General features: G+C 49.1%; 1 protein-coding gene across 5 annotated transcripts; it reads right to left on the bottom strand.

The window, feature by feature from the left end:
• Window positions 1–30,820: 30,820 nt before the first annotated feature.
• Window positions 30,821–110,408, bottom strand: LOC120369299. Of its 5 annotated transcripts, XR_005583045.1 has the most exons (9): window positions 87,921–87,993; window positions 81,762–82,585; window positions 53,910–54,071; window positions 48,813–48,966; window positions 46,410–46,564; window positions 45,182–45,208; window positions 43,336–43,454; window positions 34,453–34,620; window positions 30,821–32,944 (listed from the first exon to the last, which is right to left on the bottom strand). XR_005583045.1 is itself a non-coding variant. In XM_039482455.1 (8 exons), the coding sequence occupies exons 1-8, from the start codon at window positions 110,111–110,113 to the stop codon at window positions 34,524–34,526; spliced, it is 1,587 nt and encodes a 528-aa protein (XP_039338389.1). In that variant the 5' UTR covers window positions 110,114–110,408; the 3' UTR covers window positions 34,091–34,523. The 5 variants fall into 5 exon arrangements, 4 of the variants coding, with proteins under 4 accessions (XP_039338389.1, XP_039338388.1, XP_039338387.1 ...); XM_039482455.1 differs by lacking the exons at window positions 30,821–32,944; window positions 87,921–87,993 and adding an exon at window positions 110,065–110,408 and having other exon boundaries at window positions 34,091–34,620; XM_039482454.1 differs by lacking the exons at window positions 30,821–32,944; window positions 87,921–87,993 and adding an exon at window positions 110,065–110,407 and having other exon boundaries at window positions 34,091–34,620; window positions 81,762–82,588.
• Between the last annotated feature and the right edge of the window lie 33,771 nt (window positions 110,409–144,179).

Genomic DNA, 144,179 nt, shown 5'->3' with positions numbered 1-144,179 from the left:
GTGGACGTCTGGCGCGACCACCACCCGGACGACGTCTCGACTTTCACCTTCGTCCGGGTGGAGGCCCATCGGTCGCGCCACTCCCGGCTGGACCGCATTTATCTGTCATGTTTCCACCTTTCACGAGCCCACTCCTCCAGCGTTCGGCCGGCCCCCTTTTCTGATCACCACCTTGCCACCATGACGGCCTCTCTCTGCACGGAGAGGCCGGGGCCGGCCTACTGGCATTTTAATAATAGTTTGCTGGAGGACGTGGGCTTCGTGGTGTCCTTCCGGGAGTTCTGGCTGGCCTGGCGAGGGCAGAGACGCGCCTTTCCCTCGGCGCGGCAATGGTGGGACCTGGGGAAGGTGCGCGCCCGGCTCTTCTGCCGCGACTACACCCGGGGCGCCAGCCGACGGAGGGATGCGGCGATAGAGCAGTTGGAACGGGAGGTTTTGAAGCTGGAGAGGCGTCTGGCCGCCAGCCCCGAGGATCCATCCTCTGCGGAGCGTGCCGAGAAGCGGAGGAGCCCGGGCCTCGAGGATCATCGAGCCCGGGTGCCTTTGTTCGATCCCGCATCTGCCTCCTTCGAGATGGATCGCGGCTCCCGCTTCTTCTACGCCCTGGAGAAAAGGAGGGGGCCAAAAGCACGCCACCTGCCTCCTGGCGGCGGCCGGCACCCCCCTCCCGGATCCGCCGGAGATCTGCGGAGGGCCAGGGCCTTCTACGCGGCTCTTTCTCCCGGATCCGACCGATCCTGCCGCTTGCAAAGTGCTCTGGGACGGACTCCCGACGGTCAGCGCGGGCGACCGGGACCGCTAGAGCTGCCTCTCACTCTGGCCAAGTTCTCGAAGCCCTCCGCCGCATGCCCACCAATAAATCTCCGGGCATGGACGGGCTGACCGTGGAGTTCTACCGCGTGTTCTGGGATGTCTCGGCCCAGACCTCGCCACCGCCTGGGCCGAGTCTTTGCGGAGCGGGTCCTCCTCTTTCGTGCAGGCGAGCCGTGCTCGCTTTATTGCCGAAGAGGGGGACCTCCGCGATTTACGGAATTGGCGTCCCATCTCGCTCCTCAACACGGACTATAAAATCGTTGCGAAGGCCATTTCGATTCGGCTAGGGTCCGTGCTGGCGGACGTGGTCCACCCGGACCAGACCTACACCATCCCGGGCCGCACGATCTTTGATAACTTGTATCTGGTCTGGGACCTTCTGGAATTAGGGTGTAGGGATGGTCTGTCGTTCGCCCTCCTGTCCCTGGATCAGGAGAAGGCGTTCGACAGGGTGGATCACGGGTATCTCCTGGGCACTCTGCAAGCGTTAGGCTTCGGACCCCAGTTTGTGGGTTTTCTCCAGGTGCTGTACGCTTCCGCGGAGTGTCTGGTCAGGCTCAACTGGACCCTGACCGAGCCGGTCAGCTTCGGGCGAGGAGTACGGCAGGGGTGTCCCCTCTCGGGTCAGCTGTACGCTCTGGCGATCGAGCCCTTCCTCTGTCTCCTCCGTCGGAGGTTGACAGGGTTGGTGCTCCGGGAGCCGGAGCTGCGGCTGGTCCTGTTGGCGTACGCCGACGATGTGCTCCTCGTGGTCCAGGACCCGGGCGACTTGGCGCGGGTGGAGGCTTGCCAGGCCATTTATTCGGCGGCCTCCTCCGCCCGGGTCATCTGTGTCAAGGGCTCTGGCCTGGTGGTAGGGGACGGGTGGCAGGCGAGCTCCCTCCCACCCGCGCTTCAGGCCATCCGGTGGAGCGCGGGTCCGCTGCTCTATCTCGGCGTTTACCTTTCTGCCACGCATCCGTCTCCGCCGGAGAACTGGCATGGTTTAGAGGGCGGGGTGAGGGCGCGGCTCCGGAAATGGACAGGACTACTCCGGTGCCTCTCTCTTCGGGGGAGGGCGCTGGTGCTGAATCAATTAGTCCTGTCCATGCTCTGGTACCGGCTCAACACCCTGGTCCCGGCCCCGGATTTCCTGGCCAACCTCCGGACAGCGGTTCTGGAGTTCTTCTGGCCAGGAACGCACTGGGTCTCTGCAGGGGTCCTCCACCTGCCCCTGGAGGAGGGGGGGCAGGGCCTGAAGTGCCTGCGCACTCAGGTCCACGTCTTCCGCCTCCAGGCCCTGCAGAGGCTCCTGTACGGTGTGGGTAGTCCGGCGTGGAGCGTATTGGCACACACCTTCCTCCGCCGCTTCCGAGGGCTCCGATACGACTGGCAGCTCTTTTCTCTCCATCCGAGAGGTCTTCCGCGAGACCTCTCTGGGCTGCCGGTCTTCTACCAAGACCTCCTCTGGACCTGGAAGCTCTTTTCAACGACCAGGTCCGTGGCGGCCACCGTGGGGGTCGATCTCCTCGCGGAGCCCCTGCTACACAACCCCCAGCTCCGTGTGCAGGTGGCGGAGTCCCCCGCGGTGCGCCAGAGGCTGGTCTTGGCAGGAGTCACCAGGGTCGGAGACCTCCTGGACTACGACCGGGGAGACTGGCTGGATCCCCTGACGCTCGCTCAGCGCATGGGGCTCTCCAGCCTTCGTACCCCCCGGCGCGTACTTCAGGAGGTGAAGGCTGCTTTACTGCCCGCTGCTCGGGTTTACCTCGACCGGGTCCTGCGAGAGGGCACGCCCCGCCCACCTTCCACCCCGGGCCCTGTGGATCTTTTTATCGGGCCCCTGCCCCGTGGACCCAATCACCCCCCTCGCCCTTTCACTGCAAGCCGGCTGCCCGATCGGCAGCCGGTTTTGTTCTAGACCGCGCCAAGGAAACATCTGTACATGCTCGTGCTCCACACGCTTCACTACCTCACCCTCGCGTCCCGCCCCGATACGAAATGGCGGGACCTCCTGCCACCTTTCGAGGGTGAGGAGCCCCAGTGGGCCAGCCTGTATTCTGCCCTAGTCCCGAGGCCCGCCGGGGATGTCAGTTGGCGGCTCCTTCACGGGGCCGTGAGCACGGGCGTGTACTTGGCGCGGTTTACCCCTGTCCCCAACACTTGCCCCTTTTGCGGCGTGAAGGAGACCCTGGCACATGTTTATTTAGAGTGCGCCAGGTTGCAGCCCCTGTTCCGGCTCCTCTTGGATCTCCTATTGCATTTTTGGTTGCACTTTTCCCCTCACCTGTTTGTCTATGCACTCCCTATCCGTGGCCCCCACGGTCGCGGGATCTCCTTGTCAACCTCCTCTTAGTCCTGGCCAAACTGGCCATCTATAAAACCAGGGAGAGGAGGTTGGCCGATGGGATTTCCTGCGACTGTGGGGCCTATTTCCGCTCCTCCGTCCGTTCACGCATCCGGGCGGAGTTCCTCTGGGCGGCGTCCACTGGCTCCCTTGACGCCTTCGAGGAGCAGTGGGCGTTGTCAAGGGTTCTCTGCTCGGTGTCCCCATCTGGTTCCCTTCGTTTAGCCCTGTGACCTCACTCCCGCTCCTGTTTTTTTTCATTAGTTGTCCCACGTACTTAGTTAGTGTCCCGGACCTGTGGATCCTCTCCTTAGGCTGGGGGGAGGTCCTTTAGTAGTGGGCGGGCTTCGCCCGCCCACTTCCTGGATACTAATAGGACCACCCAGTTGCTGCTGTTACTCCACCTACAGCCCCTTGGGGGGGGGGCTGCTGGCCTGCTCTCCCCGGAGGAGGGGAGTGAGGGACCCCAGCTCCAGCCCTTATTGCTGAGGGCTCCACCACCGCCATCTTCTGAGCGGGGTGCCTCCTGCCTGGCCACCAGACCACCGCCTGGAGCTGCTGGAGCTACTGTGTCTGCTACTGGAGCCCCGAGGAGGAGGAGGAGAAGGAGAAGGAGAGGACCGCCTGCTGCTGGAGGACCACGTGGAGACTCTGAAGACCACCGTGGAGGGGGCACTAAAGGACTGAGTATTTTTTGGACTGTGCTCTTGTGGTGGGGGTTTGGACTGTGTCTGTTGGGACACCGGGGGTGTGGCGTGGAGCCCGCCCCTGGTCCATCCGTGTCCCCCTTCGCCCCCACCACCATCGATGCCCCCTCCACCACCCCCACTGGCTGTTTTCCTTCTGCTTTGGCCTCCTGCCTCTGGGACTGAGCTGCTCACCTGGCTTGCCACGCCCACTTCCACCATTTGGGCCTGCAACAGCAGCAGCCACCACTGACTTTTTGCACAAGTGCCCGTGGGCGCACCCCCCACCCCCACCCCTTTGGCCTGGCCCCCTCTCCTTTGCCACATTTATTTGCCCTACCCATTTCCCTCTGCAGCCCTGCTTGTCCTGCCCCAGCCCTGCAGCTAGCCCCGTGGTCCCTCTGCCCCGTTCCTAGCTCGACCTCCCGCCCCCCCAGCCCTGTGATCCCCCAGCCCTGATTGGTCCCTCCCCTCGTGCGCCCATGCCCCCTCCCATGCGCTTGTGCCCTTCCCCCTTTTGAGTTTGCCCTTGTTCACTGCACCCCCTATGCTGTTAGCCCCCCTGATCCCCTAGTGCAACTAGAGGAGCCGGAATTCCCCTCTGGGTCGGTGGCCTGCCACCCTCCCGCCCCTGGGTCCTTGATTGCTCCCCTCACCCCTTTAGCCTTCCCTTTCTGGCACCCTCCTCCCCTGCCTGCAGCCTAGCGGGAGGGGTGGTCGCCTCCTTTCCCTCCCCTCCCCTCGCTGTTTGTCCCCCTCCCCGCTCTCGTTATGGCGGGGGACACGGCGGGGGAGACCCCTCGCGATGCTCCCACCACCCCTCCTCCGGAAACCCCCATGTCCATTCCCCGAGCCTCTACCTCGACCGCCACTGCCGGTCTACCTGCCACTGCCCCCGCTGGGGCACCGGCAATGGCGAGTATCGGGGAAGCGTCCGCTGCTGCCACGTCCTTCGCCCCTTCCGATTCGGGGGGAGCCCCCCCAGGCAGTGGGAAAGGTCGGGGTGGGAAGAAGGGTAAGGGCCCCGCTAAAAAGACCAAGCCCTCCATGGCAGGGACTACCCCCGCTGCCACGGCCCCACTACCGGCCGCGGCATCCCTCCCCGCTGTTCCCTCCACCAGCTCCGCGGGTGTCCCTCCCCCGGCCCCCAGGGCGTATGCCCAGGTGGTGGCAGCCCCCCCGCCTGCCGCTGCTCCTCCAACCGCCGCTTCCGCTTCCATCTATAGCGGCCGGGGCCCCTTCCCCACCTTGACCCAGAAGCACGGCGTCCGTTGCCTCCTGGTGCCCGCCTCGCCCCACGTGGAGACCTACGTGCGGGCGTTGGCGAGGGTGGTGGGGCCCACGGCCATCGTGGCGGCCTCCAAGATGTACGGGAAGGTAGTCTTCTTCCTGGCGTCGGAGGCCGCCGCCCAGGAGGCAGTAGAGACGGGTCTGGCAGTGGGGGGCGTGTTCGTGCCCCTTGAGCCCTTGGAAGACCTGGGAGTCCGCTTGCTCCTGAATTCCGTTCCTCCCTTCCTGCCCAATGCCGCCCTGCTGCCCGCCCTTTCTGCCCTGGGGCGCCCTATCTCCATCATCAGCCCTCTCCCGTTGGGCTGCAAGGACCCCGCCCTCCGTCACGTCCTCTCGTTCCGCCGGCAAGGGCAGCTTCAACTGCCGCCGGCGGCGCGTGGCGGAGAGGCGCTCGAGGGGTCCTTTGTGGTCCCCTACCAGGGAGCCCGCTACCGGGTGCATTATTCAACGGGGGAGGCCCGGTGCTACCTCTGCCGGGCGATGGGGCACGTCCGGAGGGACTGCCCCTTGGCCCGGCACGGAGGAGCGTCCGGGACCCCCGAGCCCCGGCAAAGCACCGGCCCTGTCACCGCCAGTGCCCCTGGCTGTCTGGCACCTGAAGCTGCCCCTCCTCCTTCTCGTTCCGCCGCTGTGGAGGAGGGTGTGGCGGAGATACCGCCGGGCATGGGAGAGGGCCCGCCCCAGGGAGATGCCTCCCTTGTTCCTGTTGCCCCTTCGTTGCCTCCCCGAGTCTCTGAGCCGTCGCCCTTGCCCCCAGACCTGACCCCTGTTAGCCAGCCCCCGGATGATGCCATGGAGGACTGGTCCTTAGTACAGGGGAAGCGGGGCAAGCGGAAGGCTCAAGCCCCATTACATCTTTCGGATTTGGAGACCCCCCGGAAGAGCAGGAAGGGGGTCTCTGATGACGAGCCTTCCGCCTTGCTCCCTGACGACACCTGTTTTGTGGTGCCGGCTGGGCACGACGTGGCAGCACCGGACGGTGACGCTGCCCCTCCTCCGGGGTCCCTTCCCGAAGAAGCCACCGAGGGAGCCCCTCTTGCCCCCTTGCCATCCGAAGCCCCCGCGAGTGCTGAGGTGGGCGTCGCTTCGGGTGTTGGCGGGGAGGGCCCCGGGGTGGCGGACGGCGATCTCCCCTCCATCTATGAGGAGATCGAGGCCCTGGGTCTGACCCCAGTTGCGCAGGGGGAGGATGACCCTTTGCTAGCGGGCCTCGATCTGAGCGACCTCACCTCGGTCCCTCGGTCCCCCTGTCCCCGGGTTCCCTACCCCTGACTGATGCTTCTGCTCCCGCCTCTGAGGGTCCCCTGGGGTCTTCCATCAGCCCATCTGCAGGTGGCACCTCACTGACGGCCGCCGTGCCCACTGAGGCGACGGCCGGTGCCCCGCTACCCAGACCCGATTCCCAGGGGGTGTCCCTCTTGGGTGTGGGCCACCCGACCCCTGGCCCCACCCTTGTCCCCTCCACCTCCCGTGATGCCATTGCCGCCCCTGGGGATACTCCCCAGGGCACGACCTTAGTTGTTTTTCCCTGCCCTGACCCATCAGGGGCTGCTGTTCTCCTTCCGCCGCCCCCTGTTGAACTGGGGAGCGGGGCGGGCCACGTGGCGTCGGCCCATCAGGCGCCATGTCGAGGGTCTGCCCCATGCCTGCCCGCCTCGGTGGGCCACGGGGCTGTGACGGGGGCCCCGCTGGGGGACGGTCGTCGATCCGTTACCCCACCCCCCCATGCGCTGAGGGAGGAGCTGCGGGAGTTCCTTGAGGACATCCGTGGCTCCCGTAACAAAGTCCATCTTGCGCTCCAGCGGTGGGGGGATTTCCACCTGATCCTCCGGGCTGCGAGGGCCCTCGTGGGGGAGGGTAAGGGGACCGGGAAGCAGGCCGCCGCGGCCTACCGGCGGGTCTGCTTTTTCTGTGACTCTCTGCTCACCTACGGGTTTGGTCACGGATTGCTGCGCGGCCCGACGGAGGCCGTGGGCGTGTCTGCCGGCGAGGATCCCCCCCAGCACTCCTCATGGCGCCGATCATCTTTGCCACTTTGAACGCCTGGGGCTGTAGGATGGGTCTCCGCAGGAGCCAGGTGCTCTCCTTCCTTCGGGACGGGGGGGTACTCTGTGGTTTTCCTGCAGGAGACCCATACGGATCCGGCCGCTGAAGCTAGCTGGTGGCTGGAGTGGGGGGACAGGGTCTACTTTAGCCACCTCTCGGTTCGCTCGGCAGGAGTGGCGACCCTGTTCTCCCCCGACCTACGGCCCGAGGTGCTGGGGGTCGCCGAGGCTGTGCCGGGCCGCCTGCTGCACCTCCGGGTCCGCATGGAGGGGCTTGTGGTTAATCTCGTCAATGTCTACACCCCGACATTGGGCCCGGAGAGGTTGCGTTTTTACCAGCAGGCATCCGCCTTCCTCGGCTCCCTGGATCCTCATGAGTGCCTGGTCCTGGGCGGGGACTTTAACACCACCCTCGAGGAACGGGACCGCTTGGGGACCGAGCAGTGCCCGGCCGCCGCGGACGTCCTCCAGGAGATCGTCGAACGGCACTTCCTGGTGGACGTCTGGCGCGACCACCACCCGGACGACGTCTCGACGTTCACCTTCTTCCGGGTGGAGGCCCATCGGTCGCGCCACTCCCGGCTGGACCGCATTTACCTGTCACGTTTCCACCTTTCACGAGCCCTCTCCTCCAGCGTCCGGCTGGCCCCTTTTTCGGATCACCACCTTGCCACCGTGACGGCCTCTCTCTGCGCGGAGAGGCCGGGGTCGGCCTATTGGCACTTTAATAATAGTTTGCTGGAGGATGTGGGCTTCATAGCGTCCTTCCGGGAGTTCTGGCTCACCTGGCGAGGGCAGAGGCACGCCTTTCCCTCGGCGCGGCGATGGTGGGACCTGGGGAAGGTGCGTGCCTGGCTCTTCTGCCACGACTACACCCGGGTCGCCAGCCGACGGAGGGATGCGGCCATAGAGCAGTTGGAACGGGAGGTCTTGGAGCTGGAGAGGCATCTGGCCGCCAGCCCCGAGGATCCATCCCTCTGAGGGGCGTGCCGGGAGAAGCGGGAGGAGCTCCGGGCCCTCGAGGATCATCGAGCCCGGGGTGCCTTTGTTCGATCCCGCATCCGCCTCCTTCGGGAGATGGATCGCGGCTCCCGCTTCTTCTACGCCCTGGAGAAAAGGAGGGGGGCCAAAAAGCACGTCACCTACCTCCTGGCGGAGGACGGCACCCCCCTCACGGATCCGGTGGAGATATGCGGGAGGGCCAGGGCCTTCTACGCGGCTCTTTTCTCCCCGGATCCGACCGATCCTGCCGCTTGCAAAGTGCTCTGGGACGGACTCCCGACGGTCAGCGCGGGCGACCGGGACCGGCTAGAGCTGCCTCTCACTCTGGCCGAGTTCTCGGAAGCCCTCCGTCGCATGCCCACCAATAAATCTCCGGGCATGGACGGGCTGACCGTGGAGTTCTACCGCGTGTTCTGGGACGTCCTCGGCCCAGACCTCGTCACCGTCTGGGCCGAGTCTTTGCGGAGCGGGGTCCTCCCTCTCTCGTGCAGGCGAGCCGTGCTCGCCTTATTGTCGAAGAGGGGGGACCTCCGCGATTTACGGAACTGGCATCCCATCTCGCTCCTCAGCACGGACTACAAAATTGTTGCGAAGGCCATCTCGATGCGGCTAGGGTCCGTGCTGGCGGACGTGGTCCACCCGGACCAGACCTACACCGTCCCGGGCCGCACAATCTTTGATAACTTGTATCTGGTCCGGGACCTTCTGGAATTAGGGTGTAGGGATGGTCTGTCGTTCGCCCTCCTGTCCCTGGATCAGGAGAAGGCGTTCGACAGGGTGGATCACGGGTATCTCCTGGGCACTCTGCAAGCGTTAGGCTTCGGACCCCAGTTTGTGGGTTTTCTCCAGGTGCTGTACGCTTCCGCGGAGTGTCTGGTCAGGCTCAACTGGACCCTGACCGAGCCGGTCAGCTTCGGGCGAGGAGTACGGCAGGGGTGTCCCCTCTCGGGTCAGCTGTACGCTCTGGCGATCGAGCCCTTCCTCTGTCTCCTCCGTCGGAGGCTGACGGGGTTGGTGCTCCGGGAGCCGGAGCTGCGGCTGGTCCTGTCGGCGTACGCCGACGATGTGCTCCTCGTGGTCCAGGACCCGGGCGACTTGGCGCGGGTGGAGGCTTGCCAGGCCATTTATTCGGCGGCCTCCTCCGCCCGGGTCAACTGGGTCAAGAGCTCTGGCCTGGTGGTAGGGGGAGGGGGGCAGGCGAGCTCCCTCCCACCCGCGCTTCAGGCCATCCGGTGGAGCGCGGGTCCGCTGCTCTATCTTGGCGTTTACCTTTCTGCCACGCATCCGTCTCCGCCGGAGAACTGGCATGGTTTAGAGGGCGGGGTGAGGGCGCGGCTCCGGAAATGGACAGGACTACTCCGGTGCCTCTCTCTCCGGGGGAGGGCGCTGGTGCTGAATCAATTAGTCCTGTCCATGCTCTGGTACCGGCTCAACACCCTGTCCCGGCCCCGGATTTCCTGGCCAACCTCTGGACGGCGGTTCTGGAGTTCTGTTGGCCAGGAACGCACTGGGTCTCTGCAGGGGTCCTTCATCTGCCCCTGGAGGAGGGGGGGCAGGGCCTGAAGTGCCTGCGCACTCAGGTCCGCGTCTTCCGCCTCCAGGCCCTGCAGAGACTCCTGTATGGTGCGGGTAGTCCGGCGTGGAGCGTATTGGCGCACGCCTTCCTCCGCCGCTTCCGAGGGCTCCGATACGACTGGCAGCTCCTTTATCTCGATCCGAGGGGCCTTCCGCGAGACCTCTCCGGGCTGCCGGTCTTCTACCAAGACCTCCTCCGGACCTGGAAGCTCTTTTCAACGACCAGGTCCGTGGCGGCCACCGTGGGGGTCGATCTCCTCGCGGAGCCCCTGCTACACAACCCCCAGCTCCGTGTGCAGGTGGCGGAGTCCCCCGCGGTGCGCCAGAGGCTGGTCTTGGCAGGAGTCACCAGTGTCGGAGACCTTCTGGACTACGACCAGGGAGACTGGCTGGATCCCCTGACGCTCGCTCAGCGCATGGGGCTCTCCAGCCCTTGTACCCCCCGGCGCGTACTTCAGGAGGTGAAGGCCGCTTTACTGCCCGCTGCTCGAGTTTACCTCGACTGGGTCCTGCGAGAGGGCACGCCCCGCCCACCTTCCACCCCGGGCCCTGTGGACCTTTTTATCGGGCTCCTGCCCCATGGACCCAATCACCCCCCTCGCCCTTTCACTGCGAGCCGGCTGCCCGATCTGCAGTCGGTTCTGTTCCAGACCGCGCCAAGAAAACATCTGTACACGCTCGTGCTCCACACGCTTCACTACCTCACCCTCGCATCCCGCCCCGATACGAAATGGCGGGACCTCCTGCCACCTCTCGAGGGTGAGGAGCCCCGGTGGGCCAGCCTGTATTCTGCCCTAGTCCCAAGGCCCGCCGGGGATGTCAGTTGGCGGCTCCTTCACGGGGCCGTGAGCACGGGCGTGTACTTGGCGCGGTTTACCCCGTCCCCAACACCTGCCCCTTTTGCAGCGTGAAGGAGACCCTGGCACATGTTTATTTAGAGTGTGCCAGGTTGCAGCCCCTGTTCCGGCTCCTCTTGGATCTCCTATTGCGTTTTTGGTTGCACTTTTCCCCTCACCTGTTTATCTATGCACTCCCCATCCGTGGCCCCACGAAGTCGCGGGATCTCCTTGTCAACCTCCTCTTGGCCCTGGCCAAACTGGCCATCTATAAAACCAGGGACAGGAGGTTGGCCGATGGGATTTCCTGCGACTGTGGGACCTATTTCCGCTCCTCCGTCCGTTCACGCATCCGGGCGGAGTTCCTCTGGGCGGCGTCCACTGGCTCCCTTGACGCCTTCGAGGAGCAGTGGGCGTTGTCCGGGGTTCTCTGCTCGGTGTCCCCATCTGGTTCCCTTCGTTTAGCCCTATGACCTCACTCCCGCTCCTGTTTTTTTCATTGGTTGTCCCACGTAATTAGTTAGTGTCCCGGACCTGTGGATCCTCCCCTTAGGCTGGGGGGAGGTCCTTTAGCAGTGGGCGGGCTTCGCCCACCCACTTCCTGGATACTAATAGGGCTATTCTGCTGTACCCAACTGGCCTGGGTCTATCACAAAGGCTACAAGAAAGATGTTTGCAACTAACTGTGTGTCTGCATGTAAGCGGGCGGTACTCACCCCTGCCGCGCCTCCTGCTGGTTGGCCGCAGAATGTCCCTCGGTCCAGCCCTGGAGCGCCCTCAGCAGGCTGGTGACCCGCCTGTTCTCTGGCCCTGGCGTCCCTCCCTGGACCCAGTGCCCCCTATCTATGGTTGGGTCTCCCCCTCCCAGGGGAACCCCACGCTACTATCCCCGCCTTGCCTCAGTAGTGGCTACTGACAGTCATGGTCTAGCCCCACACCCTGGGGCAGACTGCAGTATCAGCCTACTCATCACAGGCAAGGGGGTTTGGACCTGCTGCTTCGTCCTACCCCTGGGCTGCCCTCTGCAACCCACAGTACCTATGGCCCTTCGCTAGGCCGCAGCCTGGGGCTGTCCTAGCTAGAGCTTCCCTGGCTCCTCCGCCTATTCCCCAGCACTGCTTCCCTCAGGTACCTTGTCTTAAGCCCTAAGCAGCCAGGCCCATCTCTCTCTAGAGCCAGAGAGAGACTCTCTCTGGGCTCTGGCTTCCCTGCCTCTTATAAGCCCTGTTCCTCAGTTTGGGGCGTGGCCCCCAGCTGCAGCCACTTTCCCCATCAGCCCAGCCTCCAGCTGCAGCTCTCAAGCCCTGCCAGGCTGCTTTTCCAAGCCCTCAGGGCCGGAGCAGGGTCCCCCTGCTACACAGCACATGTGCTGGGTGACGGCAGTTAATACACATGCTTTTTTTGGGGGCGGGGGGGCGTGGAGGGGACAGACATAGGCAGTTCTTGTTGCAGGCAATCCATCTTCCAGGTCATTCCTGTGTAGTCACTTGATAGCTGAGCCAATCAGGTTGCAAGGCAGGGAAATGTAAGAAATCAGTCATCTTAACACAGCCATGTCACCTAGTGGCTCTTCTTCCCTGCAGGAACAAGCACGTGTCTGCTGAGAGGGCTTCATTTGGTGACAACACTGCTGTATTTTGAAAAGAAGGAGGAGCTGATGCTGTTATAACAACTTAAGAAGCCGGGTGTGTACAGTATATATTATGTCCACATTATATTGCAAGGCTTAGGCCTTTTCCTGCAGCCATATTAGGAGAGCACCAGCCATGACAGAAGAAGCACAAAGTCATATCCTCATGTTCCATCTAAATTACAGTAAAATTATATAATATTGGACTGATAAGAAGGCGTTCCTGTCCTAATAGCACCCACCACCACATTAAAAAAAAACCCAGATCTTAAGATGGTTAAAGAAAACGTTGTTTGATGGCATCCTGTCTGGCAAGAAATCACTTATTTCTTGTGTGGGTGTGAAATCCACATTTCTTTATTGTTTTGGCCTTATGGTCCCCACTTCTCTACTGTTTATCTGTATGGTCTCTGTCTGGTTCTTTGATTGTTTCTATCTGTTACATAATTAATTTTGCTAGGTGTAAATCAATTAAGGAGGTGGAGTATGATTGGTTAAAGAATTGTTTTACAATATGTTAGGATTGGTTACTAATATTTTAGTAAAATGATTGGTTAAGGTATAGCTAAGCAAGACTCAAGTTTCACTATACACCTGTACCTCACTATAACATGGTCGTGGGGAGCCAAAAATCCCTACCGCATTATAGCTGAAACCCGTTATATGGGGGTAGGGGTGGCAGGGCTCCGGCGGTGATTTAAAGAGCTCCGGGCTCCAGCAGCTGCAGGGAGCCCCAGGCCCTTTAAATCACCAGCAAGCCCCGCTGCCGCAGCCCCGGGATAGAGGCAGCAGGGCTCCAGCGGTGATTTAAAGGGCCCTGGGCTCCCCGCAGCAGCCGGAGTCCCGGGCCCTTTAAATTGCCAGTGAGCCCTGCTGCCGCAGCCCCAGGGTAGCAGTGGCAGGGCTCCAGCAGTGATTTAAAGGGCCTGAGGCTCCCCGCAGCAGCCAGAGCCCCGGACCCTTTAAAGCGCTGCCTGAGCCCCACTGCTACTGTGCTATACGTGAACCCGTGTTATATCGGGTCACGTTATAGCCGGGTAGAGGTGTATAAACTGGGGTCCAAAAGGAAGTTCTTTGGAACCAACTCCAGGACACAGCCCTGAGATCAGAGTTGCCAGACCTCAACACCTTGCCAATCATCATGCATAAGCTGGAGTTCCCCAGATAACCCAGTCCTGACTGGGCATCAAGAAAAGTTCATCTGCCTTATTGGGAGTGATGAGCATTGAATGCTTAGTGTGTACATTCTGTATTTGTAATTGTTAATAAATAGACATTAAGGATATTACTGTGCAAGACTCTTTCACTGGTGAAAGACCCCATAAACCTGCAAAAGATTACACCCTGAGACCTATGAATTGGGTATGGGTGGCTGTAGCAGAGCCGAGACTTACTGGTGCAGCGCCTCCTACTGGTTGTCTGGGGAATTAGCTCTTGTCCAGCCCGGAGTGCCCTCTGCTGGCTGGTGGCTCACCTGCTTTAGGCCCCGTTTCTCTCCCGGATCCCGGTGCCCCTTTACCTCGGGGTTCTGCATGTCGATAGGGGTAAGGGCGGTCAGAGGGCAGGGAACAGGGGGGTTGAATGGGAGCAGGGATCCCAGGGGGGCAGTCAGGAAGGAGAAGGGGGGTTGGATGGGGCAGCGGAGGGCAGTCGGGACAGGGGTTCTGGGGGCTGTCAGGGGACAGGGGGGTGTGTATGGGGGCCATCAAGGGATGGGGGGGAATAATGGGGCCGTCAAGGGGCAAGAAGCAAGGGGGGTTCAGATAGGGGGCGGGGGCCCAGCCATGCCTGGCTGTGGGGGGGCGCACAGGGACAGGGTAGTCAGTGGACAGGGAGAAGGAGTGGTTCGATGGGGCAGGGATCCCAGGGGGGCAGTCTGAAATAAGAGGAGGGGTTGGATGGGGCAGCAGGGGGAAGTTGGGGCAGGGAGTCTGGGGGCGATCAGGGGTGTGTGTATGGGGGCCATCAAGGGATGGGGCAGGAGGGGGGCTGTCAAGAGGCAAGAAGGGTTCAGATAGGGGGCGGGGGCCTGGCCATGCCTGGCTGTTTGGGGGCGCACAGCCTCCCCTAACCAGACCACCATACAATTTCAGAAACCCCATGTGGCCCTTAGGCCACAAAGTTTACCCACCCCTGCTCTAAGTCCACCTTGCCTCAGTGGCTACTGCCCATCATCATCTAGCCCCCTTTCCCTGGGGCAGACTGCAAAGGCTGCTCATCACTGGCAAGGGGGTTGTACCAGCTGCCTCACCCCAGGCTGCACCTCTGCAATCCCAGTACCTACAATCATAGACTATCAGGGTTGGAAGGGACCTCAGGAGGTCATCTAGTCCAACCCCTTGCTCAAAGCAGGACCAATCCCCAGACAGATTTTTGCCTCAGATCCCTAAGTGGCCCCCTCAAGGATTGAACTCACAACCCTGGGTTTAGCAGGCCAATGCTCAAACCACTGAGCTATCCCTCCGCAGCTTGGGGATTTGCCAAGCTGGAGCTCCCCAGCTCCTCTTGCCTTTCTCCAGTGCTGCTCTACTCCTGGTACCCTGAGCTCTCAGGCAGCCAGGTCCTTGTCTCTCCACTGCTAGAGAGAGACTCCTCCTCAGCTCCTCCCCCACAGCCCTCTTATCAAGGCCAGCTGGGCCCTGTTTGAGCTGTTGGATCATCTGACTTCCAGTCTGACTGAAATCCTGGCCTGATCTCAAAACTTTGTTTTCATTCAATCCACCAATGGTGATTGCCTTTTGCAATTGTTATTTTGCCTCTCAATCCAATCCTTAGTGTTTTTCCAAATGCCATTGTGTAGAACTTGATTCTCAAATATTCAATAAAGGCAGTATACTATCTCATGTAACATCCTTCTCAAAGGCAAAAATCTATTGTAATTTTTCTTCTGACAGCACCCAGTGCCAGGTTCTTCAGAGTGAATGAACTGAACAGGTAATCACTGAGTGAACCATCCCACTGTCCACTCCCAGAATCTGGAAGTCAGAGGTTTAGGGACACCCAGAGCATGGGGATGCATCCCTGATTGTCTTGGCTAATAGCTGATGCATCTATTCTGAAAACTGATCTAATTCTTTGTTGAACCCATTTATAGTTTTGGCCTTCAAAACATAATGCACACACATCTACAGCCTCAAGATAGCTTGATAACGACATGAGTTATACACCCTGAAATAAAGAAATTTTAATAAATACATGATATTTTGTTCTCATCTGCCTCTTTGTTTCTCAGCCTTTAGGGTACAGTAAGACCAGTATCACAAAAGCTGGAGCCTAAACACCTGAATTAATCTTGGTCTACCCTAATACTTTTCCTGTTACCTCTCCCAAAAATTTCATACACCTAAGGCTATATCTACACTACAAGCATATGTTAACTCAAGTTATGTCAGCATAGGCTCGCTACAGCTACTGTGTCACTTGTGTGCATACCTGCTGGACTCCTTGTCTCGACAGTGAGGGTAGTCACCAGAAGCACTTGTATCAATTCAGAGTGATGTGCACCATGAATCGATATCCCACTGTGCAATTCATCACTGTCCATTGCACTATATTTTGGGAAGGTATGCTGGATCCCAAACAGATCACACAGGAGTGATTGTGATCATGGGATCAACTTCCCATAATGCATTGTTAATCATCCCCTAATTTTATATGTATACCATATGTAAACTTATACATAAGGTTTGCACCTTTTTTTCTAAACCCACAAACCTGCGTGGCCCTCCTCACTGTCTGCCATCTCACACAGAAATATGCTATATTTCATACAAAGAATGCCATGTCGCATATCATATGAAAGGTTGGGATCTGCTGAAACCCACTATTCTGTCAGAGTATGTATATCGTTAGTGCGTATGAAGTTGTTAGAATATAGATATTGAGGCCTGTCTGTAAATATAATTAATTATATAAGTATAATTTAAGAATTTAGGTGTATTTTTATCACTTAGCTAGTTACAGATGTCATAAACAGATAGTTAAGAGTTAATGTCTCTTTTACCTGTAAAGGGTTAAGAAGCTCAGTAAACCTGGCTGACACCTGACCAGAGGACCAATGAGGGGACAAGATACTTTCAAATCTTGGTGGAGGGAAGTCTTTGTTTGTGCTCTTTGTTGTTGTTGTTGTTGTTCGCTCTTGGGACTAAGAGGGACCAGACGCACATCCAGGTTCTCCAAATCTTTCTGAATCAGTCTCTCATGTTTAAAACTTGTAAGTAACTAGCCAGGCAAGGCGTATTAGTCTTATGTTCATTTTCTCAACCTGTAAATGTTTCTTTTTGCTGGAAGGATTTTTACCTCTGTTTGCTGTAACTTTGAACCTGAGGCTAGAGGGGGTCCCTCTGGGCTATCTGAATCTAAGTACCCTGTAAAGCATTTTCCATCCTGATTTTACAGAGATAATTTTTACCTTTTCTTTCTTTAATTAAAAGTTTTCTTTTTAAGAACCTGATTGATTTTTTCTTGTTTTAAGACCCAAGGGGATTGGGTCTGAACTCACCAGGGATTGGTGGGGGAAAAAATGGAGGGGGGATGGTTAATTCCTCTTTGTTTTAAGATCCAAGGAGTTTGGATCTGTGTGAAGCCTCTCAAGGCAACCCAGGGAGGGGAAAGTCTGGGGGGAAAGGAGGGGGGATGGTTAATTTCTCCTTGTTTTAAGATCCAAGGAGTTTGGATCTGTGTTCCCCAGGGAAAGTTTTGGGGAAACAGAAAGTGTGCCAGACACTAATCTCTGGCTGGTGGCAGTGTTGCCAGATCTAAGCTAGGAATTAAGCTTAGAAGGGTCCATGCAGCTCCCCACATCTGTACCCTAAAGTTCAGAGTAGGGGAGAAAACCTTGACACAGAGGTATAAAACAGAATCAAAATTGTAAGTCCGCCTGTGTATGGGCCTTCTCTCACTAGGATAGTCTAAGGCCTTGTTCTTAGGCTAAGGCCTTTGGCTAAGCAGCCAGGACAGTCATAAGCTGGGAAGAATACAGTCACATCCTCACATCCCAAACCAGTCACATTGAAATAAGATGGTATTGGGCTGTTAGGAAGACGATCCTGTCCTGATAGTGCCCATCACCACCAGAAAAAGAAACGGATCTTAAGGTGGTTAAAGAAAACTTAGTTTGATAACATCCTGTCTGGCAAGAAATCACTTATTAATGGTTGTGGTTGTGAAATCCTCATTTCTGTATTGTTTTATCTTTATGGCTCCCACTTTTCTATTGTTAATCTGTCTGGTTCTCTAATTGTTTCTGTCTGCTGTATAATTAATTTTGCTAGGTGTAAGTTAATTAGGGTAGTGGGATATAATTGGTTAGAAAATTATGTTACAATATGTTAGGATTAGTCAGTTAAATTTCATTAAAATGATTGGTTAAGGTATAGCTGAGAATATTACTATATAAACTGGAGTCAAACAGGAAGTGGAAGGGAAATTGGAATCATGCTTGCTAAGTGGGGGGGCAGGAACAGGGACACAGGCAAGGCTCTGTGGCATCAGAGCTAAGAAGGGGGACATGGGGTAAATGAACGGAACACTAGGGAACAGTCTCTTTCAGTATATAGAGATAAGCCCAACTGGTATGAAGGGCTTCAGAATATGCTTGCTTGGAAACTGTGACGAAGTGGGGGGGGGGTCTTGTTTTTTTCAATGGTTTGCATGCAGAGGGGGTAGGACTGCTTCCCTGGGTGTTACTGGTTTAACGAGGTGATGGAAGAGGGAGTTTGTTGTTACAGAGTCCAGCGAGGGAACTTGGGACCCCAGCCAATGGCCTGGAGAATGGATACCCCAGTGACTGGTGACCGGGAGGCCCAGCTTGGGAGTCATAGCCAGTTCTGGCCAGTGGGAGGACAATGTGCTGCGGAGAGAGGACCCCAGTGACCTGACCAGCCGGTTCCGGCCAGAGGGGGTCAGAAGATGGCTGAGAGGAGAGAAGGCCCAGGCGACCCTGTTGTGACAGAAACTAACCCCAATAAACATCGCATTATCTGCGCTTCAGACTTCTGGTCTTTTGCTGCTTGCTGTCTACGTGACAAAAATCAGGGAAGTGGGAGGGTGAAGGGAAAGCCCTCTAAAAGAAATTATGAATTTTTGCTGTATGGTTGTTACTGAAATATGATTGTCACTGAAGTAAGTTTGGGAGTTGCTCTCCAGTGACAACAAAAGAGGGAATATACAGCCAGGTGGGCACTGAATGATCATTGCCAGCCATTACTCGTTAATGGGAGTTGTAATCAGTGGATTTCCAATTCAATGACAGACCATACCAGGGGTATTTATGAATAATTTCACTCTGCAAAGCCCATCAGCACCTATCTGGGCAAGTATTTTCCAGGCACATGTACTTAAGCTCATGCATTCACCTCAATATCTTTACCCACCTTTGCTGGAAGCAACCTGGACACTGGAAAGACAAACACTTCAGATCAGGATACTGAGAAGGAGAGGGATCTAACGTTATCAACCACTGAAGACTCCAGCTGTGTGCAGTATATGTTATGTCTACATTATGCAGACATAGGCCTTTTCCTCACTGATAAAAAACTAATGAAAACAAGACAAGACAAGTTAATTTTTAACAGTGAGGGAAAAGGCTCAAGAAAATGTCGCAAAAATTAAATCAGAGAGCAATGAGGCGACATGTGAGTGCCACGGTTCTGAGTATAATTTTATGGTGATACCTTGTTGCTCCATACATGTGTAACAGTGACAAAAGTGGAAGTCTGTATAAAGCAGGGGTCGGCAACCTTTCAGAAGTGCTGTGCCAAGTTTGGCTTTACCTGCTTATATGTCTGCAATTTTCATGGCATACTTACAACGTAAACACTGATTATTATATGCATAGATATTTGATTTTTGCAATTTTGTGAATGTTAACAGTGTGTAATGTTCTCTTCTGTGATCAATACTTAGTGAAATCTTTTGAGGAAAAAATTGCAAAGGTCTGGCATGTTGCGTTGCATGCGGGCCGGATAAAGCACAACAACCAATATGATTGCAAGCTGAATCATTTATTATTTACAATGCATCATATTATATAGGCTTCTCCATATTAGCAAACGTCAGACACACCAACATTACATTGCTGCTGATTGGTTCTTTGTCTGATACACACACTTTTCACATGCATGGCCCTTTGCTTACTGGTTTCCCATTTCCCATGCAACTTATCTAATCCCAATTAGGCCACCTGGCATTTGCCTCGCTCTGGCAGTTCCCTACTTTCTCATAACAACTTTATCTAACTCCTCTATTCTTGTTGTCCTGCTGCTGTAACTTTCCACCAAGGCAGCATAGGGATGATGTAACCCAACATCTCCCCCTCTTTTCTTAAAAAAAAAAAAAATCCAATAAACCTCTCCAAACTTCATAGCAAAAGGCGTACAAAACAAACAAACAACAAAAAATAATATATCTTATGCTACAGGGCTCACCTATAACCATGCAATTCATAACATACAACACCAACAACATCAAACACAACAAACATAAAGTAACAAATAAAACAAATAAATGGTGTAAATTCTGCAGGGTTCCCCCCTTCTCTATTGCTCACCAAATTGTGACAAATTTCTGTTACCAATTCATCCCTCATATGTCAGATGATCAAACTGACACTGAGGGAGGGGGGGTCCTAGAAAAAACACAACATAAACCACATAAAAATCTTAACAACACAACAATAATTCTGGCCAGAAAAACAAACACCACAAAACAAAACATAAAACATAAAAGTAAACTCTATAAATAAATGCATGGTACATTAAATACTATACAGCTAACATCAATTCTCTAAATATCTAAAAAACAAAAACAAATATACCCCTACTGGGCAATCAAACATTACTTAAAATACACAAATACCCTTATTAATTTCAGGCAAAACAGGGGAATCACTTCAGCAATTAAATCATTTACAATAATACAATTGCATCCTGGCTTACTTCTAAATTCAAAGCTATTCACAGCTTAAGGGTTCTTACTATTAACTTCTACTTTTAAACACAAAAAAAATCACCACTTATATGCCCGTAGCCTAATACAATTACAATTACATAGCACAATATACAATCTTCAATTAATGCAACAAAATTATTTATGGCCAAACAATTACAAACTAATTTCTTTGCCAAAAATTATTTACAAACATTTCAAAACACCAAAAACTTTACTCTTTAGCATCTTTACAAAATTCAACTGCTATTCCCTCTAGCAATCACAGAGTTAACTTTTTGCTCTGCCTTAAATTACTCGCTTGTATTTCAACAACCACCTGTCTCAACTAAATCACCATTCCAAGTATCCCCCTGAATATCTGAAATTCCCAAGCTTTTGTCTGTAGCCTGGGCCGGATCCTTTTTCCTCTTCAGATTCTCTGTCTGTTGCCTACCCGCCTGGGCCCGATCCTTTTTCCTCTTCCTAAACCGTTCCTTACATAAACACTAACTTATCCCACTATCAATTTAGCTAGAAGGGTGTACTTCTTAACTAGCCCCCACCCTTCTAATCTCTACTGCAAGCAATTATCTATACTTTCCCACCATGGGGGCTACATTTTATGCATAAAACTTTAATTACAACATCTGCAATCAACCTATCTATTTTAAATATAGGCTACATCTAGTATCAAGCAATCTACAACAACCAATAATCAGCACATAACACAAAATTAACAAAATCTAATAAAACTAACAAAAGCACTTTACATAAAGGTACTTTGGGTCACATAAATTCAAAGCCATTCTCCCAAATTACCTAAATTTATGCCTAATAACACCATAAACTCCCCCCCCTTGAGAATACTCAACAAACCTTTGGCTGAGTTTTCTCAAACTCTAAAAACAAAAAACAATTTGGCTCTAAAAAACTGGGGTTAGTAACGGGGGGGGGGGGATACCATTTACAATCCAATTGGGGGGGGGCAATACATGCTAAAAAAAAAATTCCACAACACAGGGCGCAGCCTGTAAAATAAACCCCAAAATCCAATCAATACCACATTTTTTAGCAGGAGTCCCAAATTTCTTCCTGCCAGTGTACAATTCTTTATTTCTTCACCAGGGTCAGTTCTCAATGTCTTTTTAGTCAGAAATTTCTGGACTTTGGCAATATCAACAACGTGAATGTTTTTTCTTCTTTTCCACCACCATCGTGGATCAGCTTCTACGGGGGAAATAATCAGGACGTGGGGGCTGCAGCGGACAAGGGAGAAATTAGCCAGCACGTTACCTTGTCCTTTTTTGCTGCTGTTTAAAAGCACAATGAAACTAAAACAAAATTAGGCCAATCATCAGTAGGAAAATTCTCCTGATGTGAAGGGGTCTTTTGCAATAAAAATCATGGGTCCAGTCAGTCTCCTGGTTGCAAAAATGGCAGGGCTGCTAGAATCTTTGGGCAGCTCTTCCATACCTGTGAAAGGAGACAGCTAACACATTCCATTAGTGCCTGGCAGGATTTTGCAGCTTTCATTAGCTTTTTTGGGCGGTTTTTCAGCTCTCATTAGTGTGAGCTGTGAGCAATATGTCCTTGACCGGGGCCAAAAGAAAAAAAAATGAGCTGTCTTCGATTAACTCATGCTGTTCTTTTACTTTCCCTGCTTGGCTTCTTTTAAACTGTAAATCCTGTGTCAGAACACCCAGTTGTTGCTGCTCATACCGGAGAAGCACAATGGTTTTCCCGGCACTGTCCCAGGCTCAGACCAGCCAGCGTGGGACGCCTTCTCCGGGCTCCTGCCAAAACAACTTACTTGCTTGTAGGTCCAAACGACCTCCGGGGCCACGGCACGAGCCTCTACCTGCGCCGTGCACTCCAACGTCTTCCCGTCCAGGGCTCGCTTCCAGCGGAGCACCTCCTCGTCCTGTGCCCGAAGGCCGGTCGGGAGAAGCTTCCCCAACTCCCCCTCTCTTCTTAATAAGTAAATCAGTGCAGCAGGGGAAATTCTTTCCCCCTGTCGGTTCATAATGTGCAATAAAGGCTTCTGTATTTTCTTCCTTGTTTTACTCCATACTTGACTCAGGGAGAAAGTTTCCTTATCGCCCTGAGTCACCGACTCCCAAAGCTCGGAGCCTAGCCGCTCCCAAACAGTTTTATCAAAGACTGTATTTGGTTTAACGAAAAGTCCCCTTCTGTGTCCCCACCGCAGCGGGCGGGATAACATATCAGAGGGGAGCCTTTCTCCCTGCCGCTTCATAATGTGCAATAAAGGCTTCTGTGTTATCTTTTCTTCCGCTGATGCAGCGGTTCCCATATTAGCCGCTCACCTCTGAGCTCAGATGCGCCTCTCCTTTGGACGCCCGGGGGCCGGCCCTTCTCCAGCACTCCCGCGCGGCTCTTCCGCCTGGAACAGGCCACCGAGACTAGGCCACCGACACTTTCAGCATTCGATACGAATCACGTCGGATAGGCACTCCCCGCCTCTGGGCTCAGGCTCCTGGCCGTTCGCCTCTGGGCTCAGGCTCCCGACACTATCATGATTCAATACGAATCACGTCGGGGTCACCATTTGTTGCGTCTCGGTGCCTCTCAAGCAGGCATGAACAAAGCTCTTCAGTCAGTATGATTGGCAGCTAAGTCCTTTATTTCTCTCCAGCATATTTCATTTATACAATTAATACAGCCAATCAAGCAATTGCTAATTGGTTAATAAGGTACAGACAAGCACAGCTATAACTTCATTGGCTATTTAACATCCTGGCCAACCCTCTAATTTATTATCCTGTTATTGCCTCCCAGCGGATAAGAACGAGCCTCATCCTTGAGACTTGCATGTCAGTTTCCCACACTCTTATGCAAAACAATCCGACACTGGCATGTAAGAAGAGCAACACATATCCTGAAGGAATGAATAAAGCAGGCAGACTTTACCTGCCAACTTTTCTTTGGTAGGTAAGCAATTCTTTTTCTCATGTAATAAAGACAGAGAACACAACAGAATCTTCAGCATATGCATGATGGTCCTGATTCTCCAACACTGGGATTATTTGAAGTGTTAAATTTACCTTCACTGGGACCAGGATTAGGATCACCAGTTTTCTTCACATTTCCAAGAAAATCTCCTTTGCCTACATATGTAGGCACTGTAACAATGTATTTCTCAGTTACATGATAAAAGAGTATGAACAATAAATATTACCAAAAAAGCCTAAATTTTTTCTTTATTTCTCAAGTATATTATCCACTGTAGCCTACAAACAACAACAGTCCATATATGTTCATTGAGCAATGACTTCTAGTTTAAATTTTTATTTCAACATCTACTTATAGTGATATATTGAAATCCCCTCCCCCCATTATCAAAGGCAGGACGACCCATTCTGTATTCAGATATCTTGTATACGTGTATGCCTTATAATGAATCTGTGACTTTGAAAATATCTGATAATTTCTTAAGCACAACAGTTGAGGTCATCACCACATCTCCATCTTCTCTGATTATCAGAGGGGACACTTTTCCATTCTGCCAAAGGAAGAAAGGTTGTCGTTGTGCACACCATGAAACAAGCCCTATAACTCTTTGAACAGTATCATGACAGTCCACGGGGTGGACATCAAGGAATAATCAAAAGTCCCACTCCCTGCAAGTCCCACTCCCTGAGCTCCTTTGTGGGGGGCAAATTCATCAACTTGCTGGCTAACCCACTTGACACATCCTATCATGTTCCAATTTAGGCCATTTTGAGGCTAAGCCAATGAAAGACCAGTATGTCGCCAATAAAATGGGCAAAGTATGGAAAAATACAGAAAGGCATGGGAAAAAGAAAAGGGGTGATTTGGGCACATCATACAGACCTTGTGCAGCATGCAGGAACTGACAAACCTAAAAGAAACGCAACACCATTTTCTTCTATGTGCCTCACAGATGTTGGTTTTATGGTACTGAAACCATCAATCATGATGCACCAAGTGGAGCTAAAACTGGCCTGCTACATTGCCTGGCACTCAGTGGTTAGTTCCATGAATCACCTCGGGGAACTTGTTGGATCAGCTTTGGAGAGAGCTGTAAGTCTGCATCACACAAAATGCACAGCATTAATAAACAATCATATTGCTCCCTGCATGTTCTCTGATCTCATCAAAGACATTGGTGAGTCTCAGTATTCACTAATGATAGCACAAACATTGCTGCAGTAAAGCAGCTTTGCATTGTATTGTGCTACTTCAGCTCCTCTTTAAACAAAATTGTGTCTACATTTTTAGGACTAATCATTTTGGAAAGTGAAACAGCAGAAGCAATTGCTACAGCACTGATTCAGTTTCTTGCCAGTGTTGGTCTGGATTTCAGCAAGTGTATTGGGATTGGGACTGACAGCTGTAGCATCATGGTCAGGAAGGAATATTCCGTCTACATACATCTCCTCCAAAGGCATGAGAATCTTAGGCTGATCAAATGTGTATGTCACGCAGTCCAGGTGTGTGCCAGTAAAGCTGTAGAAACTCTGCCATGCAATCTAGAGCTTTTAGTCTCCCATTCCTAAAGCTGGTTTTCTCACAGGCCTCTGAGACACCGTGAATATGCAAAGATAAATCATGGTAACAAGCCACTGAAGTTCGTTCAGCTATCAGCCACTAGATGGCTCTCCATTTATGATTGTTGTGTACACAGACTAGATCAGCGTTTTTCAAAGTTTGGGTTATGACCCAGTACTGGGTCACGGCATATAAGGCACTGGGTCGCTCTGGTCAGCACTGCTGACTGGGACATTAAAAGTCCCATCGGCAGTGCTGCCTAGCTAAGACAGGCTAGTGCCTACCTGTACCGACACCACACTGCACCCCAGAAGCGGCCGGCAGCAAGTCCAGCTTCTAGGCAAGGGGGCCATGGGGCTCTGCGTGTTGCCCCTGCCCTGAGCATCGGCTCTGCACTCTCAGGGTCAGTGTCTGCAGGTGAGACCTCACAGAGCTGCTTGTGCGCCTCCACCTGGGAGCCAGACCTCCTGCTGGCTGCTTCTGGCTTCAGTCTGCGGTGCGAGGACAGGTGGGAAGCCTGCCTCCACACCCCTGCTGCGCTGCTGACCAGGAGCTGTGGGAGTTAAGTCCACCCCCCAAATCCCCGCCCTAGCCCTGAGCCCCCCAAACCTCTCATCCCCAGCCCCACCCCAGAGCCTGAACCCACAGCCCTGAGCCCCTCCCATACCCCAACTCCCTGCCCCAGCCTAGAGCCCCCTCCCATATCCTGAACCCCTCATTCCTGACCCCATCCCACAGCCTTCAGCCCCACACCCCAACCTTCTGCCCCAGCCCTGAGCCCCTCCCACACCTCAAACCCCTCATCTCCAGCTTCGTTGGGTCATGGGGATCAACAATTTTCTTCAGTTGGGTCCCCAGAAAAAAAGTTTGAAAACCACTGTACTAGATCATTGGGACAAGTTAAAGTTGCATTTCCAAGTGAGCAAAGATGAACAACAATGCTATGATGCAGAAGTTCTGTATCAGATGTATTGTGACCCTGCTAATAAACTGTATTAACAGTTTCTAACACCAATTCTGCAGGAATTTGCTAGAATCAATAACCTGTTCCAGCTTGAATCTGGTGGTAATTCCTTCAAAATGCTGGACTGCCTCCAGCCTTTCTTTCATACTCTTATATCAAGAGTGTCCCTTTCAGAAAGGATCCCTTTATCTGATGGCAAACTCCTTAAAGTCAATTTGTGTGACCCATGCAGCCACTTGCCACTGTGTGCTGTTAATTTTGGCATACTGTTTACTGTTGCTTTAGGAGATGCAAAGCTTGACAATACTGTTGAAGCTAATGTAAAGAATAGATGCCAAGACTTTCTTCTTGAAGCTGCTAAACAAGTGCAGTCGAGATTTCCAGCAAATATTAATCTGTGGAAATCTAGGTTCAGTCCGTCAGCTGTTCTCTCTCAGGGAAAACCTCAACTAATGACCATCTCTATGCTGAAAATTTTCAAAGGTGACTTGGGGGCCTTGGATGCACTGTATCAAGCCATCAACTTCCAGTAATGGAAGAGCACGGATGACAAAAACGCAGAGCAGTTCTGGGTGGAAGTATACAAATTTCAAGCCAGTAGTGGTGAATAGTGCTTTAAAGAGCTAGCCCTGTTTGCACTTTCCCTATTCGCCATGCCTCTGAGTAATGGTGATGTGGAACAAGTGTTCTCTCAGATGAACAATGTGAAGTCCAAGCACCGGACCAGGATAGATCACCAGACTCTGAGCAGTTTACTGCATGTCCGCTATGGATTAAGAAGACTGGGAATTTGTTGTAAGGATTTTGTCTCACACAGAGAGAAGCTTCAATGGTTCAACAGGGGAATGTACCATACTGAGGCTACCAAGACCACAGAGGATGGGGAGAGCAAGGATGACCTTTTTTTGTTCTAGTTCTGGTTTTTGCTGCACACAACATTTAGTTACACATTAAAAATATGAAAATACTACATTTGTGTGTACTTACATTATTACTAAAAAAAAATGGAATTCCACTCCCTGTGGAAAGGGCTGGGCTTGTTTTTGGCTAATTTGGAAAGACAGCTCAATTTTTTATTCTTGTGATTCTTGGCAATGTTTCCTTTGAGTGTGCCTATTGACCTGTTGGCTTCAATGCACAATTCCCCTTAATGCTGAGAGAAGATGCCCATGCCCAGGGGATGTGGGGCCCCCAGGAGGCAGGGTCTGGGGCAGGGGGCTGCAGTGCAACCAGTTGATCGCTGGGACCCAGGAGCGAAGGCTGGGGTCACTCAGTCCCGGCAGCAGGAAGTCAATCTCACTCCCTGCAGTGACTGTGGGATGCTGTGGGGAGGCCACTTTTCTTGCAAGATCCCTGAGTCCCGTGGGCTGTTGCTGGGGACCCTGAAGCCCTGGCTGCTGCTGGGAGAGGTGAATCTCAAGCAGTAACGTTCCCGCTGCTTCAGTGCAGAGACCCCAGCCTGGCCAGGACACCCCTTCCTGGGCCTCAGCCCCTGCTCCCAGGGAGGGCACCACTTAGAGAGAAGGTAAGAGAGACCTTTCCAGTCCCCCACCCCTGAGCGGTGTCTCCCTGGCTGCAGGGGGAGGGTTTGCCTGGCTTGGCTGGCTGCTCCCAGCTGAGCTGGTTGCAATTCCTTGCCCTGTGCCCAGGAAAGCTGCCGCCAGCTCCCATTCTTTGCAGGGCGTGTGAAGTCAGCCTGCACGATCCATCCCACACGCTAATCGACCCATGCACCCTCCACCACCACACACCCACTGTCCCCCACCAGTACATCGTTTCACTCATACACAAATACACCCATCTCCCTCCCCAACCCATCCACACATCCACCACCTCCACATTCGCCCATCCAACCTCCTCACACATTGACATATTTACCCAGCTCCACACATACACCCATAGACCCTCGCCCACCTATCCACCTTCCCTCACTCATACACCCATCTGCCAATCCAACTCCTCCACCCATCCACTCCTCCACCCATTTACCCTCCCCAATTCATACAACCATCACCCTCCCTCACCCATCCCCCAATACACCTTTGCCCACACATACAGCCACATATCCTCCTCCACCCATTACATTCATCCACCTTCGCCATACATCCACCCATCCACCTAGTCCCCACCATTCACCCGCCTCAATACACATACACCCTGCCCCAACCATCATCAACCACCCACCCCCACATCCCAATACACATTCTTCACCAATCCACCCATCCCCATACACTCTTCTCCATGAATACACCCGCCCCCACCCATCCACCACCCATCCACCCTCCCTCATTATCCCATCAGTCCCCATCAACACTCTTCCACTAGTCCTGCCATTCCCCCTTCCCCAACCAACCACCCTGCTCCATACACCATCCCTGTTGCATGTACCTTCCCCTTCCACCCATCAATCCCCATCCACCCTATCAAACCTATCCACTCTTCCACCCAGCTACCCTTTTCCACCATCCAACCAAAGATCCTCATCCATCCATGCACCAATATTCTCTCCCACAACCATACACCCTCCCCTACCCATACACTGTCCATCACCTATTTCACATCTCCTCCCACCCATACACCCGCACCCATCCACTCATACACCAATAAATGCATCCAAACATACACCCACATACACCAATCTACCCACCCACCAATCCATGCTCCCCCTACCTCTGACCAATCCACCAACTCCCAACGCAACCATCCATCCATCCGTCCTCTTAGTTACCTATGCACACTCCCCACCCCCACCCAGCCACCCTCACCCAGCACCAATATCCATCCACCCATGCACACTCTGCTACCCATCCACCTATGCACCCATCCACCTTTCCCAGGTGTAAACCCATAACCCATAACCCCTCCCCCACCCATCCACTCATATCCATCCACCCTCCCCACTAATCCCCCAAATCACCCTTCCCCATCAATCCACCCAAACACTCCCCCACCCTTACCCTCATACTCAGATTTTCCAGCAACTTTGTCATCCTAAACTATCAGTTGTGCTTGGTTGAAGTGAAGAATTTTGATGAGAGATCACTCCTGAATTGTCAGGAGAGATTCCTAATTGCTTTGCAACATAGGTTCGCTGAGGACTTTTTGGCCCTCAATAGTTGCTTGGTTGCAATGAAGAACTTTCACGAACCAATATCCACTGAAATGTCAGGAGAGTATCTTAATGCTTTGCAATGAAGATTGAGAGCTTTTCAAATAGGTGGTCAACAGAAAATGATTGCTTGGTTGCAATGAAGAACTTTGATGACACACATTGTCTGAATTGTCAGGAGAGATTCCTAATTGCTTTGCAATGAGTTCTCTTATAACAGTGGTTCCCAAACATTAACAACCTGTGAACCCCTTTCACTAAAATGTCAATTCTTGCGAACCCCCTCCTAAAAATGAATATTTCCAAGGGTTTTCTCCTTTACTTGAGTATAAATTATAAAAGCAGTGATCTTGGAAATATAAAATTTGTTTTTATGACATGCTTATTTCACACTATTAATTATTATTCATCATTATAGTACTTTTATTATGTTATGAAAACGGCAACACTCTTCCAAGATCTCACTTTCGTAGCTTGTATCACTTTGAATAAGCCTGTTATAAGACAAGGCTCCTATGTTTCATCTAGGGGTATCAGATGTGAAACAGCATGAAGGTATTTAAGAAGCCAACTCAAATTGTTCCTCCTGCATAAGCATTCAGGTCCTGAGCAGTACAGGTAAACAACACACATTACAACAAAGCTTAAACTTGTTCTTCATAATAATTTAAAAAATGATACTAGCTGCCTATTTAATTTTAAAAACAGCAAAAAACTATCCACCTCCCTTTCAATTTTTTATAAGGAGTCATGATTTTAAATCTCCTCAGTGTGATAGATATGCTTGATTTGATCTGCTTAGCTCTTGGAAGTCCAGGGACTCTGGGTTGCTGGCCCCATGCTGCCCAGGGTTCCTAGGGACAGCTCTGTCCGCCATTAGGGAATTTTTTCCCGATAACCCCCTGTAACATTTTGCGATCCCCCAGGGGTTCATGAACTCCAGTTTGGGAGCCACTATCTTAGAACTTTGCCGCCCTGAAGGTTCAGCAGGGATTTCTTTTTTGTTTTTAATGAAGAATTTTCATGAATCGATCACATCTGTATTGTCAGGAAAGACGGCTAAGTAATTTCCAATGATGAACATATGAGAAATTTGTCCCCTGACAATCAGGAGTGACTCGTGGCTTGCTTATAATGAAGCATTTTTATGAACTGGTGGTGAAGGGATGAATGGAAATATGGCTGGATGGGCGGATGAAGGTGTAAGATGAAAGTGGAGAACGTGTATTGGTGGATGAGGGAAGCAGCCTTCTACTCAGAAAAGGTATTGTGACATCAGCCAACAGAAACATGAGACTATTGCTTCTTGTCTCATCTCTTGCTGTAAAAGCCTGTTCCATAGCTGAGCAATAACATTGAAATGTTCAAAAGTAGCTTCTAATTTTGAGTGTCTCCATTTCTGGGTTCCCCTGTAAGATGCCTTGAGCCTTATTTTCAGAAATGTGCAGCAGCATCCATCGCTCCCATTGGAATTATGGATGTTTCATATTTTTGAAAATCATGTCCAAGATGGGTATCTCAGATGAGACCCTCAGAATTAAAAAATGTATCCTTCAACTTCCCAACACTTTCACCCTGTTTCTATTTGTCTCTCTTAAAAATGCTATGATCAAATGTATTCCATAATAGCAATGCTTTTATTAAGCTCCTTACATTTGTATCACAATGCATCCTAGGATGGGGAAATACACAGTATGTTGCAGGGAATAAATATATTTATTGCTGAAAATGTAGGAATATATTTCATATAACATCATAACAGAAGAGTGATAATTCATTTTATAAAAACTATACATAAAGTCATTTAAGTGTAAAAATACCAGTTCATTATACTGTTTATTATAACATGCATGGCTCAATTCTGCCTGGAGTCAGTGAGATTACAGAGATTGTAAATTAATGGAGGATTTGGCCCGCTGCATTAATAAAGACACAATGATTATTCACAGAATAATCAAGATAAAACCTCTCCAGCTCTGGATAAAGCTGGCAGGACGTACACTGACTAACTGAAAACCAGAATGGCAGCTGAGTTTGTTGCACAGCTGAAAGATCTATCAGAGCACCTTCTTTTGGGTGCGTTCATTTTTGGATGCTCAATCTGAGACAGTTTGTGCCCGATTTTCAGAGGTACTGAGCTTCCCATAGCTTCATATGAGTTCCCTTGGAGTTGTAGGTGCTCAGCACCTTTGAAGGCATCTCAAGATGCTCCCCCTGCCCCGCCAGATTAGAGAACATTCTTGGTATTTTTGGCCTGTATGTCCAAAGAGGTTCTGATAAATAACAGCTGTTTCACCTCAGGTCATTGTCTGTCATAAGAACAAAATTCTTTATAAAATATTCTCAAGTGTTTGTATTAGAAATGGGCCAAAACCAGCCACAAATGTGGAGTAAGTTTGGATCCAGAATTTTGTTACTGGGTTCTAAATCTAGATAAGCTGCCTGGATTTAACATCCTCTTCCTCCCCAAGTCTGGATCCTGTTCAGACTTTAGCAGCTTGGGTCCAGCTTTAGCTTGGCTAGCTTACTTTATTTACACCTTTGGCTCTGCACTTGGGCAGAAATACTGGCAGATCCTGTCCTCCAGAGAGTTCTAACCCAGTTTTGTAGAACCAATAGGTTCCTGATAGCCCAGATGAGCAGAGGAAATTCACTTAAGGTTTTGGAGAGTTATTCAAACTCTGAATCTTTTGAAGTTTGCCTGTTAGTTTCTGAGAGTGTCCTAGGGTTCCAGATATATGTGAAGTTGGGGCTTTAGTTAGCAGTAACTTGCGTCTGTGGACTTTGTTTGCTAAACAGCTCAGCTATCTAATTCCAATTTAGCAGATAGAATTCCCTTCCCCCAATAGGCAAAGACTAGTTTTCACTCCATGTGGGAGAGTCTTTGGATTCTGAGCTTGTAGCAAAAAAGAAATGTGGGTTTATAGCACATGCACAGAGATGCTGCTCTAGTCATGGCTTCAATGGGACATTTTTAACCATGGTTTGTGTCCTCTGAATCTGTTAAAGGTGGGCAATGGATGAGTGGCAACAGTGCAGCCTCCAAACAGCTGGGCATAGCCTTAAAGCTATCTAGTAGATAACAGAGGACAGGCCTATAGACCTTAGCTGGAAAAAGAACTACCCTGGCTTGTAATAGAGACTTAAAACTTTCCTTTCCATCCCCAATCTCCCCATTATTCTAACTTTCCCAGCAGAGGGAGCCCCAATCCAGTACTTGATCCACAGGCATAGGTTTAAGTTCATTTGTCTTTTTTGCCTCTTAAATGCTATGGCACATGGTGATGCACAGGCAGCCAAACAGACCAGGAGCCTTCACCCAACATGGCCATAACCTTTAAAAACAGGATCCTGCATTTGGCTCCTAATAAAGTGGCCTGGCTTTCCAAAATCCTGAGTACCCAGTGAAACCAAGGACCTGGGTGGGCAGCTCACTCAGCACTTTTAAAAATCAGGCCACTTATTAGGTGCTGAACGGTTGAAGGCCCCAGTGTCCTGCAATAATCTCTGCATGGCTGTAACCCTCTGTCTGCGTGGGGACCCACTGAGGTCAGTGAAGCTCCAGACTGGCAAAGGGGGTCACACGCACAAGATTGGCACCTAACCTTGTACTTACAAATCCAGCTTTAGAAAATCTTGGTTGGTGGCTTTGATTGAGTTGGCCATTGCATGGGACCTCAGTAAAACTCCCCAGCCAGTCACTGCTGGTGGAGACACCTTCAAAATGTGCAGACTTGTTAGTAATACCCACAAGTGGAGATACAAAAAAACCCTTAAGTCTTGCACTGCTGCCCACACCCAGCACTGTCTACTACATGTAGTCTCCCAATCTTTGTTTTTCCTTAAAGCACTGGTGTTCTATGAGGGTCTAGCCTATTTCTGCTGCATAAAGCCCAGGAAATCAATAATACTTCACAAGCAGGAGGACTTAAGGTAGCTTGTTTATGAAATTGTATCAAACCTGCTTGATTATTATTGCTGAGATGGTAACTATATTCCTGGTATATAGCATTGTTTTAAGTTCACTTTTACATTCATGTCAAGAGTAAACTCTAGTACAGCTGAGCACCCCGCCCTTCAGCAAATCTTTCTTTTACCTCTCCTCCCTCCCTGGCACCTTGATGCTGATCCTGCTGTAGAGCATAGTCTGCACAATGTAGCCTCGCGGTTTTCAATTTCATGTCCAACAGCGCCCCAGCTCATTTACCTCTGAAACAAGAATGTAGGCTGTGGAATGAAACAGCTCATGGGGGAGAACAGAAAGGGAGGCACTCTTCTCCCTTACAGTCAATTGCTTTTCCATCACAGACCTAGAGGATGGGGTGAATCTGTTTTTATTCAGATTTGAATACGGGGATGCTCTCAAGTGCTGAGGGATGGGGTGGATTCTCCATCACTTGGAATCTTTCAAGCAAGACTGGATGTGACTCTAAAATATACACTCTAGTTCAATGGCAAGTTAGTGCGTTTAATGCAGGGATTGCTGGGTGAGTATCTCAGGCCTGAGCTGTACAGGAGGGCAGACAATATGGTCAGAATGTTCATAGAATCATAGAAGATTAGGGTTGGAAGAGACCTCAGGAGGTTATCTAGTCCAACCCCTGCTCAAAGCAGGACCAATCCCAACTAAATCTTCCCAGCCAGGGCTTTGTCAAGCTGGGCCTTAAAAACCTCTAAGGATGGAGATTACACCACATTCCTAGGTAACCCATTCCAGTGCTTCACCACCCTCCTAGTGAAACAGTTTTTCCTAATATCCAACCTAGACCTCCCCAACTGCAACTTGAGACCATTGCTCCTTGTTCTGTCATCTGCCACCACTGAGAACAGCCGAGCTCCATCTTCTTTGGAACCCCCCTTCAGGTACTTGAAGGCTGCTATCAAATCCCACCTCACTCTTCTCCTCTGCAGACTAAATAAGCCCACTTCCCTCAGCCTCTCCTCATAAGTCATGTGCCCCAGCCCCCTAATCATTTTTGTTGCCCTCCGATGGACTCCTTCCAATTTGTCCACATCCTTTCTGTAGTGGGGGGACCAAAATTGGACACAATACTCCAGATGTGGCCTCACCAGTGCTGAATAGAAGGGAATAATCACTTCCCTTGATCTGCTGGCAATGCTCCTACTAATGAAGCCCAATATGCAGTTAGCCTTGGCAACAAGGGCACACTGTTGACTCATATTCAGGTGCTCATCCACTGTAATCCCCAAGTTCTTTTCTGCAGAACTGCCACTTAGCCAGTCGGTCCCCAGCCTGTAGCTGTGCATGGGCTCTGCACTTGCCCTTGTTGAACATCATCAGATTTCTTTTAGCCCAATCTTTCAATTTGTCTAGGTCACTCTGGACCCTATCCCTACCCTCCAGCGACTCTACTTCTCCCCCCAGCTTAGTGTCATACGTGAACTTGCTGAGGGTGCAATCCATCCCATCATCCAGATCATTAATGAAGATGTTGAACAAAACCGGCCCCATGACAGACCCCCTGGGGCAACTAGACATTGATCACTACCTGTTGTTCCTTTTGGGCCTTAAAAATCTAGATAGTTTTACCCCAAATTAGTCTTCATTTTACAATAAATATACATGGGCCATATCCTCAGCTCTTGTAAATGACAGTAGTTCCATGGGCTTAGTTACTGGGGCTACTTACAGCAATCAGACCTTACCCAAGTCTTTGCCCATGGAAACATAGCTTGGTAATGGGATGCAAACTCACTTCTCTGCTGGAGGAAGGAAAAAGCCTCCTCCCTGATAACTCTTTTATCTTGGTCCACTGGATTCAGATGCTCAGAAAGGCCAGATGTTTTCATTCTTTGTGCTTTGTCCCAGAACAATCATGGAGTTCCTCTCCATCTTCCTCCGATCCGAAGTCTTAACATCTGGCCTAAACCAATGGGAAAATGCTATTAATGTTTATAGGACTCAGAACATGTGGTTGTGTTTTTGCACATATTACACTGGGCCTACATGCACACATCTGAGCTACATCCAGGGTGAGCTGGAGCAGGTTCCCACCGGTTCCCAAGAACCGGTTGCTAAAATTAGACCTCCGTGGAGAACCGGTTGTTAAAGGGCCAGGAGATGGACAAAGAACTCCAGTCCGCGGGCCGGACCATCCTGTTGCTCCCAGGATTCCCAGCTGGGGAGGCTGAGGCTCCCCGGGCCCCTCCCCCGCTTCTCTCCAGCTGCAGTGTGGCCAGCTGCCGGCACCAGCTGGGCAGCTCAGCTGAGCTCGGGAGTCGTCCTGCTGCCGCTTTTTGAGTGGCCTGGCAAGGTGTGTGAGGGGGGCTGCTGCAAGCTCCAGGGCTGGCCAGAGGGGAGGGGAGGGGGCAAGTGGGGCAATTGGCCCAGGCCCTGCAGGGGCCCCCAGCCCCATGAGGATGTCTCCCTGGGCTCTCCCCCGCTTCCCCCACCCTGCAGAGTCGCAGCATGGCCAGCAGCTGGGCAGCTCAGCTGAGCTCTGGGCTGCTGGCAAGGTAAGGGGGTGGGGGGCTGCGAGCTCCGGGGCCATGGGGGGGGGGCAAGTGGGCCAATTTGTCCCGGGCCCCTGGCCCCATGAGGATGTCTCCCCCAGCTCCTTCCCCACTCCCCCCCCCCGCCCTCCCCCGCAGAGCTGCAGCATGGCCATCAGCTGGGCAGCTCAGCTGAGCTCCTGACTCGTCCTGCTGCTTTGAGCTGCCGGCAAGGTTGGAGGGGGGCGGGCTGCAAGCTCCAGGGCTGTGTGTGGGGCAAATGGGGCAATTTGCCCCAGGCCCTGCAGGGGCCCCTGGCTCCACGAGTATGTCTCCCCCCCACTCCGCCCCGCCCCCACCCCCTTAAATCAGAACTTTTTATAGGGAACCGGTTGTTAAGATTTTGGCAGCTCATCACTGGCTACATCCAGATCTGTTATTTTCTCCAGCTCCAGCCTAAATTTCCAAAATACATGCTGTCAAAATATTTGTGGCAGCATCCAAAAATGGAGGCTATAAAATGTTTTTGCTTGGCCGTGAGTCCCAGCATAACAAACAGGCTGACACATCTGCAGGAAAATATGCAGTATGTCCCCACATGAGGGGTGGGGAGTGACAGGCAGAAAATATCAAATCAACCCTATTACTGGGAAGTTTCCCTTTGAAAATCCAGTTCTTTTGGTGGGCAGAAAAATGCTCTTTGGAAGGGCGAGATATATGATGTTTTGAAGATATATGATGAAGTCTTGGCTTCAGTTTTTTTGATGTGTGTACAGCCTGATTGAAGGACCCATTGAAGTCACCATAAAGATTACCACTGATTTTGCTGGGCTTTGGATCAGGCACAGTGGGCTGGTGAAAGCTCGTGGCTGAGCCAGCTGAAATTTTTTGAACTTTTTTTAAAGACTTCTTTTGAAAATGAAAATGTTCATATGTACACAGACAGAAAAATCAATAGTGAGTGGGTCATCTCCCCCCACCCACCCCCAAAGTCACAGATCAGATCCAGCTCTAGACAGGATTAGTGAGGTGTGCACCTCTAAAGGCTTGTGGGCTTGTGTCAGAAAAACTCGGATGCCCCTGAAAATAGCTAGGGAGATTCCATTGCTTTTAATTTTCATGGCTACTTCTGGGCTCTAGCCCTGAGAGAAGCTGCTCTTGCTGTATTTGTAGCTCTCCCAGAAGCAAGACGTATTGGCGATGCTGTGAGAGCCTATTCTGCCACTCTGCCTATCCTCAGTGGGCTAAGGAAGAGTAGGATAGAAAGCAGTCATGCTATGGAACCCTACTTGCCCCTGGAGTAGGGGAAGAGGTTAGGGTGACCAGATGTCCTGATTTTATAGAAACAGTCCCGATATTCAGGGCTTTGTCTTATGTAGGTGCCTATTACCCCTCATCCCCTGTCCCATATTTAACATTTGCTATCTGGTCACCCTAGAAGAAGGACTATTCAGATCAAATCATAGACTACTCCTAATGGCTTTACAGTGTTATATGGTGATGGGGGCAGATACAGTGCTCAGATACCATGGTGATGGGGGCAGTAAAAATATCAAGGCAGATTCCCGGCCCAGCTTTCCACACCTAAGATTGGATTCTACCCATAATTTTGGAAGAAGCACCAATGTTTAGCTATTTGTCTGGAGCAAATATTTGACTGTGTGAAGTTCACATGACTTTAGAACATCTTAAATCCAATAAACCAGCCAAAGAGAAAGGGATTAGGAAGGATCTCGTCACTCCTTTGCTGAGGACCAGACCCAGGTCTGTGCACCACTTGAGTTCCCTAGTGATGGATAGGCTATATGCACAGGGGTGAATTTCGCCCTATGTGAGTAAAGAATCAGTATGAGAACTGCAAATACAAAAATCAGTCTGTTTTGGACATTATGAGGCACAGAACATTGCTCGTGGCCAGGGGTTTGCCTTGGCAGGAGCCCATCTCTTGCTATGTAAAGCAACGGGTTCCTTTTCTAATAGGAGAATTCTTTTGCAGTTGTGAAAACACCTCAGAGCAGATCATTCATCATAACCAGAATGGGCCCATGAAAGGGGATTTGCTTTGACCTAGGTGGAAAAACAAAAACAAAAGTGACTTTCCCTATTTGCCTGAATAACTCAAGTGGGACTAAGTGTAAAAAGCTACCAGTTTTCACTTCCCTGGGAGCTATCTGTTAGTAGAGGAAATTAAGGTCTACCTTACTTCAATTCAATATCACAGGGGACTTGACCCTATTTCAGATGCTGGAGAAGTTAGGACAGGGGTAGGCAACCTATGGCGCGGGTGCCGAAGGCGGCACGCGAGCTGGTTTTCAGCGGCACTTGCATTGCCCAGCTCCTGGCCACTGGTTCGGGGGGCTCTATATTTTAATTTAATTTTAAATGAAGCTTCTTAAACATTTTAAAAACCTTATTTACTTTACATACAACAATAGTTTAGTTATATATTATAGACTTATAGAAAGAGACCTTCTAAAAACATTAAAATGTATTACTGGCACGCGAAACCTTAAATTAGAGTGAATAAATGAAGACTCAGCACACCACTTCTGAAAGGTTGCCGACCCCTGAGTTAGGATAAGTGAAGATTAGATCATCACAGTTTCGCTGTATTTACAAATGGGATAAAGGTCTAATGCTTCATTTCCTATAGCTGTGGTCCCAGTGGAGACTGGGCTGGGGCCAAACCCCGGGCATTTGTAAAAGAGCCATGGTCCCCAGATTTTAAAAATATAAAAAGACTTTGTTGTTCATAAACATTAGTCAGGCATAAACCCTGCTCTTCCACCAGGAGAGGGTGCTCTGCCTTTGCCACTGAATCTAGCCTAGCCATCTCTTCTTGCTGTGCCATGTCACTGCCTCCATCGGTGGCTGCAGGAAGTGAATCCCCAAAGAGCGCAGGAGAGCTGTGTGAGTATGGTGAGGAGAAGTGGGGGTGAAGGACTGAGAGTGGATGGGGAGCTGAAAATGGGGAGGAAAGGGGTCGACAGTGGGCTTGGAGTAGGGAGAGGGATTTAATGGAAGGAACAGGAGTGGAAAATCAACATATTTCTGGTGCTTCCCAGTTCTATCCAGATGAGACGTACTGTCTGTTCTTGAGGTATCCCAGCATTTCCACTGGGTCCCAGCTGGGACCGGTAAGTGCATCAGTGATAAAACAATTGTATAAAGAGCTATGGGACCCAGTCCCCAGCTGCTCCCATTGCCTTCTGATGTACACCAGCATAATTCTTATTTATGGAGCACTGGTGATACTCTCAGCACTGCACAGACCAGGGCAAAGACCAGGTAGGATCTTACGGTCAGAAAGAGACAGATGTAGCCAGAACTCTTTTGAACCCTAACTGCAGTTTGGGTCCAATTCAAGCTTGGAGTGAAGGTTCAGGATGGGTTGTGTTTTCTCCCTGGCTGATTAGCCCATGCCACATACTTTAGCTGAAGCTGTTTGATTTCTTCCTGCTTTGTATTTGTTTTGGTTTCCCAAACAATAGCAGGAAACTTGCCTGTTGTGTGGATTTGGTCCCACGCTAAGTTTTTTCCAGCTGGGAAAGCCATTCTGTGACCCATCAGAGGATTTTCCAGCTGTAATTACATGGATCCTAATTCAAATATGTCTTCATAATGTAGGTGCACCCTACCTCCCAGAACGCTGGAACATTCCTGAGTTGAACAGCTGTTCTGCCAGCTGAAAATTGAAAATAGCCTGCATTCTTTGCAGCAATTGCTGTCAATACTACTGAGTCCCCAGCTGAAAAAACACGGGAAGGTTGCACAGTGCCATGAAATCCTCCCGCTCTTGTGAGTAAGATATCCAGGCTTTTCCTGTTACCCAGTAATATACACAAAGCAACAGAGATTCATTGGAACAGATGAGAGAGCTTGGAAAACTAAAGGATCATCCATGCAGGGGATGACTGGTAGTGGTGTCATAGGCCTGGTCTACACTAGTTGGTTATTTCGGAATTAGCCGAGTTAATTCGAAAAAAAAAAATTATTCCATCCACACGACTAAACTGTTTTTTTCAATTTAAAGGGCTATTTAATCCGATTTCTGTACTCCACCTCAGCAAGCGGAGTAGCACTTAAATCGAGATCACAATCCTGGGTTAAAGGTATTGTGGATGCAATTCGATGTTATTGGCCTCTGGGAGCTATCCCAGAATGCTCCCTTGTAACCACTCTGGACAACACTCTCAACTCCGATGCACTAGCCAGGTGGGCAGAAAAAGCCCTGGGAACTTTTGAATTTCATTGCCTGTTTGGTCACCATCAGCACAGTCCACCATAACAGGCGACCATGTAGAGTCCACCATCACAAGAGATCACGCAGTCCTGGATTTGCAGATGAGCTCCAGCATGGTCCGAATGGGAGATACTGGATCTCATCACATGTTGGGGAGACGAATCTGTTATGGCAGAACTACGTTCCAAAAAAAGGAATGCAAATACGTACGCTAAAGTCTCCAGGGCCATGACGGAAAGAGGCTACTCCAGGGACACAGAGCAGTGTCGTACAAAAATCAAGGAGCTCAGGCAAGCATACCAAAAAGCCAGGGAGGTGAATTGGTGCTCTGGGTCATAGCCCCATACATTCCGCTTCTACTGTGAGCTGCATGCAATTATGGGGGGTGACACCACGACTACCCCACCACTGTCCGTGGACACCTGCAAGGGGGGAGTTGCACAGAGTGAGGAGGATGAGTTATTGGAGGATGAAGAGGAGGAGGACAGTGCATGTGTGGCAAGTGGGGAATCTGTTTTCTCCCCTAGCCAGGAACTATTTTTAATGCTGGAGCCAATAGCCTCCCCCCACTCCCAAGGCGGGCTCCCATACCATGACCCTGGAGAAAGTACTTCTGGTGAATGAGAGCCCAATTGGAGCCACACAAGGCTGTGCTGGGCTGTTTGCGTTTAGTTTAAAGGGCTCATCCCTGCTCAGAGCCTCATCGGAGCCACACAGTGGGTACGGAGCGGGAGGCGGGGTGTTGTGTGAAGCGATCATCCCAGAGAGCCTGCAGGCCCTCCTTTTATATGGCAAACCCACCAGGCATTGCTTGCTATGGGAAAGGGGGCCCAGCAGTTTGAAAGCATTGAAATGAATGTGGAAGAAGCAGAACCCCACATGCCCCTAGGCTGCCTGCAAGCTGAATTCTGTTGCCCGTGTGTGATGGCTTACTCACACCAAAGGGCAGGCACTTCAGTATAAGAGGCAAAATGCTAACTTGTACAGAAAGAACATCTGCTGTGTACTATGAATTGCCTGTTTCATAATGAAATGTATCTTTTAAAATACTACCCTCCCTTTTTCTCCTCCCGCAGGTGCATATGTTTCAATGCGGCCCCTATCTACTCCGTCCCAGAGACTGGTCCAGATTAGAAGGCGGAAAAAATGAACTTGGGATGACATGTTCACTGAGCTCATGCAGTCCTCCTACACTGATAGAGCCCAGCTGAATGCATGGAGGCAAACAATTGCAGAGTCCCGTAAAGCATTACAGGAACACGAAGAGAGGAGGGACGTGCGCAATGAGAGCAGGCAGGATGCTGTGATCAAGCTCATGGGGGAGCAAACTGACATGCTCCGCTGTATGGTGGATCTAATGCGGGAAAGGCATTAAAGCCATCCACAATGGTCTGCACTTTTCCCAAAGTCACTATCCTTAATAGCAGCTGGTCAATGATTGCGTTGGCTACTTGCAGCACAGCAGCCCCCACAGTAGATTTGCCCACTCCAAACTGACTCCCGACTGACTGGTAGCCGTTGGGCGTTGCAAGCTTCCACGGTGCTATGGCCAAATGCTTCTCAACTATGAGGGCTGCTCTCATTTTGGTGTCTTTGCGCTTCAGGGCAGAGGACAGCAAGTCACAAAGTTCCATGAAAGTGGCCCTACGCATACGAAAGTTTCACAGCCACCTGCAACACTATGCGGTCCCACCAGTCTGTGCTTGTTTCCCAGGCCCAGAATCGGCATTCCACGGCATGAACATGGCCCAACGCTACCATGATCTCCCAATTGCCACATGTCGTGCTTCTAGGAATGTCTGTGTCTATGTCCTCATCAGTATAGTAATTGTGCTGTTGTTGCTTCCTCACCGGCTTTTGCAGGTACTGCAAACACTGCTGGATAATGCGCGAGGTATTTACAATGGTCAAAACTGCAGTGGAGATCTGAGCAGGCTCCATGCTTGCCGTGCTATGGTGCCTGCATGGGTAATCCTGGAAAAAGGGCGTGAAACATAGGAGAGCTGTTCGGTTCAAGATGGCCAATAAAAGGCGGTAAATGGTTGTCTTCTGTAGCTTTCACAGAGGCGGGAAGCTCACTAGAGCTGCAAGTGTGGGAGAGCAGAGTTTGCAGCGGAAGCTGTGTGGCTTAGTTCACGATGGCCAAAAAACAGTGGGAAATTGTTGCCTTTTGTAGCTTCTATGGGAGCCCAGAACAGACAACATGAAGAAATTAGCAAGCGCTGCAAGAGCGGAAGAGCAGAGTTTGCGGCGGAAGCTGTGCTGCTCGGTTCATGGTGGCCGAAAAAAGACGGGAAATGGTTAGATAAAAGAATAGATAGAAAGACGAGAGGACATGCGAGGTGGATTCATAGTACCAGGAGACAGGCGGTGCACCATACTGCACCATCTGCTGGCAGTATGGCATCTGCCATAGCTTTCACGAAGGGAGGAGTGAGTGACGACACACACCCAAAAACACCTGCGAGAATGTTTTTGCCCCATCATGCACTGGGAGCTTAACCCAGAATTCCAATGGGCGGCGGGGACTGCGGGAACTGTGGGATAGCTACCCACAGTGCACCGCTCCAACATTCAATGCTAGCCTCGATACTGTGGACGCACTCTGCCCAATTCACATGCTTTAGTGGGGACACACAACATTGAATGTATAAAATCACTTCTGAAAATTTCAATAGAATAATTGCGAATTAATTTCGTACTGTAGATGTACCCATAGTATTTGACTCACCCATACTGCATGGTGATATGTAGAGATAGGCCATGTAATATAAAGTGAATGTGTTATTAGTGTCCATCCAAGAGACCAGCACAGGTTACCTAGCAGAGGTGGGATGCTCTGCTTTCTGCCCAATTACCCAACCATAACGATGAATAGAAACCATCCAAGTACACACACAGTCAGCAATGATTATCTGCTTCTCAGTTGAATGGAAATCTTTACACCAATTCTGATTTTTCCACTCTGCATCTCTAAACTAGGTTGGATACAACATGGGGTTACCATTCCCTTTGAAGGGAGACACATCGGGGGATTGAAGGCAACATATAGCTCAAAAGGATTTGGAATAAAAATTGGTGTATGGGCTGGATTTGAATTGGCCCTGGCCAGTTATGTGCTGTATGTCTCAGGTGAACTGTCCAGGAGTCTGAAGGTTCATAGAATCATAGAATATCAGGGTTGGAAGGGACCTCAGGAGGTCATCTAGTCCAACCCCCTGCTCAAAGCAGGACCAATTCCCAACTAAATCATCCCAGTCAGGGCTTTGTCAAGCCTGACCTTAAAAACCTCTAAGGAAGGAGATTCCACCACCTCCCTAGGTAACCCATTCCAGTACTTCACCACTCTCTGAGTGAAAAAGTTTTTCCTAATATCCAACCTAAACTTCCCCCACTGCAACTTGAGACCATTACTCCTTGTTCTGTCATCAGGTACCACTGAAAACAGTCTAGATCCATCCTCTTTGGAACCTCCTTTCAGGTAGTTGAAAGCAGCTATCAAATCCCCCCTCATTCTTCTCTTCTGCAGACTAAACAATCCCAGTTCCCTCAGCCTCTCCTCATAAGTCATGTGCTCTAGCCCCCTCTGCCATGCTAGGAAAAAGGATCTTTTTTACAGCACTTCAATGTTATCCAATGGCATTCACCTGGCACAGCAGGAAATCTTTACAGGCCAGATAGAAATTTAAATCGGCTGGACAAGAGAAGACACATATAACTTGTACCTTTACCAGAACTAGCAGCAAACTGCAATGGCTAGAGATGAGGAGGGAGTTGTCAGGTTCAGAAAAGTACTCTCCTGCCATGAGCAGTCATAAAGAAATCTTCATTAAGCCCCCTCACTGCATCCTCTCAATTACAAACCAAAGACTCCCAGGAACACCCCAGTCCTGGCAGGTATTACCTGTAGAGCTGTGGGCAGGACCTCTTCAGAGCTGCCGATGACAGCCCCAACTTGCTCTGGTTCCTCAGCCTGGTCTTCTTCATGAGATCCCTCATTCTGCCCCAAGCGTGGGTTTCACCCTGGGCAGTGCAAACCAAACCACAACTTAGGCTGATACCTAGAGAAAATTCCCTGTCCAGTGGGCAGTACTAAAGGGTGCTTCCAGGATGACTGATTTAGAGGGGAGATTTCTGCTTAAAATACTAACTTACCCAGAACATCAGAGTTATTGTCCCTCTTGGTGCCAATACAGGACTATTCTTTTTTCAAAAAAAATTAGTTGTCTAGTTTCAGGTCAAACTAATTGATTTATAATAGTCCTTGGGAGATTATTCCACAGACTTTATAGTTAGCAATTTCCTCCCCACCCCCTTGATATTCAGTCTGCAGTTATGACCATTATGTAGTGTGGCTTGAACACAACATGGAAGTAGAGGTTCCTGTAGCCTCCAATAAATTTCTACTACTGCCATTTCCCCCCATTTACATTACTGTGCCCATGATAGATCTTTCCAAGTTAATGTTTTAGAGAGTGAAAGGTATTTGGTGGTTGGTGGTGGTGCTGGGGAGCTGCCTTAAGGCACATTTCACCTCATTGTTTAACTCTCTGAAGGACAAAAATAGTTTGACTGATTTGGTTCCTTGCCCAGGGAGGCTTTACAAAAAAAAAGTCATCCTAAAAATCACAGCCTGACTCCTGTCTCATTTACACTAGTGTTGGTTACACTGGTGTAACTCAACTGCTTTCAGTAGAGCTGCTCCTGGTTTATACTGATGTAAATGAGATGAGAATCAGGCCCAGATTTTTTCCTTTCATATCAGCAAACAATACCAATTCAAAACTTCATTTCTAAATGCTAATTATAATCTGTTTTTATTTTTAACAAATCAAGGCCTCTTGTTAACAGTTTTCTAATGTTCCATCTGGGGCTGAACTCATCCTAAGTTCACATGGGGTACCCCTTTTGTTACTCCTGTTTCAAAAGCCTTGATGTCCAACACCACCTTATTATAAAATTCCCAGAGCCATTGCTGGGAAACCTTTGGGACAGAAGAAAAATGTTTCCCATGTTAATTGAAAGGCTCCTGAAGTGCTTTAATATGCCGTGTAATAGAGTGAAGAAAGCACTGAATTGCAGCCATCTCTGGAATGGAATCAAACAACTATTCACCAGCATATACCAGTGCTGCACAACAAGTTCTGGAATGGAGACTTTATTACTGTTAATCTTATTCGGGGTCTACTAAGTTTCATACCATCTGTCATAGGTTCAGATGAAGACTGAAATATTAGTTTCACTGATACCAAGTTAACTTTTCTTAAGTGAGCCCGGGATATTAGCTAACATAGCAAATCACCATTGCTATATTGTAGTAGGCTCTGAAGGCCTCAGCTAGGTTGGGGCCCCATTGTGTTAGACACTGTACAAACACAGAGTATATGACAGCCTCTGCTCAGAAGAGCTTACACTGTCTACATTAAAGAGAGTCCCAATACAAATTGTTCAATCTCTTTCCTTGTGAAGGATGCATTGGACGACTATGTTATCTGTCGTGAGGATAGAGGACGGCTGAGGCAACTCCAGTGAAGAACACTCCGAAGGGGTAACAATCAGCAGCTGGGACTGTGACACTACTGGCTCTATTACTAGGTTGTAAACTTTTGGGGACAAGGATCGTCTTTTTTGTTCTGTGTGTGTACGGCACCTAGCACCATGGGCTCCTGGGCCAGGACTGGGGCTGCTAGGTACTATGATAAATAATAAATACTGATACTGGAAATACATGTAACGATGTCAGTACTTACTGGGCTACTCTTGCCGAGGTCAGCCCCCTGAAAACAAAGGCAAAAGAGAAATCAGAATTAGCCAGAGCGAGGGCTGATCTTGGGGAAAGGGCACTAGCCTGGGCTCAGTTCCCCAGCTCTGCCACACACTCCCTGCTTCACCATGGTCAAGTCAATCCATCTCTCTGTCCTCCATCAGTAAAATGGGGATCATACGCCTTCCTTACTCCCACCCTTTGTTTTTCATGTCTATTAGGACTGTAAGCTCAAGTATACAGCGCCTAGCACATCTTGGATGGCTCTACCAGGCCCTGCTGACATAACTACAATAATGTAAGTGTATCCTAGCTCTGATTTTTCGCTTTACTTTCACTTAGATTGAGGATGAAGCACTTTCGGGTGACTGATGAAGATCAGCATTTACCATCTGCAGTTACATTTAATGATGCATTTCCCATTCTGATTGCTGGGTATCCCATGGAGACCATAGAAAGGTGAAATGTCGTGGTGTGGAAAATACTGATTGTGTTTTAATGGCATCCACATGTCAATAATAGTAGGATCTCCAAACAGTTCTGTTTCAATAGGCACCTAAATCACAAGGGCTTCTCATGTGGTTACTGTTAAGGTTGTGCTTAAATGCTTTGCTGGATCAGGGCCAGAGCATGCAGCACCTTTCAGGATCAAGCCTTGAATGTGTCTCTGAAGCTCATGCAAACAATCTGAACCACTTAGGTGTGCAACATTGGGCTGGAAACTTCCTACAGGCACTTTCCTGTAAGATTCCCACTGCTTCCTCTCTCCTGTGAAGCTGTAACACTGTGATTACAGCCTCTCGCCCAGCATCCCAGCACTTCTGATCCCCGCCGGAACCTGAAAGTGCAGAGATACTGTAAACAATGGAAAAGCACTGAAGAGGAAAAAACCCGCCCAGAGTTTCTTTGACTTCACAAGGGCGTCACATCAGCATGGGTTGGGTTTGAATTTGGGCTGGAGGCTTGTTGTTACACCACCACATTCCAAGCCACAGATAAAGTGTATTGATGTCTTCATTTCAGGCCTGGTTCTAAGCACCCACAGCTCTTATTTACTCCTATTTCTCAGCAGATTTTTCTCAGTCCCTAATTCTGTACAGTCTCCAAAACCCCACTTTGATCCCCTAGCATTTGGCTGATGGTTGCTCCCCTTGCTGTCTCAGCCCTGTCATCACAGCTTTGCCAGTCTGTCTGAGCGTTAGCTTATCAGTCACCTTTTTCGTCATTGGGTCCTTTAGCAGGAAAGCTCGGCCATCAGTCAGATTATAGGCATCTCTGAGGTCATTCTCCTCATTGCTCCTTTTACTCCAGGTCTTCCTGAGCCCCAGCACCAGCTGTCTATCTCCTGATTCCAGGTGTGTGTCACTTCCTGCAATTCAATGCTCAGATTTATACACACAAATGGCCCCTATGGGCAGTGTTATCAGCAGGCTGTGAACTACTAGCCTTGGAAAGAGAACTTTCTTTCCCACTTTAAGTGCCTGAGTTCCTTGTCTTACAAGAAACAAGACTTACTGCTGCAGTCCCCTATGAAACAGGTACTGTTCTAAGGAAGGAAAGATCTGGATAGCTTCTCCCCACCCTTAGAGGATTTTGGAATTCACTTGGATATAAGGCATGAATTCCTGGCCCTGTTTAAATCAATGACAAAGCTCTCATTGACTTCAGTGGTCAGAAACCACAAGTGTGTGTGTGGGAGGGAGGGAAATACTGGAGCATTTCAGAATCTTAAAACTGGAGACGGACCTGGACTAAAACCCCAGATAAAACATTCCCTGGATCCACATGTTCTGTCTCAGGCCCATTCCAGCTTCAAAATGTTGGGTTCAAGTTTCATTCTAGAAATGAGTGATAGTTTGGGAGATTTCTCAATTGTTTTCAAACCAATTCAATCTCCTGTGGTGTTAATCTAGACAAGCATCCTTCCAAACCAGGGGAGCAGAGCAGAGCTTGCTTAAAAGGGCTCTCCTCTCTGTCTGAATACATCTGAGAAGGCTCGTGTCTGTTGTGTGCAGGGGATGACTGGCAGTGGTGTCATAGTCTGACAGATGGGCCTAAGCCCAAACAACCTTCACAGTGAAACCAAACAGCCTCAGAATTTGGGTTAGTTCAGATCCTCCTATGGATCTAAACTTCTCAGCTGACTGTGTTCTTCATAACAGGCTGAGCCCAGTCCCTCCAAACCTGTGGGAAAGTTTGCATTGGAATCCAAACTGCACAGATAGGGCTTAGCTCTGCCTCAGCTAGGATGTGCTCTGTGCCTGTTTGAGATGGTAGGATGCTCATAACTGGGGCAAGAGGATAAGGCTTCCCACATTAGGTCAAATCACATCTTGTTTTGGGTATCTTAAGGTGCCAATGAAGAACTATCCTAACACATGGGCTAAGGAATGTTGGATTCCTCGAAAGGACAGTTTAGTGAGTGCACTTCCCTTAGCTCCTCTCACCATGTCTACATGTTAGCTAACCCATATTAAAATCCTAGTGTAGACAAGGCAACTGTAGTTTTAAAACATGTTAGCTGGTCAAAGTAACACCCTAGGTTACCCCATAGGATTTACCCCAACCAGCTAATATGGTAAAACTACACCAGGCCTTGTGTACACTAGGAGAGTGGTTCCCAAAGTGGGGTCCCTGGCCTCTGGGGATCTGCAGTGGGTTATGCTGGGGTCTATCCCTTGAGCCAGGGCCAGAACACATCTGAACAGTGGTCTGGCACTTTTGCCCCCTGGAGGCTCCATTTTGTTCTCAAAATGGCATCCTACATTCAGTGTGACTTTGCATGTACTGGATAGAAGAGGTCAAGCTGGCAAGGGTATTCCCACACTGGCAGGGCCATTCGGGTAGTACCAGAACTTCCCTATTCGAGACTACACCCTCTCTGTGAGGGGTTAGAGGGTGTCAAGACCCACAACACTTCTACAAGATAGGAAAGTAATGTCCCCATTTAGGAAAAACAGAAGTACAGATAGTATCAGAGGGGTAGCCGTGTTAGTCTGGATCCGTAAAAGCAGCAAAGAGTCCGGTGGCACCTTATAGACTAACAGATGTTTTGGAGCATGAGCTTTCGTGGGTGAATACCCACTTCGTCGGATGCATCGAAAGCTCATGCTCCAAAATGTCTGTTAGTCTATAAGGTGCCACAGGACTCTTTGCTGCTTTTACAGAAGTACAGATAGTGACTAATAGAATAATAGTAACATGAAACTTGTGTATAAAAAATGAAGGGAGTCTGGGCCAATAAGTTAGATGCCAAAGGGGTCCTTGGCTGTAAAAAGTTTGCAAAGCACAGCACTAGGATTTTAAGGTGGGATAACACAGGTAAAAATTACACCATTTTGCCTAGTGAAAATAAAGCCACAGATTCAGGGACCTCCAGCTTCCATAAACTTCAGATTATCCCACTTGAGCATAAAGGTAGGAGTGAGCCCTTTGGGCCTGATTCTCCATTGTCTTGTGCAGTCATTTGCACCTGTGCAAAAGCAGTGCAAAGCAGTGTGAAACCCTAGCCACCCGATTTAGCAGCATTTTACCCCCATAGGTGTAGATGACAACACAAGTTGCAGGATAGATGTGAATGAGGGCCACGAGACATCAACACCAATACTGAAACCCACCTCTTTCTGGGATGATCGAAAGGTCGGACTGGTTTCCACTCTGAACCAAGAGACTGTGCGGTCTGCTCCTCTCAGTAAAAAATTTCTTCACTTCCTGGTATGAATTGAGCAAGATGCTGGCAGCTCCACAGGAACAGTGCTGCAGAAAATACTCCTACACCAGACAAGGAGAAGATATGCAGGCTGTTACATTGCAGTGGCCCAAGGTAACTGGGGCAAGGTAACTGGGGCAGGGAAATATTGCGGACAAATAGTAGGCATTCCAAACTACAGATGTCCAGGGTTATTCCAAGACCTGTCAGGATCCAGATAAATGTATCTAACTCATTCTAAATGGCCTAGGAGCAGGGAGGCTGGCTGGAGCTAAGTTTCTTCGTAGCATGGAATTTCATACTTCAATGATTTTGAATCATTTCAAGTATCGGCCCACTGTTAACATGCTCCCTGGGCATCCAGCAGATAAATAAGCTTTAACTAGCCTTCTTCAAAATTATTTTAAGACACTGTGAAGGCTTGGCTGCTCCTGGTTCTCTAGTAACACCATGAAATGCAGCATTCTGGGAAATCACAGAGACCAGAACTACCAGCAGTTGCATTGACTTCTGGGGCAAGGAGTTCTGGTGAAATATATCAGAGGAGGAACTGTCCCTAGACATCCCAAAATGATTCATTTTGATTAAAGATGGATCAGAACCAAACCCCCAGATCCAAACAGCCCTAAACTTTAGAGTTTTGAATCCAAATCTGGATCCAGATTTGAATTTTGCAAATGAGCACAATCTTTATAATGGATCAAACCAAATACAGACAGTATTTGTATTTTTAGTAACCCAAAAAAATCCAGAGAGAACTCAGATTTTGTGAAGGCTAAAATGAATTTTTAAACAGCTGAGGCAAAAGTAACTTATACTGTCTCCCAGCATTTCTGGGCATCACTACATTCCTAGCTTGATTTTGTAGTTCACTTTGAAATTGGATGGCTACTTTTGACTTGTGATAAATTCTAAAGTGATTTTAGAAAGTAAAGCCGTAATTTTCTAAAGTGTCTTTTGTTTATGGTGGCTCAGATTTTAGATGCCCAAATTGATACATCTGAATTCATTAGGCCACATCTTCAGCTGCAGTATATCAATGTAGCTCCATTGACTTCAATGGAGATATGCCAGTTTACATCAGCTGAGCATCTGGTCCATTATATCTTATGATTTCAGCTATTTTGATTCACACTCCAAAAGTGGCTTTGTTCTGAAACATGTTTTCTCTTGCAGCTGATCCCTAAAGACTCTGAGTGCTTTGGAAATAGTGGTTTGTACTAACGGCCTGACAGGTATAAGTGTACCTGTCAGTGATTAATATTTTGATCCCTGCATCAGCATCCCGTTGAAAACTTATAGATGTTGACTTATAGTCAACATATTTTAACATCTCTTCCAAAAAGAAATTGAATTCACATTTCCAAATTCACAGCTGCTCAACCAAGACACTGTGTGTGTAAATAAACAAACCCCACTATAAAAGTGACTCACAATTTAAGATAATATTATTTCTGTAGGAACATGCACAAACAATAATATCTTGTGTTTTTATAGACGGGATGCCAGAGTCAGATAAAATGTTGCTAAATAAATATGCTGTATGTGGTATTCAGTTACTTGCCAAAGCAGTGATATCTTGATTGCTTGTAACTGACTCTGTGAAGAAGTTTCATGTATCAGTGTAAGGCCATTTTGCACCTTAGTGAACTGTGATTTTAAATTCAATAGTTTTCTCCATACTTTATAGATTAATCTTGTCACGTGTGTGGAATGTGGTCATTGTTTAACAATGCCCAGGAATGCTACACAAGAGTTTAGGACAGGAAGTGAAGAGTATTTTATCCATTTGCAACTGCAGGGGAATATAACTAGGTAGAAGTAGATCCTTATTGGTGTTGGCATTTGACCAGGACACCAGGGTAAGCCTCTTTTAAGAATCACAAGCAGTCAAGTTAACCCTACGTTAACCCTCTCATCTGAAACCTGTTTCCCCAACAGCATAATGCTGTATAATGCCTCCAGGCTGGGATGCTGCTTTGCAGAGCAGAGGGAAGAGTGCTGGGATTTTTCACTGGGGCTTAAGGGAATCCCTTGCAAGTCAGTGGGAGTTGGGTGCCTAACTCCCTTAGCCCCCTTTGGAAACCCCAGCTCAAACAGCACCCCTGCAGCATCGGCTGTGGATATTCTTTGGACACATCTCCCCCAAGCACTGTTTGTGGCTGCTCAGCTGATGAGATCTGCTAGGATCCTAGAAGGTGGTGCAGGTAGCATTCTGTCGCTCTTTGATATTGCACTGAGCAATACAGCTCTTTCTCCAGGAGTCCATGTGTCCTCTAATTGATGTATTGCTTTTTCATCTCTTGGTGTTTTCCAAAGGATTAAAGGACTCTCTGGGGAGGAAGAGCTTAGAAGCCTTATGATAGAAACGGGGCTTTCCTGTCAGATCTCTTGTGCATTTAGGACCCAATGCTGTGAGCTGCTGAGCATCCTCAACTCCCAGCAGAACCTAATAAATCAGCAGAGTTCTGACTTCAATAGGACATAGATCCCTAAGTCACTTGGGTGCTTTTGAAAATGTTACCCTTAGTCTCCCTGGCCCAGATCCTCCAAGAGTTTGGAGGTTAGGTGTCTAAATACTTTTGAGGAGCTGGTCCTTTTGCAGTTTGGGATAACAGTATTTCCTACATCACAGAAGGGTTGTGAGGATTAATACATGGAGGATGGTGAGATGTTATGGTGTTGGGGAGGTCTCTTAAATACCAAGGGCAGATAATTAGTTAATGTTTGAAAAGTGTTTTGAAAATGCAAAGAGCATATTACTACTGTGAACTAGATACCCCAGTGGTGGGTGCATTACATTTGCAGACAGGGAGATTCTGCCAAGGGATCTTTGAAAATACAAAATGCATCTAGGTTGAAAATGTAGGGCCAGATCCTCAGCTGGTATAAATCGGGGTAGCTCCTTTAATGTCAATGGGGAGACTACGCTGAAGATTTGGCCCTGGTACTGCAGATGGAAAGGGTTGCTGCAAACAATGACTCACAACTGTAAAGCTTTCAGAAAATGTGCTAACCATTCCCAGGCTCTGTGTAGGAGGCAGCATTGGTCTGAGGGAGAGAGCTGGGCACAAGGAGATTGCTGGATGTGCCGTTTTGCTGACTCACAATGCCGCATTGACTTTGTTTCTGAAAGGGGGGAAAGTCACCTATTCCAGATGCTGCCCAAGCAGTTTGGTGAGGAGCACAGGGGGGGGTGGGGGAAATGTAGTCAAAAGAACAAAGGAATCACCCTCCTCCTCTGCCCCTCTCACCCCCCATGAAAACAAATTGCTGAGCACTGAGTCTGACAACCTCTGCTATTGAGTTGATGGTGATAGGTTAAAAAAAACGTGGAAGGATGATCATATGGCTGAAGCATGGGACAAAGTCAGGAGATCTGGGGTCTGTTCCCAGTTCTGATGCCACCTTCCTGTGAGACCCTGGACAGGTCATGTCATCTCTGTACCTCCGTTTCCCCCTATTTAAAGTGGGGAAGATAATGCTAGCCTGCCTCACAGGGGAGTTGTAAAGCTTAATTTATTACCATTTGTAAATCACACTGAGATTCTCAGAGGGAAGCACCCAGCGATATAGCTGGTTGTGAAATGATGTTTCAAACCCCACTCCACCCCACCTGGTGCTGGTGGGCTCAGGAAGACCTGGAGTAAAAGGAGCAATGAGGAGAATGACCTCAGAGATGCCTATAATCTGACTGATGGCCGAGCTTTCCTGCTAAAGGACCCAGTGACGAAAAAGGTGACTGATAAGCTAATGCTCAGACAGACTGGCAAAGCTGTGATGACAGGGCTGAGACAGCAAGGGAAGCAACCATCAGCTAAATGCTAGGGGATCAAGGTGGGGTTTTGGAGGCTGTACAGAATTAGGGACTGAGAAAAATCTGCTGAGAAATGGGAGTAAATAAGAGCTGCGGGTGCTTAGCACCAGGCCTGAAATGAAGACATCAATACACTTTATCTGTGGCTTGGAATGTGGTGGTGTAACAACAAGCCTCCAGCCCAAATTCAAACCTGATGAAAAAGAATATATTTCATTTTTGTTTGGCAGCCAAACACCAAAAAAATCTTCAGTTTTCAGCAACTGAAAACAAAATCTTTAGGTTTAAAACCAAATATTTGGGAGTGGGGGGGGTTGGATGACAACCCATATATTTTTGACAACAACAGAAATTTTTCCAACAAAATTTCCACTTAGTTAAAAAGCCATATTTGTCCCCCCAAAATAAGTTTCAACAGAAAAATAATAATATTATATAATATTAATAATATTATTATCCTGATGTAAATAAGGAAAAACGCCAGTAACTGCAGTTGGAATGCGGGGGCTATAAATCCCAGGATTCTGGAGGATCAGTCTGGATAAGTGCCCAAAAGCTAGAATGTTCCTGCTAAATTGAGTTGGAAGTCTCATGAGAAGGGAAGGTCTCTCGGGAAAGATTTCTGCTACCTATTGTGAAGAATGGGGCTGCAGTCCTGGTATTTGTGGCATTTCTGCTATTGGTTCAGGCACCTTTAATCATAATATGATCATGGATGGGCATCAAAATACCAGATAATGAAACCAGTCTATACGGCAACAGCCCAAGTATTCAGTATCCCTAACCAAGAGTTCTGGGAAGATCCCAAAGCTATTGCCCCAGACACCGCACTCAAAGAAAGAAACAAGCTCCAATCAATATAAGGACTGGGATGAAAAGAGAAGTAGGGGGCAAATCTAGAAAACAATGAGAACAAGAGAAGATGCATAAAAGCACCCAAAGATGAGCTGAACTCTCATTATTATTTGGGCAGGGTATAGTCCTGGTGCATAGCCTCTGGCTGCCGCTCCCCTCCATCACCCATGCTCACCCTGTAGACCTGGGACCCGATAAACACCCCCAACCCCCCGCTTTGGGTGAAACTTAGGGAGTTATAGCCCCTGCTTTGGGGTTTTATACCCCCGTGCTAGGGCTGAGGTTGGCAGCATTTTCCCCTAGCCCAGACAGCACCTGATTATCTGTTCTTACCTCCTTTATCTGGCTCATCTTCTGCTCCTTCTGCAAACCGCACACTTGCTTTTGGAGTCGCAGATTGTGCTCCTGCAGCTGCCCGATTTTCTCTATCAGCTGACAGATGTGTTCCAGATACCCCAGACCAGAGCCGAGAGCCTTGGTGTTCCCTTGGTTCACCTGCAATGACAAAGTCATTCAGAGCACAGGCCAACAGTGGCGAAATCATTCTTAGCAGCTATTGCCCTGCCTCTCCTGTTACAAGAACAGGAGTACTTGTGGCACCTTAGAGACTAACAAATTTATTTGAGCATAAGCTTTCGTGGGCTACAGCCCACTTCTTCGGATGCATAGAATGGAACATATATTGAGGAGATATATATACACATACAGAGAGCATGAAAAGGTGGGAGTTGTCTTACCAACTCTGAGAGGTCAATTAAGTAAGAAAAAAGCTTTTGAAGTGATAATCAAGATAGCCCAGTACAGACAGTTTGATAAGAAGTGTGAGAATACTTACAAGGGGAGATAGATACAATGTTTGTAATGGCTCAGCCATTCCCAGTCCCTATTCAAACCTAAGTTGATTGTATCTAGTTTGCATATCAATTCCAGCTCAGCAGTTTCTCGTTGGAGTCTGTTTTTGAAGCTTTTCTGTTGCAAAATTGCCACCCGCAGGTCTGTCATTGAATGACCAGACGGGTTAAAGTGTTCTCCTACTGGTTTTTGAGTGTTATGATTCCTGTTGTCAGATTTGTGTCCATTAATTCTTTTGCGTAGAGACTGTCTGGTTTGGCCAATGTACATGGCAGAGGGGCATTGCTGGCACACAATGGCATATATCACATTGGTAGATGTGCAGGTGAATGAGCCCCTGATGGTATGGCTGATGTGATTAGGTCCTATAATGATGTCACTTGAATAGATATGTGGACAGAGTTGGCATCGGGCTTTGTTGCAAGGATAGGTTCCTGGATTAGTGTTTTTGTTCAGTGATGTGTGGTTGCTTCAGGTTGGGGGGTAGTCTGTAAGCGAGGACAGGTCTGTCCCCCAAGATCTGTGAGTGAGGGATCATCTTTCAGGATAGGTTGTAGATCTTTGATGATGCGCTGGAGAGGTTTTAGTTGGGGGCTGAAGTTTCACAGGCCACCAAAAATACACCGGGCGGGCAGTGTGGTTAAAATGAGAACTGGCCCAGGCCTTTATCTCAACCCCTAACCTTATCTTTGAGGTTAGAAAAAGTCTGTTTGGTTCACTTTTTTCAGCCCACGCTGAACCCCCATCTCTCTCCCCAGCAGTGCTAAGGTTTTCAGTGCTACCTAAGGAGTCCCAGTAAAATGAAATCTCACCTTATTATAGCCCCAAGATGCCTCAGTTTACGACATTGCTGCATGAACTGGAAAAGCAGAGAGAGAGGCTATTTCCAGCCCAACCCCTCAGGCTCAAGATTCAGATGGAGTGGATTCCAGTGGGCAGCCAAACTACTAGATGCTCATCTGAACTCCATATATTTCATTTACACCCATGGTTACCACCAGAGTGGTGTAAAAGTCCCATAGCATAAGTGAGAATCTGGGCCTAGAATGTATGCCGTTACACTCCTAGGGTCAAATTCATCCCTGATGTAGCTCCACTGAAATCAATGGAGCTGCATCCTGGAGGTATTTAGCCCATTGACATCAATGTGAGTTGCATCTGTCTGCATCAGGGCTGAGTTTGGGCCCCACCAAATGTCTGATCATAGAATCATAGAATATCAGGGTTGGAAGAGACTTCGGGAGGTCATCTAGTCCAATCCCTTGCTCAAAGCAGGACCAACCCCAACTAAATCATCCCAGCCAGGGCTTCGTGAAGCTGGGCTTTAAAAACCTCTAAGGATGGAGATTCCACCACCTCCCTAGGTAACCCATTCCAGTGCTTCACCACCCTCCTAGTGAAACAGTGTTTCCTAATATCCAACCTAGAGCTCCTCCACTGCAACTTGAGACCATTGCTCCTTGTTCTGTCATCTGCCACCACTGAGAACAGCCGAGCTCCATCCTCTTTGGAACCCTCCTTCAAGTAGTTGAAGGCTGCTATCAAATCCCCCCTCACACTTCTCTTCTGCAGACTAAACAAGGCTAGTTTCCTCAGCCTCTCCTTGTAAGTCATGTGCCCCAGCCCCCTGATAATTTTCACTGCCCTCTGCTGGACTCTCTCCAATTTGTCCACATCCTTTCTGTAGTGGGGGTCCAAAACTGGACGCAATACTCCAGATGTGGTCTCATCAGTGCCAAATAGAGGGGAATAATCACTTCCCTCGATCTGCTGGCAATGCTACTACTAATGCAGCCCAATATGCCGTTAGCTTTCTTGGCAATAAGGCCACACTGCTGACCCATATCCAGCTTCTCATCCACTGTAATCCCCAGGTCCTTTTCTGCAGAACTACTGCTTAGTCAGTGCAAGCTACAGTGCTTTGCCACTCTGGGACTAACCTAGTCTGGGGGACAAGTTCTCTGCTGCCTTTGCACCTTGCAGAGTCATTTGGAGCTATGCAGAGTGGGTGGAAGACACTATCCCCAGTGTAAGTGAGTAGGGAAGTCTGATTGGGTGGCATGGCATAAGTGTATGGACAAGGACACAATGTCGAAGGTGACAGAGAACCAGGCTCCAGGTGTGTAACCTATGCCAACATCTACGTCACTGATGATTTAGCCTCATGTCACCAGCTAGGCAGTGAACTTCATTCTGGGACTAACTCAAGCCACTGAAGTCAACGGGAGTCTTTCCATTGGCTCCAGCAGGCTTTGGATCAGGTCCCCTGAGTGGCTTACCCAGGTGGCGATGGGTGTTTGTCTTGAGGAAAGTATGCAGGACTAGGCCCCCTATATGGTTATGGCAAGAATTAGATGAGTCTATTCCACTGTCACAGGGTGACTGGCCCTTTAATGGGGGTGGAGGGCAGTGCATCTGTGACTAATTACCTGCCACCCAACTGGGCTTAAAGGAAGGCACCTTGGCCTCATGAAGGGAAAGACAGCAGCTGGGGGAGTTGCTGAAGAGTTCCTGAAGGAGGCTGCTGGAGGAATGGCTGAGAGTCCAGAAACACTGGCACAAAGAGTCCTGTGCAACACCCTGACTGCAAAGAGGAGAGACTGCAGGCTGGGAACGGATGCATCTAGGGTGGATTGAGGGATAGAGCCCTGAGATGACTCAAAAGTGTGCCTGGAGAAGAGGCTTGGAGCCAGCCAGACCTCAGGGAGGAGAAGGGCCGTGGGAGACTGTGAAAGGAATAGATGAAAGAGACTTTGCTTTGGTTTTACTTTGCTTTATATGTTAACAAACCAGTCCCCAAGAAAGAGGTTTGTTATTGTATATAAATCTCTATGAATTATTCCTGGGACTTTGAAAGGGAAACTGAGGCAATGGGCTGCAGAGCCACATTTGGCCAATAGGGGGTCACTACAGAGGAGGCACACCCTTTGACATACACATAGACTTACATGTTCCATTTCTTAGCATGTGAGTAAATGTTCAGTCTTTGGACGAAATGCTGTATTGTTGTTACGTTTTGTTATGCCATTGTCCTTTGGGAGACACCGTGACCAATAGCAAAGGTTTGCCCTCTGCTTTATTCTCTATATTTGGTGGCAATTCTTGGGCCAGAGCAGCTTGAAGCAAGCATTGGTGGGTGAGCTGTAACATCTGGAAGAGGGGATTGTCTACATGCTGTTTGTGACTGCTTCTATTCCACACTATGTAGCAAAATAGACTCAGACTATAACCTGATTATGCATTACTGATTTCTCTTTTACTGGGAAGCTGACTTGGAAGGCCCCACAATTCCACTGTCACTCAGCAGAGGGGCCACTCTGGTGCCAGCGTGAGACGGTAGTGTCAGAAGAAAGGCAACAATTTTGTCCAGTTGCATTTTCTGCATCTGGCTGCCTTGTCTGGCAAACGCATTAGTCATATTTATTGTAAGATTAATCTGTTGAACATCTCACTAACAAAGACACACAGAAGCTCATTTACACATTGGCTCTGCCTGTCGATGGCATGTGATATCAGTAAGTAAAATAAACCCAGATTTTTACAAAAGCTCTGCTTTAAAGTTTATCTTACGTCAGAAAGTTAGTTGCCTCTACAAAAGTGGGAAGCTCACTCTGTGTCCTTTCTCACAGCAGTACACATTTTAGGAGGGAAATACAAACCTCGGGTCTCTTCCTGTCTTTCCATTATGTCAAAAAGTTCTTGGTGGGTTCAAGAAATATTCAGCAACAGGATTATTTTTAAATAAACAATGATACAATGTTATTTATAAAATCTGGTCTTATGTTCAGTTGGTTTTAGGTCTGAGTCCGTGACGTAAATCCTGTGAAATTGTATTAAATAATGTGACACTGAATAAATGAGGAATAGTAGCTCACTTTCCTTATGATTGGTAGCACTCTTTTATGGACAGAACTATTTAAAAAGGAGGTCAGGATGGATTTTGCTCCAATATAAAAAATGTATCTTTAAAACATCTGTGCAGCAGGAGGGAGACAGGGATCCAAGAGCATTCAGAGAACATAGAATCAATGTGTTCCATTCAGAAAAAAATAAAAAACTCGTGTTCTATGGACTCTAGCCACAATTTTCAAAAATGACTAGTGATTTTTGGGTGCTCAACTTGAGACACCCAATTTTCAGAAAGTGCTGAGCACCCACCCTCTGAAATCAGGCTCCTTTAAGGTGCCTCAAGATGGGCTCCTCAAAATTGCTGGGCACTAGACCTGGTTGACACTTGAAATTTGTAGTTTGCAGGAAATTTTGACACTCTGAAAATGGGTTTTGGTCCAAATCAGAACAAAACCAAATTTCACTGAAATTTCCTGCAAATTGGAATTTCTGAAAAACTTCAGTTTGGGAAAATTTTCCAAATTAATTTTTTTGCTAGGACTTTCCCCCCATTTTTATATTTATTTCCTACCATATCAGTAGTAGTGCATAATATGTAAGTTGAAATATTCTATTGTTTTTTGTTTTGTTTGTAAAATCATTAAGGGAAAGAAAGAGGAAAGAAAACCCTGATGCTCACATACTGCGTGCTTGGGGCAGGAAGGGATCAGGAGCCAGCTGGCTTAGATTCTCAGCTGGGGTAAATTGCCCTACCTCCATTGACCTACAGAGCTGTGGCTGGAGCACACTGCACTACAGCTATTCTCTCCTTTCCTGGGCTCATGGGAAGCCATGCATTTGTGCTCCTTGTGCTATGAGGCAGCCAGGGGCCTACCTGGCCCTCAGTGCAAGTCAGAGCAACTGTCCCAGGGTGATTGCGCCCCTTTAAGGGAGAGGATCTCAGTCCTCCTGTGACTGAGCAGGTGTGCCCTGGCTAGACCCAATTAGCAGGCAGGGTAGCACCTAGGCTCAAGAGTAGGGTTGCCAACTTTGGTTGGATGAATTCCTGCAGATTTCATCACATGATGTAATCCTGATGACTCCAGGACAATCCTGGAGGGTTGGCAACCCTAAACAAGAGCTATATAAAGAGTCTTGGGAGCCAGGAAGAAGGAGAATAGGCCAGGTGCAGGGAGGCCTGCTGATGCCATCCGACTGCCGATGCCAGAGCCAGAGGAATGCCTTGGGGAATGGGGAGATATCCTAGGAGGGCTGTGATAATAACAATAAGCCCAGGGTGGGCAGAAGCTATTAATGTGGATCCTTCCTTTGGCCCATTTAAACTCTAGCAGGGGCTTCTGGGGCTGAGCCCTCCAGGCTGAAGGATGAGTGAGACTGGTGAAGAACCTGGAGTCACAGAAGGGGGAGGAGCCAGAATCTTTTGAGTTATGGCATTGAACTTTATTTTGTGATCTGAGATCTGCATATTAGTGGGTTTTCTTAGCCTAACTGAGCACTGGAGATGGGGAAGCCAAGAGGTGGGGGGCGCTCTGAGATGGTGACCTTATGGCAGCACCCTTAGGTGCTAAAACTAATGCTCTGCTGCCTATGAGCCCTCGTAGGCCCTGGGAAGGAGAGAATAGTTGCAATGCAGTGTGCTTTAGCCACGCCCCAAGAGGTCCATGGAGCTAGGGTGACAATCCAGCTGAGGATCTAAATCAGATTAAAAATCAGATCCAACTTGGCTGGCATGCTGGCCACTCAGATTCCCAAACAATTCTTCAGAGGGCAGGTAATCTGAATTATCCTCTTGGGTAATCTTCAATTTAAGTGATTAGCATCATCCTATAGCTATCCTAGCAAATGCAAATGAAGAAAAGATGATTTATCTAACACCCTAGTACACAGGGCCTGCTACTCCTGTCAGCAGAAATTAAACATTCTGCTTTTATGGGTATTTAAGGTCAGAGCCAAAGCCCCTTGAAATCATTCGAAGGCTTTCTTTAAGGGGCTTTGAACAGGCCTTTAGTTTTCAACGTCTCTCTTTGCTAATAGCTCCCAGAGCTTCCAGTGATCCCAAAACATTAGTTTACCAGAGGACAAAATGAGGACTGAAGGATTTTAAGGATGAGGCAAGCCCTAAATTTATTGCAACTGCCCTGCAGTTACAATGCAAGTTCACTGCTTCTGTCCTTCGGCAGTGGGGTATATACCTGGAAACGGGCACCTTCGCTGCACTGCTGTGCAATACTCCCAATTTGGATTAGGGTTATGTCTCAGTTAATTTTTTATGTGCCTGAAACTGACAGAGCTCATGTCAACTACAGAAAGTTTTTGATTGGGCAATACAGCAAGTTACCTCCCTAATGGTTGCTCAGCAAGAAACAACATGTGGCTTTTCCAGGAATTTCTTTCAATAGACTGGAAATATTTAAGCAACACTCCCTAAATATCGTCATCCAGTTTGTGCAGCGTGCTGCTCGGAAACTGCTGTATGACACCCTGGGGTCAATCATAGAATCATAGAATCTCAGGGTTGGAAGGGACCTCAGGAGGTCATCTAGTCCAACCCCCTGCTCAAAGCAGGACCAAACCCAACTAAATCATCCCACCCAGGGCTTTGTCAAGCCTGACCTTAAAAACCTCTAAGGAAGGAGATTCCACTACCTCCCTAGGTAACCCATTCCAGTTCTTCACCACCCTACTAGTGAAAAAGTTTTTCCTAATGTCCAACCTAAACCTCCCCTCTGCAACTTGAGACCATTACTCCTTGTTCTGTCATCTTCTACCACTGAGAACAGTCTAGATCCATCCTCTTTGGAACCCCCTCTCAGGTAGTTGAAAGCAGCTATCAAATCCCCCCTCATTCTTCTCTTCTGCAGACTAAACAATCCCAGTTCCCTCAGCCTCTCCTCATAAGTCATGTGCTCCAGCCCCCTAATCATTTTTGTTGCCCTCCGCTGGACTCTCTCCAATTTATCCACATCCTTCTTGTAGTGTGGGGCCCAAAACTGGACACAGTGCTCCAAATGAGGCCTCACCAGTGCTGAGTAGAGGGGAATGATCACATCCCTTGATCTGCTGGAAATGCCCCTACTTATACAACCCAAAATGCCATTAGCCTTCTTGGCAACAAGGGCACACTGTTGACTCATATTCAGCTTTTCGTCCACCGTAACCCCTAGGTCCTTTTCTGCAGAACTGCTGCCCAGCCATTCGGTCCCTAGTCTGTAACAGTCTGTAACTTAGGATTCTTCCGTCCTAAGTGCGGGACTCTGCACTTGTCCTTGTTGAACCTCATCATAATTTTTTTGGCCCAATCCTCTAATTTGTCTAGGTCCCTCTGTATCCTATCCCTACCCTCCAGCGTATCAACCACTCCTCCCAGTTTAGTGTCATCTGCAAACTTGCTAAGGGTTCAGTCCACACCATCCTCCAGATCGTTAATGAAGATATTGAATAAAACCGGCCCCAGCACCGACCCCTGGGGCACTCCACTCGATACCGGCTGCCAACTAGACATGGAACCATTGATCACTACCCGTTGAGCCTGACCATCTAGCCAGTTTTCTATCCACCTTACCGTCCATTCATCCAGCCCAGACTTCTTTAACTTGCTGGCAAGAATACTGTGGGAGACTGTATCAAAAGCTTTGCTAAAGTCCAGAAATAGCACATCCACTGCTTTCCCCTCATCCACAGAGCCGGTTATCTCATCATAGAAGGCAATTAGGTCAGTCAGGCATGATTTGCCCTTGGTGAATCTATGCTGACTGTTCCTGATCACTTTCCCCTCCTTTAAGTGGTTCAGGATTGATTCCTTGAGGACCTGTTCCATGATTTTTCCAGGGACTGAGGTGAGACTGACTGGTCTGTAGTTCCCTGGGTCTTCCTTCTTCCCTTTTTTAAAGATGGGCACTACATTAGCTTTTTTCCAGTCATCCGGGACCTCCCCCGATCGTCATGATTTTTCAAAGATAATGGCCAATGGCTCTGCAATCTCATCGGCCACTCCTTTAGCACCCTCGGATGCAGCGCATCCGGCCCCATGGACTTGTGCTCGTCCAGCTTTCCTAAATAGTCCCGAACTACTTCTTTCTCCACAGAGAGCTGGTCACCTCCTCCCCATACCGTGCTGCAGAGTGCAGCTGTCTGGGAGCTGACCTTGTCTGTGAAGACAGAGGCCAAAAAAAGGATTGAGTACACTAGCTTTCTCCACATCCTCCATCACTAGGTTCCCTCCCTCATTCAGCAAGGGGCCCACACTTTCCTTGACTTTCTTCCTGTTGCCAACATACCTAAAGAAACCCTTCTTGTTACGCCTAACATCTCCGGCTAGCTGCAACTCCAAGTGTGATTTGGCCTTCCTAATTTCACACCTGCATGCCTGAGCAATACTTTTATACTCCTCCCTGGTCATTTGTCCAATCTTCCACTTCTTGTAAGCTGTTTTTTGTGTGTTTAAGACGAGCAAGGATTTCACTGTTAAGCCAAGCTGGTCGCCTGCCATATTTACTTTTCTTCCTACACATCGGGATGGTTTGTTCCTGCAACCTTGTTAGCCGGAGGCCTGGGCTACCGCCGGCGGCGGCGAGGGTGAGGTCCCCTGTCTCTGGCTGGCTGGGGTCCGCGGCGCTTCCCTCCGGCAGGGGAGCGCCGGCAGGAGTCTATAGCGTACCCCTCTAGCAGGGGAACGCTGGCAGGAGTTCGCAGCGTGCCCCTCAGGCAGGGGAGCGCTGGCAGGAGTCTATAGCGTACCCCCCTAGCAGGGGAACGCTGGCAGGAGTTCGCAGCGCGCCCCTCAGGAAGGGGAGCGCCGGCAGGAGTCTATAGCGTACCCCTCTAGCAGGGGAACGCGGGCAGGAGTCCGCCGCGCGCCCTCAGGAAGGAGCCGGCAGGAGTCTATAGCGTACCCCTCTAGCAGGGGAACGCTGGCAGGAGTTCGCAGCGCGCCCCTCAGGCAGGGGAGCGCCGGCAGGAGTCTATAGCGTATCCCTCTAGCAGGGGAACGCTGGCAGGAGTTCGCAGCGCGCCCCTCAGGAAGGGGAGCGCCGGCAGGAGTCTATAGCGTACCCCTCTAGCAGGGGAACGCTGGCAGGAGTTCGCAGCGCGCCCCTCAGGCAGGGGAGCGCCGGCAGGAGTCTATAGCGTACCCCTCTAGCAGGGGAACGCTGGCAGGAGTTCGCAGCGTGCCCCTCAGGCGGGGGAGCGCCGGCAGGAGTCTATAGCGTACCCCTCTAGCAGGGGAACGCTGGCAGGAGTTCGCAGCGCGCCCCTCAGGAAGGGGAGCGCCGGCAGGAGTCTATAGCGTACCCCTCTAGCAGGGGAACGCTGGCAGGAGTTCGCAGCGCGCCCCTCAGGAAGGGGAGCGCCGGCAGGAGTCTATAGCGTACCCCTCTAGCAGGGGAATGCTGGCAGGAGTTCGCAGCGCGCCCCTCAGGCAGGGGAGCGCCGGCAGGAGTCTATAGCGTACCCCTCTAGCAGGGGAACGCTGGCAGGAGTTCGCAGCGCGCCCCTCAGGCGGGGGAGCGCCGGCAGGAGTCTATAGCATACCCCTCTAGCAGGGGAACGCTGGCAGGAGCTCGGCTACACGCACCTCAGGTTCGGCCGGATAGACCGCGGCTGGCAGCTCCAGCTCTTCCACCGGTTCCGGTTCCTCCTGTCCCTCGGAGCGCTCAGCGCCAGGCAGTCCCGGGGAGTCCCGTCCGTCCTCTTGCTTGGACTTCCGCTGGTCCCGCGCCTCGCCGGGGTTGGCAGCCAGGTCGGAAGGGAGCAGCGTGCAGTCTGCGTCCGCCTCCCCCCGTTGTGCTGCCCCGACTGAGCAAAGGGCCCCGTCCTTTGTACCTCCTGTTCCGCCCCTCCCATCGCTGGGGTCGGAACAAACTTGGCCTGACCCCGCCCCCTCCGGTTGAGAGTGTGGCGGTTTCCCCTCAGGCTCGGAGGGAAGCCACCCTGGCTCCCTACATACCCCACCCGTCAAATCCAGCTCCCGTTCCCCGGAGCTGGCATCCCCAGCCTCCCCGAGGCGGGACAGGAAATCCGCGTTGGCGTTATCGCGTCCCACCCGGTGGCGGATCGAAAAGGCATAGGGTTGTAGCGTGAGGTACCACCGCTGAAGCCGGGGATTCGTGTCCTTCATCTCATTGAGCCATTTCAGGGGGGCGTGATCCGTAATTACCGTAAAGGGGGCTCCAAGGAGGTAATAGTGGAGGGCGTCCACCGCCCACTTAACCGCCAGGGCCTCTTTCTCAAGGACGGAGTACAGGGGCGGCTCTAGACCCCAGCACGCCAAGCAGGCGCGTGGGGCGGCTGTTTCCCGGGGGGGGCCGCATTTGGCTCCGGTGGAGCTCCCGCCGGCATGCCTGCGGCAGGTCCACCGGAGCCCGGGACGAGCGGACCTGCCGCAGGCATGACTGCGGCGGGTCCCCTTTTCCCGCGGCTCCGGTTGAGCTCCCACAGGCATGACTGTGGCAGGTCCGCTCGTCCCGGGCTCCGGTGGACCTGCCGCAGGCGTGCCGGCAGGAGCTCAACCGGAGCCGCGGGAAGAGGGGACCCGCCGCGGGACCGGGGAAGGGTGGCGCAGCGCTCCGCGCTGCTTGGGGCAGCCTGATTTCTAGAGCCGCCCCTGACGGAGTAGTTCCGCTCCCTGGGGAACAGCTTCCGGCTAAGATAAACAACCGGGTGTTCCTCCCCATCCACCTCCTGCGAGAGGACCGCCCCAAGCCCCACGTCGGAGGCATCGGTCTGCACGACAAAGTCGCGATGAAAGTCCGGGCTGAAGAGTACCGGCTCACTACACAGCCGGGCTTTGACCGCTTGAAAGGCCTTCTCACAGTCGGCCGACCAGCACACTTGGCGGGGGCTATTCTTAGTCAAGAGGTCGGTCAAAGGGGCCGTAAGGGTTGCAAAGTGGGGTACGAACCGTCGGTAGTAACCAGCTAAGCCCAAGAACTGCCGTACCTGTCTCTTCGTAGTCGGCGGCTGACATTCCTGGAGTGCTTGGACCTTCCCGACGAGGGGCCATACCAGTCCCCGACCCAAGGTGTAGCCCAGGTAAGTGGTCTCCTCTCGTCCGATTTGGCATTTCTTGGGATTGGCTGTAAGCCCGGCGGCGCGAAGATCCCGGAGGACAGCTGCTACCTGGTTGAGATGATCCTCCCAGTTGCTGCCATAGATGACCACCTCATCTAGGTAGGCCGCGGCGTATGTAGTGTGTGGTTGCAGAATCCGATCCATCAACCGCTGGAAGGTTGTCGGGGCCCCATGGAGGCCGAACGGCATCCGGGTGAAATGATAGAGTCCAGAAAGGGTGGCAAAGGCAGTCTTCTCCTTGGATCGCGGCTCCAAGGGGATCTGCCAGTATCCTTTCGTAAGGTCTAGGGTGGTGATGTAACGGGCTTCCCCAAGTCGATCCAGGAGCTCGTCTACGCGGGGCATGGGGTAAGCATCAAACTTTGAAACGGCGTTGACCCTCCGAAAGTCAATGCAGAACCGCCGGCTCCCATCGGGCTTGGGGACAAGGATGACAGGGCTCCGCCATTCACTCTGGGAGCGCTCAATAACACCCAGCTCCAACATTGCTTGGACTTCCTCTTCCACGGCCTCCCGCATTCGCCTAGGCAATGGCCGGGTCGTCCCCCGGACCACCACCCCGGGGTCGGTCTGGATCACATGGTGGGCCAGTGTAGTCCGCCTGGGTTTTGTGGTGAAGGTCTTGGGGAACGCGTTCACTAAACAGGTAGCTTGTACTTGCTGCTCAGGGGTGAGTGTCTCTGCGAGCTGGGGCCCGCTGGTTTCAGACACCTCAGGGAGTCCCGGCCCCAGGTCCGGCTCGGGGGGGTACGGGGCAATTAGTAGCCCTTCCCGTTCCCTCCAGGGCTTCAACAAGTTTATATGGTAAATCTGCTTTTCCTTCCGGTGGCCAGGTTGCCGGATTTCATAAGTGACTGGCCCCAGCCGGCGGAGCACCTCGTAGGGGCCCTGCCAGCGGGCAAAGAGTTTTGATTCCTCCGATGGGAGTAGGAGGAGGACGCGATCCCCCGGTACAAATGTTCGGGCCTGAGCACCCCAATTATATTGCCCCTCCTGGGTTCTCTGGGCTGTGTTTAGGTTTTCCCTGGCCAGCTCACCCACCCGGGCGAGACGCCCCTATATTTGCAAGACATACTGCAGGAGGCCCTGCGTCGCGGACGGTGTGTGTTCCCACGTTTCCCTTAGGAGGTCCAACACGCCGCGGGGTCATCGCCCATAAAGGAGCTCAAATGGAGAGAACTTCGTGGAAGCCTGCGGAACTTCCCGAATCGCCAGTAACAAAGGGGGGAGTAGTTGATCCCACTGGTGGAGGTCCTGGGTGGGGAAGCGTCGCAGCATCCCCTTCAGGGTCCGGTTGAACCGCTCGACGAGTCCATCCGTCTGGGGATGGTAGACCGAGGTCTGCAGTTTCTTGATCCCTAGCAGGGCACATACCTGACGGAACAGCTTAGACGTAAAGTTGGTTCCCTGGTCGGTGAGAATCTCCCGAGGGAGGCCCACCCTGGCAAAGATCTTCAGGAGCTCTGCCGCAATAGTGCGGGCGGTGATACTTCGTAAGGGGACGGCCTCGGGGAAGCGGGTGGCGTAGTCCATCACGACCAGAATATATTGATGCCCCGCCTGACTTTTGGGGAAGGGCCCGACCAGGTCCATCGCTACCCGCTCAAAGGGCACACCCACGATTGGTAAGGGGACCAAAGGGGCCTTCCGGACCCCCACTGAGGCAGCGTGTTGGCAGTCCGGGCAGGACATACAGTAATCCTTCACCTCGCGGTGAATACCGGGCCAGAAGAACTTGGCCAGGACCCTAGCTGTGGTCTTCTCTGGGCCTAGATGGCCTGCGGCCGGGATGTTGTGGGCCAGCTTCAGGACGGCCCACCGGTGAATGCGGGGAACCACGAGTTGGGTCCGGACCTCTTCGGTTCGAGGGTCTCGCTCCATGCGGTAGAGGCGGTCGCGGCTGAATTCGAACCTAGGCCATTGGGTAGTCCGGTGGGCCTCCACGACATCCCCCTCGACTCGTGCCAGCTGTTCGTAGGCAAACCGGAGGGTAGGGTCCTCCCGTTGATCCTGGCTAAAGTCCACGGTGTCCTCAGAGGGACCCCCTGTCCCCCGTCCGTCCGGGCCGGGGATGAGAAATGGGGCAGCGTCCGGATTGGCCCGGGCACTGGGGCCTATATCGGTTTCTGAGGATGCCCCCTCGAACGCCTCTGCCGGGGATAAGGATCGGAGCACTTCGACAAAACCTGGCCAGTCCTGGCCCAGAATAACCGGATAGGCCAGAGACGGGGCCACTGCCACGCTCAGTAACTGGGTTGCTCCGTTCAGCGTGAGCGGGACCTGAACCGTGGGGTACGGTCTTACGTCCCCATGGATACACTGGATCCGAACCTCCCCCATGCTCCGCTGGCCATCTGGAAGGAGCGCCTGGCGAACAAGAGTCTGTCCACAGCCCGAATCGATTAGACCCACCACGTGGGTCCCGGCAACCTCCATGGGAGCCGTTACTTTGGCCGCGGAGGGCGGGTGGGCTCGACGCTCCCCAGCATACACGCGGCCAAAGTCACACTCCATCACCGTACAGTCTCGTTGTAGGTGGCTGTTCTCGCCACACCGGAAGCAGGGGCCTAGCTCCGGGCGCCCGGAGCGGGTGGGGGCGCCGGGGGGCCCGCGGGGTTGGCCAGGTCCTGGGGGTCGGGCCCAGCGTCCGGAGCCGGTACGCGGTGGCGTCTCTGGGTGTCGGGGAAAAGAGGTCCCGCCGGTTTCTGGCCGCCGGACATGGGGCGGTGTCCCAGGCTTGGAGCTGGGCCCCCTCTCCAGTCTCTGAGTGCCCGGTCCTGCCTGGGGGCCGCGGGCGGCCAGCCCTAGAGGGGCCTCGGCTTCTAGAAAGTCCTCCATGAGGGTGATGGCCGCGCGCAGTGTTTGGGGTCGGTGCCGCAACACCCACGCCCGTCCTGGCATCGGGAGAATGTGTATGAATTGCTCAAGGACAATCTGTTCTGTCACGTCCGCCGCGGTTCTACGCTCGGGCTGTAGCCACCTGCTAGCTGCGTCCTTTAGTTCCTGTGCGACGGCCCGGGGCCAGGCGCCTGGAGGATAACGCTTTCCCCGAAACCGCCGTCAAAAGGTCTCGGGGGTAATGTCTAAAGCGTCCAAGATGGCGGCTTTCACTTGCACATAAACCCGAGCCTCATCGTCGGGGAGCCCCCGGTAAGCCTTCTGCGTGGGCCCCGTCAAATAGGGGGCAAGGAGGGTCGCCCACTGGTCCGGTGCCCACCCAGCCACTGCCGCCACCCGCTCAAAGGTGACGAGATACGCCTCGGGGTCATCCTCGGGCCCCATCTTGGCCAGACGAACTGGTGGCGCAGGGGGGGCAGGTGAAGCGGCCCCCCCTGGTGGAACGCCACCGGGGCTCGGCCACAGGGCGGCGAGTTGCTGGAAACATTGGGTCTGTTGCTCCGATGCTGGACCCCCAAGGTTTGAAGTAGCTGCTGCTGGTGGGCCCCCAGCTGCTGTACGAGCTGCTGCTGCTGCTGCTGCTGGCTTTTGGCCAGGAATTTAATAAGGGCCTCTACCTCCATCTTCCACCCAGGGCGTCAACTGCGTCCTGGCCCTAATCCCTTCCAACAGGGATAGGTTCAAGGTCCCTGGCCAGGTGCCACTGTAAGCCGGAGGCCTGGGCTACCGCCGGCGGCGGCGAGGGTGAGGTCCCCTGTCTCTGGCTGGCTGGGGTCCGCGGCGCTTCCCTCAGGCAGGGGAGCGCCGGCAGGAGTCTATAGCGTACCGCTCTAGCAGGGGAACGCTGGCAGGAGCTCGGCTACACGCACCTCAGGTTCGGCCGGATAGACTGCGGCTGGCAGCTCCAGCTCTTCCACCGGTTCCGGTTCCTCCTGTCCCTCGGAGCACTCGGCGCCAGGCAGTCCCGGGGAGTCCCATCCGTCCTCTTGCTCGGACTTCCGCTGGTCCCGCGCCTCGCCAGGGTTGGCAGCCAGGTCGGAAGGGAGCAGCGTGCAGTCTGCGTCCACCTCCCCCCGTTGTGCTGCCCCAACTGAGCAAAGGGCCCCGCCCTTTGTACCTCCTGTTCCGCCCCTCCCATCGCTGGGGTCGGAACAAACTTGGCCTGACCCCGCCCCCTCCGGTTGAGAGCGTGGCGGTTTCCCCTCAGGCTCGGAGGGAAGCCACCCTGGCTCCCTACAAACCTCAATAAGGTTTCTTTAAAATACAGCCAGCTTTCCTCGACTCCTTTCCCCATCATGTTATTCTCCCAGGGGACCTTGCCCATCAGTTCCCTGAGGGAGTCAAAGTCTGCTTTTCTGAAGTCTAAAGGCTTTCTAAAGGCTAGAGATCTTTCTAAAGGCTAGAGAGAGAGCTAGGCTAGTTCGCTGTTGTGCCACTGTATGATTTATGATAGACCCAGGCCAGTTGGGAACAGCAGAGTAGTAGAAGGGAGATATACTGGCCACTGGAGAAGCAGTTTTCTGTTCCCTGAGTGACCAGAGCAGGGGCTACTCCAGGCTAATGAGAACACCTGACTCCAATTAACCTGCTAAGTAAGAGTCAGGTGAGACTGTTAAGCACCTGACTCTAATTAAGGCCCCTCTGATGCTATAAAACGGCTCACTCCAGAGGGAGCTATGGAGCCAGAGGAGAGGAAGTGCATGTGAGGAGCTGGGAGCAAGAGGAATGCAAGAAGCGGAGAGTGAGTAGGCATACTGCTGGAGGACTAAGAAGTACAAGCGTTATCAGACATCAGGAGGAAGGTCCGGTGGTGAGGACAAAGGTGTTGGGAGGAGGCCATGGGGAAGTAGCCCAGGGAGTTGTAGCTGTCGCGCATCTGTACCAGGAGGCACTCTAGACAGCTGCAATCCACAGGGCCCTGGGCTGGAACCCGGAGTAGAGAGCGGGCCCGGGTTCCCCCCAAACCTCCCAACTCCTGATCAAACACAGGAGAAATTGACTTGAACTGTGGGTTCTACCAGAGGGGAAGGTCTCTGGGCTGTTTCCTGACCCACAAGGTGCATCTGTGAGGTGAGCAAATCTGCCAATAAGCACAGGACCCACCAAGGTAGAGGAAGAACTTTGTCACAGATTACAAAACAGATTCCATTGCAAGTCCCCTCCTTCCAATTCCATATGATTCTAGCTTCCTTGAAATATTCATCATCAGGGCTGAAATATTCCATTATTCCTACCTGAAGGTGATTTTTTATAATGTTTGAGCAAAAGCCATTTTTGACACGGTGATAAATATGTAGCAGTAAAAAATATATCCACTGCTGTTCTGGGGTGAGGAGACAGGGATGGTTGGACAAGGGGCAAAATAAAAAACAGCTAACTTTTGGGAATTTAGAGGGGACCAAATCCTGCTTTCAGATACATTGGCTTAAATACTGAGTGGGCCAGATCCTATGCTGGTATAAATCAACATGGCTCCATTGACTTTAACAGAGCTATGCTGATTTATACCAGCTGAGGATCCAGCCCAACAACGCTACTGTGAATTCAATGGCATTATTCCAAATTTAGACTGATTGATGTAACTGAGAACAGAAGCTGGCCTAGACCTCCTCACCAAGCCCTAAACGTAGAATAATAGAATATCAGGGTTGGAAGGGACCTCAGTTCTCTTTAGAACCCGCTTTCAGATAGTTGAAAGCAGCTATCGAATCCCCCTTCATGCTTCTCTTCTGCATACTAAACAATCCCAGTTCCCTCAAAGCAGGCTCAAAGCAAGACTAATCCCCAACTAAATCATCCCAGCCAGGGCTTTGTCAAGCCTGACCTTAAAAATCTCTAAGGAAGGAGATTCCACCACCTCCCTAGGTAACCCATTCCAGTGCTTCACCACCCTCCTAGTGAAAAAGTTTTTCCTAATATCCAACCTAAACCTCCCCCACTGCAACTTGAGACCATTATTCCTTGTTCTGTCATCTGCTAACACTGAAAACAGTCTAGATCCATCCTTATTAGAACCCGCTTTCAGATAGTTGAAAGCAGCTATCAAATCCCCCTTCATGCTTCTCTTCTGCAGACTAAACAATCCCAGTTCCCTCAGCCTCTCCTCATAAGTCATGTGTTCCAGCCCCCTAAGCATTTTTGTTGCCCTCCACTGGACTCTTTCCAATTTTTCCACATCCTTCTTGTAGTGTGGGGCCCAAAACTGGACACAGTACTCCAGATGAGGCCTCACCAATGCCGAAAAGAGGGGAATGATCACATCCCTCAATCTGCTGGCAATGCCTCTACTTATAAAATGCCATTAGCCTTCTTGGCAACAAGGGGACACTGTTGACAACTTCTCGTCCACTGTAATCCCTAGGTCTTTTTCTGTAGAACTGCTGCCTAGCCACCCTAGTCTGTAGCAGTGCATGGGATTCTTCCATCTTAAGTGCAGGACTCTGCACTTGTCCTTGCTGAACCTCATCAGATTTCTTTTGGCCCAGTCCTCCGATTTGTCTAGGTCCCTCTGTATCCTATCCCTACCCTCCAGCATATCTACCACTCCTCAAAGTTTAGTGTCATCTGAAAAGCTGAGGGTGCAGTCCACGCCATCCTCCAGATCATTAATGAAGATATTGAACAAAACTGGCCCCAGGACCAACCTTTGGGGCACTCAGCTTGATACTGGCTGCCAACTAGACATGGAGCCATTGATCACTAACATTTGGGTGCCTGATCCTCAGCTAGTGTTAATCAACATAGTTCTTTGGATCTGGCCTTTGTTTTTAAAATGAGGTTATAAATATCTGAGGATCCACAGGGAAAATGTTTAAGATGATAGCTACAGTCTCTGGGCAAGATCTTCAGTGGATTGGGTGCAACTCACCCTAGCTCTTTGGACGTTGGTGGAGCTACACGAGCTGCAAATCTGTCCCTCAGTCTCTAGCTATTTGCCTACCACCTGTGGCTGGTATATAGCTGCTGTAAGGGGTTTAAGTGCAGTTGGTGCTGCCAGGGGACAAGGGCCTCCCTTGCCTAATCTAGGTGTAATCAGGACTCATGATTGTGAGCATCTCATCAGTGCTCTGTCCTGCTCTGGGCTCAATCATGGGCTGTTAATTTGGTGCATGCCCTGGGATTTTCTTCCATTATGACTCTTTGGAGAGTACTATGGGGAAGAGCTGGATCTTATGGCATGATCTGAAGTTGGAATGGGGAGGCTTTTCCTGGTCTCCAAAGGGAGGATGTTCTGGAGTCCTGAGCCAGCTATATAAAGGTCACACAAGGCTTGTAAACTTTGCGTGGTGTGTTGCGTGTTAGGGTGAATGTGAGTGAAGGCTACACATGGATGCAAGCAAAGTCAAGTGCTAGGCACCATCCACAGCAGTGAGCTATAGTGCTTGTGCTCTCTTACTTCCCAGAAAACCGAGTCAAATATGTGGGTGTGTCTGAAGATAGTAAAACCAATGAGTTTGTAGCCCTCTGGGAAAGAAGTGTGGGCCAGCAGATAGGGCGTTGAACTGCATGGGAAGTCAGGACACTTGGATTCTAATCCTGGCTCTGCCACCCATTGCCGTTCTTGTCTCTTGGGACTGTAAGCTCTTCGGGCACAGAATGTCCATCATTGGGGTTTGTACATCACCCCCTACAGTAAGGCCCCAATCAAGCTCAGGATCGTCAGGTACTAACATAATAATAGGTGTCGCCTTAGAACATAAGAACATAACGGCCGTACCGGGTCAGACCAAAGGTCTGTCTAGCCCAGTATCCTGTCTACTGACAGTGGCCAGTGCCAGGTGCCCCAGAGGGAGTGAACCTAACAGGCAATGATCAAGTGATCTCTCTCCTGCCATCCATCTCCATCCTCTGACAAACAGAGGCTAGGGACACCCTTCCTTATCCATCCTGGCTATTAGCCATTTATGGACTTCACCACCATGAATTTATCCAGTTCTCTTTTAAACGCTGTTATAGTCCTAGCCTTCACAACCTACTCAGGTAAAGAGTTCCACAAGTTGACTGTGCACTGCGTGAAGAAGAACTTCCTTTTATTTGTTTTAAACCTGCTGCCTATTAATTTCATTTGGTGACCCCTAGTTCTTGTATTATGGGAATAAGTAAATAACTTTTCCTTATCCACTTTCTCCACATCATTCATGATTTTATATACCTCTATCATATCCCCCCTTAGTCTCCTCTTTTCCAAGCTGAAGAGTCCTAGCCTCTTTAATCTTTCCTCAAATGGGACCCTCTCTAAACCCCTAATCATTTTAGTTGCCCTTTTCTGAACCTTTTCTAGTGCCAGTATATCTTTTTTGAGATGAGGAGACCACATCTGTACGCAGTATTAGAGATGTGAGCGTACCATTGATTTATATAAGGGCAATAATATATTCTCAGTCTTATTCTCTATCCCCTTTTTAATGATTCCTAACATCCTGTTTGCTTTTTTGACCGCCTCTGCACACTGAGTGGACATCTTCAGAGAACTATCCACAATGACTCCAAGATCTTTCTCCTGACTTGTTGTAGCAAAATTAGCCCCCATCATATTGTATGTATAGTTGGGGTTATTTTTTCCAATGTGCATTACTTTACATTTATCCACATTAAATTTAATTTGCCATTTTGTTGCGCAATCACTTAGTTTTGTGAGATCTTTTTGAAGTTCTTCACAATCTGCTTTGGTCTTAACTATCTTGAGTAGTTTAGTATCATCTGCAAACTTTGCCACCTCACTGTTTACCCCTTTCTCCAGATCATTTATGAATAAGTTGAACAGGATTGGTCCGAGGACTGACCCTTGGGGAACACCACTAGTTACCCCTCTCCATTCTGAGAATTTACTATTAATTCCTACCCTTTGTTCCCTGTCTTTTAACCAGTTCTCAATCCATGAAAGGACCTTTCCTTTTATTCCATGACAGCTTAATTTACGTAAGAGCCTTTGGTGAGGGACCTTGTCAAAGGCTTTCTGGAAATCTAAGTACACTACGTCCACTGGATCTCCTTTGTCCACATGTTTGTTGACCCCTTCAAAGAACTCTAATAGATTAGTAAGACACGATTTCCCTTTACAGAAACCATGTTGACTATTGCTCGGCAGTTTGTTTTTCTATGTGTCTGACAATTTTATTCTTAACTATTGTTTCGACTAATTTGCCTGGTACTGATGTTAGACTTACCAGTCTGTAATTGCCGGGATCACCTCTAGAGCCCTTTTAAAATATTGGCATTACATTAGCTAACTTCCAGTCATTGGGTACAGAAGCTGATTTCAAGGACAGGTTACAAATCTTAGTTAATAGTTCCACAACTTCACATTTGAGTTCTTTCAGAACGCTTGGGTGAATGCCATCTGGTCCCGGTGACTTGTTAATGTTGAGTTTATCAATTAATTCCAAAAACCTCCTCTAGTGATACTTTAATCTGTGACAGTTCTTCAGATTTGTCACCTACAAAAGCCAGCTCAGGTTTGGGAATCTCCCTAACATCCTTAGCCGTGAAGACTGAAGCAAAGAATCCATTTAGTTTCTCCTCAATGACTTTATCGTCTTTAAGCGCTCCTTTCATATTTCGATCATCAAGGGGCCCCATTGGTTGTTTAGCAGGCTTCCTGCTTCTGATGTACTTAAAAAACATTTTGTTATTACCTTCGGAGTTTTTGGCTAGACCTTCTTCAAACTCCTCTTTGGCTTTTCTTATTACAGTCTTGCACTTAATTTGGCAGTGTTTATGCTCCTTTCTATTTGCCTCACTAGGATTTGACTTCCACTTTTTAAAGGAAGTCTTTTTATCTCTCACTGCTTCTTTTACATGGTTGTTAAGCCACGGTGGCTCTTTTTTAGTTCTTTTACTGTGTTTCTTAATTTGGGGTATACATTGAAGTTGGGCCTCTATTATGGTGTCTTTAAAAAGGGCCCATGCAGCTTGCAGGGATTTCCCTTTAGTCACTGTACCTTTTAACTTCTGTTTAACAAGCCCCCTCATTTTTGCATAGTTCCCCCTTTTGAAATTAAATGCCACAGTGTTGGGCTGTTGAGATGTTCCTCCCACCACAGGGATGTTGAATACTATTGTATTATGGTCACTATTTCCAAGTGGTCCTGTTATAGTTACCTCTTGGACCAGCTCTTGCGCTCTACTCGGGATTAAATCTAGAGTTGCCTTTCCCCTTGTGGGTTCCCATACCAGCTGCTCCATGAAGCAATCATTTAAAGTATCAAGAAATTTTATCTCTGCATTTCATCCTGAAGTGAAATGTTCCCAGTCAATATGGGGATAATTGAAATCCCCCACTATTATTGAGTTCTTAATTTTTATAGCCTCTATAATTTCCCTTAGCATTTCATCATCACTATCACTGTCCTGGTCAGGTGGTCGATAATAGATCCCTAATATTATATTCTTATTAGAGCATGAAATGTCTATCCATAGAGATTCTATGGAACATGTGGATTCACTTAAGATTTTTACTTCATTTGCTTCTACATTTTCTTTCACATATAGTGCCACTCCCCACCCCTCCTGCTCTCAGGCAGGATTAGTTTGGAGGCTGTGCTCTTACTACAGGCTTTGATTCTCCTCTGCTCCTTGCTCGGCTCACCCTTTCTATGGAGTGTGGCTCTTTTACCCACAGCGCTCCAGGATCCCAAAGAATGTGCAAGGCAACATTTCAACAGCCCTGGAATGTTATTGCAAACAGCACATCCTGGGCTTGGAACACTCAATTAGTGATGTCATAGGCTGAGTGGAAAACACTTGTCAGTGGAAGCTGACAGCTTTGTTAAGACTCCTGAATAACAGGAAGCAGAGGAATCATTCTGTACTTTTCTAATCTTCCTCACCCTGTATTTTACGTTGCTTTCCAGGAACAGCCATGCTCACTGATAGCTTGCAGCTTCCTCTGCATGGCACACCCATGCTATGGAAGTGGTACTGGACTGTGATGGCCTCCTGTGGCTTTCTCCTTCTTGCTGTACCATACCAGTGTCTAAAGAGAAATATTCCAAGGGACCGGGTTGACTCAGGGGATTGGTAACACTGTAATCAGCTTGAGTTGATGAGATTAATCCAGACAAAGTCAAAATTAATCACCATCTGATATGGCTGTTTGATGGCTTGCAGCTCACTTCTCAGTGGACAAGTGTCCACGTCACAAACACTACCACCACAGCTACCCCCTATGTTAGCAGTTGCAGTAGCTGAATGAACAGGCCATGGAGACTGAGGTGGTCCCTCCAAGGAAGGTTTGCAGAAGAGAGAACGCTTGGGTTGCTGTTACCCAGACTATGCTTGTCCTGTGGCTACATGAAGGTGCAGGACTGTCATCCTGGCACTTTTCACCAGCATGAAATAGAAGAACCAAACCAACCCCCTCATTCTATTTAGAATTGGCCCAACAAGAGGGGGCTCACTTTGCCAGGCTAGTCAAGCAGATCAGGATACACTGAAACAGCCACTGGTGGTATCTTTCTAACCAGGAGATGGCATTTAAAGGACATTTGGGTCAGTCTGGATCTAGAGTGGAGTTTGGATCCTGAGCTCCATGTTGTATCCAGGGCGCCTTGATCAAGAAAACAGAGGTTGGAAGCCACAGGCTCAGTTGGTGTAAATACAGTCTTCAGTGGGAGTACATTACTTAAAGCAGCTGAACATCTGGGCCACGGCTTTTAAAAGATTTTCAATCCATCCTCCATTTGTTGCACAAAACCTGCCTTATGGCCTAACATACTGGACAGTCTTTATCTTGCATCATTCTAGTTCTAGTAGCTGCTGTTCTTGACACACTGCAGTATTTATCTGCTCCATTAATATGCACTGTACCCTCTTCTAGCATAAATAACTGCTGCATTCGTACAGCTACAAAAAATTAGCTTCTGGGCATTGACTTAGAGCTTCACCATTCAGCCAGTGAGGATATTAAAAAAGAAGAACAAACCACAGAGACTGCTTCATTTCCTCTTAAGCCTCTTTAGAATTTACCCTTGGATTTATGTCAATGCTCCCTTTAGTGGGAAACTGAGGCTCCATTTCACAAAGGATTTAAAGTACTTTTCAGACAGTTAATGTGGCTGTCAGATGGGGTCACCACCCCAGTTTTTGCAGAACTCTCTTGCTCTTGTAGTCACCTCTAAGCTCCTTGCCCCAAGCTGGCCTGTGCCAGCCCCTTTTGAAAGATGCACCCAACTAGTAGGCCTCTGTTACTTTAGAAAATATTGCTTAATGTGTTTTTATATTGGTGCCTTGTGAGAGAAGGGAGCAAGGGGCTGTTTAGTCCTACCACATGGCATGTGTGCTGTGCACATCAAAGAAGGGAACTTGTCTTGTACTGAGGACTGTTGGAATTGCAAGTTGTCACTTTAACAGTGGGCAGGGGTCTGGGGCTGTTTCCTGGTCTACCTGCAGGCTAGGCAGCTTGAAGCAAGCAGGCAGTCAGCCTAGAATAAGGTGGGGAGAGCTGTGCCTCTCTGCCTCAGGAAGTATCCAGCTTTGTGTCTCTGCTTTTGATTAGTGTGTGTTATTGTTCTAGTTTCTAAAAAATAAAGTAGTGTTACAGTGCAACCGTACAACAGGAGTATTTGATATTTTTATCTGACTTCTCTGCAAGTATGCCATGAACATAGCTGGATCCTTTCGGTCAGTCTGTTATGAACTTCCTCAATGTTCAGGACTGTCTGGCTCATTATGGAGACAGGAGATAGCTGGAAGGTTTGAGTACAGATCTTAGCGGCCAACAGACAATATCTTTAGGAGGGTTCCAAATAAAGTGTGTTTACTATGTATGTGTACAGCACCTAAGTCAGTGGTCCCCAACATTTTTCGTCTGGCGGACACCAGACAACGAGCCACGGAGGACCGTGGCGGCAGACGAGCATCTGCCGAAATTCCGCCAACAAGCGACAATGTCAATAGGTGTCACCGCCGGAATGCCGCCGACAAGCTGCGTCATCCACATTGGGGACCCCTGACCTAAGTGGTGGGGAAAGTGCGGGTGTAGGCTAAGGCCTTGATCCATCACTACCTTTCATTTTAAATGCAGTCTGTTTATTGGATGCCCCATTATGCTAGGTTCTGTGCGCACACATCATGAGACGACTGCCCCAAAGACCTCACAATCTAAGTTTAAGGACTAAGATGCCTGCAAATTGATTAGTGATGTAGGGTGCCCAACATGAGACACCTCATGGGGCCAGATTTTGATAGACTGGGTGCACAGCACTTTCTGAAATCTCAGGTCCCTTTAGTGTCTCAAGTTGCACCCCCCAAAAATGGAGGCACCCAGAACCACTAGTCACACTTGAAAATCTTGGCATGGGTGCTTAAACCCAGATCTCAAAGGGATTTAGAGATCCAACCCTCACTAGAATCAATGAGAATTAGGCAAGTGGCAGCCCTTAGTACTGCTCTGGTGCTTGTCTAAGGCCATGTCTACACTATAAAATTGTCTACCTAACTTACAGCAGTAGACAGCCACTGCAGTTATTAAATCACTTGTGTGTGTACACTTTGGCTTCTTGTGTTGGCAGTGCACGTCCTCACCAGGAACACTTTTATCGATTGTATTGTCAATGTGGGCAGGGCCAGCTCAAGCGTTTTTGCCACCCTGAGCAGCAGAAGAAAAAAAAAAGCCGCGATCGGCGGCACTTCGGCAGCAGCTCTACCGCCACCACTTCATTCTTCGGCAGCAATTCGGTGGCAGGTCCTTCCCTCCGAGAGGGACCAAGGGATCCGCCGCCAAATTGCCACCGAAGACCCGGACATGCTGCCCCTTTGCGTTGGCTGCCCCAGGCACCAGTGCAGCAAGCAGGTGCTTGGAGCCAGCCCTGAATGTGGGACATTGTGGGATGGCTCCTGAAGGCTAGTAACAAGTTGACGTACGAAATGCAGTGTCCACACTGACACTGCGTCGACCTAACTACATCATCTGTGATTCTACACTGCTCGGGGAGGTGGTATTACTAAATCAGCGTAGAGAGGCACTTAAGTCAGCAAGAGCCAAATTCAAGCGAAGACACTTCCAGGGCTAGGTTGGCACAAGGCAGCGTACATCAAGCTAACTATGTAGTGTAGACTAGGCATAATAGACGAGCTGTTGGGAGGGAGAAGGACATCAAGAGAAGAGTTTCTCCATTGTGCATCTTTCAGCATGCTCAGTGTGTTTGCAGGATTATTGTTTGACAAGGCCGTATAGCTCCTTCCTTTTGATCACAGTACACTTTGCTCTCTCTCTCTCTCTCTCTCTCTCTCTCAAAAATTAATTACTTGATTATATTTTCTCCTTGCTGGATCTTGAAAGCAGATGCACAAGTAGGGTGACCAGACGTCCCGATTTTATCGGGACTGTCCCGATATTTGCTTGTTTGTCCCGCGTCCCGACCGATGTTCGGTCGGGACACGGGACAAACAAGCAATTTTGCCCTCCGATCCGGTGCATAGACGGAGCCCGGAGGGGCTTTCACCCCCCACTTCCCCCGACCATCCCCCATTGGACCCCTCCCCAAATCCCTGCCCTGGACCCGCCCCAACCCCGCCCCTCACTGCCCCATTGGATCCCTCCCCAACTCCCCGCCCTGGCCCCGCCTCTTCCCCAAGCACGCGGCATTCCTCCTCCCTCCCAGGTTTGCACACGGGCCATGGCCAGGGCTGGGAGCGCAGCACGGAGGCTGCTCCAGCCCTGCAGCCTGCAGGGCAGTGCGGAGCAGGCAAGGCCTGGGTGGAGACACGCGTGGGGCGGACATGCTCCTGCCAGGAGGGGCCGGGCCCGGCTGCCTGGTTCACCCCCTGCCCGGGGGGGTCCCCAAGCTCCCTGCAGCCGGAGCGGGGCTGCCTGGGGCGAGTGTCCCGGGCGGGACAGAGTGGAGCAGCCTCTGCTGTGGGGCTGGTGCAATGAAGCCCAGGAGCGGCTGGGCCGGGAGCTGCAAGAGGGGCCCGGAGCGTGGCTCGGCTGCACAGCTCGGAGTCCAGGCTGGGCCCAGGAGCGAGGGGATGGGGGAGCTGGGAGTGTATCGGGGGTCAGAGCTGAGAGTTGGGTGGAGACGGGGCTGTGCCACTGGTGGCGGGGGGCGCTCCGGCTTCCCCCCCCCCCCGTCCCAATATTTCATGTTTGTCATCTGGTCACCCTATGCACAAGGTAGCAAGTCAATAGTCTGTCAGCACATGAAGCAAAGCACTAGAGCAAACTCTTGCCAACAAAGAGCAGCTGCACAAAAAGTCGTCTTGTTCTCAGTGACTGAAACACTTTTCTAGCTGCATTTCAGACTCAGCAAGTGCACATTCCACGCTGTGATGGAGAAGCAAATAAGTCCATGAAACTGGCCAAGCTTTTGAGGAGGAGAATGCTCTATGCCAGGGGTAGGCAACCTATGGCATGCATGCCAAAGGCAGCACGTGAGCTGATTTTCAGTGGCACTCACACTGCCCAGGTCCTGGCCACTGGTCCAGGGGGCTCTGCATTTTAATTTAATTTTAAATGAAGCTTCTTAAACATTTTAAAAACCTTATTTACTTTACATACAACCATAGTTTAGTTTTATATTATAGACTTATAGAAAGAGACCTTCTAAAAACGTTAAAATGTATTACCGGCACGCAAAACCTTAAATTAGAGTGAATAAATGAAAACTCAGCACATCACTTCTGAAAGACTGCCGATCCCTGTTCTATGCATATGCAGCACCTTCCACCTGCTGATCTCAAAGCACTGAGGTTTCTGCTGCTCTTGTGTGATATTCGCTAGTCAAAATGGGATCTTTGTCTTAAAGTGTGAATGCAAGCAGCTCTGCAGTGTTCCTCTCATGCATTTAGTCCACGTTCACTCACTATACAAAGGAGCCACTGTTTCCAGTAATAGAGATGACCAGGCCCTGAAGTTGCACTGTATTATCAAATTTCTAGGCCTGTGACCTCCACCCCATAGTATCCCAGGTGGTGCTATACCATGAGATGGGCTAGCATGCTCACCACTCCACCACCCCTTCAAAATGTGTGTGTCTGTGTGTTTAATAGCAGCAGCAACTCCACCCGTCAGTGCAAGACTCTCTGAGCCAAAGCCTCAGCTGGTGTAAATTGGCCTAGCACTATTCACTCTGTTGATTTTCACCAGCTGAGGCTCTGGCCCTTATGCTCATAAGTTCCTCAAAAATGTCACTTCATGTAAATTACAGTCCTGTAAAATCAACTACAGTTCTCTGCAGACCATAATACTTCAGAGTGGGGGTTTCCAAAGCACTCAGAGTTGGCCTAACTCTGCTCCCATTGAACTTAATGGGATTTTTACCTGTGCAGCTTAGACTAATTTTGATCACTCTGGAATGGATTATCTAGGGAGGTGGTGGAATCTCCTTCCTTAGAGGTTTTTAAGGTCAGGCTTGACAAAGCCCTGACTGGGATGATTTAGTTGGGGATTGGTCCTGCTTTGAGCAGGGGGTTGGACTAGATGACCTCCTGAGGTTCCTTCCAACCCTGATATTCTATTATTCTAATTTGAAAATCCCACATGTAGCATTCCAATTTGCATGTCTGGTTTCTTACCTCACTTAATCGACAGCACTCATCCATGTACTCATCCAGGCTGTCGCTCGTGGGATACTTTTTGAGCTGATGTCCATGGAGCTGAAGTTCTTGCATCCTCCCAAAGGTCTCTTTGTAACGGTTGGTGATTGGCCTTTTCTCTTCTATGTGGGCAGCAGCTGGAGGAGTTTCTGTAATGGAAAGGTCTATCTCTTTCCTGGGTTTCTCTTCAAAATATTGTCCTTCACTTTGGCCAAAAAGTTTATTAGGACTTTCTCCCTCTTGACAGTCACTGAAATCTTCCAGGGAAGCTGTAGGGATCTGCACCACGTCTGCTGCCTGGCTGTAATATTCAACTTGCTTTTCACTATCTGAAGCACACTGGCTGGTTTCTCTGATGTCTTTACACTTTCTCATTATGACATGGTCAATTCCCGGAGAAGAAGAGGTGCTGAGCACTCCAGAGTCACAAGACGAGTCTCTGGTGTGAAGCACAAAGCTCTTCTCTGAGCCTGTTGGTGTAGACGGAGAATTGGCTCCACTTGGCAATTCAACCCCAGAATCCTCTGATTCAAATTTGGAGAATCTGTGAAGCTGGCACTTGGACTCTAAGGTGCTGAGGTCAGACAGGGTGGCCACATAGTCTGGTTTTGAAGAGGTGTCTCTTGTGCCCAGATTTCCCTGGCATTCTAATGGGATGTCGACTTTGGGAAGCCTGGATTCCTCTGCAAAGTCCATGGCTGCAGGTGGCTCTCCTGTCAACCCCTGGGTTTGACTCTCTTCGTTGCTCAGTATCTTCATGTTGGTTAGCACTACCTTGCCCTTGGATGGTGGGTTCTTCTTGCCTGCTAAAACACAATCAAGCTGACAGTCACAAAGAATTGCAAAATTCAGTCTGCTCCATAAAGCTTCCACTGTGGGGAAGCAATGGCAAATAGTCTCCTTACCCTCTTTCAAAACAAATCAGTAGTGGGCAACACTTATTTTGGAAGTTACAGCTTCAGAATGTGTCACAGCTGCTTGTTACATTCATGGCTTATGCAGGCATTAGACAAACTTGAGGTGCCTGAGAGTAAGTTCCAATAATATGTGTGAGTGAGAGAGACTTTTCCCAGCAAATTCTATTATATGCATAGAGAAAATGTTACATACCACAAATACAGGTTATTAGTATGCAACGCAAAGGCTCTCTACAGTCACACAGTATTAGGGGCAGCACAGGTCTGTGTACCTAGAGTCTATAAGCAAGCCTCTTATAGCCCTGCTACATCAGCAGTCTTGTGTTTTATGGACACAATATCCTTCAGGGAGAGTCATAATTGCATATAATGTTCCCAAATGCTGAATTTTTCATGTGGGTATAGGACTTAGCTGACAGTTGTGAAAAAACCACATGTAATCAGATAACCCCTTAGTGATTACACACATGCAGATGATGACAAGCCCAAGTAATTTAAGCTAAGATCTGCATTAACTTAAACTCAGAATTTTTCCTCCTATTCACCTCTGTCTTTGTCACGCCGTAAAAGCAGGAATGAGCATGACCAAATCTGGTTCTTCTGGCCACTCACATGCATTTTGGGTTGAAATGAATAATTTGCAAGCCATTTGGGTGGTAGTGTGGATAGCCATAGTAACAGGCAGTGACTTGGAAAATGAACTATGTACTTTGGGTGCTTGCTTCTCTCTGTATGGTTTAGGTATGAAGTTCTCCCCAGGAATGAGAGTAGTTCATTTAAAGAGAAATGACATGGGAGCAGACTTGACCACCAGTGTTTGCATATACATGAAGAAGCTTTGCTTTCATGGAGAATGTTTCACAGAGTGAGAACAAACTAGCAGCAGGATTTATTGGACTGTGGAATTGTCTCCGGAGGGCCATGCTAGAAACCCATCTCAGGAGTCATTTCAAAATAGACCGGGCCAAATGCTACGGAATATACTGAAGAACCCTATGCCAGTTTAGGCTCCCTTACATTCAGTTAAACCCATTTGTTGACATAGGGGATCCTAAGTTTACATGCTCTTATATCCTCTCTGGGCACTGCACTGAAGCATGAGCAGGGCCGGCTCTGGCCTTTTTGCCGCCCCAAGCAAAAAAATAAAAAAATAAAAACCAGGGTGCAGGGAGACCGGAGCAGCAAACCAGAAAAAAAACAGGGTGTAAACTTTCAGTGCCACGTACTTGGCGGTTCGTGGCTGCCTCCCCTGGCTGCACTGGCGAGCCTCTGGGCGGGCGGCGGCCGCACTCTGGCTAGCGGGACTGCCTGCGCTGCAGACATGCCCTGGGCAGCGGAGTGCGCGCCCCAGCTAGTGGGGGGGGGAAGGGAGTGGGTGGGGGGAGAGAGAAGGGGGGCGGCCGGGGCTTCCTTCAGCTGGGGCGCTCGCCACTCAGCCCCTCCCGCTGCGCTGCTCCCGCCTGCAGGTGAATTGAAAGTCAGCAGTCGGCGGGGAGGGAAGGACATGGGCTGCCGGGCTTGCTGCAGACCTGGCACCGGCTGAGGCAGATGGAGCACGCAGCCCGCTCCCAGCAGGGTGCTCCCCTTCTTGGCGCCGCCGCCCCCTACAGTGCCACACTGAAAGTCATTGGCGAAACAAAAGAAAAAAAACCAAAACAATCATCAAGGCGGCCGGAGCAGCGAACCAAAAAAAAAAAAAAAGGCAGCCGTGCCACCCTACGATTGGACTGAATGTCGCCCCTTAGAATCTGCCACCCCAAGCACGAGCTTGCTCACTTGGTGCCTGGAGCCGGCCCTGCTAGGGAAGTTTTCCAACCTCTCCAATCACAGACAGAAGTATTAACCCTTGGAGGATACTCTGAAGGATCCAGATAGAAATAGAAGGAGGGATCTTTGAGCAAGTGGGAATAGGTCACTGCCTTAGGGGAATTTTCATCGGTATGATGGCCCTCAGGCTGTGGAAGAGAAGGTGTAATCTCCTCCTACGTGAGGGGACAGGGTAAGGGAAAGCCAGAAAACCCATGGTTCATGCATCCAGTACCACACAAAGAGCACCTTCAGATCAGAGCCCCACAACATTCCCCTTGGAAGTGAGGGACATTGTTCCCAGACATGGGGTCAGGTTGTGATACTTCCACGTACACTGCATAGGACCACACATCACAGATAGCTTCCCTAATCAGTGTTGGGGTATCACAGTGTCCTTGATAAATGACCTTTGGCAATTAGCAAACTCAAACGAAATTTGCCTTTGATACCAGTCATTATTTTACAGTGGGAACAATACCTCTTAATGCAGGTCAGTGACATTTAGGCACTGGTTCTCCTCTCACTTTGCTCCAGATTTGCACCACGGTAAGTGAGAAGACAGTCAGGTCCCAAGTGTGTAATGAAAAGGTCACTAAGACTGTCAGCTCTTTGGTGCAGGGACTATCTTTTATTCTGTGTTTGTACAGAGCCAAGCACAATGGGACCCTAGGCCATGACTGGGGCTCCTCGTGGTACAATACCGATAATAAACAGTGATAGCTATAGCAAACAGTGTCTGGAGGAGAAAATGAAATGTTTGTCACAGTCTAGAATTCACTCACTTTTCACTTCCCCTCTGCACCAGGCCCCCGCTGGTACAAATCGACATAGCTTTCATGGGAGCCGGGCTGACTTGCACCAGCAGAGGATCTGAACCCCCATTTCTTCTGTGTCTTTCCAGCTAATGTTTTACCATCCAAAATGCCCATTTCAATCCAAGATGGATGCAAACTAAAGCCCCAGGTCCAACCCTGGTGAACTCTGCAAAGTCCCAGATCCTGCATCTGTCACTGAACCTTGCCTCTTGGGGCCATCACTCACTGAAATACAATGTTTAGATCATTGTGACACAGCATAGAGAGGGGCTACAATACCCCACTCCACACATATATACACCTGACATTATACATCCTGTTTCATTTCCTTCCATTCCCCGTACTCTCTTCCTTCCTTTTTTCACAAACCATCAGCCATGTCAGACTCCTTTTTCTGATGACGTGATGGTTCTTCACTAGGGAGGAAGGGAACAAAAAACTACAGCTAGAAGGAGGAGAGTTCAGTAGACACGTCTCAGAATGACCCAGAGACCCCATCTCAGCACCCTGCTCTCGTTCATTCCTCCTCCTGCTTTGCCCCATCACTCCAGCTTTCCCTGCTAACAGAGTCACTGGGCCTTAATAAGGCCAAGCTGGATATTACAAGAACTTTTTTCAGTTTTACTGATGTGCCTTCCATTTGCTGTAAAGTATCCATCAGGATTCCCTGCTCCAGTTTAATAACATCATCTGATATTGTATATATAGTAGCAGTTTCGGTCACTTCAACCTGAGATTTTCAGTGGTGTTTAAGAGAGTATGGGGTCCAATCCCATTGACATCGAGGAGGAATTGGGTACTTAACTCTAGTCCTCTCTGAAGATGCTGGTATTACCAACTAAGGAACTGAACCTATACCCATTGAAGGCAATGGAGGCTTTGCCACTTGTCCCTGTCTCTTCTCACTTGCCACTGAAATGCAGCTAGCTCTGGGATGGAGCCTGGCACCTATGCAGCAATGTACAGCAACACTACACAGTAATTTAGGACAAGAGGAATGCCATATCCTATTGAAACTCCAGGGAAACTTAGCAGGGAGCTGCCTGGGCTGGGCTAACACCCTTACTCTTGTCACAGATGCCCCAAGAAACCACAAGGGATCAGGAACTAAGTTTTATATGTCACTCAAATAAAAGCAATTCCAGCAACAGAGTGCCTCACATCACTGAGCTGGGGAAAGGTTGATTCACTGCTGAGTCGGAAGTGTGCCACCTTCTCAACCACAATCTCCTCTTTACTGACCCAATGACATTGCACCATTATCGCATGTGGAATAAAAGGATAGTGGGCATAACTGATGGCAGCACTATGCCAAATGGCACATTAAACTCCAACATAAAAACCAAGTCAGAATCAGGAAGAGAGGAAAGTCACTGCTGGGTTTTATTTTTAAGAACAAATTATGCAGCCATCATCTTTCCACCAGGGAGAAAGAGTTATTATGGACAATAACATTCCTTTCCAATAGGCTTCTGTTAATCAGGCCATGCATTTGCTTCACTGGAGAGTCCCTCATGGTCTTTCAATGTGTTCCTTATTTCTTGCTGAACTGGTTTCCCCCTGGTCTATGCTCAAACATTTTTGTCGGAAATGGGGAAGTACCATAATAAACTGAGATCTCTCTTGATACCAAAGTTGCTGCAGATGTGCTGATTCATAATGCTAGATGGCTCTAAAAACACTGTGTAGTGTGGACAGGCTGGTGGTGGCAGAAGCAAATGAACAAATACAGAAGATGAAATCTGACCATCTAGGGTGCTTATGGGGCTCCTGCCACCATAGAAGCTGAGCCTGAGCACCTCAAAATCTCAAATGGATTTTCGTTCAATCTCCCTCACAGCTAGGAAGATGCTATCCCCATTTTACAGATGCAGGACAGAGACTCAGGCTATGGCTACAGGACAGAGCTTACAGCAGCGCAGCTGCAGCACTGCTAGTGCAGATGCTCTACACTGATGAGAGAGAGCTCTTCTGTTGACTTAATTACTTCAGCTCCCATGAGTGGCAGTAGCTATGTCAGCGGGAGAAGCTCTCTGCTAACATAGCACTGTCTACACCAGTGCTTAGGTCGGTGTAACTTACGATGCTCATGAGGGTGGCTTATTTACACCCCTGAGTGACATAACTTATACCACCGTAAGCTATAGTGTGTACATAGCCTCAGTAACATGCCCAAGGTCCCACAGAAAATCTCTTCAGGCAGAGGCAGAAATTTACCCCAACTCTCGTGCATCCCAGGCTAGCACCTCAACCACAAGATCATCCTGTTTCTCCTTTCTGGAGGAACAATTTCTTTTTCATTTTCACTTAATGGTTCTGAGCCTGAAAACCTCATCCTTCCAAGGAGCCACTCCATTTTGCCAAAAGAGTGGAGAGCCACACAGACTTTTCTGCTTCTCAGAGCTTTTAAGCAATGAACACAAGAATGGTACAATCACAGCTCATATGTTTGAATATTAGCAATGGGCCAGATCTTTAGCTGGTGTAAATTAACATCATTCTACTGAAGTCAATGGTGCTGTGGTAGTTAACACCAGCTGATCATTTGGCCCACTAAGACTCCAAAGTAAAGTAGAGAAGATGGATCATTCACCTACCTCTGTAACAATGCACCTCTGGGACGGAATGAGGCAAGGTCTTGGTTTCAGATCCCATCTGAGAGATGGTGTTGCCAGACACACACAGCCTTCTACCAGGAGGCTGTGGCATTGGTTCAACACTGCTAGAGAGAATCCAACCAATGATGATAGAATATTGTCTGTACCTGCTTAGTTACTGATGCCACTTCTTGCAGTGATGACATTCCCTGGAGAGATCCTAGCCAAGTATTGTCCCAGCATAACTTGTGCCAGGGGCAGTATGGTCTAGTGAGTAAAGCATGGTGCTGCGAAATATGAACTCCTGAGTTCTGATACTGTGTCTGCTATGGATACATATGACCTTGGGCAACTCCCTGAAATGTCTGCATCTGCAAAATAAATGGGGGTAATGATAGAATCATAGAATATTAGGGTTGGAAGAGACCTCAGGACATCATCTAGTCCAGGGGTCCCCAACGCGGTGTCTGCGGGCGCCATTGCGCCCACGGGGGCATCTAAATGAGCCCGCGTCCTGGCTGGCGGTGGAGCATCCACCAAAATGCCACCAAATTTCTGCGGCATTTCGGCGGCAACGCCTCTCGATGATGCCGCTTGCTGCCGACAAGCGACGTTATCGAGAGGGCATTGCCGCCGAAATGCCGCAGAAATTCGGTGGCATTTCGGCGGATGCTTCACCACCGCCACAGTCCTTCGTCTGGCGCCCGCCAGATGAAAAGGTTGGGGACCACTGATCTAGTCCAACCCCCTGCTCAAAGCAGGACCAACACCAACTAAATAATCCCAGCCAGGGCTTTGTCAAGTTGGGCCTTAAATACCTCTAAGGATGGAGATTCCACCACCTCCCTAGGTAACCCATTCCAGTACTTCACCACCCTTCTAGTGAAATAGTGTTTCCTAATATCCAATCTAGACCTCCCCCACTGCAACTTGAGACCATTGCTTCTTGTTCTGTCATCTGCTACCACTGAGAACAGCCGAGCTCCATCCTCTTTGGAACCCCCCCTTCAGGTAGTTGAAGGCTGCTATCAAAACCCCCTCACTCTTCTCTTCTGCAGACTAAATAACCCCAGTTCACTCAGTCTCTCCTTGTAAATCATGTGCCCCAGCCCCCTAATCATTTTCGTTGCCCTCCGGGAGACTATCTCCAATTTGTCCACATCCCTTCGGTAGTGAGGGGACCAAAACTGGACACAATACTCCAGGTGTGGCCTCACCAGTGCCAAATACAGGGGAATAATCACTTCCCTTGATCTGCTGGCAATGCTCCTACTAATACAGCCCAATATGCCGTTGGCCGTCTTGGCAACAAGGGCACACTGCTGACTCATATCCAGCTTCCCATCCACTGTAATCCCCAGTTCCTTTTCTGCAGAACTGCTGCTTAGCCAGCCAGTCCACAGCCTATAGTGGTGCATGGGATTCTTCAGTCCTAAGTGCAGGACTCTGCACTTGTCCTTGCTGAACCTCATCAGATTTCTTTTGGCCCAATCCTCCAATTTGTCTAGGTCACTCTGGACCCTATCCCTACTCTCCAGTATATCTACCTCACCATAGAGCTTAGTGTCATCTGCAAACTTGCTGAGAGTGCAATCCCCCCGGGGTACTCCACTTGATACCAGCTGCCAGCTAGACATCGGGCCGTTGATCACTACCCGTTGAGCCCGACAATCTAGCCAGCTTTCTATCCACCTTATAGTCCATTCATCCAATCCATACTTCTTTAACTTGCTGGCAAGAATACTGTGGGAGACTGTGTGAAAAGCTTTGCTAAAGTCAAGCTACTTACCTGCCTACCTCCCAGGGCTATTATGAGGGTTGATTAGTTAATAATTGAAGTTATTATGCATTACAGGCTCTGTGCAAACTGCAGTGAAAGGAACAGATACCTCTCAGGTGATTCACTAACACTTTACCCCTTGCTGTCCGTTTCAAATAACTAAGTAGGATACCTACCTGTGGGCTGTCAGTTTGTAAACCCCTGGAAGATGAGGTTAAGACTTTTCAAGGTAGAGATCCTCATTACAACTCCAGCTTCAAGGCTTCTCCCTCTGTTAGGCCTTGTCTACACTACAAAGTTTTGTCGACAAAAGGCAGTTTTGCCAGCAAAACAGTGAATGTGTACACACTGCAAGGTGACTTTTGGCGGAAAAAAATGGCCTGTTTTGGCAACAAAATAAAACCACCCCAACGAAAGACATAAGGCTTTTTCCTCTAAATTTTTGTTGACAAAGTGCAAGTGTAGACACCACGCTTGATTTTATCGCTTTAATTGGCCTCAGGAGGTGTTCCACAAAGGAGGTGTCCCAGCTGCGCTTGAGCCATAGAAATTTTGATACCTACAAGCAGATTTCTCAAGGCTTGTGTGAAAAGGGCTATTATCAGGACACACTGCAGTGCAGAATGAAGATAAAGGAGCTGAGGCAGGTGAGGGAGGCAAACCGTCACTCCAGTGCTTCACCTAAGACCTGCCAGTTCTACAAGGAGCTGGACACTATCCTTGGTGGCAACCCCACCTCCATTGCCAAGAGCCCCGTGGATACTTTGGCGGGCTGGAGGCGGTGGAAAGAGCACCTAACCCAGAAGATGAAGAACTGATGAAAAAGTGGAGTTTAGACGACGATGTGGAGCTCTTGGTGGGGGGTGGTTGTCCAGTGGGGCAGACAGCCAGGAACTGTTCAACACTCCAGAGGTGTCTAGCTAGTCTCAGCAGTTGCTCTCCGGCGAGCAAGAAGCAGGAGAGGAGACACCTGGTAAGTGGCTGCGGTTTGTGTAGAGTGGAGGTGGATTTAGGGTGTAGAAATGTAGATGCTGTCTGTGTTTCTGTGTGCTGGACATTTCCCAGTGTAACTAATCAATTAGTCTGTTAGTCTATAAGGTGCCACAAGATTCTTTGCTGCTTCTACAGAATCAGTACAGTGGAACAGGGTGTTGATGCACACCAAGGTCTCACGGGAATCCTCCAGAGCGATCTCCAGGAAAGTTTCCTGGAGGTACTCAGCAATCCTCTGCCAAAGGTTCCCTGGCAGAGCTGCTTTGTTCTTCACCCCATAGTAGGAAAATTTCCCATGCAGGGACCAAAGCACACACAGGCGAGCAGCATAGGGAGCAGGGTGGAATCCACAAATATGTAGTAGATGTACCCTCGCTTCCCTGCTTACCCTTAGCAGTGAGAATGACCCCCACCTGTGGAAAAGTGTGGGAGAATTTTAGATTTTTTCCCCTAGTCGGCTGCACCACAACCCTTTCAGAGCACTCTTTTCCCCATGTGGAACGCCACTCCCCCTGCCACCGCCACCAACACTCACCATGCTTTGCAGGTTCACAGAGATATGTTTCTGCCAAGGGTCAGTGACAAAGTGATTTTTATGTTGCAAAAGGTGTATTTTACTGAAGTGTTTCAATGCTGTGTGTGAATTTAACAATCCCACTTCTGTGCATCGTCCCCTGTGCTTCGGCAGATGTGGCCTTCAGGAACATCCCACACACACCAGCTGAGTGTCTCCACTAGATAAGAAAGCTCCCAAGATGGCGCAAAGAAGACATGTTCTGGGAGGTATTACACTTCTCCAATGCAGAGAAAAGGAAACGTAAGGAGTGGCAGGAAGCCGAAAAGCAGGACAGAAAAGAAAATCAGGAGTTTAAGAATGCTACTGAGCAGATGATTAAAATAATGGAGGAGCAAACACAGACACTGAAGTCCTTAGTAATGCTGCACACTGAGCAGATCCGTGCCCACCCTCCCCTGCAGTCCTTTCCCCTTTCTGGGAATTCTCAGTTTCCCCTTCAGTCCACCCCTTTGGACAACTTTCAAAATAATAACTGGACCTACACACAGCTCTGAAAGTCTGCCCTTCCTGATACCTCCTTACCTATGTGCAATAAAAGCAATGTTTTTGAATAGTAATTCATCTTTATTTGTTTCCTACCAATACATACACAGGCAGTTTAATCATTTGCTTACTGGAATGTAAGGCCCCAAATGTCACCATTACTTCTTAGGAAAACTACATGTAATATAACATTGCAGCATCAATCACAGAGATATACATTATTGCTTCTCATTTTCAAAGTGGTGTCTTAAAGCCTCCCTGATTCAAATTACCCCCTTCTGGGCTCCTCTAATAGCCCTGGTATCTGGCTGCTCAAAATCAGCGGCCAAGCGGTCTGCCTCAACCCTCCACCCCTGAGCAAACCTTTCATCCTTAGCTTCACAAAGATTATGCAACATAACAACACACGACTATGATCATGGGATTATTATCCTCATTGAGGTCTAACCTGCCATAAAGGCATCACCAGTGTGCCTTTAATCTGCCAAAGGCACATTCCATTGTCATCTGGCATCTACTCAGCCTGTTGTTGAACCACTCCTTACTGCTGTCCAGGTTTCCCATGTAAGGTTTCATGAGCCACGGCTGTAAGGGGTACGCAGGGTCTCCCAGGATCACTATGGGCATTTCAACATCACCCACTGAAATCTTCTGGTTTGGAAAGAAAGTCCCCACTTGTAGCTTTCTATACAGGCCAGTGGTACTGAAGATGTGTGCACCTTCCTGGACTATCCCACGTTGATGTTAGTAAAACACCCATGGGTCATCCACAAGCTCCTGCAACACCATGGAGAAGTACCCCTTCCTATTGATGTACTCAGTCGCAAGGTGATCTGGTGCAAAAATTGGAATATGTGTGCCATCTATCACCCCTCCACAGTTAGGGAAACCCATTTCGGCACAGCCATCCACTATTTCATGCACATTTCCCAGAGTCACAGTCCTTCATAGCAGGATGTGATTAATTGCCCTGCACACTTGCATTAATACAGCCCCAATGGTCTACTTTCCAACTCTAAATTGATTTGTGACCAACCAGTAGCAGTCTGGAGTCACCAGCTTCCACACAGGAATCACCTTGTGTTTCTACACCAGCTCTCATTCTGGTGTCCTTGCACCGCAGTGCTGGGGTGAGCTTCACACACAGTTCCAGGAAGGTGGCTTTCCACATCTGAAAGTTCTGTAGCCACTGCTCACCATCCCACACCTGCATGTGGATACAATCCCACCATTCTGTGCTTGTTTCCCAAGCCCAAAAGCAACGGTCCGCCCTATGCACCTGCTCTGTGAATGCCAAAAGCAATCTAAGGATGCTCCTATCCAGATCACACAGAATGTCAGGCAACTGGGAGTCTTCTTCAGTTAGGAACTTCGCGATTAACTGCACTGCCATCTTCATGACAGTTAACAGAGCATAGGAGAGGAGGGTGGGATCCATCCCTTCACAAAGAAATGCTGGAGTGCACAGCAAAGAAGGGCAATTCAAAAATGCCGCAAAAGAAAGCCAGAAGCCCATGGAGTGCTGGGACAGAAAGCAATGCAGCATGGGACATTGAGCCTGGTTCCAAGATGTGCCATGAACCACTCCGCCTTCCCACAACACAAGGTGTCGAGCTGGACTGTGGAATGGGTGCCCACAGTGCATTGCTCACACTGTTGATGATAGTGCCCCAACTGTGGATGCGCTCTGCTGACAGAGGGAGCAAGTGTGAACATGACATTCTGATTTTTATTATGCCAATTTTTATGTGTCAACATCACTTTTGTCGACAAAACTTGGTAGAGTAGACAAGGCCTTAGTCTCCTTTTCCAAGCATATTTTTCCCTCTTAAACAATAACCAGTGACAGTAGGGGCACAGCCTAACCCAAGTGCATGGGGTGCACTCTGAGCAAAGGAACAATGATATTCCTACACGTCTAAGCGGGCAACCACTATCAAGCTGTTTTATTTGTTTCTTCAAATGAAGGGGGAAATGACTCCTGGGCCTGAACTGAACCCCCCTGGTCTGCTGTCACCAAGGCACTCAGAATCCACATCCAAATCCAACTCTTGCAAAGGGCCTCTAGCTTTATACTGGGCCAAGCCAGAACCCACACTGAAATCCACAAATTTGGAAGAGTTTATAAACCAGATCCAAAGTGTGCACCTTCAGTCTATCTCTAGAGGAAAAAAATAAAGGCGAAATTCTGCTCCCAGTGACACCAGTGCAACCCCAGTGAAGCTAATGGGGTTCCGCTAGGGGAAGTGAGAGCAATATGTGAGGCTATCTCACAAACTATAAAATCCCCCCACTACTTTTAAATGTCTGGACAGAGTAGGCATCTGTGTAGGGCTGGGGTCATCACATTAGAATCCATATACTTTAGCTTGATTTGGGCACTTCTTTGAGACTCCATTACTTTTACACATGTTCTTCCTTAAATGTTGGCATCCTATATATGTAGAAATGATAGTACCTGAGTCTCACAGACCTGAGTGTTCACACACCACTTTGTACAGGTGTGCATTCGGCCCCGGCAAAAGGTACCCGACGGGCAATCTGATAAGTACCATAAGCAGTGGTGGCAGCACACCAGTGGGTAGGCAACTGGTGTGCTGTGATCTGTGTTCATAATCATCTCCCTGGTGCCTTGTGCACACCCCACCTGTTTGCTGTGTCCACCCACTGTCTCTCGTTACACTGCATGCAAGTGCTTTGGGACAGGGACCAGCTTTGCAGGTGTTACCGTAATACAACTAATAAATAGCACTAATAATCACCGCCCTAGAGTGATGCACTCATCTTAGCTACAGAGCAAGTACAGCATTGCCAGCTTCCCACACGCTGTCCTAGTGTATGCCTCATGCCTTTCCCGGAGACACCACCCCTAGGAGTGAGGGGCTCCTTCAGTCCTTGGCCATTATGCTGATGCTGCCATCAAAGGCACATCCTCTGTTGTGGCTGTTGCCTACTAGGAGCTGAGCTAAGACCCCTTACCTCCATCTATCACATCCAGTAGCACCCCCCAGCAGCCCCTGATCCCATCCCCAGCAGAAGCCCCTGGGTGAGAAAAGCCCCAGCACCCCCACCCATTCCAGGCAGAAGCTGTGGGGTGGCAGGGGAAGCCCCTGTGCCCAACCCTGCTTGCCAGCAGAAACACTGGGCAGGCAGGGCAGGAGAAACCCCAGGCCCCAATCCTGGTCCCCTGCAGAAGTGGTGGGGGGGTTGTGGGAGGGAAGCCCCAACACTAAGGCCTGGTCTACACTAAGGGGGGGGGTCGAACTAAGGTACGCGACTTCAGCTACGCAAATAGCATAGCTGAAGTCGAAGTACCTTCGTTTGGGCTACTCACCAGTCCAGACGCCGCGGGAACGAAGTCCGCGGCTCCAAGGTCGACTCCACCGCCGCCGTTCGCGGTGGTGGAGTTCCCGGAGTCGACCGGAACACGTGGGGAGTTCGAACTATCGCGTCTTGATTAGACGCGATAGTTCGAACTCCAAGAAGTCGAACTCTCCGCGTTGACCCAGTCGGTAAGTATAGACCTACCCTCAGACCCCTACTACAGCCCTGGGACTGGAGGAGCTCTCACTTCCCGCTGTGCCCCAGGTCAAGGCGCAGGGACAGAGCTTCTCCAGTCTTGGGGCTGCAGTGGGGGTGAGAAAGGAGCAAAAGGGGTTGTGGGGTTGGGATGGAGGGACCCTGGGTGGAACAGGGGCAGGCCCCAGGGAAGGGGCAGTGGGCAGGGCCACAGGCAGAAAGGGGTCCCCCACTTGCTCTGGCCCAGGACCCCTGGAAACCTTAATCCACCTCTGATCACATCCCAGGTACCACAGTAAATAAATAACAATCATACCTAGCTTCCCCATCAGCAGATCTCAAAGTGCTTCACAGAGGAGTTCAGTATCAGTATTTCCATTTTACAAATAGGGACCCTGCAATGCCAAGAGAAAAACTGACCCAACAAACTGGGGATGGAGCTAGGACTAGAACCCAGGTCTCCTGAATCTTTATCCAGGGTGCTTTTCACTAGGCCACACAGCTGCACTTGTGCATAGCTTTCTGCAGATGGTGAGGATGTTAAGTCACTAGTGACTTCGATTCAAGTGGCTGACCTAGACGTGAAAGGCTCCATTTCCCATTCCCATTCCTTTCAGCCATCCATTTCCCTTTCCTTTTAAACACACTTTATCCTTAGCTTCTTGTTCCCTGTCATGTGTTAGGTTTTCTTTAATTTCTCTGTCAGGATTTGGCACAGATGGCATTTCCCTTCATTAAAAGCCCTTTCATCAGTAAAAAATGGAATTCCCCCCCACCCCCAAAACAATGAGATCTGCATTTCCTAGGATTTTTTTTAAAAGGGTCATTTCCTTTCTGAAACAAAAGGCATTTTTTGCCTCTGACTGCCTTCGCTGTATGTGCTGAGAAAGGGTGCAGGTTTGAGAACCACAGTCCTAATAATAGTGTTTACTACCACAGTGCATTTTAACCACATAGTGTAGTATGTTTGCAGGATGTGAATAATTGTGAATATTTATACCAGAAACCTAAGTCCGAGAGTTATGCTCATCCAATCAGGAAACCAAGATATACCATGTGACTGGTGTCCAGTCAAATTAGCTCAAACTTCAAATTCAGAATAAATCATTTTGAGAAGATGGTGATTGATTTACAGACCAGAGGTGAAGGATGAAATTCACTAAATGATTAATTCAGAGTGAATTTCAGAGCGTTACAAGTTGGTCTCTCAGCAAAGGTAACAAAGCACTTTGGGGAGAAAGATGATCTCTGAACTGCCAATATAATTTCTTGTAGGTCCAGGGACATAATGATGCTGCTTGGTTCACAACAGAGGCACGCTCAGGGGACAGTGTTAAACACAGTGTAAAATGGATATTGATAAATAGAGGGGGAAACAGGGATTTCCCTACACCGCCCCTGAATTTCCCCAACAGCCTCCCAGTGCTCAACTAGCTACATTTACAGTGTTGCCAATTTAGTCATTGATTGGAAATCTGAATTGAAATTGAAACATTAACACGCATTTTAAAAGCATGTACAGTGTATGATAAAATACTTGTACTTAAAAAATCATAACAGGTTTGAAAAGTATGAACAAAGACTAGCTTCCTCACACAGCAGTTGTTTTTATGACAATGTCGGTGCATTCGTTTTGGTGATGTTGGCCAACCTAATAATTTCAAATTATAATTTGTAAGCAAGGTCTGAATGAGCTCTTCCCTGACAGCAAGTAATGAGCTGGGGGGAGGAGGGAGAGGCTTCAGGACCAGACTGTATTTAGATGAATTCACCTACTCTGCCTTCGTATCCACCAGACAGAGATGTGTTGCCCAAGAGATCAGTTTTAGCTGGTGTTGGGTTACAAATCACTTTAGTACTGAATGCAGGGGTAATGAAATGTTGTTACTGTATGAGTAAAGGGCAGCAGAACTGTTTACTTAGCCTGTACTGGCTGAGGGGGTCACATTTGGTGCTTAATTTGTGCCAAGTCTGAGCCCTGGCACATCTAGACTTGGTGTTCATAGCCCCAGGACTCTGGGCTTGCCACATCAGTTATGAAAGTAAAAAACTTGCTTGATCCCTGGCACCTCTTTCATTACAAATTAAGCATTGGTCGTGCTCGACTGAACTGCACTCACTACGCAAGGGTTTTGGATGATGGAGAGAGAGAGAGAGAGAGGGTGGGGACAGGTGTTTTTCTTGGTGGTGTGGGCTCTGCCTAAGAGTCACAGGCACTATTTGACCTGCCCCACTCCCTTGTTTAAAGACAGAGATGATTAGGCTCCATAGAGAGTCTTTTGTTTTAGAAGTGACCACTAGAGTTGAAATTACTGATACTCAGGTCTGTGCTTAGACCTGCTGTGTGACAGCGTTTCTGTGGAAGACCCTGCCAAGCCTGCACTAGCAGTGAGGTTCCCCCATTGAGAGTTGAAATCACTAAGAGCTGGATAAAACCTCAAAAGACTGTCTCACCAAGGTCACAGTGGCAGGTGGCAGCAGAAGGTGATGGCACAGGGCCATCGGTGACGGAGCAGTGGAGTGAACGGTAGCATGACAAACAGTGGCCAGAGCGAGTGGCAAGTGGCTGGAGGAACGAGCAAGGTGCCTTCATCTCCCCACCCTGCCAGGGTGGGAGGTGAACTCATGTGAAAGCACCTCTGAGTCTTCACTGACTCAGGACACCAACTATGAGTGAGGTGGGGTGGAGGGAGAAGGCATATTAAAGGAACATTTCATTGTTGGACTATGTTTTAGTGACTTTGTTCCAGAACGCTAGATTTGTGACTAGGAAACTTATATAAATATACATTCCTAGTGGGCCAAGTTTTTTAAAATGCATTATTTGCCAAGGTCATTATCTCACATTGTCACTATCTTGAGAGGCCATTATCTTGGGGAGTTTCTGTACTAAACATTTTTATTATATTATAATTACTTTTTACATAAGAACATAAGAATGGCCATACTGGGTCAGACCAAAGGTCCATCTAGCCCAGTATCCTGTCTTCTGACAATTGCCAATGCCAGGCACTTCAAAGAGAATGAACAGGTCAGGGAAATTATCGAGTGATCCATCCCCTGTTGTCCACCCCCAGCTTCTTGCGAACAAAGGCTATGGACACTCAGAGTCTTGCATTCCTGCCCACCCTGCTAATAGCCATTAATGAACCTATCCCCCAGGAACTTATCTAGCTCTTTTTTGAACCGTGTTATAGTTTTGGCCTTCACAACATCCTCTGGCAACAAGTTCCACAGGTTGACTGTGTATTGTGTGCTGTGTGAAGAAGTATTTCCTTTTGTTTGTTTTAAACTTGCTGCCTATTAATTTCATTGGGTGACCCCTACTTCTTGTGTTATCTGAAGGGGTAAATAACACTTCCTTATTCACTTTTTCCACCTCTATAATATCCCCTCTTTGTCGTCTCTTTTCCAAGCTGAAAAGTCCCAGTCTTTTAAACCTTTCCTCATACTGAAGTTGTCTTATACCCCTAATCATTTTAGTTGCCCTTCTCTGTGCATCTTTTCCAACTCCAATATATCTTTTTTGAGATGGGGCAACCAGAACTGCGCGCAGTATTCACGATGTGGGCGTACCATGGATTTATATAATAAAAGTGGAAGAGCTTGGTTTGCCAGACAGATCAGCAAACCAATGCTGACAACCTAGGTGAAAAGGCTGCAAAATACCAAGCCTTTGGACTGCATCAACATGCAGAAAACTTTATAAGCCAGTCACTGTCAAAGCTAATTTTAGAAGTACTTAATGATGCTGTTAAGAATGCTAGAAACACAACACAGTTTATGCAGACAAACATGGCTGTCACATCATACTTTCTATTTAGGCAAGAGATACCACACACTACAAACTGGAGGTCAATGTTAAGTGCATTGTCACTTGTTAATCCTGAAGTTGGACACTGGTTCTGACCAAGAACAGCAAATGCTCACTATCTTTCTGCAAGAAACTTAACTGACTGGTTAGAAGCATGTGATGTGACAGTGAAAGACTCAGCAATTTAAAAAGTGAAGAACTCTCTCACCGTATTCAGAAAATTTGCATACGTGGCCAAGGACTGCACCAATGTAAATGGCCATCAAGTATTAAGTCATTGTGTACATTATCTTGATGTCAGTGGTAGGCCAGTAGATGCATTTCTAGATGTTCAGGTTATAGAAGACACATCAGCTGCATCTGTGACAACCCACATCTTAGAAGAGTTAAATGCTTGTAGATTGAACCCCAAAGAGATGGCTGCTTGTGCATTTGATGAAGTTGCAAACTTCTCTGGAAAACAGTGGAGTACAAGCTTTGCTCAGAGAAAAGTGTAACCCTAATCTCTCCTATACACACTGCAGAGGCCATCTATTCACAATAGCACTAGTACAAGCTGCAGAATCTTCAAAAGACATTTTAAAAGCAATAAATTTAATTTCTTCATTATGCTCTTTTTTTTTCCAGCAAGAGTCCAAAAGGACTGAACATCTTAAAGTTCAAATGAGTCCAACTTGGGAAAATCTGCAGGCTTTCTCATAAACGATCTGTGGCTGTTGTCTTAAAATTATTGCAAACATTATTATTGGCTCTGGAAAGTATCTACCAAGATGGGATGGATCTAAGTAGTGAGGCTGGTGTACTACTTATGCTACTAAGTTCAGAGAAGACTTTTGCCAATCTCTCTCTTGTAAGTCTACTGTTGAAACCTCTTGGGTCATTAAACAATGCCATCCAGGCATCTGCTACAACAGTAGTAGATCTTTGTCCAGCAATAGAAGCTACACTTGGATCAATCAGAGAGAGAGCCATTGAAAATGTACTGGAAGAAGCAAGGATTTCAGTTCAGAAGTTGACTAATTAAGGCACTTAATATTGACTCATTAAGTGAAGAGAACAAATGCTTCTTGTCAAGCCAGCTGAAAAAGTACACTGATTTGATTCTTACAAATCTACAACAGCAACTTTTGGATTCTACTCAACCTTTACATAGCTATTACAGATGCCTGTCTCATAAAACACCGACAGTTGAGTGGAGAGTGAGGCACTACCAGCAATGGGGATGCTATGTAATCAGGACAGAATAAAGAATTTGAACACAGAGTGGAATATCATATGATGAACAAATGAAAATTTGACTTCAACTTCTTTATTATCATGACCCAAACTTTGAGCTATGTTTCCTGGAATGAAAGAAGTAGGAATTCATCTCTTGCTACTCCCAGGCATAACAGCTACAGCTGAGCATTCTTTTTCCTCATTGAATAGAATTTTGTGTTTGAAAAGGAGTCACCTTCCAAGTTCTGCCTGATCATGAGCATATCATGAAGGGCTGGAAGTATCAGATACATGAGAAGTCACCAAAGATGAACACACTGTATTCGAGAAGTTCATTAACAGAGTTGTGCAAAATTACAAGAAGAAACCAAGAAGGATGTAGCTATAGTGCTTCATAGTAGGCTTGAGTAGCCAGCTTTAATTTGTGTGATGACTTTAAAACACAAGTTAAATCTAATAAAATGGTCGTGAAACATTTTTCAGATTTTACTATCATGCCATACAATCCACCTGCACCCTCACAGTCTCACCCCTCATCAGCCGTCATCCCTTCTGTATATTCAAACACCCGTCCTAATTTCAATTCCTGGGGAAAACACTGGGGGGACGGGGTTCGTGAAGGACGACAAAAATAATAAGGGAATTTTACATATGAGGTGTTAAGTTAACAACGTGTACAGCTTACAAGAGACTGAGAGAGTGAGGATTGTATATAAACACTTGAGAGGCAGTGACACTGGGGAAAGGGAGATGAAAAGTTTATAGGCATAGATAGATGGTAGAATAAAAGAGGAAATGGCTTCCTGAGTGGAAAACCCACATGAGATTTTTCAGCTGGCCAACTAGTTTCTTGGAGCAGGGCAATGGGTCTGTTGAGTTACAGACCCTTTAGCTGAAGCCATCAGTGCACAGCAGGAACCAACACTGCTCAGCTGGATTATCCTATTTATTACTGGAATAAGCCCAAATTTATTGATTAATAGAGTCGTCGCTTTTAAAGTCAGAAGGGCCTAATCTAGTCTGAGCTCCACCATAGAACCTCACCCAAAAACTTCTGCATCAAGCCCATCACTCATTTATTTATTTAGATCTAAATAATAATGAAAAAAGACTCCTAGGTGCCCTAGCACATCATTAACCCATACATGGAAATGCCAGAAGCATGACAGCTTCAACAGGGGCAATTAATATGATTAGGAGTATGGAACAGCTGCTATATGAAGAGAGATTAATAAGACTGGACTCTTCAGCTTGGAAAAGAGATGACTAAAGGGGGATATGATAGAGGTCTATAAAATCATGACTGGTGTGGAGAAAGTAAATAAGGAAGTGTTATTTACTCCTCATAACAAAATAACTAGGGGTCACCAAATGAAATGAATAGGCAGCAGGTTTAAAACAAACAAAATGAAGTATTTTTTCACACAATATACAGTCAACCTGGGGATCTCCTTGCCAGAGGATATTATGAAGGCCAAGACTATAACAGGGTTCAAAAAAGAACTAGATTAATTCATGGAGGATAGGTCCATCAATGGCTATTAGCCAGGATGGGTAGGGATGGTGTCCCTAACCTCTGTTTGCCAGAAGCTGGAAATGGGCGACAGGGGATGGATCACTTGATGGTTACCTGTTCTGTTCATTCCCTCTGGGGCACCTGGCATTGGCCACTGTCAGAACTAAGACAGGATACTGGCTAAATGGATCTTTGGTCTGATCCAGTATGGCCATTCTTATGTTCTTATGATGGGGGGTGGAGGGGACGGCACTGGAATAATCTGCCCAGATATGTCAGTGAGGCACCATTGCTGGAGGAACATAGAGGGAGCACATGAAGGACTAGGACAGATAAAACTCTTACTCTGCGCTTGATGCCAGGGTTAGACAATCTGGAAGGTCTTTCTGATTTCCAGTCCTGTATAACTAAAGCTTCCTGAATTCACCATAAAATGAGAGGGGGAGCAGAGGCCTTTTCAAGGTTAAGAAATAGGAAATCAGTGCAAGCAAATGTTCTGTCTCCTTAACTGGGAATGCCATAGGGACCCTACAACTCCCTCCTCACAGCGCCATGGTTGCTCTACTTAAACATGCAGGTTAGCCATTAATGGACTCTGAAACCCATCTCCTATTACCGACAGGACAAGTGCAGAGTCCTGCACTTAGGACGGAAGAATCCCATGCACTGCTACAGACTAGGGACCGAATGGCTGGGTAGCAGTTCTGCAGAAAAGGACCTAGGGGTTACGGTGGACGAAAAGCTGAATATGAGTCAACAGTGTGCCCTTGTTGCCAAGAAGGCTAATGGCATTTTGGGTTGTATAAGTAGGGGCATTTCCAGCAGATCAAGGGATGTGATCATTCCCCTCTACTCAGCACTGGTGAGGCCTCATTTGGAGTACTGTGTCCAGTTTTGGGCCCCACACTACAAGAAGGATGTGGATAAATTGGAGAGAGTCCAGCGGAGGGCAACAAAAATGATTAGGGGGCTGGAGCACATGACTTATGAGGAGAGGCTGAGGGAACTGGGATTGTTTAGTCTGCAGAAGAGAAGAATGAGGGGGGATTTGATAGCTGCTTTCAACTACCTGAAAGGGGGTTCCAAAGAGGATGGATCTAGACTGTTCTTAGTGGTAGAAGATGACAGAACAAGGAGTAATGGTCTCAAGTTGCAGAGGGGGAGGTTTAGGCTGGATATTAGGAAAAACTTTTTCACTAGTAGGGTGGTGAAGAACTGGAATGGGTTACCTAGGGAGGTAGTGGAATCTCCTTCCTTAGAGATTTTTAAGGTCAGGCTTGACAAAGCCTTGGCTGGGATGATTTAGTTGGGTTTGGTCCTGCTTTGAGCAGGGGGTTGGACTAGATGACCTCCTGAGGTCCCTTCCAACCCTGAGATTCTATGATTCTATGATTCTATGACAGACCTAGCTGTGCAGCGATATCTCCTCATTCAGCGTGTGACAGACTATACCCGTGGCAGGGCCATTTGGAGTTTGGCTTCAGGTCAAGGAAGCACCAAAAAGTTTGAATGTGGTTATACTGAGGTAAGTTAGTGTAGACCGAACCTCAGCATGGTGTCTTACTTCAAAGAAGAGACAGACCCTCAGTTCTCATGAGTACAAAGGGGATTGTTGCAAATTGTCTTAAACTGCCTTTTGAGGGGGGTACCACCAGTATTACTACTGCTGCCTCGTCTGCTTCCCTGGGCCTGTTCCTTAAAAGGGATGGTTGTGATGTTAACAGAGATTGAGACTGGTGTATGCTAGAGAGTAGTTGGATCTGTCCATGCTTTTCTTCACAGCATTAAGGATTTTGAGGGCTTAAGCCAGAGTTAGTCAGCAGGACTGTGGGCCAAATCCAGACCTCGAGATGCTTTTGAACGGACCCCAAAATCTTTTTATTTACTTATTATTATAATTATTGTTCTTTTTTTATTATTATTTTCACTGGAGTCTGGACCTTGACTATACCTTGACCAAAAAATTTGGATCTTGATAAAAACAAACTGACTATCCCTGGCTTAAGCCTTTTACCTTTCTCCACTAGCCATCATTCTTTGCTCCTCACACACCCGTTCACTTTCTCTCACCCAGCAGCATCTAGCTGCTGACAGGTACATTAGACATGCAGAGAGGACACCAGCAGGCAGCAATGGAGAGGTTTGGGTTTCATTCTCTCTCCAAAGCTGCACTCATAGATGTGGCTTTATAGCCCTGCCACAGAACTTCCAAGAAACACAGCAAATTCTTGTCTGCTCTTAGCAGAGATGGGACCCAAATCAGGGTACTGAATCTGAATCACCACTATCCCCCAAGCCTTAGGGAAATTCACCCTGGGTGTGAGCTCTGTAGCTCACAGAAACTGACCAGGTTTCTCTTTCAATGCCCTGTGTGAGGGGTCTCTTTTCCTGCCCAGATCTCCTCCTACTCATGCACTGGAGTCCGTGTGGTGAGTGGCACATCTATGGGGATTAGTAATATTCCCTTCTTGCAGAATTCGCTATGTTACAGTCACATGATAGTTTGGGGAAAGAAAATCTGGTTTATGGACAAATTACCCCCAGGCAAAAAAGTATAATTCACACATTTTTCAGGTTTCTGGGTGGGGCTGGGATCCTACTCCCAGCAGTAACACCAGCATTTGCTCTAGAATCTCTTCAAGAAAGCTTTCTCTACCTTTGGGTAAACACATTCTAATCTACGCTGGCCTAGCAATGTGCTCCAGCAATCATAGAATCATAGAATATCAGGGTTGGAAGGGACCTGAGGAGATCATCTAGTCCAACCCCCTGCTCAAAGCAGGACCAATTCCCAACTAAATCATCCCAGCCAGGGCTTTGTCAAGCCTGACCTTAAAAACCTCTAAGGAAGGAGATTCCACCATCTCCCTAGGTAACCCATTCCAGTGCTTCACCACCCTTCTAGTGAAAAAGATTTTCCTAACATCCAACCTAAACCTCCCCCACTGCAACTTGAGACCATTACTCCTTGTTCTGTCATCTGCTAACACTGAAAACAGTCTAGATCCATCCTCTTTGGAACCCCCTTTCAGGTAGTTGAAAGCAGCTATCAAATCCCCCCTCATTCTTCTCTTCTGCACACTAAACAATCCCAGTTCCCTCAGCCTTTCCTCATAAGTCATGTGCTCCAGCCCCTTAATCATTTTTGTTGCCCTCCGCTGGACTCTTTCCAATTTTTCGACATCCTTATTGTAGTGTGGGGCCCAAAACTGGACATGGTACTCCAGATGAGGCCTTACCAATGTCGAATAGAGGGGAATGATCATGTCCCTCGATCTACTTATACAGCCCAAAATGCCATTAGCCTTCTTGGCAACAAGGGCACACTGTTGATTAATATCCAGCTTCTGTAACCCCTAGGTCTTTCTCTGCAGAACTGCTGCCTAGCCATTCGGTCCCTAGTCTGTAGCAGTGCATGGGATTCTTCTGTCCTAAGTGCAGGACTCTGCACTTGTCCTTGTTGAACCTCATCAGATTTCTTTTGGCCCAGTCCTCCGATTTGTCTAGGTCCCTCTGTATCCTATCCCTACCCACCAACGAATCTACCACTCCTTCCAGATTAGTGTCATCTGCAAACTTGCTGAGGGTGCAGTCCACGCCATCCTCCAGATCAGGGGTCGGCAACCTACGGCACATATGCCAAAGGTGGCACACAAATTGATTTTTGATGGCATGCGGAGCGGGCTGAGCCACTCAGCCCACCGCCACTCTGGGGTTCCCACTGCTGGCCCCTTGCCAGCTGGGGTCCTGCCGCCGGTCCCACTCAGCACCCACTTCTGGCCTGGAGGAAGGAACCCCAGGCTGGTAGCGGGCTGTGACCCCAGCTGGCAGGAGCCGGCACCTGAAACCCCAGAGCGGCAGCAGGCTGAGTGCCGCTCTGGGGTTCCCACTGCTGGCCCCTTGCCAGCTGGGGTCTCACCGCCAGTCCCACTCAGCACCCGCTGCTGGCCTGGGTGAAGGAACCCCAGGCTGGCAGCAGGCTGAGATCCCGGCTGGCAGGAGCCAGTGGCCGAAACCCCAGAGCAAGGAGGGCTGAGCGGCTCAGCCCGCCTCCGCTCTGGGGTTTCCACCGCCAGCTCCTGCCTGCCGGGGTCCCACCGCCGCTCCCACTCAGCACACGCTGCTGGCCTGGGTGAAGGAACCCCAGGCTGGCAGTGGGCTAAGACCCTGGCTGGCAGGAGCCAGCAGCTGAAACCCCAGAGCGTGGTGGGCGGAAATACTCAGCCCACTACCGAAACCCCAGAGCTGAGCGGGCTGACCCACTCAGCCCACCCCCGCTCTGGGGTTCCAGCTGCTGGCCAGCCGGGGTCCCTGCCGCATCCCCACTCACCTTGCTTCTGGTTGGAGTTCCACTCAGGCCCCTTGCCAGAGAGGGTCCAGGCCTCCGGCCCTGCTCAGCCCTACCAGCCGCTAGCTCCACTAACCTCAGCTGCCGATCTGGGGTTCCAGCTGGTTAACAACTGATCACTCAGAAGCCTGTATGCAGCTTAAAGTATCCAAATTCGTACCACCAGACATTGGAAAACTCAGCAAGGAAAAGCAAGGGCAAGGATCACACTAAACTAATAAGATCTGCATTTTAATTTAATTTTAAATAAAGCTTCTGAAACATTTTGAAAACCTTCTTTGGTTATATATTATAGACTTATAGAGAGACTTTCTAAAAAAACGTTAAAATGTATTACCAGCATGTGAAGACTTAAATTAGAGTGTATACATGAAGACTCAGCACACCACTGCTGAAAGGTTGCCGCCCCCTGCTCCAGATCTTTAATGAAGATATTGAACAAAACTGGCCCCAGGACCGACCCTTGGGGCACTCTGCTTGATATCAGCTGCCAACTAGACATGGAGCCATTGAACGCTACCTGCTGAGCCTGACGATCTAACCAGCTTTCTATCCACCTTATCGTCCATTCATCCAGCCCATACTTTTTTAACTTGCCAGCAAGAATACTGTGGGAGACAGTATCAAAAGCTTTGCTAAAGTCAAGGAATAGCACATCCACTGCTTTCCCCTCATCCACAAAGCCAGTTATCTCATCATAGAAGACAATTAGGTTAGTCAGGCATGACTTGCCTTGGTGAATCCATGCTGACTGTTCCTGATCACTTTCCTCTCCTCTAAGTGCTTCAGAATTGATTCCTTGAGGACCTGCTCCATGATTTTTCCTGAGACTGAGGTGAGGCTGACTGGCATGTAGTTCCCCAGATCCTCCTTCTTCCCTTTTTTAAAGATGGGCACTACATTAGCCTTTTTCCAGTCATCCAGGACCTCCCCCAATCGCCATGAGTTTTCAAAGATAATAGCCAATGTCTCTGCAATCACATCTGCCAACTCGTTTAGCACCCTCGGATGCAGCGCATCCAGCCCCATGGACTTGTGCTTGTCCAACTTTTCTAAATAGTCCTGAACCACTTCTTTCTCCACAGAGGGCTGGTCACCTCCTCCCCATGCCTTGCTGCCCAGTGAAGCAGTCTGGGAGCTGACCTTGTTCGTGAAGACAGAGGCAAAAAAAGCATTGTGTACATTAGTTTTTTTCCACATCCTCTGTCACTAGGTTGCCTCCCTCATTCAGTAAGGGGCCCACACTTTCCTTGACCTTCTTCTTGTTGCTAACATACCTGAAGAAACCCTTCTTGTTACTCTTAACATCTCTTGTTAGCTGCAACTCCAAGTGTGATTTGGCCTTCCTGATTTCACTCCTGCACACCTCAGCAATATTTTTATACTCCTCTCTTGTCATTTGTCCAATCTCCCACTTCTTGTAAGCTTTTTTTTTGTGTTTAAGATCAGCAAGGATTTCACTGTTAAGCCAAACTGGTCGCCTGCCATATTTATTATTCTTTCTACACCTTTGTTCCTGCAACCTCAATAAGGATTCTTTGAAATACAGCCAGCTCTCCTGGACTCCTTTCCCCCTCATGTTATTCTCCCAGGGGATCCTGCACATCAGTTCCCTGATGGAGTCAAAGTCTGCTTTTCTGAAGTCCAGGGTCTGTATTTTGCTGCTCTCCTTTCTTCCTTGTGTCAGGATCCTGAACTTGACCATCTCATGGTCACTGCTTCCCAGGTTCCCATCCACTTTTGCTTCCCCTATTAATTCTTCCCTGTTTGTGAGCAGCAGGTCAAGAAGAGCTCTGCCCCTAGTTGGTTCCTCCAGAATTTGCACCAGGAAATTGTCCCCTACACTTTCCAAAAACTTCCTGGATCCTAGCTAGCAGATTTGCTCTAGGGAACTATTATCCACCAGTGCTTATGGGAGCAGCAGTCCTGACCACCCGCTGGGGTTCTAACTTGCATTAGGGCCAGTTTGGTCCCTGGCAGCCACCAGGATGGGAGAGCATCCCAGCCACCAATGCCACAAGCAAGTGAGCAGCTACATTCTACATCAGCTGCAGCTAAGAGTCACTCATTGTTGAGTGCATTGGAGTAATCCAAAGTCCCAGAAGTTTGGCTCATTGTTATGGAGTGCATATGAGAGAGGAATGAAACCAGCTCTCAGGGAGTATAAGTCAGCCTAGGACTAGAGGTCACACTAGACTTACTAGCCTGCAGGAGTTTTTGTGCAACGCATACTTAAATGCAGGTAACCTATCTCCACAGCCACCTCTGATTTTTCCACTTCCTCAAACAATTTCATTATCTTTCATCCCTATTTTTAACAAGAGTTGGCTTTTGGTGCTGGTGAAAAGTGTTGCCTTATCAGTGGAATAGCTCAGCTACTATCAGCTCAATCTATTGACTTCAATGGAGCTATGCAGGTTTAGCCCAGAGTTTCCTGGTAAATGAGGCTGGAATAGTATTTCTGTCCCTGGCTCTTACTTGTGGATCTTGAAGATTACAAAATTCAATAACAAATGTTGGGCAAACTCCATGCCACATCCATCACATCTGGACTCAGCTTCAGCCATGGCCATCTTACCTGAGTCCCAAAGCACTGTGAAATCAAGATAACTGCACCTTTTTTGTGTGAAGGTGACATAAAGCAGTGTCTAATTTACTATGGTACCCCAACTGTGTCCCCCAGTGTATGCCTGGCATACACTGAACAGAGGGGCTGAGAGAATAGACTCTTTTGGAATTCCCTACAAGTATGCTTGGAGCACACAAGCAATCAGGCAGTGCCACCCAGAGAAATACATAGTATTAGCACCCAGTAGAGTAACTGGGGCCAGATTGTGATCGGAGTTACATTGCCACAAAACTCGTGGTACGTCAGTATAGTTACACCAGTGTAAATCCAGAGGAAGACCGTTTGGATTCTAGTCCTGTATTTTTATCCCCCTAGGCTGCTGTTTTTTTGGGGGTAGGGGGGGCTCTTTAGTCATCTGGAGTGATACAACCACCTTAATCACTCCCTGCATTTTAGTTCTAACATTAGTTACAAAACCCTGCCATAGACAGAAAGTTATTTCAGTTTGAGCTGCAAAGCGTCTGAACTCAACCATTTGCTTTTTTTCTTTCTCCTCCTACTCCCTTGGAGTCCTAAAATGGCCAGTTTTTTTGTTTTTTTCCTGGGGAGGGGGGAAGGGGTGTCCACTAATTTTGTTCCAAGTTATCTTTTAAAGAAAAAAACTTCCCTCTAGTGCTGGCTCGTGTCCGGCCAGGGTTCACAAGCTCACGTTTCTACGACTGCATTGGAAAGCCCTGAGCAAATGTTTGTCATGCAGGTGGTGCTGCGGAATGGCCCAGGCTTCACCTGGGCTGGGACAAAGCCAGTCACAAAGCCGCCGCCAGTGCAGCGTTTAATGGGGAACTAGATCTACAGCCAGAAGGTTTATTGTCATCAGCCACTCCCGGGCCGGGACCCTCTTTGTCAGGCCCGACTCTGTAGAAAGGTGAGAGGCTGGTGCTGGCTGTCAGGCAGCCTGACCCAAACCCAAACTCCGGTGCAGTCAGTGGCCAGGCTCGCACTGGCCCCGGGGCTGGTGCAGTCTCGGCGGTTGAAGAGGCAGCCGAGGCGGGATATGTGCCTCTGGCTCTGCTCTCGGACCTGAGGACACGCCTGGAATTCGCTTCTTTTCGGACCATTCCGGCCAGGTGCTGAGCGCAATTGATCAGTGGGGCTCGCAGGCGCTCAGACCCGCTCCCCAATCTGCCTTTCACGGCCGCGTTGCTAGGCTACGCAGCCGCTGTCTCCGCCACAACCCCCCCAGCCAGGCGCGCCCCGATCGGCTTTACCTCCGTGCCGCGGCCTCGCTCCGACCTCGGGGGCTGGTGCGGGGCAGACCCGGACTCACCTTGTCTCCAGGGCGCTCCCAGGGTGAAGCTCCTGTGCCAGCTGAACATCCCGGCCGCAAAGCTTCGCTCCTTCACTGACAGCTGGGAGCGGGGGCGCCAGCCCGGGGCATCCTGCCAGCGCTCTCGCCTCCCGTGGAGCCGCCACGGTTTGCTTTCAATTAAACCGGCCCCGGGCTGGTCCTGACTCCCGTCCCATCGCTGGGGCTGGGGCTGGGGCAGGACCCCCCTCGGGAGGGAGGGAGCGAAGAAACCCCTCCCCTTTGCAGAGCTCTGCAGGCTGCCGCTGAGCCCAGAGGAAATAACCCGAGTGGCAGCCGCAGCGGCAGCCGGGGCTGTTCTCGCCGAGGTTGCTGAACTGTATATGGGCGCGCAGCCAGCAGGGCCTGACATTCCACAGGCTGCTCCCTTTCCATCTCCCTGGGCTGATAAGCCAGTGACTGGAGGGGGTGATACCTTCCCTATCCGAGCCCCCCCGGGACAGAAATGCCTGAGCGCTTGCATAAGGGCAACAAACAACCCACATCGCCAGTGGGTTTCGAAGAGGAGAGAGGGAGGGAAAGCATGGAATGTGATTTGGGTTTTTTCTCCACAGTGTGTTCCTGGGTAATACAGATCCCTGCCTTGATTTAACATGGCTACAGGACGCTATTAAGGGGGGTGGGGGGAGAACTAAATTAATTCCAGTTCCACTGGCTTCGATTGGAGAGTTCACTGCAAACCTTAGTGATCCAGTGTTTGTGAAATGATCATAAAACTTCAAGGCGAGCTGAAGTGCTCTGGTCATAACCAAACAGTTATAGTGCTGATCTGTAGCTTTCCTGGAGAACTGCATAGCTAGCTGGGAGCAGGGCCCTGTGATTTGTACCTGACCAAAGCTGTATGTACAGGCCTAGTGTTGGCCATGTACATGTCTCAGACACTGGGTTAAGACAGTGCAAAACAAACCACAAAGAAAGGAAACCCTAAAATCCACCACAGTCCAAACAAAGCCTCTCCTGTATATTTGCTAAGAGATTGCCACAGTCCACTTCCCTCTCTGACCAAACTCACATTGACTTCAAAGCCTTTGGGATGTATTCTGCCATTACACCAGGGTCAAACCAGAGTAACTCTGCTGCCTTCCATGGGTGTTGTGCCCGAATGAAAATTGTCAGGGCCAGACCCAGACAAGATCTGTTGCTAGGTGTTGTATTTTTCCAGTTGCTGAATTTGGGCTGGGTGTGGTTGGGGGCCTCAGATGAATTAGTAGTTGCAAATGCATGGAAAAAATCAAACAGGTGGGGAAGTGTTGGAAATGATCCAGTCCAGCTGCCCCCCAGCTCTCATATCCCTCTCCCCCAGATGCCTTTCTTTATCCCTTTCCTTTGAAATAAACATCATGGGCCAGATCCTTTGCTAGGGGAAATCAGTTTTTCTCTATTGAAATCACTGGAGCTGTGTTGATTACACCAGCTACACTTTTAAAGAGGTCATTACATGAAATAAAATATAGCTTTCTGTTGCAGAAACCAAAGAAGGTCTCATTTTAGTATTATTATTGCTCCGAAACCAATGTTAGAGCTCCGTTAATCACAACCACTTTCTTCCTCACCCAGACACTAGGTGAGCCTCTCAGACCCGACTGCAGGGGGTCTGCACTGCTAGCACTTGCCTAACACCAGGCCCTTTTAAAATCTGTGGCAACAAGATCTGTGCTCCATGGGCTGAGAGGCAAGTGGTGTAGGTGCACCCAGAACTAATGGGCGCATTCTCTTCTAATAACTACGGGAACATTCTACATAGGCAGGCAGGGCCGCCCAGAGGATTCCGGGGGCCTGGGGTCTTCGGCAGCGGGGGGCCCTTCCGTTCCGGGACCCGCCGCCGAAGTGCCCCGAAGACCCGCGGCGGGGCCCCCCGCCGCCGAATTACCACCGAAGCAGGACCCGCCGCCGAAGTGCAGCCCGGTCTTCGACGGTAATTCGGCGGAGGGGGGCCCCCGCTGTGGGTCTTTGGGGCACTTCGGCAGCGGGTCCTGGAAGGGAAGGGCCCCCCCCCCGCCGCCGAATTACCGCCGAAGACCGAGCTGAACTCGGCGGCGGGTCCCGCTCCGTCTTCGGCGGTAATTTGCCAGCGGGGGGTCCTTCCGCCCGGGAGTGGAAGGACCCCCCGCCAGCGAAGACCAGGAGCAGAAGAAGCTCCAGGGGCCCTGAAAAACTCTGGTGGGGGCCCCTGTGGGGTTCGGGGCCTGGGGCAAATTGCCCCTCTTGCCCCCCCCCTCTGGGCGGCCCTGTAGGCAGGAGGGAAAGGGTGCAAATAACCTAGGCACGGATCTTAAGCCGTGTCTAGACTGTGCAGCTTAGAGTGGCACAGCTGTGCTACTAAAGCCTTGCCGGTGTAAGGCACGCAGTGTAGCAGCTCTTTGTCAGTAGGGATGAGCTCTCCTGCCAACAAAATAACCCACCCCCCACCATGAGGGGTGGTAGTTTTGTTGGCAGGAGACGCTCTCCAACTGACAAACCACTGTCCACACCGGTGCTTTTTGTCATTACAACTTTTGATGGTTGGGGGGGGGGTGTTTTTTCACACTGCTGACCAACAAAAGTTTTAACAACAAAAGTGCAGTGTAGGCATAGCCTAGGGATTAATTACAACAGTAAAGAATGTCTACGGTCTACGCCTAGGGCAGCCCAAACAAAGCTAGGCTAATCCCTTGGGTGCCTTCACTCTGTCTCTTAAGGCTATAAGAGTGGCCATACTGGATCAGACCAATGGTCCATCCAGCCCAGTATCATCTTCCAATAGGGGTCAGTGCCAAGTGCTTCAGAGGGAATGAACAGAACAGGACCAACTATTGAATGATCCATGTCCTGTCATCCAGTCCCAGCTCCTGGCAGTCAGAGGTTTAGGGACACCCAGAGCTGCATCCGGTTTTGGGTCCGATTTTATTCAATCTATTTATTGCTGACCTGGGAACCAAGAGTAGGAGTGGGCTGATAAAGTTTGCGGATGACACCAAGTTGGGGGGTATTGTCAATTCGGAAGAGGATCGGGATATTCTCCAGGGAGATTTAGATGACCTTGTAAACTGGAGTATTAGTAACAGGATGAAATTCAATAGTGAGAAGTGTAAGGTTATGCATTTAGGGATGTCTAACAAGAACTTTAGTTATAAGCTGGGGACGCACCAGTTGGAAGTAACGGAGGAGGAGAAGGACCTAGGAGTCCTGGTTGATCGCAAGATGACTATGAGTAGGCAATGTGATGTGGCCGTTAAAAAAGCTAATGCGGTCTTGGGTTGCATTAGGCGAGGTATTTCTAGTAGGGATAAGGAGGTGCTAGTCCCGTTATATAAGGCGCTGGTGAGACCTCATTTGGAGTATTGTGTGCAGTTTTGGTCTCCTATGTTTAAGAAGGATGAATTCAAACTAGAACAGGTACAAAGAAGGGCCACTAGAATGATCCGAGGAATGGAAGGCCTTTCGTATGAAAGGAGACTTGAGGAGCTCGGTTTGTTTTCCTTAACCAAAAGAAGGATGAGAGGAGATATGATTACACTCTTTAAATATATCAGAGGGATAAATACCAGGGAAGGAGAAGAATTATTTCAGCTCAGTGCTAATGTGGACACGAGGACGAACGGATATAAACTGTCAGTCAGGAAATTCAGGCTTGAAATTAGACGAAGGTTTCTAACCATCAGGGGAGTGCAATACTGGAACAGTCTACCGAGGGAAACAGTGGGGGCGAAGGACCTCCACGACTTTAAGATTAAGCTAGATAAGTTTATGGAGGGGATGGTATGATAGGATAACGGGCTTAGTCAATAGGTCAATTATGTGCCTGGTATGATGTAACCTTTTCCAGAGGGTTCGGCTGGAGAGTCTTGCCCGCATGCTCGGGGTTCAGCTGACCGCCATATTTGGGGTCGGGAAGGAATTTTCCTCCAGGGAAGATTGGCTATGGCCCTGGAGGTTTTTCGCCTTCCTCCGAAGCATGGGGCAGGGTTCACTTGCTAACGAGTGGGTGGATCGGCTTATGTGGCCTGCATCTTGCAGGAGGTCAGACTAGATGATCATAATGGTCCCTTCTGATCTTGAATTCTATGATTCTATGATCCCTGATCATCATGGCTAATTGCCATTGATGGCCCTATCCTCCATGAATTTAGCTAATTCTTTTTTGAACCTGGTTATAGTTTTGGCCTTCACAACATCCCCTGGCAACAAGTTTCACGGTTGACTTTGTGTTGTGTGAAGAAGTACTAACTTATGTTTGTTTTAAACCTGCTGCCTGTTAACTTAATGTGCTCCAGCAATCATAGAATATCAGGGTTGGAAGGGACCTCAGGAGGTCATCTAGTCCAACCCCCTGCTCAAAGCAGGACCAATCTCCAGACAGATTTTGACCCCAATTCCCTAAATGGCCCTCTGAAGGATTGAACTCACAACCCTGGGTTTAGCTGGCAAATGCTCAAATCACTGAGCTATCCCCCCATCTGGTGATCCCTGGTTCTTTCAGCACCCCCACTATTAAAAATGTTCCAGTGCCACTAATCCCATCATTTTATATGTATAGTTGGGATTATGTTTTCCAGTGGTCATTACTTTGCATTTATCAAAATTGAATTTCATCTGCCGTTTTGTTGCCCAGTCACACAGTTTTGTGAGAGCCCTTTGTAACTCTTCACAGTCTGCTTTGGACTTAACTATCTTGAGTAATTTTGTATCATCTGAAAATGTTGCCTCTTCACTGTTAACCCCTTTTTCTAGCTCACTTATGAATATGTTGAACAGCCCTAGTCCCAGTACGGATCCTCGCTGTTTACCTATCTCCACTGTGAAAACTAACCATTTATTCCTGCACTTTGTTTCCTAACTTTTAACCAGTTACCAATCCATGAGAGGACCTTCCCTCTTATCCCATGACTACATACTTTGCTTAAGAGCCTTTGGTGAGGAACCTTGTCAAAGACTTTCTGACTGTCCAAGTACACTGTATACACCTTGTCCACATGCTTGTTGATGTCCTCAAAGAATGCTAATAGATTGGTGAGTCATCATGTCCCTTTACAAAAGACATCTCAAAGCTGCCTCCTTCGGTACCATCTCTCTCTGGTCTGTTGAGAGAGTGTTAGGCCCTCAATCCCACAAGTGTACCATCAGGTGTCATAGTGGTTGCACTGGGGCCTGCTCTGTGTTGCCTCCCTGTTGCCTTGCTCTGCTGTTAGTGCAGCCTCCCTCTTTGGACAGCTTCACTTCCTGCAGCCCTACAGAGTCTTTGGCGGGAGGCTCCTCCCATACCCTGCTTGGCCCTACCACCTATCCCATCCCTGCTGTTGACCTGCTTCTAATGAGGGATATCTCTCCACTGCATTGTAAACCCAGCTCTGAGGACCCAGGCTTCTGGACTAGGTGTTTAAAAGCCACACTTGAGCATCCACACTGCATCATAAACCTGGGCTCATAATTTCTGGACCCAAGTCTCACAACCATGCTAACATGTCCACACTGCAGGGCCGCCCAGAGGATTCAGGGGGCCTGGGGTCTTCGGCGGCTGGGGGCCCCCGCTTTGGTGGTAACTCAGCGGCGGGGGATCCTTCCGCTCCAGGACCCGCCACCGAAGTGCCCCGAAGACCCGTGGCGGGGCCCCCGCTGCCGAATTGCCGCCGAATTACCGCTGAAGACCCGGCACTTCGGGGGCTGGTCCCGCTTTGGTAGTAATTCAGCAGCGGGGGGTCCTTCCGCCCCAGGGCAGAAGGACCCCCGCCACCGAAGACCCGGAGCGGAAGAAGCTCCAGGGGCCCCGGCCCCGCGAGAGTTTTCTGGGGTCCCCGGAGTGAGTGAAGGACCCTGCTCCAGGGGCCCTGAAAAACTCTCGTGGGGGCCTCTGCAGGGCCAAGGGCCTGGGGCAAATTGCCCCACTTGCCCCTCCCCCCCCCGGGCGGCCCTGCCACACTGGACTACACAGGTCTTCTGACTAGTGTCTGCATTCACACTGCAAAATGACAGGGCTTGGACCCGAGTCATAGTGGGACTCAGGCTCTGACCCACCCCCCCAAGTAGGTCCTAGGGTTGCTGACCCGAGTTACACTGGTTTGTGTGTGGACAGAAGTGGGGCTTGGCCGCAAATCTGCATCAGAGCCCTCACTGGATATGTCTACCCTGCAGTGTAAGCCCAAGGTTAGTAGAACTTGAGTTAGCAGACTCTGGTTTGTTAACCAAGGGCTTGAATGTCTACACTCATTTGTAGCCACAGGTTAGGAATTGGTGAAACCTGGGTCCCAACCTGGGATGTCATCATCTACACCACATTATGCAGGCCCCAGTTCAACCACCCATATCCCAGACTTCCTAATGTCCTCTCCAAATGTGGCCACTCTAGGCCTTTGTTTGTGGTGCAGTGTGGGAAAACTTGACTGGCAAACAAATTAGATTGGCCAGAGGACAAATAAAGTTGGCTTGTGGAATAATTTTGGCAGACTCCCAGAGCATGATGAGTCCAGTGGGGCTGCGTCTACACTGCAAAGCAACAGGGCTTGAATTCTGGTCCTGGCTTGACTCAGGCTTGGACCATCCGTCCCTGTGGGGTCCTGGGACCATGGGTCTGAGCCCTAGGTTAGCACAATTTGTGTGTAGACATAAGGGGGGGAGTAGGCTTGAGCCTGAGTTTGAACCCTGGGCATACACTGCAATGTACACACCCACAGGCTCCCTGCTAGAGCGGCTCGGAAATTTTTCATGAAAACTTATTTAACAATTTTTTTTTGGTCAAAATCCAAACATATCCATTTGGACAAAATTTTGTTTAGAACTCCTCCCCATCCCCCTGTCCCCAGAAATGAAGTATTTTGATAATGTCAAAATGTCCCATTTGGGCATTTTTGCAATGGATTGTCTTGATTTTTCATTTTGCAATGACACTTTGAAATAAAATTTATAATTTTTATATTACAATTTTTTAAAATTTTAAAAGTTCAAAATTGGAACAAATTGTACCGAACTGAAATGTTTTGATAAACCCAAAACTAAACTTTAAAAAAAAAATTGTTTCCTGGGAAACTTGTTTTTGTTTTGTTCTGTTTTGAAATGGAAACATTTTTGAAATCCCAGACTTTTCCACAAAACAGAAATCCACTCCCCTCCACCCCCATCTATTCCTGACCTTCTCCTAACACATCATGTGATGCACAGCTGCCTCTATACTGAGCTGCTCACCTCTTCTCTGCCTTGTTCTATGTCTGCCTCAGTACAGGGGCTGCTCCTCTTGATCCCAGCTCTTCTGGGTGCTCTCTGAGGCTGACCCTGGGCACAGACATGACCCGATGAGCTCAAACATCTGGGAGACTGTGATTTGGCCGTCGATGATGGTTCTCTGGCAGGGTGCAGGAGGGCTGGGTGTAGGGCTCAGTAATTTTCCTCCATTCCTGCCAAGGACCACATAACGCAGGTGAGTGATGTTCAAATTGCCTGAGCAGTGAGTAGAGGTTATAACTTACCAGGTCAGATCCTCAGCTGGTGTAAATCAGCAGAGCTCAGCCAACATTGATGGAGCTACCTGGATTACACCAGCTGAGGATCTGGCCCATTGGATACAAATGGAAGTTTGCAAGGGAGAACTTAGAAATAAACAGTAGCTTATATGTGTTTTATAAACTGGCCTGTGCTTTAATACATTCCTAGCCAGCTTTCTGAAGGCTGTTCTCTGGCTCCAGACATGTTATGTTGATGCCAGACCCTCAGAGTGGCACAGAGGGCTTTGAATGGTGCAGCCTACTGGGAACTCCATTGCATAAGATGCTGTATCTCTTCTGGGGGCGGCGGGGGAAGGGGAGGGGAGGGGAGGGCAGGAGGGAAAGAAATGGTGGAATGGTGAGTTGTCTGAGCAGCTGAATGCTCATTCGCAGGTGCCTTAGAATGACATCACCAGCATTGTTTATTGCCAGCCAAGTTCTGGAAACAAAGACACCCCCCCATCACGGCACATAGCTCCCCTTTCCCCAACTCACTCACTCACTCACTTTGTTTATAGCTTCATAAAGCTCATTTGTTTCCTCCACAATGTGAACACCCCCAGGGACCTATTTTCAAAGTAATTAGCTTGAAAAACGAGCCGCGGTGTTGACGTCTATTTGTGATTGTGATTCAAAGTGCTATGGGCACTAAGCACAGCATGTGATTATGGTTCCACACCCTGGCATGGCATATTGCCTTTTAAATAATATTTAGGCTTGGTCTACGCTACCACCTTATGTCGGTATAACTACGTTGCTCAGTGGCGTGGAAAATCACACCCCTGAGTGTCATAGTTATACCAACCTAACCGCCGGTGAACACTCAGAGCTGTGTCAGTGGGAGGGCTTCTCTCCATCAACATAGCTACCCCTCTGGGGGAGGTGGAGTACCTGCACTGATGGGAGAGACTCTACTTCACTGCAGTGCTGTAAGTGAAGACAAGCCCATAGGCTTTTCATCCCATGCGAATGTTCTCCAAGCCACATCCGGCCCTCCTTAAGAGACACTCTTTCAGGTCACATTTAGCCCCAAATTCAAGGCCAAATCAGAGAGGTGCTAAGAACCTCAGCCAAGATCCAAAAGTGACTCATGATTTGGGTGTCGCAGCTGTTGGGTGCCCAATTTGAGACCAATGATCCTGATTGGCGGAGGGCAGATGCTCAGCACTTTGTGGAAATCAGGCTCCTTTAAGATGTCTCAGGTTGGGAACCCAAAATCTCTAATCACCTTTGAAAATCTTGACCCAGACAATTTGCCCCAACTCCTAACAACCAAGGGAAATTATTCCATTTTTTTTCTAAATTCCAGTGGCACTAGGTTTTAAAAACCAAAACAACAACAAATATTCCTCTATAGTGCGGACCACCCACACAATTCAGCACTAACCTAGTGCATGAAACCTGAAAGTGAAAATGCATAGACACTATCAGGAGTGTTCTATATCCAAGGTACATGTACAGTAGAACCTCAGAGTTAACGAACACCTCGGGAATGGAGGTTGGTTGTTACTCTGAAAAAAAAGTTATGGTTTTTCTTTCAAAAGTTTACAACTGAACACTGACTTAATACAGCTTTGAAACTTTACTAGGCAGAAGAAAAATGCTGCTTTCCCTTTATTTTTTTAGTAGTTTACATTTACACAGTACTTTACTGTATTTGCTTTTTATTATTTTTTTTCTCTACTGCTGCCAGAGTGGATTTGATTTACTAGTCAGGAAGACTCGATTTAATCATGGTTTTCTACATAAAAGTGCATTCTTGTTGGTTGTTATAACCTTAATACATTTTCTTCACAACTCAGAGATAGATGTAGGTTTCATTTTTAAACAGTGATTTATTTTGAAAACTTTTCAGATTAATTTTACAGCTATATCAGAAAATGAATGATTGTTTGGTTATTTCATTTACCAAAGGTAATTGAAGCAAATATTTATGAAGTCATTGGGAGGTGAACTATCTCCAATTCAACAGGTTAATCATTAATATTTGGAGTATTTTCTCACCATGCTGTATTAGGAGGAGAACATCACCAGACAGACATTTAAAATGTTTTATTTAACTAAAACAACAACATTAAGTATTCTGGATTTTTTTCTTCAAGAACAAACATATAATATTTTAACAAAACAAGCATATGTCCCTCGCTTCTCACATTTATCTCCAGACTTCTTCTCCTTGTCCAGATCTATTCCGCCCCCCAACAATCTTCTATTCATTGGACTTTTTGAAACTTTGCACTCTTAGGGCTAGTCTACACTTACCAGCCGGGTCGACGCGGTGAGTTCGACTTCTCAGAGTTCGAACTATCGCGTCTAATCTGGACGCGATAGTTCAAACTCCGGAAGCGCCGGGGTCGACTTCGGTACTCCACCACTGCAAAAGGCGGTGGCGGAGTCGACCTTGGAGCTGTGGACTTCGATTCCGCGGCGTGTGGACGGGTGAGTAGTTCGAACTAGGGTACTTCGAATTCAGCTACGCTATTCACGTAGCTGAACTTGCGTACCCTAGTTCGACGCCCACTCTTAGTGTAGACCTGCCCTTTAGAGAGAGGCAAGGATTGCAGAGGGACAATAGAGTTGAGGTCTGTTATTTCCCACCACTATATATTATTTATTTATTTACAAACATTTTTGCTGTTAACAAGCATTTTACCTCTGGAGACACAAATCCACAGTTTGAGAACTGCAAAACTAAGCATCTCTGATGGTATCTTCTAGACTGAGCACTGAGTCCCATTGGGTAAATAGAAAGATTAACCTAAATAATCTATATAGAAGCCTATGGAACCCTATAAAATTGGGTCCCTACGCCATGAACTATTGGAACTCATTTACAAAACTTTTCTTAAACATTACATGAATATATTGTCTCATACTATAGAATTAGACTTTATAATCCCTATTCCATGATATCTTTGAGCGATAATGTATCTTAATTAAAACTATCATTAGATAGGTTTTTTCCTCAAAAAGCATTTTATCAAAAAAATCCAATTTAAATTAAAAAATCTGATTAAAATAAAAAAAATCCGATTTTTAAATTTTTTTTTAATCATTCATTTTTATCAACCCTGGCTGCTGCCTGACTGTGCATTTCCAGTTCCAAATGAGGTGTGTGTTTGACTCATCAGTTTGTAACTCTGGTATTCATAACTCTGAGTCCTACTGTATGTGTAAATGAAGATCTTTAATATAAATAGCACTATCTATTGGCACATACTGTGCAACATTGTTCACCTGTTAGTGGGTTTGATAAAGTTGTTGTTGTTATGCACTATAAATGGCTTTCTGATGGTTGGTTTCCATTTAACCAACAAAAATTTGCGGGTCAAATTAGGAGTGTGATGATTTTTTTTTTCTGGCATAGTTATACCTGTAATAGACCTAATGTAGACACGGTTATACCAATATAAAGGAGCCTTAAACTGATATAGCTACTTTTGGTTCCCAAACCAGAATAATCTATACCATTCTAAGCTTTTTACTGGCATGACTGCATCCACACTAGGTTTAACCATGCTGGTAGGAGCCAAACTTTTAAGGGTAGAAGACAAGTCCTGAGTCCAGCTCTTAACTCAACAGCCTACAAACAAAACTTCAAGGTGACTTGCCTCTTTTCAAAGTTGAGCAAAGTACAAAAAAGAAAGATTATTAAAAATTCTTTCATTTTTAATCATTGTGGGTTACCTTGATTTTGGGGAAGGTGCTCTCTGGTTTGTAATAAAATATATGGGGCCAGATTGTTGCTCAGTCTTTGTAAGGGAGTGGGAGGAGTGGCCCAACAACCTTGAAAAGACAGTATTGCCAAGTCCCACAATTTTTTATGACTTTTTCAATAATTTCTTGTTTTCTTAAGGCCCAACCTGCCAGAATCAAGAGATTGCATGAGAATCTCAGTTTTCATTTTTTTAAAAAAGCAAGTTTCTAGCCCTCCTGGCTGCAGAGAAAAGCTGGAAATGTTGAAGCATATATAGCTGGTTGAAAAATTTCCATCAAAAAATGTTTTTCAGTAGAAAATTGCGTTGTGGTTAAAATGACATTTTTTGCAAAGAGTGTGTGCTTTCTGTAAAAAATCAAAAACCCTTCAATATTTCATCCAAAAAGTATCATTATTTGGCTGAAATATTTCACTTTTTGGCCAACAAATATTGATGAAAACTCAAAATTTTCCCTGGAAAATGTTGAGGAATTTATTTTTTTTTAAAGTTTATTTTCCTGTGGAAATGTTGACAAGCAATTTTCCAACCAGCACTAGAGACGAGTTCACACTACTGGCTCAAAACGCAGGAGGCAGATCAAAGGAAACATTTATTATTTGAATGAAATCTCATGATTTTCAGGGCCTGCCTCATTATTTTCAGCACTTGAGTTTGGCAATACTGTAGAGGGCAGCCATAGTTGCAGTTCTTGCACTCTTCTTAGTCCAGGGCCTACTCCTTCCTACTGCCCCACTGGGTGCTGCTGTCCAATGCAAAAGGACTGGGATAGGCATAGAAGGAGGTGGGGTCATGACACAACCATGTAGCTATGTGGGGAAGACAACGTTCACCCCTCTAGGGCTGCAGAGGCACTGCATTTTCCAGGAGCTGGAGAAGTGTGTGTGCCTGAGGCACTGGCACTGTCCCATAGCTCCCCATGGGGCAGCTCCACCCCTCCTCCAATCCTAAGAAGCTCAATCTGGTCCATTATTGTTTAGTCTCCCAACAGCAGCTCTTTAACCAACCCTCTGATAACAGACCCACGTATAACATAGGGAAAGCTTCCCTCTCCAGGACTGTTCATTCAGCACCTTTAAGGAGCATGTTTATGAGTTGCAGAAAAGAGAGAGCACCTCAGCAATGCACATAATCAAGGCCTTGGAGCCAGTAGGCTAAAATGCCTGGTTCCATTCCCATACTTTGACATCACTTCATATAACAGAAGCACATTTTTCAAATGTAAGATAAGCCATGCCATCATAGATGGGACCAGCTGGTGCCCTGGGTCACATGGTGTCATGATATGTGGAATAACAGATCTCCTGAAGCTTGAGGTGTTTATTAAGGATCACAACTACAATTATATACACAAATAGGTTCCCACACATTTTGAGTCCCAGCTTTGTCTTCTTTGTTCCCCAGGGACCACACTGCGCCTGGAACTCTTCACAACACATAGCAACTCCTGGTGGTAGAGTAATATACTGCAAGTAAACATCACTTTACACCAGGGGTAGGCAACCTATGGCATGCGTGCCGAAGGCAGCATGTGAGCTGATTTTCAGTGGCACTCGCACTGCCCGGGTCCTGGCCACTGCTCTGGGGGGGCTCTGCATTTTAATTTAATTTTAAATGAAGCTTCTTAAGCATTTTAAAAACCTTATTTACTTTACATACAACAATAGTTCAGTTATATATTATAGACTTATAGAAAGAGACCTTCTAAAAACATTAAAATGTATTACTGGCATGCGAAACCTTAAATCAGAGTGAATAAATGAAGACTCGGCACACCACTTCTGAAAGGTTGCTGACCCCTGCTTTACACATTGGTGTGTTAGGGTAAGAGAATGTAATGATTGCTCAAGAAAGAGCAATAAGGGGGACCTAGTTACCTCAGCTGATGGCCCCAAGAGGGTGATAACTGCTGTCTAAGGAACGTGGCCAGGTTTCCAACCACCTAGAGAGCATGCTGCGGTTACTAGAACATACTGGTGGGGAAACACACTACTGTTTTTTCCCAGAGCCCACTCCCAATGAGCTCCTACTAGCGGGCAGGTCTTGAGGCTGAAATGTTTTCCTTTCATAACCTCTGGACTATAGCTGGGTGATGAATCCTGTGAATGCCAAAGCGGGCAGGAAATTCACTCTTAGATCTCACAGTATGTAACAGGAAGAGGAAAAACCTTAGTCAGCGCCTACTGCACTTCTGATGAATGCATCAGTTTCCTCTGCCATGGGAAAGCCCTCCACCCACAGAGGCCACTGAACACGAAAGATTGTTGTGTTCCTGCATCCCCTGTGTATACAGCTGCATCCTCTTGTTCTCTTCACATTTGTGTGACTTGGAGAAGGTACGGAGCAAGCACAAGAGCAGACATCCCTGAAGTCAAAACTTCCCTACTTAAATAAAACACCCTCTGCGGAAGGGATTCTCAGCCTATACTCCCTGGGGCATTAGCTGGGGTTCTGCAAAGAGCTGGCAAGTAACATAGACCCAAGGTTTCCAAAGTGGGCTATAAAATGGGGTGTCTTGGATTTTGGGTGCCCAATTTGGAGATTTTGGGCCACATTTTCAGAGGTGCAGGGAGCACTTGCAGCTTTGGCTGACTTTAATAGGCCTTTTGGGTGCTCAGCACACCTGAAAATCAGGCCCAAAAGTGGCTCAAGCTGGGCACTCAAAAAATGAGGCATCTAAATTTAGTGTCCACTTTGGAAAATGTAGGCCTTGCTGCATGTTCCTCCTCATTGCCAGCTCCTACATAGAATCATAGAAGATTAGGATTGGAAGAGATTTCAGGAGGTCATCTAGTCCAAGCCCCTGCTTTGAGCAGGACCAACACCAACTAAACCATCCCAGCCAAGGCTTTGTCAAGCCAGGCCGTAAAAACTTCTCAGGATGGGAACCCATTATTAGGGAATCATTCCAGTGCTTCATGACCCTTCTAGTGAAATAGTGTTTTTTAATATCCAACCTAGACTGTCCCCACTGCAACTTGAGACCATTGCTTCTTGTTCTGTCATCTGCCACCACTGAGAACAGGCTAACTCATCCTCTTTGGAACCCCACTTCAGGTAGTTGAAGGCTGCTATCAAATCCCCCCTCACTCTTCTCTTCTGCAGACTAAACAAGCCCAGTTCCCTCAGCCTCTCCTCGTAAGTCATGTGCCCCAGCCCCCTGATAATTTTCGTTGTCCTCCGCTGGACTCTCTCCAATTTGTCCACATCCTTTCTGTGTGGGGGGCCCAAAACTGGATGCAATACTCCAGACAGGGCCGGCTTTAGGCCGATTCCCCCGAATTGGGCCCCACGCCTAAGAGGGCCCCGTGCCCTGTGCCTAAGAGGGCCCCGCGCCCAGCCAGAGCGGGGCAAGCCCGCGGCCCCACTCCTCGGCCAGATCACTGGGCAGAGTGCTGCAAGCCCCGTGGCCCCGCAACCCTGGCCAGAGCACGGCAAGCCCTGCGGCCCTGCTACCCCAGCTGGAGCACCGGCCTGAGCACAGCAAGTCCCGCGGTGCTGCTCCCCGGCCAGAGCTCCGGGTGGAGCGCTGCAAGCCCATGGCCCCACTCCTCCCACCAGAGCACGACAAGACCCACGGCCCTGCTACCCCAGCCGGAGTGCGGCAAGCCCCGCAGCCCCACTACCCCGGCTGGAGCCCACCAACCCCACGGCCCCACTACCCCAGCCAGAGCCCAGCAATCCTGCAGCCCCACTACCCTGGCCGGAGCCCAGCAACCCCGCGGCCCCGCTACCCCAGTCGGAGCCCAGCAACCCCGCGGCCCCGCTACCCCAGTCAGAGCCCAGCAACCCTGCAGCCCCACTACCCCAGTCAGAGCCCAGCAACCCCGCAGCCCCACTACCCCAGCCAGAGCCCAGCAACCCCGCAGCCCCACTACCCCAGCCAGAGCCCAGCAACCCCGCGGCCCCGCTACCCCAGTCGGAGCCCAGCAACCCCGCGGCCCCACTACCCCAGTCAGAGCCCAGCAACCCTGCAGCCCCACTACCCCAGCCGGAGCCCAGCAACCCCGTGGCCCCGCTACCCCAGTCAGAGTCCAGCAACCCCGCAGCCCCACTACCCCAGTCAGAGCCCAGCAACCCTGCAGCCCCACTACCCCAGCCAGAGACCAGCAACTCCATGGCCCTGCTACCCTGGCTGGAGCCCAGCAACCCCGCGGCCCCAGCAACCCCGCAGCCCCGCTACCCCGGCTGGAGCCCAGCAACCCCGCGACCCGCTTCCCCAGCAGAGCATGGCAAGCCCCGCAGTCCCACTCCCCCAGCCAGAGCCCAGCAACCCCGCATTCCTGCTGCCCCGGCTGGAGCACTGGCCCGAGTGCTGCAAGTCCCGTGGCCCCGCCCCCCTGACTGGAGTGTGGCAATCCGAAGTGCTGCTGAAGACTCAGAGCGCCGCCTGGTGAGTACAAGCCCCACGAATCGGGCCCCACACTTGCTAAAGCCGGATCTGACTCCAGATGTGGCCTCACTAGTGCTGAATAGAGGGGAATAATCACTTCCCTCGATCTGCTGGCAATGCTCCTACTAATACAGCCCAATATGCCGTTAGCCTTTCTGGCAACAAGGGCACACTGCTGACTCATATCCAGCTTCTCATCCACTGTAATCCCCAGGTCCTTTTCTGCAGAACTGCTGCCTAGCCAGTTGGTCCCCAGTCTGCAGCGGTGCATGGGATTCTTCCCTCCTAAGTTCAGGACTCTGCACTTGTCCTTGTTGAACCTCATCAGATTTCTTTTAGCCCAATCCTCCAATTTGTCTAGGTCACTCTGGACCCTATTCCTACCCACCAGCATATCTACCTCTCCCCCCAGCTTACTGTCATCTGTGAAATTGCTGAGGGTGCAATCCATCCCATCATCCAGATCACTAATAAATATGTTGAACAAAACCGGCCTCAGGACCAACCCCTGGGACACTTTGTTTGATACTGGCTGCCAACTAAACATCAAACCCTTGATCACTACCTGTTGAGCCCGACAATCTAGCCAGCTTTATATCCACCTTATAGCCCATTCATCCAAGCCATACTTTTTTAACTTGCTGGCAAGAATACTTATCAAAAGCTTTACTAAAGTCAAGGTATATCACATCTACTGCTTTCCCCATATTCATAGAGCCGGTTATCTCATCACAGAAGGCAATCAGGTTGGTCAGGCATGACTTGCCCTTGGTGAATCAATGTTGACTGTTCCTGATCACCTTCCTCTCCTCCAAGTGCTTCAAAATGGATTCTTTGAGGACCTGCTCCATGATTTTTCCAGGGACTGAGGGGAGGCTGCCTGGTCTGTAGTTCCCCAGGTTCTCCTTCTTCCCTTTTTTAAAGATGGGCACTATATTTGCCTTTTTCCAATCGTCTACACTGCAGCAGGATGGCTAACTATTTCCCAAAGCTTTTCTGTGCAGGCAATTGCTGTTGTTTCCACAGGGCTGCTAGACAGTTGTAAAGATGAGGGCGGGTGGTCCAGGACAATCTCTGAATTAAAATGTGGTCCACACTTTGACAAATCCCCAGGGCCCTGTCGTATGGTAATGGTAGGAAAGCCACACTTATATAGCATTACTAGTGTAGGTGTAACCCTTCTGCCCCTCTGAGTTGGCAGCAACAAGGGCCGGGTTCAGTATCCAGGGGTTCCGTTTCAATAACACAATGCAAAACCGGCTCGAGCCCCCACCCAGTGACCTGGGACAATTACCTACCACCCCCCCGGGCGCCTCTAGGAGGCAATACTTCCCCACTCGCAAGCACGAAGTCTGAGTGTAGCAAAATCCTTTTAATAAAGGAGGGAAACAATGTGGCATCACGTTGGAGAGACACCACAAACAGGACTATACACAAACCATAAGCAAAAACCCACCTCCAAGTACATTTGGCACTGTCCTTAGGGTCTTAAGTCCAATCACCCCAAAGTCCAACAACCCAAAAGTCTCAGTCTCCGGTCAGTGCCACCCCAGAGTTCAAAAGTTTATCTGCAGAGTTTTACCCCCCCCCCCCCAGCCTGGGTGGAAATGGGGGGGGGGTCGCACACACAGGGTGCTAGGGACACCTTACGTGGGCCAGGGCCGATGCCCCGCTTCTCCGTGGAGTTCTGCTGCAGCCTTCACCACGACTGGCTCCACTCCACCAGCTGTGCCGCTCCTCCAGCAGACCCGTGAACCACGTCAGCCGTCCCCCACAAACCGCTCCACACTGCTCACTGTTCCATGGGCTGCTCCAACGTGCTGCAGACTGCTCCACTCTGCCAGCTGCTTGGTGATAGATCTTCAGGCTCTCCCACTACTTAACACAGCACTCAGTGATCCCAGCTTAGTAAGCTTAGCTCTTTTAGTGATTTCAGCTCTTAGTGATTTCAACTTGTAGTAGGAGAGCCCCACTGCTACATGGCCCAACGTGAATTCAGGTCAGCAACCTCTAGATGGACTCCTAAAGGATTCAAAATTAGCTCTGCTCTTTAACAGTGGAGAGAGGAGGAAGTACAATTGGTGTTCCAGGCCCTCAAAAGGGGCCCATACCATCAGGTACACACACCAGTCCCCAGCCTCTCTCCCTTCACTGGGTTTTGGAACCCCTGTCCCTTGTCTAGCAAGTACTATTTAATGTAGGTTGAGTCATTTCTGTCATAAAGCAGTCTCATAGTTCCTCATTCACATAATTAAGGTAACAGCCCCTTTTTTTCCTTCCTGCCCCAATAACAAAGAAATTGGGGATTCCACAGTGTGAAAATAACCATCCCATGCTGCTGTGTGTTATGCTAAGTGGAGTGGGTTTACCAATGCAAATGCACATTCCTAAAATTCCTTTGCCCACTCCTCATAATGTACCACCAGATGTCAGGGTAGATCTCATCCTGACTCTGCTTACATAGGCTAAGGGATAGAACCAGGGTTCTACCACTGTCATGCGCTGTGCAAGTCACTTGGGCAACTCACGTCACCTCTGCTTGCCACATTTTAGCCGATGGAATAGGATTTATGGGTAGCTTGCACAGCTGCACCCTTCTCTTGGTAGACTTGCCACAGGGGCCTTAGCACCTGGTTTGTACCTGTGCTGGAGCTGAGCTCTGTTGTGGGTGCCAGAGGGTTTAGGCAAGAGCCATCTCTGCTGGGTTTTGTACTCCACCAGCATGTCATAAAGGAGCCTGAGAACAATAGACGACCAACCTATAATGGGGTATACTCGCATTTTAAGGAAAAAGAGGGGTCCGGGTTACCCTGTTCCAAGTAGTCTGAGCAGAATGAGGATCTTGGGGACAGCAGGGGTGGGCAGGTGTGGGGAGCAAGGAAATGGTCACAGGGGAAGACTTGTCTCAGGGAGAAGAGACAACCATTTCTTTAAGAGTTTAGGGTTGGGACAGAGGGGAGCCTTGCCCATCAATCAATCAATCAATCAATAAAAAACCCTTGGGGGAAAAACAGCACAAAGATCTCCTTGTTCACACTCTGCAAGGAGAGGGGGAAATAGAATCATAGAATCACAGAATATCAGGGTTGGAAGGGACCTCAGGAGGTCATCTAGTCCAACCCCCCTGCTCAAAACAGGACCAAATCCCAACTAAATCAATAGCAAAGGACTGTCTGCTCCATCCACTTCGTGTTTGAAGTAATTTTATTTTGAAAGAGTTTTGTGGCCAGCTCAGTTGGTGGTGGGCCAGAGCAATGTAAAGGTCTGGCTGAGAGAGTGGCTCAGGGCAGTACATCTGTCACACAGCCACTCGACTTGTATGTGTGTTCTCACCATTCCACTCAAAACCTCTTCCCAAGGCAAAGCTGTGTTCTGTATGAGACTGTTAGATTTGGATCATAGAATCATAGAATATCAGGGTTGGAAGGGACCTCAGGAGGTCATCTAGTCCAACCCCCTGCTCAAAGCAGGTCCAATTCCCAACTAAATCATCCCAGCCAGGGCTTTGTCAAGCCTGACCTTAAAAACCTCTAAGGAAGGAGATTCCACCACCTCCCTAGGTAACCCATTCCAGTGCTTCACCACTCTCTGAGTGAAAAAGTTTTTCCTAATATCCAACCTAAACCTCCCCCACTGCAACTTGAGACCATTACTCCTTGTTCTGTCATCTGGTACCACTGAGAACAGTCTAGATCCAGCCTCTTTGGAACCCCCTTTCAGGTAGTTGAAAGCAGCTATCAAATCCCCCCTCATTCTTCTCTTCCACAGACTAAACAATCCCAGTTCCCTCAGCCTCTCCTCATAAGTCATGTGCTCCAGCCCCCTAATCATTTTTGTTGCCCTCCGCTGGACTCTTTCCAATTTTTCCACATCCTTCTTGTAGTGTGGGGCCCAAAACTGGACACGGTACTCCAGATGAGGCCTTACCAATGTCGAATAGAGGGGAATAATCACATCCCTCGATCTGCTGGCAATGCCCCTACTTATACAGCCCAAAATGCCATTAGCCTTCTTGGCAACAAGGGCACACTGTTGACTCATATCCAGCTTCTCGTCCACTGTAACCCCTAGGTTCTTTTCTGCAGAACTGCTGCCTAGCCACTCGGTCCCTAGTCTGTAGCAGTGAATGGGATTCTTCCATTCTAAGTGCAGGACTCTGCACTTATCCTTGTTGAACCTCATCAGGTTTCTTTTGGCCCAGTCCTCTAATTTGTCTAGGTCCCTCTGTATCCTATCCCTACCCTCCAGCATATCTACCACTCCTCCAAGTTTAGTGTCATCTGCAAACTTGCTGAGAGTGCAGTTCACGCCATCCTCCAGATCATTAATGAAGATATTGAACTAAACCAGCCCCAGGACTGACCCTTGGGGCACTCCACTTGAAACCGGCTGCCAACTAGACATGGAGCCATTGATCACTACCCGCTGAGCCCGACAGCCAGCTTTCTATCCATCTTATAGTTCAATCATCCAGCCCATACTTCTTTAACTTGCTGGCAAGAATACTGTGGGAGACCGTATCAAAAACTTTGCTAAAGTCAAGAAATAACACATCCACTGCTTTCCCCTCATCCACAGACCCAGTTATCTCCTCATAGAAGGCAATTAGGTTAGTCAGGCATGACTTGCCTTGGTGAATCCATGCTGACTGTTCCTGATCACTTTCCTCTCCTCTAAGTGCTTCAGAATTGATTCCTTGAGGACCTGCTCCATGATTTTTCCAGGGACTGAGGTGAGGCTGACTGGCCTGTAGTTCCCCGGATCCTCCTTCTTCCCTTTTTTAAAGATGGGCACTACAGTAGCCTTTTTCCAGTCATCCGGGACCTCTCCCGTTCGCCATGAGTTTTCAAAGATAATGGCCAATAGCTCTGCAATCACATCTGCCAACTCCTTTAGCATCCTTGGATGCAGCGCATCCGGCCCCATGGACTTGTGCGCGTCCAGTTTTTCTAAATAGTCCCGAACCACTTCTTTCTCCACAGAGGGCTGGTCACCTTCTCCCCATACTGTGCTGCCCAGTGCAGCAGTCTGGGAGCTGACCTTGTTTGTGAAGACAGAGGCAAAAAAATCATTGAGTACATTAGCTTTTTCCACATCCTCTGTCACTAGGTTGCCTCCCTCATTCAGTAAGGGGCCCACACTTTCCTTGACTTTCTTCTTGTTGCTAACATACTTGAAGAAACCCTTCTTGTTACTCTTAACATCTCTAGCTAGCTGCAACTCCAAGTGTGATTTGGCCTTCCTGATTTCACTCCTGCATGCCTGAGCAATATTTTTATACTCCTCCCTGGTCATTTGTCCAATCTTCCACTTCTTGTAAGCTTCTTTTTTGCGTTTAAGATCAGCAAGGATTTCACTGTTAAGCCAAGCTGGTCGCCTGCCATATTTACTATTCTTCCTACACATCGGGATGGTTTTTTCCTGCAACCTCAGTAAGGACTCTTTAAAATACAGCCAGCTCTCCTGGACTCCTTTCCCCATCATGTTATTTTCCCAGGGGATCCTGCCCATCAGTTCCCTGATGGAGTCAAAGTCTGCTTTTCTGAAGTCCACGGTCCGTATTCTGCTGCTCTCCTTTTTTCCCTGTGTCAGGATCCTGAACTCGACCATCTCATGGTCACTGCCTCCCAGGTTCCCATCCACTATTGCTTCCCCTACTAACTCTTCTCTGTTTGTGAGCAGCAGGTCAAGAAGAGCTCTGCCCCTAGTTGGTTCCTCCAGCACTTGGGCCAGGAAATTGTCCAAAAACTTCCTGGATTGTCTGTGCACCGCTGTATTGCTCTCCCAGCAGATATCAGGGTGATTAAAGTCTCCCATGAGAACCAAGGCCTGTGATCTAGTAACTTCTGCTAGTTGCCGGAAGAAAGCCTTGTCCACCTCATCCCCCTGGTCTGGTGGTCTATAGTAGACTCCCACCACAACATCACCCTTGTTGCTCACACTTCTAAACTTAATCCAGAGACTCTCAGGTTTTTCTGCAGTTTCATACCGGAGCTCTGAGCAGTCATATTGCTCTCTTACATACAATGCATCTCCCCCACCTTTTCTGCCCTGTCTGTCCTTCCTGAACAGTTTATATCCATCCATGACAGTACTCCAGTCATGTGAGTTATCCCACCAAGTCTCTGTTATTCCAATAACATCATAGTTCCTTGACTGTGCCAGGACTTCCAGTTCTCCTTGCTTGTTTCCCATGGTTCTTGCAATTGTGTATAGGCACTTAAGATAACTCGCTGTTTGTCCCGCTTTCTTGGTCTGAGACAGGAGTCCTTCCCTCTTGCACTCTCCTGCTCGTGCTTCCTCCCGGTACCCATTTCCCCACTTACCTCAGGGCTTTGGTCTCCTTCCCCCGGTGAACCTAGTTTAAAGCCCTCCTCACTAGGTTAGCCAGCCTGCTTGTGAAGATGTTCTTCCCTCTCTTCGTTAGGTGGAGCCCATCTCTGCCTAGCACTCCTCCTTCTTGGAACACCATCCCATGGTCGAAGAATCCAAAGCCTTCTCTCCGACACCACCTGCATAGCCATTCGTTGACTTCCATAATTCGACGACCTCTACCCAGGCCTTTTCCCTGCACGGGGAGGATGGACGAGAACACCACTTGTGCCTCAAACTCCTTTATCCTTCTTCCCAGAGCCACGTAGTCTGCAGTGATCCGCTCAAGGTCATTCTTGGCAGCATCATTGGTGCCCAAGTGGAGAAGCAGGAAGGGGTAGCGATCCGAGGGCTTGATGAGTCTCGGCAGTCTCTCCGTCACATCGTGAATCCTAGCTCCTAGCAAGCAGCAGACCTCTCGGTTTTCTTGGTCGGGACCATGGGCGCTGACTTACATGGGGCTCTGGGGCTTTAGCCCCATGAATAAATCCCAAGCAGGGGCTCTGCCACACCAATGTTCGCCGCTGCCGCCGCCGCCAGGGCTGGAGAGCTTCCCCCCTCCCCTCCCCGCCCGGCCCCAGAGAGCTTAACTGCCTGAACGCAGGCAGCTGCGTCTGCGTGTCTCAGTCTCTTCCTTGCCGCTCAGCAGTCAGCAGTGAGTGCAAGCTGCTGCTGACTGTACCATCTCCGAGTGAGGGGGAGGGGGGCCCGCCGTGCTGGTGGCAGCCCTCTCCTCTACCCCACCCCGGAGGCTGGAGGCTTAAACGCAGGCATGTCTCTCTCCCTTGCCTTGCCTGTTGCCTCTGCTGCTGCCGTCTGCTGTTGCTTGCTGGAGCACTGGCCGGGGGAGCAGGGGCGGCTCTAGACCCCAGCGTGCCAAGCAGGCGCTTGGGGCGGCCGTTTCCCGGGGGGGCGGCATTTGGCTCCGGTGGAGCTCCCGCCGGCATGCCTGCGGCAGGTCCACCGGAGCCCGGGACGAGCGGACCTGCCGCAGGCAAGACTGCGGCGGGTCCCCTCTTCCCGCGGCGCCGGGTGAGCTCCCGCAGGCATGACTGCGGCAGGTCCGCTCGTCCGGGGCTCCGGTGGACCTGCCGCAGGCACGTCGGCAGGAGCTCAACCGGAGCCGCGGGAAGAGGGGACCCGCCGCGGGACCGGGGAAGGGCGGCGCAGCGCTCCGCGCTGCTTGGGGCAGCGTGATCTCTAGAGCCACCCCTGCGGGGGAGGCAAGGGGGCTGTGCCATGCTTGGCAGCCCTCCCCTCCCCCCCTACCTGCAGGAGATGCAAAGGGCACTTCCGGCCAGGACTCGGAGAGTGACCTCACCCACCTGAGCAGGTCCTGGGCTTCCGTGAGTGTTTGACCCTATGATTCCCCCCCAGCCCCCACTCCTGCCCAACGCTGGGGAAGGGGCAGCCCCATGCCATCCCCTCCCACCGTTCGTCCCCCCCCACTGAAGCTACGGTGAGGGGCTGCAGGCTGCAGCAGGGGTCAGGGAGGCAGGAAGCCATATGTGAAGGCAGTGCCCCTCCCCTCCAGCATCCACCCACCACAGGGCAGATGGGGGAGGGGGATTCATAGACCTACCTGAGCAGCTGGGGCTTGGGTGAATTTTATGACACCCTGCTCCCCTGCCCCATAGCCATCACCATGCAGACCCCACTTCTGCCCCATGCTGGGCAAGGGGCAGCCCCATCCACAGTGAAGTTATGGTGAGGGGCAGCAACATGGAAGGCTACCTGTGATGGCAACCCCCACCCCCTAGTACCCATCATAGGGGAGGTGAGTGGGCTTTCTGGACCTGAGGGGCCCTAGGAAGGAACATATGCAGTAACTGTGGTGCAGAGTGAGTGTGCTGTGGGGGGCAGGGGGGAGGAGGGTCCCTCCTGGAGCTTGCTGCTGCCAGTGGTGGTGATGGGGAGTCCTCTCTGGCCCTAGCCCTGGGGCAGCCTGTCTGCACCCCAAGTTCCTCATCCTCAGCCCTGCCTCACCCCAAAGCCTGCACCCCCAGCACCGAGCACGCTCCTGCACTGTGAACCCCTCATCCCCAGCCCCACCCCAGAACCCTCACCTGAGGGGAAAAACATGCAACTTAAATTTGGTGGTCAGTTTGGAGTATCATTGTATTTAGCACAATATTTGATTATTTTACACCCTTCAAAGTATGTAACTGGTCGTATACAGGTGTTTTCTCTGAATACTGTCTGTGTGCCTCAGTTTCCCCAATGCATTTCTTAAGGCTCTAGATGGTGGGATAAGGGGGTGTGATTGTTGTAAAGACCTAGAGGGCCAGTGTGATGCTGTCTGCACAGAGAATGGCCAACACCCTGTCTCCAGGCAACTGATGGCCTGGGCCACTCTCCTGCAAGGTGCCAACTGAAGGTGTTTGGAGTATCATTGTATTTAGCACAATATTTGATTATTTTACACCCTTCAAAGTATGTAACTGGTCGTATACAGGTGTTTTCTCTGAATACTGTCTGTGTGCCTCAGTTTCCCCAATGTATTTCTTAAGGCTCTAGATGGTGGGATAAAGGGGTGTGATTGTTGTAAAGCCCTAGAGGGCCAGTGTGATGGTGTCTGCACAGAGAAGGGCTGCAACCCTGCCTCCAGGCAACTGATGGCCTGGGCCACTCTCCTGCAAGGTGCCAACTGAAGGTGTTGGAGAACAAAGAGATCAGGTGGCCTCCTAATGCCCGGAAAAAAGACAAAGGCCAGAGAGGAGGGAGAGTCAGTGCCCTGTGCAGACTTTCGGGAAGCGCATGGTGTAGAAGAGGATGTTGGGATGCTCTAGAACAGGGGTTGGCCGCAAGCTGATTTTTCATGGCATGTGGTGCAGGCTGAGCTGCTCAGCCCAACCTCGTTCTGGGGTTCCCTCTGCTGGCCCTTACTAGCCAGAGTTCCCGCAACCCCACTCACCTTGCTTCCAGTTGGAGTTTCAGCGCAGGCCCCCTGCCCTGCTCAGCCCTACCAGCCACCAACTCCACTCACCGCAGCTGCCAATCTGAGGTTCCAGCCTCTGACCTCCTGCCAGCCAGTTATCAAATTATAACTCAGAAGCCTGTGTGCAACTTAAAGTATCTAAATAGGTGCCACCAGACATTGGAAAACTCAACAAGGAAAAGCAAAGGCAAGGATCACAGTAAACTAATAAGATCTGCATTTTAATTTAATTTTAAATATAGCTTCTGAAACATTTTGAAAGCCTTGTTTACTTTACATACAACAATAGTTGTTATATATTATAGACTTATAGAGATACCTTCTAAAAACAGTCAAATGTATTGGGGGGAGGGTTGGGGTCGTAGTTTAGTGGTTTGATCATTAGCCTGCTAAACGGAGGGTTGTGAGTTCAATCCTTGAGGGGGCCATTGGGGGATTGGTCCTGCCATAAGCAGGGGATTGGACTAGATAACCTCCTGAGATCCCTTCAAACCCTAATAATCTATGATTACTGGCACATGAAACCTTAAATTAAAGCGTATGCATGAAAACTCAGCACACCACTGCTGAAAGGTTGGTGACCCCTGCTCTAGAACTACTCCATACAAAGACAGTCAGGACTCTGGGGGAGCCTCCTCTCTCTGAGCATACTGTCTCCAGGGCAAGAAACTTACACCTTCCTGGGTCTGACCTCGGAGCATTCAGCATGCGCTGTCCGCACAGGTGGGGCTCCTAGGTAAGCTAGAGGGTCCTGCACCCCAACTCCACAGTCAGACGTGACTCTCAGTCAGTTGGTAATACAGGAGGCTTATTAGATGACAGGAACACAGTCTAAAACAGAGCTTGTAGGTACAGAAAACAGGACCCCTCAGTCAGATCCACTTCTGGGGCTGGGTTCCCCAGCCCCAAGTTCTGGGTGCCTCTCTTTCCCCAGCCAGCTCCAAACTGACAGTCCCTCTAGCCCCTCCTCTGGCCTTTGTGTCTCTTCCAGACCAGGAGGCCACCTGATTTCTTTATCCCAACACCTTCAGTTGGCACCTTGCAGGGGAAACTGAGGCACTCACACAGTATTCAGAGAAAACATTAAGAACATTCCCACTTCATCACAACAGGTACAACAAAGTATAATATATTGAAGCAGGCAAGTGCTGCTTCTGACTTTCCACTTTTAATTGACCCTTGTAATCTTGTGGCACCGACGTGTTGTAGCTTCATTTTATCCCAACAACAAATTCTTGATTTGTAGGACCATTAATGATCAACAATGGATAAATTCTTAGTAAAGTTACCCAGAGAAAAAGAAGAAAAGGGTAATTCATCAAGTGATGGCCTGAGTTCAACACCCAGCTTTGAAACTGAAGTTATACAAAAGAAAGAAGTGGCAAATCCACAAGATGATAAGAAAAGGAGTTTTCAGCAATCTTGGCTATCAAGATTTAAGTGGTTGGAGTACCAGCAATCTTGGCTATCAAGATTTAAGTGGTTGGAGTACAATATCAAATTAAACAGAGCTTTTTGCTCAGTCTGCAAAAACTGTTCTGAAAAGAAGATCTTAATATTTTCTACGAAGGCTGAACCAACATTTATTTCATCTGGATTTCAAAATTGGAAACATGCATTGCGTGGTTTTACATCACACGAAAAATCCTCCTGTCACAAGGAAGCAGTAATGAAATATGCTGCTCTGCAGTCACAGGTAAATGTTTCTGCACTAGTGTCAGCCAGTTACAGAAAAGAATTGCAGTCAGCTAGGATTGCACTGCACAACATTTTTACCAGTGTTCAGTACCTAGCTCAACAAGGAATAGCACTACGTGGACATAATGACAGTGATTCAAATTTGATGCAGCTCTTGTTGCTACGCAGTACAGATTCTGAGGAACTGAGACAGTGGCTCAATCGCACAAAATACAAGTGGATATCACATGAGGTTATTAATGAAATAATCAAAATGATGGCAATGATGGCGCTAAGAAAAATTGTGCAAAAGATAAAGGCTTCTAAGTTTTATGCCATTGTAATGGATGAGACTACCGATTTGTCAAGAAAAGAACAAGTAAGTTTTTCTTTAAGGTTCTCTTCTAGTGAAGACTGGGAGATTTATGAGGAGTTTATTGGGTTTTACCAAACTGACACAATGGATGCTGCTTCTCTTTTCAAAATTGTGGAAGATACACTTCTCAGGTGTGATTTGCCCTTTTCTGATTGCCGGGGGCAGTGTTACGACGGAGCCAGTAATGTGTCTGGCAAATTTACTGGGGTCCAAGCCAGAGTGAAGGAACGAGAGCCAAGAGCAGAATTTGTGCATTGTGCTGCACATTCTCTTAACCTTGCCACGCAGGATGCCCTGCATAATATTCAAGAGTGTCGTTATATGTTTTTTATGGTGAAAGATCTCATCAATGCCTTCAGGGAGTCACCAAAACGTATGGCAGCATTCAGAGAGTTTCAGAGTGAAGGAGAACCTTCTTTACGACCATTGTGCCCAACAAGATGGACACTAAGGATTAGTAGCATTAAATCACTGCTCCAAAACTACAAGGCCATGATGAACTGCCTAGATGAACTTAGTTACTCTTCTGATGAATTTGGCTTAAAATGTAGTGGATTCTCAAAGTAACTTCAATCTTTTTCAACATACTTTATACTAACAGTTCTTGTGAAAGCCATGGGTCCGGTAGAAGAAGCTAATGCACAAATTCAAAGCCCAAATGTGTCATTGACAAGCGTTATGAAGAAAGTTGGCCTATTGCAAGAGGTGTTGAGTGGGATGACTCATCATACAATCGCTTTTGGGAAACAACGGTAGAGAAGGCAAAAAATCTTTATTTAGATGAGCCTACACTCCCAAGAAAACGCAAACCTCCAAGATGGCTCGACCATGGAAGCCTTCCTCACACCTTCAGTGACCCTAAAGATTATTTTCATAAAAAATATGTTGAGATCATTGATGCTTGCAAAGTTGCAATTGAACAGAGGTTTTCAACAGAAAGCTTTACATTCGCAGTAAAATTGGAGAAGCTTATAACTGAGGCAGCAAATGGCTCAAAACAGGACATTGTCCAAATAAGTGAAGCATTCCATGGTGACATCAACATGGAGAAACTATTTCTTCATTTAGAAATGTTGAGTGATATTTGCAGATTGAGAAATTGCCAGCTCACTTCAGTGAGTGAAGTGAAGCAATTTCTAAAACAAAATGAAGGCTTAAGTGACCTGTTGTCAGAAGTTACAATTCTCCTGAAATTATTCTACACAATTCCGACTACAACCTGCACCGCTGAGCGATCATTCAGTTGCTTGTGCCGACTGAAAAATTATTTGCGAACAACAATGAGCCAAGAACGTCTAAATCACTTGACATTTCTGCACGTTCATAAAAACTTTACCTCTGAATTGGACATTGCAAGTCTCCTGGATGACTTCATTTCAAGAACCAAACAACGACAAAAAGTGTTTGCTGCCTCCTAAAGCACATCACAAAAGAAGGGGCTATATTTGTTGCAATTTTAGAAAGTATTTGTTTTGAGGATTATTGAATAAACAGTGTATGGTCGTTTCCATATTCAAAAGAGTATTAATTACTGATATTCTTAGTTAAATAATTTTTTATTATAGTGATATTATGCAATAAAAAGAAACTTAAACGCTTATGGCTTCCAATCCATTTTTACACTATTTAATAAAATATATATATCATCTTACAGGGCGGGGGGGGGGAGAGGGAGATTACACCCATTCTGGGCCCCACCAAAAATTATACAAACCTGCCGCCTATGGTCGGGACGGCAGATAGATGACTCAGTCCCCCTGAGGAGGGAGTCCCCAACCACCACCACCCTCCTCCTCCTCTTGGGAGCGGTGGTTGTGGAACCCCCATCCCTAGGACAGTGCATCTCATGCCTTCCAATCGGTGGAGTCTCCTTCTGCTGCCTTCTCTCAGGTGTATCATCTAGTCCACTCTCCGCATTGATGATGTTCGTCCATCGTTTTCGAAGAAGACCTTGACATCTAGCAGGTTGTGAGCTGTCCACAGTGCGTCCGCAGGTGGCTGATAAGGCCAATACGGGCACGAAATGTTCTGCCACATGTCGGGCAGACGTGTGTGAGCACCACTGTTACAACATTTACAGCTCTGGCTTTACGGAGTGCTCGCTTCTCTTGTGCTATAGTTATCCTTCTGGCTTCAGATGTCTGGCAGCCTTGATGGATCAGCGTACGCCGTGTCGATCGGTCTTGTGCCAGGGTTTCCCAGGAGGTGATGTCAATATCCAGGGACTTAAGAGAGGCTTTCAGCATGTCTTTGTATCGCTTCCTTTGTCCCCCGTGCGATCGCTTTCCTTGAGACAGCTCACCATAAAAGAGCTGTTTGGGGATGCGGTGGTCTGGCATCCTTACAACATGGCCTGCCCAGCGTGTCTGGGCTTTCATAAGCAGAGTGTAAACTGACGGCAGGCCTGCTCTGGAGAGGACTTCTGTATCTGGCACCTTATCCTGCCACCGGATCCTCAGAAGTCTGCGGAGGCAAATCATGTGGAAGTGGTTCAGTTGCCTAGTGTGCCTCCTGTATACAGTCCAAGTCTCACTGGCATTCATCAGGGTAGTTAGCACTACTGCTCGGTAGACTTTAAGCTTTGTAGCAAGGCTTATTCCACGGCGGTCCCACACGTTGGTCAACAGTTTGCCAAATGCAGAACTTGCCTTAGCGATTCTGCAGTTGACCTTGATGTCAATTGTCACTGCGCGAGAAAGGGTGCTGCCAAGGTATGTAAATTGGTCCACTGTTTGCAGCTTTTGTCCCTTCACTATGATGGTGGGCTCTTGGTGTTGGGCTTTCGGAGCTGGCTGGTGCATCACTTCGGTTTTCTTTATGTTGATGAGGAGGCCGAAGTTATCGCATGCTGCTGCGAATTTATCCATGCTAGCTTGCATTTCCTGCTCTGATCCAGCATTCAGAGCACAGTCGTCAGCAAAAAGAAGGTCTCGTAGCACAGTCTCCTTTATTTTGGTGACAGCCTGGAGTCTTCGCAGGTTGAACAGTTTCCCATCAGTCCTGTATCTCAGGCTGATTCCCAAGGAACTGTTCTGAAAGGCGTCTGACAGCATAGCTGAAAACATTATGCTGAACAGGGTCGGTGCCAACACACACCCTTGCTTGACGCTGTTTGTAACGGGAAAGGCCTCTGAAGCTTCTCCGTCGTCCAGAACACGAGCCGTCATGCCGTCGTGGAATTGACGTACCATCAGGATGAATCTGTCAGGGCACCCAAACTTCGACATGATGCGCCACAGACCTTCGTGACTGACAGTGTCAAAAGCCTTGGTAAGATCCATGAAGATGGTATACAGTTCACGATTCTGCTCTTGACACTTCTCTTGGAGCTGTCGAACTGCGAAGATCATGTCCACAGTGCCACGCTCTTTGCGGAAGCCGCACTGTGTCTCGAGTAGTAAACCCTGTTCCAGGTGGTCAATCAGGCGATTCAGCAACACTTGTGCAAGGATCTTACCTGCGCTAGAAAGCAGTGATATTCCTCTATGATTATCGCAGACTTTTCGATTTCCTTTCCTCTTGTAGAGGTGTACGATGGATGCGTCTTTCAATTCCTGAGGAATGGACCCTTGATTCCAGAAGGACTGGAACAGCTGAGTGAGTTTGTCAACAAGCATTGCACCACCATCCTTATAGATTTCCACTGGAATCACATCAGATCCTGAGGCCTTGCCACTGGACAGCTGACTGATGGCCTGTAGGGTTTCAGTCTCTGATGGTGGAACGTCCAGGCTGTAATTAATATCCGCCTGGGGCATTCTGTCAATCGCCTCATTATTGATGGAAGATGGGCGGTTCGGTACGGATTGGAAATGCTCAGCCCAACGCTGTAGAATCAGAGTCTTCTCAGTAATGAGAGAGTTACACCATCTAAGTCCAGTAGAGGGGAACTCCCTGAAGGCCGAGGTCCTTTCCTCTGTACTGTCCTGCGAATGTTGTTGAAGGCATTTTTCTTAGCTGTTGACGATGGGTCGTTCTGATGAGCACGGTGAAGGCAGTGCTTTTCAGCAAGTAAAGCCTTGATCTCTTCGTCGTTTTCATCAAACCAGTCCTGCTGTTTCCTGTGTGAGGGTCCAAGAACCTTTAGTACAGAAAGGTGCACAATATTTCGGAAGCGTTCCCAGTTCCTCTCAACATTTTCCTCTAATTGCAGCTCTGAGAGTTGGTTATCGAGATCTTCTACTAGTGAAGCTGCTGTGTTGGGGTTCCTCAGTTTACTGACGTTGATCTTTTTCATCACAGCTTTGTTTCCCTGCGGACGTCTCTTTGGCTTGATGTGAAGGCTTAATTTAGAGATGATAAGTCTATGATCAGTCCAACAGTCAGCACTCGGCATGGCCTTGGTCACCCTTACATCCTGTCTGTCTTTCCTCTGCACGATGACATAATCAATGAGATGCCAGTGCTTGGAACGTGGGTGCATCCAGGACGTCTTTTTGCGAGTGGGCAGGCGGAAGATGGTATTGGTGATGATCAGATCATGAGCCGCACATGTCTTCAATAGTAGTAGGTCATTGCTGTTGCATTTGCTGATTCCATTTTTTCCAATGACGCCATCCCAGGCAGAGTGATCGGATCCTACTCTCGCGTTAAAATCGCCAAGTAGAATCAGCCTGTCGGTGCGCTTCACGGATGAAAGTAGGGCATCGAGATCTTCATAAAACTTGTCCTTTACTTCATCCGGATTCGTCATTGTGGGTGCGTAAGCGCTGATTAGTATAACTCGCTTTCCTCTCGGTAGTGGAAGATGCAGTGTCATGAGTCGATCGTTCACGCCCTTGGGAAGACTGGCAAGTTTGCGGACAAGATGATTCTTAACCGCAAAGCCAACTCCAGATTAATGACGTTCGTCACTGCTACGTCCACACCAGAAGAATGTATAACCATCTCCTGTTTCTGTGAGCTGACCTTCGTTGGCTAGATGAGTTTCACACCGGGCCTCAATATCGATGTTAAATCTTGCGAGCTGTCTGGCGACCAGAGCTGTTCTTCTTTCTGGCTGATCTGCTGAGGGGTTGTCTTGAAGCGTGCGTACATTCCATGTACCAATAATGAGTGGTGTCACCTTGCGTTTTGTTGTTTGAAATTTTGTTATTCGACTGCATAAGATGGGATCCCCTCCAGCCGCGGTAAGCTGGCCAGGGTTCTATGAAGCAAACAATGTTTAGGGCACCTTTTCTAGCCCCTTCCTCTTACTACGGAGGTGAGCAGTGCAGTCCTAAAGAGGGCTGCTCAGTTACTCAGGTAGATGCCGAATCCAGCTGTTGCTTCAGTCAGCAAGAAGACGACCATTAGACCTGAGCCGCCTGTGTGCAGGTCCGTGGCTACAGCTCCCAGTGTATCCACACCTGCTGCTTCGTCGCTCGCCCATCGCCACAGGACTTTAAAGTTTACGGGAATTGGAGGGATGTCAAGACTTGTGCGTGAATTGGATTAAAGTGAGGGAGAGGTGCGCATCCACTCTCCGCATTAGTACCTGTGGAAAGAACATGAAAATGGTTGTTCACCTGTATCTCCATTGCTGGTACATGGACGCTCCTCTTTCTTCTTCTGGAGGTCACATGCTGCCAAATTTCTTCACCGTCCCTCTCTCCCCTCTGCACAGCCTCCTCTGATTCTTCAGGATGTTGTGCCCGTAGAAGCATATCCTGACATCTGTCCAGGAAATCTTCATTTTCTCTTACACAACGCAGGGTTGATACTTATTGCTCCAGACCTCAAACCTTCTCTTCCAATATGGAGATCAGCTTGCACTTTGTACACACAAAGTCACTTCTGTCCTGTGGAAGAAAGACAAACATGGCACAACCTGTGCAGGTTACAACAGCTGAATGCTCACCTTCCATAATTTCTTCCTTCTAAGAGCTTCCTCAGCTGTTGCAGCAACTCACAGAAGCCCGAGAGATGAAAGCCTCAGTGGGCTCTCCCCAGGCAAACTCCCTCCATTAGCCTCTGCTGTTCGCTGCTCAGCTGGTTCGCTGCTGACTGCCTTTTTATAGCAGTCAGGCCCACTCAAGGCCCACCTGGAACAAAGCACTCCCAATTCACACTGTTCAAACAAACAATCAGACAATCAAGCACACAGTCCAACTGACAAACTGTACCCTGCAACAGACACTCAGATACTCACCACACAGCTCCCCTAATGCAGCACTTAGCGTACCTCCTCATGGACAGATCCCAGGCAAACTCTCTGTTAGCCTCTGCTGTTCGCCGCAGTATGATGCCTGACTTGAGAGAAGGCATAGACAACATCACGCTATGTAGCAACCTGCCACAGGATCGGGAATGGACAGCAGTGACAGACAGACACAGGAGATCAAACATTGTGTAATTCCATTGTGGGCTGGCTGTACCTGCCTCTGACAAATACCTGATGGGGTCAATCTCTTTCTTGCAAGTTGACAACATCTGTACAGTTTGTCATGCCAATAATGGCTCATTGATTTCTGTGGGGAATGCATTACTGGCAGGTCATTGAAATCATAGAAATGTAGGGATGGAAGGGAAAAGTCACCTAGTCCGGCCCCCTGCACTGAGGCAGGACCCAGGGCTGGCTCCAGGGTTTTTGCCACCCCAAGCAGCAAAAAAAAAAAAAAAAAAAAAAGCCACAATCACGATCTGCAGCTTTACTGCCACCGCTTCAGTCTTCGGCTGCTAGTCCTTCGCTCCGAGAGGGAGTGAGGGACCCGCCGCTGAATTGCCACCGACGACCCGGACGTGCCGCCCCTCACCTTTGGCCACCCCAAGAAGCTGCTTGCTGGGCTGGTGCCAGGAGCCGACCCTGCCAGGACCAAGGAACCCGAGACCATCCCTGACTGGTGTTTGTCCAACCTGTTCTTAAAAATGGGGGGTCTACAACCTCATTTGGAAGCCTGTTCCAGAGCTTAACTATTGTTAGAGTTAGAAAGTTTTTCCTAATACCTAACCTATTTCTCCCTTGCTGCAAGTTAAGTCAGTTGCTTCTTGTCCTACCTTTGCTGGACATGGAGAACAATTGATCATCCTCATCCTTATTATAACAGCCCTTAACATATTTGAAGACTATTGTCAGGTCTTCCCTCAGTCTCCTTTTCTCAAGGCTAAAAATACTGGGTTTTTTTTAACCTTTCCTCAGAGGTCAGGTTTTCTAAACCTTTTATCATTTTTATTG

The sequence above is a fragment of the Mauremys reevesii genome, linkage group 7 (assembly GCF_016161935.1).
Source record: "Mauremys reevesii isolate NIE-2019 linkage group 7, ASM1616193v1, whole genome shotgun sequence".
Taxonomy (NCBI): Eukaryota; Metazoa; Chordata; order Testudines; family Geoemydidae; genus Mauremys; species Mauremys reevesii.
This window is presented reverse-complemented; position numbering and strand designations above follow the sequence as displayed.

Excerpts from the sequence above, each read along its gene's own strand:
- LOC120369299 (XM_039482453.1), bottom strand. The coding sequence starts at position 87,978 with ATGGGATCTGAAACCAAGACCTTGCCTCATTCCGTCCCAGAGGTGCAT. Across the intron at positions 46,565-48,812 it reads TTCGATCATCCCAGAAAGAG|GAAGTGACACACACCTGGAA; the intron begins GTGGGTTTCAGT and ends ATTGAATTGCAG. Across the intron at positions 34,621-43,335 it reads TCCTGCCCACAGCTCTACAG|GCCAGATGTTAAGACTTCGG; the intron begins GTAATACCTGCC and ends CCATTGGTTTAG.